A 144179-nucleotide genomic window follows, 5' to 3' on the forward strand; every position below is an offset into this window, starting at 1 on the left:
ACTACAACAATAAAACAACAAGGGCAACAAAAGGGAATAAATAAATAAATATTTATTTAAAATGTTATGGTCATAAAAATATTCAACAGTGTATGTCTGAGAGAGAACTCAATAGATGACGTAAGGCCTTGCATGCATAAGGCCTCAGATTCAACCCCAGCACTATATCAGAGCTGAGCAGTGTTCTGGTGTCTCTCTCTTTAAAATAATAATAAAAAAATAGAGATAGTTGGGAGTCGGGCTGTAGCGCAGCGGGTTAAGCGCAGGTGGCGCAAAGCACAAGGACTGGCATAAGGATCCCGGTTCGAACCCCGGCTCCCCACCTGCAGGGGAGTCGCTTCACAGGCGGTGAAGCAGGTCTGCAGGTGTCTATCTTTCTCTCCTCCTCTCTGTCTTCCCCTCCTCTCTCCATTTCTCTCTGTCCTAACCAACAACGACAACAACAATAATAACTACAACAATAAAACAACAAGGGCAACAAAAGGGAATAAATAAATTAAATAAATATTTTTTTTAAAAAATAGAGATAGTTGAAAACATTATTTAAGATTCATCCCTTTAACCAGTTCCTTGAGAAAAAAAAATAGATTGCCCTAACAGACACCCTCTGTAGATGAACTTTTTTTTTTCTTTATAACACCTAAAAACATTCCAAAAGCAAAAAGCAAACAAAATGGGAGGGAGGAAAGGTAACTCATAACTTGAAAATGAAACGTAATCATCCCTTTTTGCCCTCTCAGAGGTGTGATGAAAGATACCAGCAAAGGCAAAATGGACTTCATCTCCTACCTAGATGAACTGGCCACCTGCATTGGCTCAAAGCCCAATGTCCCATTCCTGTTCTTCACAGACTTCAGACTAGCTTGGGAGGTGTTCTTTGGACCGTGTACTCCTTACCAATACCGCCTGATGGGACCCGGAAAGTGGGCTGGAGCCAGAAATGCCATCCTGACCCAGTGGGACAGGACCCTGAAGCCTTTAAAAACTCGAACTGTTCCCAGTCCCTCCAAGCCTGCCTCTGTGTCTTGTTATTTAAAGGTTTGGGGGCCACCTGTCCTGCTTGCCTCTCTTCTGCTTCTTTGGAGAGCCTCACCTGTTTTAAAGTTCGTGCAAGATAAAGTTCAAGCTAGAATCCCCCCTAACCTAGTAAAAATTTGGTGAGGATGAATCTGATTGCTTGAGGTTGCACAAATCATGTCAGTCTTCAAATGCCTTCCATAACCCTCCTCTCCTGCCCACAATAACTGTCATCATCCAAAGCCAAGTTCAATCATATTGTATCAAAAACATCATACTATCTTCTTCTCTGGTGTCAGGATCTCCTTTTGTGGCTCCCTTTTCAACCCATATTCTACTCCGCTACCTAAGCACATATTCTAAAATAAATTATTGTCATTCTTTTTGTCAAGATACACTCAAACGAGCTATTTGTGGACATTTTAAATACAGCGATTGTGCCTAAAGATCTGGGTAAAGTGTAACGAAATAGCAGGATATCAATAAGGTACTAAAGCCTCCAAATATACACTTTGTTTTTTTTAATCTCCTCATTTTTTTTTTAATTAACAATAGCAAGCCCCTTTAGCCACACCTGAATTACATTAGTACAGTAACTTTTGACAACCCCTTCTTCTTCTAGCGTTTGCCCTTCTTCCGAAGTCAGTCAACAGGTCAGGTTGAAAGCTGTCAGGAGCTGCTCGTTGCTGGCTTTGAAAGTGACTGGGATCCATGTGGATTCAGTCGGCTAGGAAGGATCGTCAGTTTCCCCAATGAATGGGTACTCACGGGATGCACCACGAGAAGGTCGATCCAATGCATCCCAACCCCTTAAGGATGGGGACTGCTTGTCAGAGAAATTAACTGTGTTTAGAGGATTGAAAACTTGCAGCACCATACCACACATCCCAAGAGGAGAGAAGGACAAAAGATTGTATTAACTAGTAATAGTCAATGATCTACTCAATCATGCCTTTGTAGTGTACCTTAAAAGAAGTGAAGGGATGAGATTCAGGGAACTTCTAGAGCAGGGCACCCCAGAAAGGTTGTGAGAAGTCCACACTCATTTCCACATACTTGTCCTATGATGCTCATTCATCTGGCTCTCCTAAAGTTATATCCTTTTATAATTAATAGATGATTTAGCAACCAAAGTTTTCCTACATTCTATGAGCTAATCGAGAGAATTGATTGAGCCCAAAGAGCAAGCAATGGAAGCTCTGGTTTATACCCAGTCAGTCAGAGTACAAGTGAGGCCATGAATGTGAGCTTGACCTCTGAAGCTGGAGTGTGGGAGGAACCTTGTGTTCCAGAATTGTCTGGTGTGTGGAAAATGCACACCCCGTGTTCAGCAATGAAGTGGTGCACTTGTAAGGTTTAAGAGCAGAGAAGTGTAGTGTTTTCCCTTTGTGCTCACAAGTCACCTAAGAAAACAACCACACTCATAAGAAGTTGTTTTTTTTTTTTTTCAGTTTTAAGCAAAGTATGGCCTGTAGGCTGCCATCACTACCAACCTAAGTTTGCAACATAGTTTGGAATCTAATTCCAGGACTCCTCTAGTCCCAACAATAGAGAAATTGATATCTGCTTCAGGCAGCTCACTCAGCCCTGGTCGGACTTTTGCTCATCAAATATTTCTGAGGAGGAGTCACAGGTAGTGAAGGACCAGCCAGGTGCTTGCTATGCCATGTATGCAACTCACTGGCTAGGTCACTAGACAAACTTTCTCAGTGGTCATGGCTCAAGCTGATCTCTCTCTCTCTGTCTCTCTCTCTGTCTGTCTCTCTCTCTCTCCCTCTCTCTCTCCCTCTCTCCTTGCCCCTCCCACTCCCCACCCCCTTAAAAAAAACAAAACATCCTAGGCTGAGGGTATTGACACTGGCCAGCATCCTTGTCCAGCAGAAAAACAATTACAGAAACCAGAACCTCTTCCTTCTGCACCCCCAAAAGAACTTTTTTTCTTTTATTTGCCAAGGGGGTTATTGTTTCAGTTCAGTTTATTGTTGGCACTGCATATCCACCACTCCTGGTCACCATTTTTTCCTGATTTTTTTTTCTTTCTAATTTATTGGCTATGACAGAGAGAAATTGAGAGGGAAGAGGAAATAGAGAGGGAGAGAAAAGATAAACACCTTCAGACTTGCCTTACCACTTGTGAAGTGTCCCCTCTGCAGGTGGAGAGCAGGGGCTCAAGTCTGAGTCCTTGCTCTTGGTGATATGTGTACTTAACTAGTTGTTCCACCAACTGCCCTCCCCCCGCCCCCCAAAAGAATTTTGATCTATATTCCCAGAGGGGGAAATGTAAGAGGAAGATCACCAGAGGATTCTGAGCCCCAGTTCTACTGAGAACCAGAACACTTGTCACCAGGAATCTTTGTTTTATACTATCATTGAAACAGAAGAGAATCTGGAAGACACCTGAGGAAGTCAGGCATTGTTTCCTCTTATCTGAGAGGGAAGAGGAAAAAGGAAGAACACTCAGAAGTAGTAACAAGTGTAGGTGAGATTTAGGAAGTAAAGTCCGGGCTGTAGAAGTGAATAAAAATGTGCAAGGGGAGGAGGTGAATTGCATAATGGCTATGCAAACAGACTGTCATGCCTGAGGCTCTGAAGTCTCAGGCTCAATCCCCCACCAGCATAAACCCAGAGATGATCAGTGCTCTAGTTAAAAATAAATAAATAAATATTTTTAAAAAGTAAAGTGCAAAATAGATACATAGGTGGATAGTTTATTATTATTCTAGATCATCATCACCAACATTATTATTATTACTATTACCAAAACACTGCTCAGCTCTGGTTTATGGTTGTGTGGGGGGACTGAACCTGAGACTTTGGACCTTCAGGTATGAGAGTCTCTTTGCATAACCATTTTGCTATTTATACTGATACATAGATAGATAGATAGATAGACAGATAAAATAACTCAGGTGAGATAATTCAGCTGGTAAAGTACTCATTTTACACAAGGACACAAGTTCAAGCACTCCCATCACCACATAGGAGCATCATACCAAGGGAAAGCTTCACAATCAGTGGATCAGTTCCATAGTGTTTCCTCTCTCCCTCTCTCTAGCTTTTAAAAAAGAGATAAAAGAAGGAGGGAAAAAAAAAAGAGGAGAGGAGTCATGCAGGTACAGAAGCCTCAGTGAAAATTCTTGTGGCAAAATGAGAAAGTTGAAGATGATCATGATGCACCTCAAATATTGTGTTTTCTAGCTTAATAACAGTACGTAAAATAACTAAGAAGACAGAAGAAAGTTCAGTTGATCTTTGAACAGCATGGGGGTTAGAGATCCCCACTTCCTATAAAATTGAAAGTCCATGTATACCTAGCCCACAGTTGGCCTCCTTACAAGTAAATTCAGTGTTCACTGATTCAATCAACCTACATCTGCATTTGGTTGAATCTATAAGTACAGAGCCCATGTATGAAAGAAATCCCCATATAAGAGGGCCATCAGTGGTATGGGAGGTGGCACAGTGGATAAAGCATCGGACTCTCAAGCATGAGGTCCTGAGTTCAATCCCTAGCAGCACATGTACCAGAGTGATGTTTGCTTCTTTCTCTCTCTCCTCCTATCTATCTCATAAATAAATAAATTATATATATATGTATATATATATATATATATATATATATATATATATATATATATATGCCTTCAGACTTCATATCAGTGCTACTCATGTGTCAGGTGTGCTTTAACTGATAGAATGACATGGAATTTGAGCCCAGAAGAGGTTTGATCCCTGGACTTAGTTGAATAGCACTGGTGACCTGAGTGAGAAAGAGCTCACAGCTTTCTGACATATTAATTTTATTCAAAAATTAGAGTTGGAGTAAAGTGGAAGGGTAAAAGCTGCAGGATACTCTTGTACAGCAACAATTTTTTTATTATTTTTATTGGGGAATTAATGTTTTACATTCAACAGTAAATACAATAGTTTGTTCATGCATAACATTCCCCAGTTTCCCATTTAACAATACAACCCCCACTATGTCATTTATCATCCTTCATGGACCGGTATTCTCCCCACCCACCCACCCCAGAGTCTTTTACTTTGGTGTGATATGCCAATTACATTTCAGGTTCTACTTGTGTTTTCATTTCTGATCTTTGTTGTTGTGGTAGTCTGGTGTCGGGCTGCAACGCGGAGAAGAGAGCGGATGTCCAGAGCAAAGGGGTACACAAATCTTTATTATAGGATGGGGGGGTTTGGTTCAGACCATGTGGAGCCAGCCGGCAATGGCCGTCCCCACTACCTGACCACGGGGGGGGGGGGGGGGGGGGGGGGAGAGCAGGGAGCCAGACCTCAGAGAGGGAGAGCTGAGAGCCCAGGGGGAGGGGGGGTGAGGGGGATTTTTATAGGGTGACAACCAGGGGTGACGTGTAGGGCCAGGATTGGTTGAAGGGGGCACTGCTAGGATTTCGCGGGGCGTAGTAAAACCTGGGGGCGGAGACTGCATCACAATAACTCCTCAGCAACAGATCTTGTTTTTCAACTTCTTTTTTTTGTTTGTTTTTTGTTTTTCAACTTCTGCCTGAGAGTGAGATCATCCCATATTCATCCTTCTGTTTCTGACTTATTTCACATAACATGAATTTTTCAAGTTCCATCCAAGATCGGCTGAAAACGGTGAAGTCACCATTTTTTACAGCTGAGTAGTATTCCATTGTGTATATAGACCACAACTTGCTCAGCCACTCATCTGTTGTTGGACACCTGGGTTGCTTCCAGGTTTTGGCTATTACAAATTGTGCTGCCAAGAACATATGTGTACACAGATCTATTAGGATGGATGTGTTGGTTCCTTAGGATATATCCCCAGGAGAGGAATTGCAGAGTCATAGAGTAGGTCCATTTCTAGCCTTCTGAGAGTTCTCCAGACTGTTCTCCACAGAGGTTGGACCAATTGACATTCCCACCAGCAGTGCAGGAGGGTTCCTTTGACCCCACACCCTCTCCAGCATTTGCTGCTGTTACCTTTTCTGATGTATGACATTCTCACAGGAGTGAAGTGGTATCTTATTGTTGACTTTATTTGCATTTCTCTGACAATCAGAGACTTGGAGCATTTTTTCATGTGTTTCTCGGCCTTTTGGATCTCTTCTGTGGTGAATATTCTGTCCAAGTCCTCCCCCCATTTTTGGATGGAGTTATTTGTTGTCTTGTTGTTGAGTCTGGCAAACTCTTTATATATGTTCGTTATTAAACTCTTATCTGATGTATGACATGTAAAGATCTTCTCCCATTCTGTGAGGGGTCTCTTGGTTTGGGTAGTGGTTTCTTTTGCTGTGAAGAAGCTTTTTAATTTGATGTAGTCCCATAGGTTTATACTTGCCTTAGTCTTCTTTGTAATTGGATTCGTTTCATTGAAAATGTCTTTAAAATTTATGCAGATAAGAGTTCTGCCAATATTTTCCTCTAAGTATCTGATAGTTTGTGGTCTAACATCCAAGTCCTTGATCCACTTGGAATTTACTTTTGTATTTGGTGAAATACAGTGATTCAGTTTCATTCTTCTGCATGTTTCAACCCATTGTTTCCAACACCATTTGTTGAAGAGACTCTGCTTTCCCCATGTAATAGTCTGGGCCCCTTTGTCAAAGATTAGATGTCCATAGGTGTGGGGCCTCATTTCTGGGCTCTCAATTCTATTCCTCTGGTCAGTGTGTCTATTCATGTTCCAGTACCAAGCAGTTTTGATGACAATGGCCCTATAATACAGTTTGAAATCTGGGAGTGTGATGCCTCCGGTTCTGTTCTTTTTTCTTAAGATTGTTTTGGCAATTCTAGGTCTTTTCTGGTTCCAGATAAACATTTGTAGCATTTTTTCTATTCTCCTAAAAAATGTGCTTGGGATCTTGATGGGGATAGCATTAAATTTGTAGATGGCTCTGGGTAATATATTCATTTTGATGATGTTAATTCTTCCAACCCATGAACATGGAATATCTTTCCACTTCTTTGTGTCTTTTTCAATTTCTTTGAGTAGTGACTCATAATTTTCAGTATACAAGTCTTTCACTTCTTTGTTTAGGTTTACTCCTAGATATTTTATTGTTTTTGTTGCTATAGTAAAAGGTATTGCTTTCTGGATTTCAATTTCTTCTAGCTTAGTGTTTGCATAGAGGAATGCCACTGACTTTTGAATGTTAATTTTGTAACCTGACACCTTACTGTATTGCCTGATGATTTCCAAAAGCTTCTTGCTGGATTCTGCTTTCCCCATGGTTTTTCCATGTATAGGTTTTTCCATGTATACTATCATGTTTTTCCATGTATACTATCCATGTATACTATCATGTCATCTGCAAATAAGGAGAGTTTGGTTTTTCCATGTATACTATCATGTCATCTGCAAATAAGGAGAGTTTGACTTCTTCTCTTCCAATCGGTATCCCTTTAATTCCTTGCTCCTGCCTGATTGCTATGGCAAGAACTTCCAACACTATGTTGAATAGTAATGGTGATAGTGGGCAGCCCTGTCTAGTACCTGTTCTGAGTGGAAATGCTTCCAGTTTTTCATCATTGAGTATGATGTTGGCTGTAGGTTTGCTATATATAGACTCCACTATCTTCAGGAATTTTCCATCTATTCCCATTTTTTGTAGTGTTTTGATCATAAAGGGATGTTGTATTTTGTCAAAGGCTTTCTCTGCATCTATTGATATAACCATGTGGTTTTTGTTCTTGCTTTGGTTGATGTGGTGGATCACATTGATTGACTTACGTATATTAAACCAACCTTGCATGCCTGGGATAAACCCCACTTGGTCATGATGAACAATCTTTTTGATATACTGCTGTATCTGGTTGGCTAGAATTTTGTTTAATATTTTCGCATCTATGTTCATCAGAGATATTGGTCTGTAGTTTTCTTTTTTGGTTGTGTCCCTCTCTGCTTTTGGTATCAGGGTGATATTGGCTTCATAGAAGCTGGCAGGGAGTATTCCAGTGACTTCAATCTTCTGGAAGACTTTTAAAAGTAGAGGTATTAGTTCTTCTTTGAAGGTTTTTTAGAATTCATTTGTAAAACCATCTGGTCCAGGACTTTTATTTTTGGGGAGATTTTTGATAACTGTTTCAATTTCATTAGCTGTGATGGGCCTGTTCATGTTATCCACTTCCTCTTTACTTAGTTTTGGAAGTTGGTAGGTATCTAGGAAATCGTCCATTTCTTCCAGGTTCTCTAGCTTGGTGGCATATAGTTGTTCATAGAAGCCTCGCATGATATGTTGAATTTCTGCAGTGTCTGTTGTGATATCTCCTCTTTCATTTACTATCCGATTTATTTGGGTCTTCCCCCTTTTTTGTTTTGTGAGTCTGGCTAAAGGTTTGTCAATTTTGTTTACTCTTTCGAAGAACCAACATTTACTTTTATTGATCTTTTATATGGTTTTCCTATTCTCAATGTTATTTATTTCTGCCCTAACTTTAGTTAATTTCTATCCTTCTGGTTGCTTTAGGGTTCCTTTGTTGTTCTTCTTCTAGGTCTTTAAGATGTGCAATCAGGCTGTTTATTTGTGCTTTTTCTTGTTTCCTGATTTGTGCTTATATAGCTATGAACTTCCCTCTTAGGACTGCTTTAGCTGTGTCCCAAATATTTTGATAGCTTGTGTCTTCATTTTCATTGAACTCTCGAAACATTTTGATTTCTTCCTTGATTTCCTCTTTGACCCAGAAGTTGTTAAGAAGTGTACTGTTGAGCTTCCACATTTTGGGACTGTTACTAATCTTTTGTTGATTGTTAAGTGTTAGTTTAATTCCACTGTGGTCTGAGAAGATGCTTGGGATGATTTCAGTGCTCTTGAATTGGCTGATGCTGTCTTTGTGGCCTAATATATGATCTATCCTTGAGAATGACCCATGTAAAAATGTGTATTCCAGTTTCTTGGGATGAATGACTCTGAAAATGTCCAATAGTTCTAGTATATCTATCTCTTCATTTAGCTCCCTTATGTCTTTATTTTCTGCCTGGATGATCTGTCAAGTTGAGATAGTGGGGTGTTGAAGTCCCCTACTATGATTGTGTTACTGTTAATATATTGCTGTAGCTCTTTCAGTAGAAGTTTGATGTATTTAGATGGCTTCTTATTGATGTTAATAATTGTTAAGTCCTCTTGATTGACTGATCCTCTGAGCATTAAGTAGTATCCATTCCTATCTTTTTTAATCTTATCTATTTTAAAGTCTATCATGTCAGATATGAGAATAGCTGTTCTTGCCCTTTTTTGTGGGCCATTGGCTTGTATGATAGTTTTCCATCCTTTCACTTTAAGTCTGTGTTTGTCTTGTTGAGTTAGGTGGGTTTCCTCTAGACAGCATATTGTTGGGTTGTGTTTTCTGATCCATCTTCCTACTCTGTGTCTTTTCATAGGTGAATACAGGCCATTGACATTTATTGATATCAAAGATTGAAGATATTTTAACGCCATTCTTGTGGAGTTTTAGTGTGTTCTGATATATGTCCTATTTGTGGTGGTCTGGTTGTTTATAGGAGACCTTTCAGAAATTCTTTCAGGGCAGGCTTGGTGATGGTTGCTTCCTTCAACTTTTGCTTGTCTGAGAAGGTTTTGATGTCTCCATCTAGTCTGAATGACAGTCTAGCAGGATATAGTATTCTTGGCTGAAAGCCTTTCTCATTGAGCACTCGATAGATATCTTGCTATTCTCTTCTGGCCTGTAGTGTTTGTATGGAGAAGTCTGCTGCTAATCTTATGGGTTTTCCTTTGTAGGTGACTCTTTGTTTTTCTCTTGCAGCCTTGAGGATCCTTTCTTTATCCTTATTCCTTTCCATTCTAAGTATAATATGTCTTGCTGTCTTTAAGTTTGGGTTAATTCTGTTTGGGACCCTCTGGGCTTCTTGAATTTTTATGTCTTTGATGTTGTCTAGACTAGAGAAATTTTCAGCTACTATGGCCTGGAAAATGCTTTCTTCCTCTCCTTCTCTTTCTTCCTCTGGTATGCCAATAATGCATATATTGTTTCTTTTGAAGTCATCCCATAGGACTCTCTTGTTGTTTTCAGCATCTCTTAATCTCTTTTTGAGATCTCTTACTTCTTTTTTAGTTGTCTCTAATTCATCCTCAGTCTTGCTAATTCTGTCTTCAGCCTCATAGATTCTATTCTCTCTGCCCTCTACTTTTTTCTGGAGTTCATCAATTTTGTTTTCCTGTTTTGATACTGTTTTAGCTTGTTCAGCTAGTTGCATTCTTAGCTCAACGATTTCAGCTTTCAGCTCTCTAATAACCATGAGATTAGTATTTTCTTCCATATTCTCATTTGTTGTTCCTGCATTTCTGATTACAATTTTTTCAAATTCTTTACTCACTCCTGTTATTATTTCCTTAGCTAATGTTTGGATGTTGAACTTGTTATTTTGTGCTTCACCCACTGGAGGACTTTTAGCTGGACTCTTGTCCTGGTTCGATTCTCCAATATTTTTTCTTGTTGTTTTAACCATTTTATGAATTATGTTATGAGTTCCCTTTATCAGTACTTTTCAAATTATTAATCACTATTGCCTGGATTGACTTGTGTCTAAGTAAGTTAATTAAAGGGTTCACAGTGGTGGAAGTTAACAGTTATTTCAATCCCTGAGTTGGAGCTCAGTGGTTTAAAAGCCTCTTTTTTTTTTTTTCTTCTCTGTAGGCTATGGGAGCCTGAGGACTTTTAAACTATCAATAGGCTTCTTAGCTTAATCACTGACTCCTGACCAAGAGATAAAGCAGGGTGTGGCAGAGATAATCCAGTGGTTATGCAAAGAGACTTTCACAACCCCTCAGCTATGCCACCGAGGTATAGGTCTTCTGAGTTTCCTGGTTAGATCTCTGTCCCCTGGTGTCCCTTCCTGTCGCTGCTCCAGATTCTGAGGGTAGTAGCAATGGAGACTCAGAGTTGTACTTGGTGAGTCTCTGGGGAGTCCTCTCCTCCCTTAAGCTGTCCCCTTGTTGGTGGAGCAGACTGGAGGTGGTGTCTCAACTGATAAACTTCTGAACTGTTAGCAGTCACTTAATCTCTCCTTAGGCTCCTCTCTCATCTCTGTCACCAGCCACATGTGTTTATACTCACTGTGATTTACTGGGTTCCTGTGGTCATTCTAGTCCTGTCTTGTTTCGGTCCCGGGTGGTCTCCTTTGGTATTCCTGGTTGATCCGGGAGAGGAGAGGAGAGAAAGTGCAGTAATTTTCTTAAGTTGTTAATAGTTATTTAATAATGATTAACAAGGTTTTGTAAGATTACAGAGGTACAATTGCACACAGTTCTTACCAACAGAGTTCTCTGTCCCATATAGTTTTCCTATTCTTTTATTTTTTTAACATTTTTATTTATTTATAAAATGAAAATACTGACAAGAGCATAGGATAAGAGGGGTACATTTCCACACAATTCCCACCACCATAACTCCATATTCTGTCCCCTCCCTTGAAAGCTTTCCTATTTTTTATCCCTCTGGGAGTATGGACCCAGAATCATTATGGGGTGTAAATGTGGATGGCCTGGCTTCTGTAATTGCTTCCCTGCTAAACATGGCCATTAGCAAGTCGATCCATACTCCCAGCCTGTTTCTATCTTTCCCTAGTGGGGTATGGCTCTGGAGAAGTGAGACTTTAGCACACATTGGTGAGGTCATCTGCCCAAGGAAGTCCGGATGGCATCATGGTAGTGTCTGCAACTTGGTAGCTGAAAGGTGGTAAGATAAATAGCAGGACAAAATATTTGATAAACAGGAACCCAAAGATAGGTAGGATTAGAGCCAATGAAACCAGGGGTCTTCATGTGGAAAAAAGCTAGAAAGTCTATTTTAGGTATGTTCCAAGAGGCCCATGACTTCAGTAATTTTTGCCTTAGCCTGATAAGTAGCATGAAGGTGGACTAAAAATATTGTCTAGAAAGGTGGTGTCATAGTTGAGAATAGGGCTAGAAAGCTGAATTAGGGCACACAGTAGTTCCCAATCATGAGGGACGTATATAAATACCATTAATTATTTATCCCATCAATCTGACCTACAGCCCATATATATTCCTATTTGATGTTTAGTAATTTTAGTGACTTCTAATTGTTCTGGGTGTTTTTGTACATCAGAATGAATATTTTTTATCTAGTCAGATTTAACAACAATTTTGATCAAAATCTGTATAGTTCTACAATAATCAAATGACAATTCAGTCTCAGACAGAAAGACACACTCATAAGTCAATATTCAGTTGAATTATATAGTAGGTATGTTTCTCTCTTATTTGAGAATTATTTTAAATGAAAACTGTAACAGAGTCGGGCAGTAGCACTGGGGTTAGGACCAGTGTAAGGATTCGGGTTCGAGCCCTGGGCTCCCCACCTGCAGGGGAGTCACTTCACAGACAGTGAAGCAGGTCTGCAGGTGTTTATCTTTCTCTCCTCCTCTCTGTCTTCTCCTCCTCTCTCCATTTCTCTCTGTCCTATCCAACAACAACATCAATAATAACTACAACAATTAAACAACAAAGGCAAAAAAGGAAATAAATTTTTTTTTAATTTAGTCTTGAGGGCCAGGTGGTGGCGAACCCCATTATGCAAGCACACATAGTACAAAGTGCAAGGATCTGGGTTTGAGCTCCTGCTCCCCACCGTAGGAGGGTGAAAGTAAGGCAGGTATGCAGGTGTCTGTCTCTCTCCTTCTCTATCTCCCCCTCCACTCTCAGTTTCTCTCTATCCTATCCAATAAAATGGAAAAAATGGCCACCAGGAGCACTGAGTCTCAGTGATAATGCTGGAGGCAAAAGGAAAGGGCAGGAAGAAAGGAAGGAAGGAAGGAAGGAAGGAAGGAAGGAAGGAAGGAAGGAAGGAAGGAAGGGGGAGAGAGAGAGAGAGAGAAAGGGGAGGGGAGAAAAGGGAAAAGAAGGGAAGGAAAGAGAAGGGGGAGGGGAGGGGAGGGGAGGGAAGGGAAGGGAAGGGAAGGGAAGGGAAGAGAAGAGAAGAGAAGAGAAGAGAAGAGAAGAGAAGAGAAGAGAAGAGAAGAGAAGAGAAGAGAAGGGAAGGGAAGGGAAGAGAAGGGAAGAGAAGGGAAGAGAAGGGAAGAGAAGGGAAGAGAAGAGAAGGAAAATGTAGCCTAGTTTGGGAAATAGCTCAACTGATAGACCACAGGATTTGCATGCCTGAATTTTCCAGTTTGATCCCCAGTACTGTATATACCAAAGTGATTCTCTGGCTTTCAATCTCTCTCTTTCTTTTTCTTTTTCTGTATATATAATGTGGAATAAAGAAAAAACAATCTTTAAAAAAATAAATCAACATATGATAGGATAGATTATCGGGTTGTCATAAAATTCATGATAAATTGTTTTCAGAGAAAAATAATAGTATGACTTTTCCATCAATCCAATATTTTCCCCTAGTATGACTAGAAATAATTTAAGATTACAAGCTACACACATACAAAAAAATTAAACTTCAAATTTCCATATGAACATTATTCAAAGAGAAATTCAATTTGTATGTGTACAGGATCTTGAGAAAGAAACATTTATATATTTAGGAGGATGGGGGCACAGAACTATATATTTGGGTGCAGTGGGAACTATACCCTGGAATTTTATAATCTTATAAACCACTATTAATCACAAATTTAAAAATAGCTTAAACAGAGGAAGAAAAAGGAAGAGGAGTAGTTGATAATTGTGGCATCTTCTCTAAGTGAATGAATGCTTTTATTTCACCAAGTAAACCTTGATACTTGATACATGCTGCCTGGCTAGCATCACGGGCGGGAGAGATGGTTCCAGGAACCAAGTTCGTGGTGTTAGCAATACAAATCTTTATTCATGTGGGAGCCCCAGAGTTGGGCGTGAGTGCAGTGGGTTAAGCCATGTGGAGCCAGTACCACAATGGCCAGTGTCCAAGTCCCAGTCTACACGCCTTCTGTTGGGGCACAGAAGAGAGAGAAACCAGAAACAGAAGTGGCTTTTATAGGATAAAGCCAGAAGTGGAAAGTTGGAAACGGAAATGGCTAAGAAAGGGGGTGGAGAAAGGCAAAAGGTGTGCTGGGAAGGTGGAAGCTTCCTTAGCAACTGTTGTGATGGTTGTAGCTGGTGGGATTAATGTTACCCTGTAGGCACAGCGGGTCTCAAGGTAGAAGGAAGATAGATCAATGGGTGGGGATCTTTCAGGCAAAACAATGATTATGTAAATAGGCCATACTATCAGCAATGCAGAATGGAGCAGGGGGGCTGGCTTAATGCCTGACAACATGCCAATTTAATCTCTTCTCTTCCAACATTATAGACAGCATTGCTTTTTTCTGTGCATGAGCATTGTTTCAACTTAAAGATCTTGAGGAAAGTGTACCTTATTTGTACAGAACTTACCAAAGAAAGTGAAGCACAATCAAGTCCTAGCCTGTTCAAAATGAGTCAGAGGGATCAAGAACTCTCATAGAAGAGTCCTGAGATCATAATTGTTCACCAAATATCAATAGAATAATCAATCCCTCTAATATCCATGGATATTCATGCAACACCTTCCTGAAAAACAAAAATCCACCAGTTCCTTCCCAGTTAGACACAACAGATACCATCCTAACCATGACAGCATGCCATTTTTATATACAAGCAGCCCACAGGGAGCACATAATAGCATCATCTGCCTCCTTGCCTCCCACAACCTTCTGAGAGAAGAAACAACAAAGAAAGTGAACAAGTGGCTAAGCCAATTTAAGAAATTGTAGGTGGAGTTAGAATCCTGTTTAATATGAAAGCACTCCAAACTGTCAGACTCCAAGCCTGTACAAACCCTGACTCTCGTATCTGAAATGCCAGAGCACTCAGAATCTGCACTTAACCGTATTATTGACTGCTACTAATAGTGCTTTTCCCATGGAAATCTTCACATTTCCTCAATCTCTGAGCAGGAGGATAGTCTTACTTTGTGAAATGTAAATCTAGGGGAAGATTTGTTTATAAATCAGTAGTGAAATAAACCATTGTATTGGGGTATTGTGCAGATACCCTCAGGGCATAGCCCATTCCCATGAGAGCTGAAACCCAAGCTTCCCAAAGTGCCTTGTTCCCTCCTCCTCCTTCCCATTCCCACTAGAGCTGTAACCCTATCCCCAAGTGCCTTGTTTACTAGGCAATCCCATCCTGACTTGCCACTTCCTGCTTTTATCCTATAAATCCCAATGCTGTTCCAGGTTAGCTCTCTTTGCCCCCTTTTCACCTATGCGACCTGACGCAGAGAAGAGTTGATGCGCATAGCGGGAGGCGGCCATTTTGCTAGCTCCGCGAGGACGAACCATTGTACTCTCAACCAACTCTGAAGTGCCCGTGTGAATAAAGATTTGTGTTCAACCAGAAAAGACCTAGAATTGCCAAAACAATCTTGAGAAAAAAGAACAGAACCGGAGGCATCACACTGCCAGATCTCAAACTATATTATAGGGCCATTGTCATCAAAACTGCTTGGTACTGGAACATGAACAGACACACTGACCAGTGGAATAGAATTGAGAGCCCAGAAATGAGGCCCCACACCTATGGACATCTAATCTTTGACAAAGGGGCCCAGACTATTACATGGGGAAAGCAGAGTCTCTTCAACAAATGGTGTTGGAAACAATGGGTTGAAACATGTAGAAGAATGAAGCTGAATCACTGTATTTCACCAAATACAAAAGTAAATTCCAAGTGGATCAAGGACTTGGATGTTAGACCACAAACTATCAGATACTTAGAGGAAAATATTGGCAGAACTCTTATCTGCATAAATTTTAAAGACATTTTCAATGAAACGAATCCAATTACAAGGAAGACTAAGGCAAGTATAAACCTATGGGACTACATCAAATTAAAAAGCTTCTTCACAGCAAAAGAAACCACTACCCAAATCAAGAGACCCCTCACAGAATGGGAGAAGATCTTTACATGCCATACATCAGATAAGAGTTTAATAACCAACATATATAAAGAGCTTACCAGACTCAACAACAAGACAACAAATAACCCCATCCAAAAATGGGGGGAGGAATTGGACAGAATATTTACCACAGAAGAGATCCAAAAGGCCGAGAAACACATGAAAAAATGCTCCAAGTCTCTGATTGTCAGAGAAATGCAAATCAAGACAACAATGAGATATCACTTCACTCCTGTGAGAATGTCACACATCAGAAAAGGTAACAGCAGCAAATGCTGGAGAGGATGTGGGGTCAAAGGAACCCTCCTGCACTGCTGGTGGGAATGTCAATTGGTCCAACCTCTGTGGAGAAAAGTCTGGAGAACTCTCAGAAGGCTAGAAATGGATTTACCCTATGACCCTGCAGTTCCCCTCCTGGGGATATATCCTAAGGAACCCAACACATCCATCCAAAAAGATCTGTGTACACATATGTTCTTGGCAGCACAATTTGTAATAGCCAAAACCTGGAAGCAACCCAGGTGTCCAACAACAGATGAGTGGCTGAGCAAGTTGTGGTATATATACACAATGGAATACTACTCAGCTGTAAAAAATGGTGACTTCACCGTTTTCAGCCGATCTTGGATGGACCTTGAAAAAATCATGTTGAGTGAAATAAGTCAGAAACAGAAGGATGAATATGGGATGATCTCACTCTCAGGCCGAAGTTGAAAAACAAGATTAGAAAAGAAAACACAAGTCGAACCTGAAATGGAATTGGAGTATTACACCAAAGTAAAAGACTCTGGGGTGGGTGGGTGGGTGGGGAGAATACAGGTCCATGAAAAATGATGAATGAAATAGTGGGGGTTGTATTGCTAAATGGGAATCTGGGGAATGTTATGCATGTAAAAAAAAAAAAAGAAGTAGAAACGCAAAGCAGAAATTGACTGAGTTTGGAGTATGGCACCAAAGTAAGAAAGCAGAAGTATACTAGAGTTTGCAGTGAGTACCTCCCTAATACTTCCTCTCCACTTTTCCAAGCTTTGGGTCCATGATTGCTCAACAATTTGTTTGGCTTTGTATGTTAACTCTCTTTTCAGTCACCAGGTTCCAGGTGTCATCAGGATGCCGGCCAGACTTCCCTGGATTGAAGACACCACCAATGTGTCCTGGAGCTCAGCTTCCCCAGAGACCCATCCTACTAGGGAAAGAGAGAGGCAGACTGGGAGTATGGACCGACCAGTCAACGCCCATGTTCAGCGAGGAAGCAATTACAGAAGCCAGACCTTCTACCTTCTGCAACCCTCAATGACCCTGGGTCCATGCTCCCAGAGGGATAGAGAATGGGAAAGCTATCGGGGGAGGGGGTGGGATATGGAGATTGGGCGGTGGGAATTGTGTGGAGTTGTACCCCTCCTACCCTATGGTTTTGTTAATTAATCCTTTCTAATAAAAAATAAAATAAAATAAAAATAAAAAAATAAAACATAAAAAATAATCCTATTTCTAGAAAAAAAAAAAAAGATTTGTGTTCCCTCTTCACTCCACTCCGGTCTCTTCTCTCTCCCCCAAGACGCAGCCCAACACCATTGAACCCAATAAGCTAAAGGATTCTCATAATGTAATCAATCTCTTTAATTTGGTCTAATGTTTGCTTTATGCTCTGCCATATGAAAATATCTTTACTGTAGTCTGGGAGGTGGCACAGTGGTAAAGCTTTGGACTCTCAAGCATGAGGCCCCAAGTTTGATCCCTGGCAGCACATATGCCAAGAGTGATGTCTGGTTCTTTCTCTCTCCTCCTATCTTTCTCATAAATAAATAAAATCTTTTTTTAAAAAAAAGAAAATATCTTTACATTTGTCCAGCTTTTTACTATGATTCTTACAATTAAGTGAAAATTCAGTCAACTTTAGGGATTTTTTAAAAACCTTGTCCAAAATTTTTGTCCACTGCATCTAGAACATAATGGGAACTCAGAAGATGTAGCTGAATGAATAAAATAGGCCATCAACTGGCTAAATGCTTTTTTTTTTTTTTAACCAGCACATTGCTCAGCTCTTGTTTATGGTGATGCATAAACAAGAGACTTTGGAGACTCATATATGAGTCTCTTTTCATAACCATTATGTTATCTACCCCCAACCATATATTTTCCTACCCTACTTTCTTTAAATCCCTCCAGACTTTAAATCCCTCTAGAAAAATTACCTGAGTATCTCTATCAGTTATAAAATCCCAAACTGCTCTTGCCCCAGTTGCCATAGCATTGTTCTATGAGGTTGGGAGGCAGTTCACTACCAAATGGCCTGGAAAATATTTCCATGGCCACAGTTTGCATATGCTATCCAAACAATCCCTGGAGGTTTTCCCTTTATTCCCTTAAAGCAAACATAAAACCTGCACAAGTATCTCCACAAGCTTTTAAATCATTGTGTGCAAATCACAAACCAATAATTACTCTGACATAGATTGGGCTACCCCAATTCAAAATATGAGTATCAGCAAATGCTCAGGGAAAATGTTGATCTAGGCCTGACATTCTTGAATGCAACACCAAATAGGAATTTTCCATACAGCCAGTCAGTCTGGAAGTGGAATTAGGCAATGCTATCCTCTCCCTGTCCCCTTCTCTATCTGCTTAGAGATTCCTAGACACAGGAGCAGCTCCTGCAGAGGTGGTGGTTGTAACACTTGGTTCTTTTTAATCTGCTCTGAGCACTAATTCTCTCTTCTTTTATTCTCTTCCTGTCCCAATCTTCCCCAAATCCATAGATAGAACTCAGAGCCTGTGGTTCATGATCTTATGACTTGCTTTCACTCTGGAATGGTGGAAAAAGTGTTCTCCAAGATTGTCTAATGATGAGAATGCGCAAAATAAGAACAACTACAGAGTTTGCGAGGGTGAAGAGATAGAATGTATAGAAAGCACAGAATCTGGCAAAAGGGTTGAGTAAGCTAAGCATTCAATAATAACAAGTAGGTAATTACTTAAAGTGTGTGTTCAGGGAGTTGGGCGGTAGCACAGCAGGTTAAGCGCATGTGGCACGAAGTGCAAGGACTGGCATAAGGATCCCAGTTGGAGCCTCCAGCTCCCCACCTGCAGGGGGTTTGCTTCACAAGCGGTGAAACAGGTCTGCAGGTGTCTATCTTTCTCTCCCTTTCTGTCTTCCCCTCTTCTCTCCATTTCTCTCTGTTCTAACAACGACGACATCAATAACAACAATAATAACTACAACAATAATAAAAAACAAGGGCAACAAAAGGGAAAATAAATAAACATTAAAAAATTTAAATAGAATGTGCGTTCAAGAATTTGTAAAGGTGAGGACAAAAACAAAGAGAAAAGAATGCAGTGCATAGATAAAGAATGAGGCACTGAGGTAGCTGGGGTAGGGGTTCTATACCTCATTTAAAATGCAGTTCTGTCTGCCTATAAAGGAGAGAAGCTAGCCAGTGGGAACTAGAAGCTGGGGAGACTAGACTGAGCCTTCAGGGCAACATTTTCATCTTTAGTTAGAGGCAACTGAAGCAATTAGAGGAATTTAAGGTAAGAAACCACTGGGGATTCGAAGTGAAAGAATTTCTGTTTCTTTTTTCTATTATATACATATACATACATATGTGTATTTATACAGTAAGTCTGTAATTTAAAAAACCATAAACTCAGTGATATATATGTTTATCACCTTTATGTTATTATGGCTTCAGGCATATATATATGTCAACATTATCGACTTCCTCACTTTATTTTTTATTATGAAAATGCTCTTACCTGGGAGTCAGGCAGTAGCGCAGTGGGTTAAGCATAGGTGGCACAAAGCGCAAGGGCCGGCATAAGGATCCTAGTTTGAGTCCCCAGCTCCCCACCTGCAGGGGAGTCGCTTCACAAGGGGTGAAGCAGGTCTGCAGGTGTCTATCTTTCTCTCCCCCTCTCTGTCTTCCCCTCCTCTCTCCATTTCTCTCTGTCCTATCCAACAATGACAACAATAATAACTACAACAAGGGCAACAAAAGGGAATAAATAAATAAATAAATATTAAAAATAAATAAATAAAAAGAAAATGCTCTTACCAATGAAAGGGAGGAAGGGAAAGCAAACTGGAGCATTACTCTGGCACATGTGATGTTAGAGATTGAACTCAGGGCCTCATGCTTGAGAGCCCAAGGATTGTGCCCATGGCACTATCTCTCTGGTCCCTCAACTTGTTCATTTTAAATAAATACAGCCTACTGTATGTCAAATAGGTCTTCAATAAATCTATTAAACATAATAAACATTATTTAAATTGATCTCTTTGGGGCCAGGAGATAGCTCACTTGGTAAAACACATACCTAGTCATTTACAAGGCCCAGGTTCAAGCACTGGCATCACCATGGCACTAGGGAAAGCTCTAATGTGGCAGTGTATCTCCCTTTTTCTATCCATTTAAATTAAAAGAAAAAAAAAAAGAAGTCTACAAGAGAATAAGTATTGCCATTGATCCCCCCCTCCAAAAAAAAAAAAACTCTTTGATCAAGATAAAGGTAAAGACAGGAAGTCAGGTTAGCAGCTATAAAAGCAGTTGATTTAGATGACTCATAGGGAATAGACTATGACATTGGCAATTGGAAAAAGAGAAATAAGGACTTAGTGAAGCCTAGGGCTTCAAGAAGAAAGCAAGGAGATTCACATGGCAAAGCGACGGTGACTTAATTGTTGAAGACTAGGTGCTTTATATTTAAATGTTTGGAAAGCTGCAGGGTATAAGATGGCATAGCTTTGCTTGAAGGTGGACCTCTGTTCAACCACCTCTATGCCAATCAGCACTGTGAACTGGAAACAAGTTATTTTCTTTGAGGCTCAGTTTGGGAATCTCTGTTGTAACTTGCCATTTAAAATGAGGTGTGATCTGCTCTATCTCTTGCTCCCCTCAATTTCTCTCTGTCTCTATCCAATAATAAATTAACTAATTAATTAACTGAAAAAAAAGATTGTCCTATAAAGTTAACAATGGGGGGGGATAGATAGCACAATGATTATGTAAAGAGACTTTCATGCCTGAGGCTCCAGTGTCCCAAGTTCAATCCCTCACACCACCATAAGCCAGAGCTGAGTATTGCTCTGGTAAAAAAAGAAGAAGAAGAAGAAGAAGAAGAAGAAGAAGAAGGAGAAGGAGAAGGAGAAGGAGAAGGAGAAGGAGAAGGAGAAGGAGAAGGAGAAGGAGAAGGAGAAGGAGAAGGAGAAGGAGAAGAAGAGGAAGAGGAAGAGGAAGAAGGAAGAAGAAGAAGAAGAGGAAGAAGGTGATGGTGATGGTGATGATGAAGGAGAAGAAGGAGAAAGTTAACAATGGTCCAACCCCTGGAGTATTTTACTAATTCCCATTTGAAGCAATTATGTCACTCAGACTCTCAGCAACACAAGGAAAGATTTCTAGATTCAAAAAAAAAAAAGTCTAATTAATCCCAGCAAAAATAAGAATGGAGAACAAAATAAACAAAACCTGAAGTAACCCTGCCCCTAGAGGCATTACAGATGTGACTGCTGTGTCACATGTGTGTCATTAGGTGGCAGAGAGAAGAGAGGCTTGTCTACGTCCAGTGCTCTGACCTGTGAGCCACTGGGTGATTGATAGTCTGACACTCAACACAGCGCCCCCGCCCATTACTGCATGAGGATAATTTCTGGAACCATCCGTTCCACCCCGGTTCCATGGCTGCCAGTTCTTAGCAACATCGCCCTGCCAGATGATGCCAGATGCGGCATCATCTAAGTTCATTTCCCACGTCTACACTCGACCAGACCTGACAATATACGCGGATATCTTCGCCCACCCTGTCCAACGCTTGACATCTCGTCACCCAATCTGGTCCCCTACGCCTACACTGAACTTCTCTGTTCCAGACTCTTGGAAACAGAGTTGGCAGTCAGCTGAGGTAAAGAACAAACACCTCATCACAGACCCCTGCAAGCGTCAACCCGGCTTTGACCTAGCACGTTATGATCGGGCCCTCCTCAATCGCTATCGAACAGGCCATGGCCGGTGCGCCGCTATGTTCCATCGCTGGGGAGCCAGAGATGACCCGAACTGCCCCTGTGGCCACAGACAGACTATGACCCACATAGTCAACGACTGCCACCTCTCCAGATTCAAAGGAGGTCTCGAAACTTTACATCAGGCTCAACCTGACGCTGTTGACTGGCTACAGAAGAAGGGCAAACGCTAGAAGAAGACTGCATGTTTATTGGCAACCAGAATCCTGTCCTGTAAGAAAGCTCTTATTCTTCCTTAGTTCCTGCCTGCCCTCAAGTCTCGAGGCGACCCTATGACCTGAAGACTGGTGTTCATCCCTGTTGGATGAAGAGTGATGGCTCACATTCAAGGGGAAGGTGACTGTTAGCCTGTGACAATGACCTTATGGAATGTCTGACCTCTGTCCAAGCCCAGGTTAACAACCAGCCCAGTATCCAGAGGTGGCGTTAGATCATCTGAGAGATCTGATCACCAAATGATGCAGTGACCTTACCAGACAGAGCAGTACCCCATCCTCAACCTTGTAGCAGATGCCAAGAGACCAGAAAAAATGCTGGAATGGAAGGCTACTTTGCATCCTCCAGAGGCATTCACACAAATCATGGGGATCCACAGCTGATCAAGCTCGGGGCCTCACAGCACTGAGTACTCCTCCACTGCTCTCCTAGTTCATGAATTTGGGAGGGAGGGGGGTGTATTTGGTTCCCTAAAGTAAAATTAAAGGGACTTTGTGGAATTTGAAAATAAACTCTTGACTTGTAAAAAAAAAAAAAAACCTGAAGTAAAAATGGACTAACACATGGAATCCTCTCTTCCACTTAAAGCCTGAAATATATTCAAACTATCTAGTCCTAATGCTTACATAAGAAATATGCTTTCATCAAAAGATTTGAAACTCAGTGTCATTGACAATATTTTTTGCTATCAAAGTCACAAAGCTATTGTTGTTTATAAAGTAAAATTATATTTTCACACTATTTGGGAACACTAAGGGTATTATTACATTGGGCTTCTTAAGTTTAATGAAACTTTTTTTTTTAATGAAACATCTTTTGCTGGACTGGGTGAAAAAAAACTGTCACCTTCATAAAAACATTTAAGAAAAATTACTGCAGTAAAAAATAGGGGCCAGTGGTGGTGCACCTGGTTGAGCACACGTATTACAATGCTCAAGGAACCAGGTTCAAGCCCCCGGCCCCCATCTGCAGGGGGGGCAAAGCTTCACAAATGGTGAAGCAGGGCTGCATGTGTCTCTGTCTCATTCCCTCTGTCTATCCCCCTTCCTCTCAATTTCTGGCTGTGTCTATCCAATAAATAAATAAAGATAATTTTTTAAAAAGTGGGGGGTCGGGTGGTAGTGCAGCAGGTTAAGCACACATGGCACAAAGTGCAAGGACCTCGGTTGGAGCCCCTGGCTCCCCACCTGCAGATGAGTTGCTTCATAGGCAGTGAAGCAGGTCTGCAGGTGTCTATCTTTCTCTCCCCCTCTCTGTCTTCCCCTCCTCTCTCCATTTCTCTCTGTACTATCCAACAACGAACAGCATCAACAACAACAGTAATAACCACAACAAGGCTATAACAACAAGGGCAACAAAAGGGGGGGAGATGGCCTCCAGGAGCAGTGGATTCACGATGCAGGCACTGAGCCCCAGCAATAACCCTGGAGGCAAAAAAGAAAAAATGGACTCTTAGTCATGAAATTCCAAGTTAGATCTCTGGCATTGCATGTGCCAGAATTAGGTTCAGTTTCTCTCTTTCTCATATATAAAATTTTCCCCCACCTGGATTATTGCTGGATCTTAGTGCCTGAATGATGACTGTAACCACGTGAGGTTCTTAGGTCCCAGGTTCAATGTCTGGTACCACCATAAACCAGAACTGAACAGTGCTCTTGGGAGAATAAAAAAGAAAAAAGGGAAAGAAAGCAAGGAGGGAAGGAAAGAGAGAGCAAGAGAGATAAAGGTATTAAGTTTTTGCCAAGTGTGGTATTGAGTGGACAGGCCAAGAAAGGAAAGAATCAACTACCCACATTGTGCTGGAATTGGAAAGTTATTTAGAAATAAACCCTGAGTGAGATGAAGCAGAAGTTAAAGGGACCTTTTGAGTTAACAGAAAGATTAGAAGAATGGGAAGAAAATACTTTGTCTCCCATGTCTCCTTCCAAGGGAAGAATGGCAGTATTTCGCCAAACAAGTAATCGGAAAAGTCTTTTCCTATTTATTTATTTTAATGAGAGAGACCACCGAGAGATAGAGATAAAAGAAGAGAAGGAGGGAGAGAGGAAAGAAGGAAAGATGGATGAATAGATAGATGGGAACTTGACCCTAGGACATTAGAGCCATAGGAATTAAAGTCTTTTGGTTAACCATCATGCTGTTTACCAGCCCAGCCTTTTTCATTTCTTTTTAACATTCAATTTTACTACTCTACCAACTAATTTTTCCTTCCCTCCCCACCTTCATAAATGTAATTTCCACCCCCACTAACCCAGTTGTCCAAGCCATAAATTCATAAGCTTTGAGTCTACTCTTTTTTTTCCACAACTTTCCCCATTTACAAGTATATTCTAGCTTGTTATATATACCAGATCTACTCTTCACCATCTCTCTTGTGTCCATCCTAGCCTGACATCATTTTTTCACTATTGCGATGATTTCATTGCTCTCTAGGGGGCTCTTTGCTTGCATTCTTAGTTCATCCAATCCATGCCTTGCTTTCTTTATGCAACAAGATTTGAGTTCCTTGACATTTCAGAGTACATTTAGTCCCTTTTTTCACCCATAGCATGGCTCAATTTTGGTTTGTGGTGGCACTGAGGATGAAAGCTGTGACCTTTGATGGCTCAAGCATGGAAGTCTTTTTGCATAACCATTACACTATCTCCCCAATCTCATTCAGTCTGTTTTTCTATGAAAATGCATATGTCTGGGGGAAGATAGCATAAATGTTATGCAAAAAGACGCTCATGCCTGAGGCTCTAAAGTCCCAGGTTCAGTCCCCCACACCATCATAAGCCAGAGCTGAGCAGTGCTCTGGTAAAAAAAAAAAAGAGGAAAAGAAAATGCAGGTGTCTGTCTGGTTTTATAGTATAAATATGACACAAATATTCTCCTGGTCATTAGATATTATTTTGAATCTAATCACTCTAAAATATTCTGTAATAATGCACTTTCCTATACTTTTATCAATGAATGTTTGAGTATTATGAATATTGTGTATGTACATTCCTGGAAAAAAAATATCAAGTCAGCATCAAAATACCTAGGTTAAATATTATACAGATACCAAGAATGTTGCTCAGTAAGTAGAACACAGGATTGATATGCAGACTCTGGCAGACCAGGTTCGATTCCCGGTATTGCCCATTTCAGTGTTTATTAGTGTGAGGGTTAAAAATGGGTACGGGGGAGTAGGGCGGTAGAACAACTGGTTAATTGCAGGTGGCGCAAAGCGCTAGGACCAAGGTAGGGATCCTGGTTTGAGCCTTCAGCTCCCCACCTGTAGGGGAGTCACTTCACAGGCGGTGAAGCAGGTCTGAAGGTGTCTATCTTTCTCTCCCCCTCTCTGTCTTCCCCCCTCTTTCCATTTCTCTCTGTCCTATCTAACAACAATGACATCAATAACAACAACATTAATAAGTACAACAACATTAATAAGTACAACAACATTAATAAAACAAGAAGGGCAACAAAAGGGAATAAATAAATATAATTAAAAAATATTTATTTATTTATTCATGAGAAAGATAGGAGGAGAAAAAGAACCAGCCATCACTCTGGTACATGTGCTGCCGGGGATCGAACTCAGGACATCATGCTTGAGAGTCTATGCCTTAGCCATTGCACCACCTCCCGGACCACTTTTTTTTTTTTACCAGAGCACTGCTCAGCTCTGGCTTATGGTGGTGCAGGGGATTGAACCTGGGACTTTGGAGCCTCAGGCATGAGAGTCTCTGCATAACCATTATGCTATCTACCCCTGCCCTTATAAAAAATTTTTTTCATTTTTTTTGTTGTTCATTTGTTTTGCTGATAAAAATATTTTTTAAATGGGTATAGGTATAATCAAGGGGAAAATAAGTACAGGTATAATCAAGAAATTGTTAGCATAGTTCAGAGACCAACTTGGATGGTAGTCAGGCACCAGAACAATGGAACAATTAAAAATTTGCCAGACCTAGAGTAGGAATAATGCTAACTTTCCACTTCTGTAAACCTCACCACTTTCGGTCAGGCAGGACATTTGTTTCTGGGAAAACAAGATATTTTTGTACCAAGATATGGTGCAAGCCTAAAAGCCCCCAGTCATTAGATTTCAGGTAAACAAGCCAAGTCCAGGAACCTGTGCAAAATATTGTATGTAGCCAATGCTGGCATATGCTGCAAAAAGTATAAATGCTTTGACTGTACTTAGGTGTTCTGTCCTTGGGTAGCTCTTGCATGAGTCTTCTCTAGGCTAGACCCTCAAATGAGTAGGCTTAAATAAAATTCATACTCAACCACCTGATTTGGTGTGGAGTATTATGATTTCTGTGTGGAGAATTCTATCCCATTACATTTAGTACTACTCTGGTCTCTCAGAGTCCTGGGATTCCCACACAGATATGATGGACGTAGATCTCAGATAGATCCCTCTCAGGAGTTGGGTGGTAGCACAATGGGTTAAGCGCATGTGGCGCAAAGTGCAAGGACTGGTGTAAGGATCCCATTTCGAGCCCCCCCATCTCCCCACCTGCAGAGAAGTTGCTTCACAGGCAGTGAAGCAGGTCTGCAGGTGTCTTTCTCTCCCCCTCTCTGTCTTCCCCTTCTCTCCATTTCTTTCTGTCCTATCCAACAACAATGACATCAATAATAACTACAACAATAAAACAACAAGGGAAACAAAAGGGAATAAATACATATTAAAAAATAAAATAAAGTAGATTCCCTGTCTTCACTGTCATTGGTCATCTCCAACAGGAACAACATAATGGACCTTGCCCTCAATGTAGATCAACAGTGGTAGAGAATGTTCCATCTTCTGAAGGGAGGTTGGATAACATACTCTACCACATGAGGGAGATGGGTCCTGAAATGGGTGCAACTTGGAACGTTCCTATTCATGACCACAGGATAGGAGCTCAGACCTACAGGGATACAGAGGTCACATAGGCTCCTATGCTGAATATGGGCCCCAGATCAGATCAAATAGATGGGGATTACAGTCAATAATATTTATACAGTTTCCCCATATGTGGGAGCTATTCTCTTCCCTGACCCAGCTTTCTAGCCCTTTTTCCAGCCATGACATCATCTCCCCAGACAATAACTTGGGTCCACCTACATATCAGATGTCAGGCTGAGGCAAAATCTAGTAAAGTCACGGGCCCTTTGGAATACACCTAAAATAGACCTACTAGCTATTTCGGAAACGGAGACCCCAAATCTTCATCTGCAATATTCTTGCCTTTAGGCTCATGATTAGTCAACAATTTGTTCGGCTTTATATCTTTTTTTTTTTTCTACATGTGGAGGAAGTTAGAATATCATGTAATGGATTTATTTTCTCTACTAGTCTTTGGACTTAAAATATTTTCCAATTGGCATTTTCAGAGTAAAATTTTAACTTGACAAATAATATTATAATCTGGGTCCATGAGCATTTTTAGTTCCTGCACCAAATATTCTTATTGATTTTTATAAAAAAGCAGTTAGGAGACAGAGCAAAGGAAATGCAGAGGAAGAGAGAATGGAAAGTGAAGACAGTGTAATTGAAGGGCCCCTCGGCATCCACACTAACTATATTCACTTTCCTCCCACTTGGGCTGTGCTCAGGCCCTTGACTCGGCCCCTTTAATGCTGGTCTCTTCTGTCTTGGATGATTATCACCCAGCTGACTGCCAGCCTTTCTCTGAATCTATACAGGATGCTGCAGGCATCAGAGAGACCAGGCACTCGGCTTTATATCTTAACACTTTTTTCAGCCACCAGGTTCCAGATGACACCATGATGCCAACTAGACTTCCCTGGGCAGACGACCCCACCAATGTGTCCTGGAGCTCCGCTTCCCCAGAGCCCTACCCCACTAAGGAAAGAGAGGCAGGCTGGGAGTACAGATCGATCTGTCAAGGCCCATCTTCAGCAGAGAAGCAATTACAGAAGCCAGACCTTCCACCTTCTGCAACCCACAATGACCTTGTGTCCATACTCTCGGAGGGATAAAGAATAGGAAAGCTATCAGGGGAGGGGGTGGGATACGGAGTTCTGGTGGTGGGAATTGTACCCCTCTTATCCTATGATCTTATCAATGTTTCCATTTTATAAATAAATATTTTTTAAAAAGATTAAAAGTTACAGTCAATTTTGATGCATACTGTCAAAACACGGGTTGGATCTATTCGCACAACTACCCACTATCTAGAAATGGATTCACACCCACCCGCTAAGGTATAACCCTGGCGTTTCCTGAGTCTGAGGGGAAGAGCTCAAACTTCCGCCTCAAAGCAGCGGGAAATCTGACCGCCGGAACTACGGAGGCCCAGGCCTAGGCCCAGCAGAGGGCGCTAAGAACTGCTTGCAGGTTCCGGGACGCCACGGAGGCGTCACATGACCTGCGTCTAGGCGCCGGAGGGCGGAGCGGCGCCATTCTGCCGTGCGTCCGGCGCGGCGTGACGTACTACGTTGGGGCTGGCGGGCCGCCATCTTGCTTCTTGTTCTCCCTCGCTCTCGGCCTGTCTGCGGCCGCCTAGTGTTCTGGCCGTTCGTTCGTCCGTCTGTGCGCTCCTCTCGTCTCCGACCGGCAGGTCCTCACTCCATCGTTGCCGCGCCTCCCGTCCGGCTCCAGAGCCCGGCCCGCGGGGCTTTTAGAGGTGTGCACCCAGCTCGACGCTCGCCCTGGCGGGTAAGGAGAGCGAGGCCGGCGCTGCGGGCGAGGGGTGGCGGGCTGGGTTCCCCCCCTCCCGGCCAGCACGGCGCCCCCTGTTCCCCGGAAGAGCCTCGTCGAAGCTGGGGGAGCAGAGGGCCCTGCCAGGGGCGGAGGGTCGGAAAACGGGCTGCGACCGACCCCATGTGGTCGAGGTGCGGGGCGGTGACGGGCCGGGGGGCGCGCTGGCGCGGGCCATGCGGAAGGAGTTCTCCATCCTCCGGGCAGGGAGGCCGCGGGGTGTTTGCTAGGGAGGGAAATGACGGCGCCCTCCCCCGACAATTGATGACACTCGTGTTGTCTCCACACGGAGCGAGAGGAGGGGGAGAAGAGACTGGGTTAGGAACCCCCCGCCCCGGAGGGCAGCGGGGACCCCCCCTCGCTACCCCGGGGGGGCTTTGGAGCCCCCTCTCCTTTCACAGGTAGGGCCTGGAGCGAGGCGGGGGCAGAGAGGCCGTGTTGCGTAGTGCGTGGGCTCTGCTGATGCACTTTGGTAGAGACCCCTCCCCCGTCGCCCCCTAGACCGCTGGGGCTGGGGAACAAGAGGACCCGCGGGCCGTGCCGCCCCCGGCTTCCACGGAGGGTGCGGACCGGCCTTCAACTTGTCCACCCGCACCCCCAATCCCTGCACAGCGAATCCCACCCTGCTTCCCCTCCCCCATCCGCGAGGATCCTGTTTGATGACGACCATCCCCCCATTGGGAGAAAAGGGACTGGGGGCCGGGTGGGGGGCAAATGAGTGGATGGAGGGGGAGAGGGCACAGCAAGATGAACGCCGGTTCCCTTTGCCTGCCTGAGAGTATGTGTGTGTGTGTGTGTGCGCGCGCGCGCTTCCTTTAAAGGGGGACGGGGTCCGTAGCTTCTAATTTGGAGAGAGAGAGGTTTCCTACTTTCTGGAAGTGTTGACTTCCAGAGCTCCCCGGATTTCCGCATAGGCCTCGCTTGGGTCAGAGTCAAGAGATTCCTCCCTCGTGGGGCGCGGAGAATTGTACAGTAGGCAACTAGGCTGGAAGACTTTCTTTTGGAAAGCCCCGAGAAAGCAGCTTTGTTGTAAAGGAAATCCTTCCGTGCGTGCATCTGTGAATAAAAATGCTGGAGTGACCCGACCCCGCCTGACGCAAGCATTGGTTAAAAAGTAGATGCCACCTCTTCCTCCATTGGTGAAGATGCTGCTCTGACTGGAGCCATTTTTAGGTGTGTGTCACACCGAGCGCTGCAGCATCTGTTCTGGACCACACACACCCGTCCCCGATAGATCCATCACTTTAAAAAATAAGGACTAGATTCAATTGTTTTGTGTTTAGTTTAGGATCAAACAGTAAATTTCCCCCAGTACTGAGATGGAATTTTCAGAATATTGGCTTTTGGGCTGGGGAAGATAACTTACTGGTTATGTAAAGAGACTCTTGTGCCTGAGGTTCCAAAGTCCCAGGTTCAATCCCCCACGCACCACCACAAACCAGAGCTAAGTGGTGCTCTGATTTAAAAGGGAAAAAAAATCAGAATGTAAGCCTTCTGGTTTTTTTGTGTTGTTCTAGTAGGAAACTGTACTTCCCAGCTATTAGGATTTTTCTACTATGTGAAATGCACAGAAATGATCTCCTTTTACATACAGTTTATTAATCGCACAGTAAGTCTCTTACCGTGCTTTTAGACAAGTCAATCCCATAATACACACAAAAGGGAGTGAAATCTGAGAAAACAAAAGTAATATGGCCAAAGTAACCTAGCAGTTATTGGTGCTTAATAGGTTCAGAACCAAACTGACTAAACTTGAAGAAATGTTCAAAATCATAAAACCACCCATCTGTTCCTTGTAATTTTATGGACTATAGTAGCTAAACAATAGGCAGCATCATCTAGTTTTCCTTTCACTTGACTTTATTTAGTAACAGTGTTGCATGCCATGGTTAAAGTGTTACAAGGTGTCAACCATGAGTAATAGCTACTTTGGGAATGGTATGAAGGGTAGTTTTCTTAACGTTTTTCATTTAAAGACCAGTTGAGTAAAATCCTAACTCTAGTATCCAATATAATTGAGCATTTCTGATATCTGATCTGTATTATCAATTAAAAAAAACTATTCCCCATCTCTAAAATGGAGATAGTGTAAATATCAATATTAGTAACTACCCTAAAACTTGGTGTGGAGCAAAGAACTTTAGCTGTGTTCAGTACATAGCGTAAGCTTCAATAGTGGAGAGTGACAGGGTATTGGTAAGAAAAATATTCTATTCCAGAGGCCGGGTAATGAAGCTCCTGGTTGAGCACACACTTGCCAACCCGAGTTCAAATCCCTGGCCTCATCTGCAGAGGGGAAGTTTAGTGAGTGGTAAAGCAGGTGTCCCTCCCCACCCCCTCTCAATTTCTCTGCCCTATCAAATAAAGGGAAATAGTCTTTTCCGAGCACAGAGTGATCTTCATTATCAGAATAAGGTATATATTCTTTGAAAACATAAATACTTGCCTTTTTTTTACTTTATTTTTGGATAGAGACAAATTGAGAAGGGAGGGGATACCTGCAGTACTGTTTCACTTATTGTGAAACTTCCTTTCTGCAAAGGAGCTCAGTTCTTCTTCTTACTATTTTTAAATATTTATTTATTCCCTTTTGTTGCCCTTGTTTTATTGTTGTCGTTGTTGTTCTATAGGACAGAGAGAAATGGAAAGAGGAGGGGAAGACAGAGATGGAGAGAGACAGATAGACACCTGCAGACCTGCTTCACCCGCTTGTGGAGTGACTTCCTTGCAGGTGGGGAGCCAGGGCTCGAACCGGGATCCTTATGCTGGTCCTTGTGCTTTGCGCCACCTGCGTTTAACCTGCTGCACTACAGCCTGACTCCCCAGGGACTCAGTTAAGCACATAATAGTGCGTGCTTCTGTGTACACTACAAGGTATGCCACTGCCAGGCCACACAATATTTCTCTTTTGAAATTTTTATTCATTAATATCTTTAATTGCATTTTTGTAACTGTTGGTATGACTTAATATCCCTCTAGAAGGAGGGAAAGAACACATCCTCCTGTCAGTCCAGTTCCTCGCCCCATCAGGCTCCCCCTGGGTCATGTGCATAACAAAGCTAGAGTCTTCCTAGGTGAGCTTATGTAACTGGATGGATACATACAAATAATATATATATATATTACATATATATATATAAAACTTTGTTGAGTAAAGTCTAAGGGAAATGGAGAGGGGAAGAGGCAATAGAGACACCTGCAGCACTGCTTTACCACTCAAAGCTTTCCCCCTACAAGTGAGGACTAGGAGCTTGGGGCTTGAACCTGGGTCCTTTTACATGTGCCCTCAACAAGGTGTGCCACCACCTGACCTCCTTCATTGGCCTTTTAATTATATATTTTTTTGTTTTTAATATTTTGTTTATTTATTGAATTGAGACAGAAATAGAAGGGGGAGATGGAGAGAGAGAAAGCTGCAGCACTGCTTCACCACTTGTGAAGTTTACTCCATGAAGGGACTTGGACCTGGGTCTTTGTGCATGGGGGACGCTTGTGCTCAACCAGATGTGCCACTCACTGCCTGGACCCATTTGCATTTTTTTGTAATGCTCTGCAGTAGGACCTATAACCGTTATATTGTACATAACTGAAAGTAGCAGAAATTTTCCCTCATCTTAGCTTCAGTTTCCCACCCCTTCTCATTATCCTTTCTGCAAAATGCCTTTTATGACTATGTTAGGTCCTTCTCTCCCTCAGAGGATTTATCTTCTGTTCCTCAAACACTACTTCACTTTTATAAATCAGTTGAGTGATTTGTGTTGTGAACACTATATATGCCACATTCATGTAAGGTATGGAGTGCTCACAGATGGAATGTTAAACAGATTGGGACAGAGCCATCTTAGTAGGAAAGAGATACAAAAATTGTATCTGACTGATTTGTGACTAACTTGCAGGAAAATGAGACCTCTCACTCCATGAGTACAGTGAAAGTTTATCTGTTAACTGTTAAACAGAAGTCTTGCAAATTAATACATTTTCTAAATCATGATGTTTAAATTGCTCAGTAATACCATTGAGATATCACTCAGAATATATCTTCTGAGTAAGAGTGTTCTGCAGAGCAGTTTTTAACAGACTTTGTTATGTAACTTTCCCTCTCCAGAAAGGCTAAATATAAACTAACTTTTTTTTTTGTTTACCAGTTATATTTGTTCTTATTTTGCTTTAATATAAGTTATCAGAATGCCCATCATATTTTTGGTTCTGTGTGTGCACATACTTGCTAGCAGTTCAGGTCATTTATCTAAAATCTGAACACAAAGTAGCAATAAAATTTATTGCTGTTCTCATCCCTATGTGATGCTGTTAGGTCTGCTAAGTTAAAGAAAAGTGAGCTATTACTAGCATTTGTATAGCACTTATGTATAAACAGCCACTGTTGAGTATTTAAATAGAGTGCTATCTAGTAATTTTTATTTATCTTTGCCCCGATATTTGTTTTCTTTTTGCTGGACTTTCCATGTTCTCACTGCTTTATAGCTTGTTGGTCTATACCTGCAACTTACTGATATTAGGAAACGTGAAAGAATTGCCCCCACAACTGAGGTTCAACAAACTGATATCTTAGTGAAGTAGAACATTGCCATTTAACCTATTAATATAGTATCAGGACTGGAGGGATTACTCACTGGGTAGGATGTCCAGCTTGTAGGACATAGCTAAGGTGTAAGCCCTAGCACTATATGGAAGGTGCTGTGGTATTCCCCCACCCCCCCATCTGAATAAAAAACCATCAGGAGTGGTGAAGTTGAGCATGGGCCTGACTTTAGGAAATTTTATTTATTTTATCCTTACACTGCTCAGCTCTGGCTTATGGTGGTGCTGGGGGTTGAACCTGAGACCTCAGGGTCTTTTTGTATAATCACTGTGCTATCTCCCCTGTCCTAGAAAAATAATTTGTGTAATAGTCATTGTGAGCTTTGCATTAGGTTTTCCTTCCACATTAAAAAATGTTGGAATGCTGGCTAGGTGGCTCAGTGGTAGAACTGAGTATTGAGGCCCTGGGTTCAATCCCTGCATGCTCCTCCCACCCTTTTCAAAGAACATAGTAAATGGTGCTCAGGTCTGTCTGCTTAATGTATTTATTGGATAGAGACAGAAACTGAGAGGGGTTGGGGAGGCAGAAAGAGGATGATACCTGCAAGCCCACTTCACCAATCATGGAGCTTCCCTCTGCAGGTGGGAAGCAGGGGCTTGAACCTGAGTCCTGGCTACTGTCTTGTCTCTCTTAATTCCAAAATCAGGACTGGTAAAATAGTTCATCCTGAGACCTAGAGGCCACAGGTTCTATCACTGGCACCACCTTATGCTAGAGCTGAGTGATGCTCTAGTCCTAGACCTCGTTGTTATTTGTGCTCTCATAGTAAATAAATTTTTAAGATAATTTTTCAATTTTTTAAGTCCCTATGAATTAGAGGAATGTGACTTTCGATTCCCACTGCCAAGATCATCATAATCATAAGGGTCAGAATTAAAAGATGTCTTGTAATCTTTGTGTTCTGCCAAAAGATAATAGTAAAGGTGTGTAAGAAGGTAAAGGAAATTTATAAATGGAAAACTTTCTATAGTATCAAGTGCCCAGTTGACTGTAAGTGAAAGCATGATGATCAGAAGAGATTGAAGAATATTTTTTCTTTTCTTTTTTTTTATATTTTTATTTATTTATTTATTTATTAATGAGAGGCCGAGGAGGAGAGAGAAAGAACTAGACATCACTCTGGTACATGTGCTGCTGGGGACTGAACTCAAGACCCCATGCTCGAGAGTCCAACCCTTTATCCACTGCACCACTTCCCGGACCACGAATAATTTTAGTATTTATTAAGCAATATTATGGCAAGCACTGAGCTAATGACATGTCTTAGATTATTTCTTTCTGTCCAAGCTGCATGTGAGGGTGGCTTATTATTTTTTAATATTTTACTTATTTAGATGTAGAGAGAAGCAAACACCAGAGCACTGCTCAGCTCTGGTTTATGGTGGTGCAGGGGGTTGAACCTGGGACTTTGGAGCCTCAGGCATGAGAGTTGTTTGCATAACCATTATGCAATCTCCCTGCCTGGAGGATAGAGTATTTTATTCCTCCTTCATAGCTAACTTTCCATCTTGAGAAGTAGTTTAGTACAGGAATTTATGCCTGAGGCCTGAGGTTTACTCCATTCACTCTGAACTCTTCTGTCATATAAACACATCTTTTAAAGGAGTTAAGAAATGTGTTCAGTTAGTTATCTTTGACTCATTGACCTAGAGTCCAAGTGCATGGATTTCCCAGTAGCTGATAAGCCCCAAACTATCATTTATGGTTTTTATTTCATATTCAAACCATGTATTATCCTTTTAATTAAGTAACTCTACAAGAAAAATTTACATGTTTATTTATAAAATAGTATTTTACATATTTTTTTCTTTCCCCATGAAATATTCCTCAAGTAGGAGTTGGGTTTATGGAAGGCCAGAAGTTTGGAAAACCTCCAGTGGGATAACTTGATCAAATGGGAATTAGTACTGCTAGAAGGAAGGTATATAAGGTAGGAAATAATGACTGTCTAGAGAAGTTTATAACTGGTCTTCCATCCATTGTCTTTTTTTTTTTTTAATTGGGAGATTAATGGTTTGCAGTACAGTTGTTGGTGCATTGCTACACTTTCACCCTTCCTCTTTTAAAATGCGTGATCTAAAAGTGCAGGGCTATCATATATGGTTATGCAGTCTGCACTGCACAGAGATGCCAGGCTGAAAGAGAAAATAAAAAGTGAAATACCTCCTCTATAGAGTCTTCAGCCTCTCAAGGGGTATTGAGCCCCCACCTCTCCTCTCTTTCCCAAGTCATCAATACTGCACTAAATGTGTCTTCACAGAGACTCTGTGAAGGCCAGTGCTCTGAAAGTCTCCTTAGGAGACATGAGAAGCTACACTTAGAACAGTATCAAAAATAGTGGGGACACTAGGAAAGTGGTTTTTTTTTTTTTTTTTTTTTTTATTTAAGAAAGGATTAACTAACAAAACCATAGGGTAGGAGGGGTACAACTCCACACAATTCCCACCGCCCAATCTCCATATCCCACCCCCTCCCCCGATAGCTTTCCCATTCTCTATCCCTCTGGGAGCATGGACCCAGGGTCATTGAGGGTTGCAGAAGGTAGAAGGTCTGGCTTCTGTAATTGCTTCCTCGCTGAACATGGGCGTTGACTGGTCGGTCCATACTCCCAGTCTGCCTCTCTCTTTCCCTAGTAGGATGGGTCTCTGGGGAAGCTGAGCTCCAGGACACATTGGTGGTGTCTTCAATCCAGGGAAGTCTGACCGGCATCCTGATGACACCTGGAACCTGGTGACTGAAAAGAGAGTTAACATACAAAGCCAAACTGTTGAACAATCATGGACCCAAAGCTTGGAAAAGTGGAGAGGAAGTATTAGGGAGGTACTCACTGCAAACTCTAGTATACTTCTGCTTTCTTACTTTGGTGCCATACTCCAAACTCAGTCAATTTCTGCTTTGCGTTTCTACCTCTTTTTTTTTTTTTTTACATGCATAACATTCCCCAGATTCCCATTTGCAATACAACCCCCACTATTTCATTCATCATTTTTCATGGACCTGTATTCTCCCCACCCACCCACCCACCCCAGAGTCTTTTACTTTGGTGTAATACTCCAATTCCATTTCAGGTTCGACTTGTGTTTTCTTTTCTAATCTTGTTTTTCAACTTCGGCCTGAGAGTGAGATCATTCCATATTCATCCTTCTGTTTCTGACTTATTTCACTCAACATGATTTTTTCAAGGTCCATCCAAGATCGGCTGAAAACGGTGAAGTCACCATTTTTTACAGCTGAGTAGTATTCCATTGTGTATATATACCACAACTTGCTCAGCCACTCATCTGTTGTTGGACACCTGGATTGATTCCAGGTTTTGGCTATTACAAATTGTGCTGCCAAGAACATATGTGTACACAGATGTTTTTGGATGGATGTGTTGGGTTCCTTAGGATATATCCCCAGGAGGGGAATTGCAGGGTCATAGGGTAGGTCCATTTCTAGCCTTCTGAGAGTTCTCCAGACTGTTCTCCACAGAGGTTGGACCAATTGACATTCCCACCAGCAGTGCAGGAGGGTTCCTTTGACCCCACATCCTCTCCAGCATTTGCTGCTGTTACCTTTTCTGATGTGTGACATTCTCACAGGAGTGAAGTGATATCTCATTGTTGTCTTGATTTGCATTTCTCTGACAATCAGAGACTTGGAGCATTTTTTCATGTGTTTCTCAGCCTTTTGGATCTCTTCTGTGGTGAATATTCTGTCCAATTCCTCCCCCCATTTTTGGATGGGGTTATTTGTTGTCTTGTTGTTGAGTCTGGTAACCTCTTTATATATGTTGGTTATTAAACTCTTATCTGATGTATGGCATGTAAAGATCTTCTCCCATTCTGTGAGGGGTCTCTTGATTTGGGTAGTGGTTTCTTTTGCTGTGAAGAAGCTTTTTAATTTGATGTAGTCCCATAGGTTTATACTTGCCTTAGTCTTCCTTGTAATTGGATTCGTTTCATTGAAAATGTCTTTAAAATTTATGCAGATAAGAGTTCTTCCAATATTTTCCTCTAAGTATCTGATAGTTTCTGGTCTAACATCCAAGTCCTTGATCCACTTGGAATTTACTTTTGTATTTGGTGAAATACAGTGATTCAGTTTCATTCTTCTGCATGTTTCAACCCATTGTTTCCAACACCATTTGTTGAAGAGACTCTGCTTTCCCCATGTAATAGTCTGGGCCCCTTTGTCAAAGATTAGATGTCCATAGGTGTGGGGCCTCATTTCTGGGCTCTCAATTCTATTCCACTGGTCAGTGTGTCTGTTCATGTTCCAGTACCAAGCAGTTTTGATGACAATGGCCCTATAATATAGTTTGAGATCTGGCAGTGTGATGCCTCCGGTTCTGTTCTTTTTTCTCAAGATTGTTTTGGCAATTCTAGGTCTTTTCTGGTTCCAGATAAACATTTGTAGCATTTGTTCTATTCTCCTAAAAAATGTGCTAGGGATCTTGATGGGGATAGCATTAAATTTGTAGATGGCTCTGGGTAATATATTCATTTTGATGATGTTAATTCTTCCAACCCATGAGCATGGAATATCTTTCCACTTCTTTGTGTCTTTTTCAATTTCTTTGAGTAGTGACTCATAATTTTCAGTATACAAGTCTTTCACTTCTTTGGTTAGGTTTATTCCTAGATATTTTATTGTTTTTGTTGCTATAGAAAAAGGAACTGATTTCTGGATTTCAATTTCTTCTAACTTAGTGTTTGCATAGAGGAATGCCACTGACTTTTGAATGTTAATTTTATAGCCTGACACATTACTGTATTGCCTGATGATTTCCAAAAGCTTCTTGCTAGATTCCTTAGGTTTTTCCATGTATACTATCATGTCATCTGCAAATAAGGAGAGTTTGACTTCTTCTCTTCCAATCTGTATTCCTTTAATTCCTTGCTCCTGCCTGATTGCTATGGCAAGAACTTCCAACACTATGTTGAATAGTAATGGTGATAGTGGGCAGCCCTGTCTAGTACCTGATCTGAGGGGAAATGCTTCCAGTTTTTCACCATTGAGTATGATGTTGGCTGTAGGTTTGCTATATATAGACTCCACTATCTTCAGGAATTTTCCATCTATTCCTATTTTTTGTAGTGTTTTGATCATAAAGGGATGTTGTATTTTGTCAAAGGCTTTCTCTGCATCTATTGATATGACCATGTGGTTTTTGGTTTGCTTTTGTTGATGTGGTGGATCACATTGATTGATTTACGTATATTAAACCAACCTTGCATGCCTGGGATAAACCCCACTTGGTCATGATGAACAATCTTTTTGATATACTGCTGTATCCGGTTGGCTAGAATTTTGTTCAATATTTTCACATCTATGTTCATCAGAGATATTGGTCTGTAGTTTTCTTTTTTGGTTGTGTCCCTGTCTGCTTTTGGTATCAGGGTGATGTTGGCTTCATAGAAGCTGGCAGGGAGTATTCCAGTGTCTTCAATCTTCTGGAAGACTTTTAAAAGTAGAGGTATTAGTTCTTCTTTGAAAGTTTTGTAGAATTCATTTGTAAAACCATCTGGTCCAGGACTTTTATTTTTGGGGAGATTTTTGATAACTGTTTCAATTTCATTAGCTGTGATGGGCCTGTTCATATTATCCACTTCCTCTTTACTTAGTTTTGGAAGTTGGTAGGTATCTAGGAAATCATTCATTTCTTCCAGGTTCTCTAACTTGGTGGCATATAGTTGTTCATAGAAGCCTCGCATGATATGTTGAATTTCTGCAGTGTCTGTTGTGATATCTCCTCTTTCATTTACTATCCGATTTATTTGGGTCTTCTCCCTTATTTGTTTTGTGAGTCTGGCTAAAGGTTTGTCGATTTTGTTTACTCTTTCGAAGAACCAACATTTACTTTCATTGATCTTTTGTATGGTTTTCCTATTCTCAATGTTATTTATTTCTGCCCTAACTTTAGTAATTTCTGTCCTTCTGGTTGCTTTAGGGTTCCTTTGTTGTTCTTCTTCTAGGTCTTTAAGATGTGCAATCAGGCTGTTTGTTTGTGCCTTTTCTTGTTTCCTAATGTGTGCTTGTATAGCTATGAACTTCCCTCTTAGGACTGCTTTAGCTGTGTCCCAAATATTTTGATAGCTTGTGTCTTCATTTTCATTGAACTCTCAAAACATTTTGATTTCTTCTTTGATTTCCTCTTTGACCCAGAAGTTGTTAAGAAGTGTACGGTTGAGCTTCCACATTTTGGCACTGTTACTAATCTTTTGTTGATTGTTAAGTGTTAGTTTAATTCCACTGTGGTCTGAGAAGATGCTTGGGATGATTTCAGTGCTCTTGAATAGGCTGATGTTGTCTTTGTGGCCTAACATATGGTCTATCCTTGAGAATGATCCATGTGGATTTGAGTAAAATGTGTATTCCAGTTTCTTGGGATGAATGACTCTGAAAATGTCCAATAGTTCTAGTTTATCTCTTCATTTAGCTCCCTTATGTCTTTACTGATTTTCTTCCTGGATGATCTGTCAGGTTGAGATAGTGGGGTGTTGAAGTCCCCTACTATGATTGTGTTACTGTTAATATATTGCTGTAGCTCTTTCAGTAGAAGTTTGATGTATTTAGATGGCTTCTCATTGGGTGCATAGATATTAATAATTGTTAAGTCCTCTTGATTGACTGATCCTCTGAGCATTAAGTAGTGTCCATTCCTATCTTTTTTAATCTTATCTATTTTAAAGTCTATCATGTCAGATATGAGAATAGCTGTTCCTGCCCTTTTTTGTGGGCCATTGGCTTGAATGATAGTTTTCCATCCTTTCACTTTAAGTCTGTGTTTGTCTTGTTGCGTTAGGTGAGTTTCCTGTAGACAACATATTGTTGGGTTGTGTTTTCTGATCCATCTTCCTACTCTGTGTCTTTTAATAGGTGAATTCAGGCCATTCACATTTATTGATATCAAAGATTGAAGATATTTTAACGCCATTCTTGTAGAGTTTTAGAGTGTTTTGATATATGTTCTATTTGTGGTGGTCTGGTTGTTTATAGGAAACCTTTCAGAACTTCTTTCAAGGCAGACTTGGTGATGGTTGCTTCCTTCAATGTTGCTTGTCTGAGAAGGTTTTGATGCTTCCATCTAGTCTGAATGACAATCTAGCAGGATATAGTATTCTTGGCTGAAAGCCTTTCTCATTGAGCACTCGATAGATATCTTGCCATTCTCTTCTGGCCTGTAGTGTTTGTATGGAGAAGTCTGCTGCTAATCTTATGGGTTTTCCTTTGTAGGTGACTCTTTGTTTTTCTCTTGCAGCCTTGAGGATCCTTTCTTTATCCTTATTCCTTTCCAATCTAAGTATGACATGTCTTGGTGTCTTTAGGTCTGGGTTAATTGTTTGGGACCCTCTGGGCTTCTTGAATCTTTATGTCTTTGGTGTTGTCTAGACTAGAGAAATTTTCAGCTATTATGGCCTGGAGAACGCTTTCTTCCTCCCCTTCTCTTTCTTCCTCTGGTAAGCCAATAATGCGTATATTGTTTCTTTTGAAGTCATCCCATAGGACTCTCTTGTTGTTTTCAGCATCTATTAATCTCTTTTTGAGATCTCTTACTTCTTCTTTAGTTGTCTCTAATTCATCCTCAATCTTGCTAATTCTGTCTTCAGCCTCATTGATTCTATTCTCTCTGCCCTCTACTGCTTTCTGGAGTTCATCTATTTTGTTGCCCTGCTCTGATACTGTTTTAGTTTGTTCAGCTAGTTGCCTTCTTAGCTCAGCAATTTCAGCTTTCAGCTCTCTAATAACCATGAGATTATTAGAATTTTCTTCCGTATTCTCATTTGTTGTTCCTTCAGTTCTGATTACAATTTTTTCAAATTCTTTACTCACTCCTGTTATTATTTCCTTAGCTAATGTTTGGATGTTGAACTCGTTGTTTTGTGCTTCGCCCTCTGGAGGACTTTTAGCTGGACTCTTGTCCTGGTTCGAGTCTCCATTATTTTTTCTTGTTGTTTTAACCATTTTATATAAGTTAACAGTTTTTTCAATCCCTGAGTTGGAGTTCAGTGGTGTAAAAGCCTTTTTTTTTTTCCCCTGTAGGCTATGGTAGCCTGAGGGCTTTTAAACTATCAATAGGCTTCTTGGCTTAATCAATGACTCCTGACCAAGAGATAAAGCAGGGTGTGGCAGAGATAATCCAGTGGTTATGCAAAGAGACTTTCACAGCCCTTCAGCTATGCCACCGAGGTATAGGTCTTCTCCTGAGTTTCCCGGTTAGATCTCTGTGCCCTGGTGTCCCTCCCTGTCGCTGCTCCAGATTCTGAGGGTAGTAGCAATGGAGACTCAGAGTTGTACTTGGTGAGTCTCTGGGGAGTCCTTTCCTCCCTTCAGCTGTCCCCTTGTTGGTGGAGCAGACTGGAGGTGGTGTCTCCACTGACAAACTGTCGAACTGTTAGCAGTCACTTAATCTCTCCTTAGGCCCCTCTCTCCTCTCTATCACCAGCCACGCGTGTTTGTACTCACGGGTGATTTACTGGGTTCCTGTGGTCATTATAGTCCTGTCTTGTTTTCGGTCCGGGTGGTCTCCTTTGGTATTCCTAGTTGATCCGGGAGAGGAGAGGAGAGGAAAGTGGTTATTAAGAACAAAAAAAAAGTGGGTTTGTTTGTTTTGTTTTTAACTAGAGCACCATTGTTCAGCTCTGGTATATGGTGAGGCTGGGACCTTGGAGCCTCAGGCATGAGAGTCTATTTGCATAACCATTGTGCTATCTCTCTGGCCCCTAAAATTACAAGTTTTTACTAGAATGGACTAAGTGGTTGAACAGTATAGCATTCCAGTTTATTCATGTATTTTGAAGAGGGATGTTGTAGCTTAGATATTCACACTCAGAAATAATAAAGTATGGTGCATTATCATATTTTAGTTTTAAATTTTAGATTTACAATATAAGTGTAATTTGACCTTTTTTTCCAGATTTATTTATATATTATAAGCTGGCGTGGGGGGAGGGAACCAGAGCACTGCTTAGCACAGCTCTAGCATAAGGTGTCACCAGCAATTGAATCTGAGGCCTCGGGCATGCAGCTTGGAATTCTTTTTGTTTATTTATTTGTTCCCTTTTGTTGTCCTTATTGCGTTTTTGTTGTTGTTGTGATTATTATTGTTGTCATCATCACTGGATAGGACAGAGAGACATGGAGAGAGGAGGGAAAGACAGGAGGAGAGAAAGATAGACACCTGCAGACCTACTTTACCGCCTGTGAAGTGACTCCCCTACAGATGGGGAGCCGGGGCTTCGAACCCGGATCCTTCTGCCAGTCCTTGCGCTTTGTATCATGTGCACTTAAACGCAGCTTGGAATTCGAATAGGCTGAACCGTTGGCCTGTGTTTTAAATGATTTTTTTTATGTTAGGCTTTAATTTTCTTCTTAGTTGAAGAAGTACAGTATTAGAGATAGAGTATGTTAAAAGCAGGAAAAGAATTTCTTTTGAAACCAGGTGGATTATATCAATATATGAATTGTGAAACTTTAGATGAAGGAAAATGCATTTCTTTTAGTTCTGAGCTTTGCCAGATTCATGGAGCTTGTGCTACAGTAAAGATACACAAGTAGGTTTATCTCCCAACTGATAAACCAATCTCAATTGGATTTTGGAAGCTAAGATACTCTCCTGGTAAATTAACTATTGATAATAATTTTAAAGACAAGAATAGTTTATGACATGTGAGAAACATAGGTAGGTAGATTTGTCTATTAAAAATTATAAAATAGACCCACACCTATGGACATTAATCTCTGACTAAGGTGTCCAGACCATTAAATAGGGAAAGGAGTCTCTTCAACAAATGGTGTTGGAAAAATTGTGCTGAAACATGCAGAAGAATGAAACTGAACCACTATATTTGACCAGACACAAAAGTAAATTCCAGGTGGATCAAGGACTTAGATGTTAGACCAGAAGGTATCAAATACTTAAAGGAAAATATTGGGAGAACTTATCCCTCTAAATTTTATTTTATATTTACTTATTTATTTTCCCTTTGGTTGTCCTTGTTTTTTATTGTTGTAGTCGTTGTTGGATAGGACAGAGAGAAATGGAGAAAAGAGGGTCAGACAGAGGAGAGAAAGATAAACAACCTGCAGACCTGCTTCACTGCTCGTGAAGCAACTCCCCTGTAGGTGGGGAGCCGGGGGATCATTAGCGGGTTCTTGCCGCTTCGCCACGCACGTTTAAGCAGCTGCACTACTGCCCAACTCCCTCCCTCTAAATTTTAAAGGCATCTTCATTGATACAAATACAATTGCAAAGAAGACTAAATCAAAAATAAACCAATGAAACTACATCAACTTTCAAGGCTTCTGCACAGCAAAAGAAACCACCACCCAAACAAAGAGACCTCCTACAGAATAGAAGATCTTTACATGCCGTATATCAGACAATAGGCTATTAACTAAAACATATAAAGAGCTCAGCAACAAGAAAACAAATGACCCCATCCAAAAAAGGGGGAAAAGGGGAGAGGATATGAACAGAATATTCTGCATAGAAGAGATCCAAAAGGCCAACAAGCATATGAAAAAATGCCCCAAGTCATTGATGGTCAGAGAATTGCAAATAAAGACAACAATGAGATACCACTTCACTCCTTTGAGAATGTCATACACCAGTAAAGATAGTAGCAACAAATACTGGAGAGGTTGTGGGGACAAAGGAACCCTCCTGCACTGCTGGTGGGAATGTCAGTTGGTCCAACAGAAGGCTAGAAATGGACCTACCCTATGACCCTGCAAATCCTCTCCTGGGAATATAATATCTAAGGAACCAAACACCCATCCGAAAAAATTTCTCTATACCTATGTCCACAGCAGCACAATTTGTAATAGCCAAAACCTGGAAGCAACCCGGGTGTCCAGCAACAGATGAATGGCTCAGTAAGCTGTGATATATATATAATGGAATACTATTTTAAAAATGATGAATTCAGGGAGTTGGGCAGTAGTGTAGTGGGTTAAGCACAGGTGGCACAAGGACCAAGCATAAAGATCTCGGTTCGAGCCCCCAGTTCCCCACCTGCAGGGAAGTCAATTCACAGGCAGTGAAGCAGGTCTGCAGGTATCTATCTATCTCTCCCTCTCTCTATCTTCCCCTCCTCTATTTCTCTCTGTTCTATCCAACAACAACGACATCAATAACTACAACAGTAAAACAAAGGCCACAAGAAGGGAATGAATAAATAAGAACTTTAGAATGATGAATTCCCATTCTTCATCCCATCCTGGATGGAGCTTGAAGGAATCATGTGAGATAAGACAGAAAGAGAAGGATGAATATGGGATGATCTCACAGAAGTTGAAAAACAAGATCCGAAGGGGAAAAACTAGGGACTTGGGGATTCAGGTCCTGGATCATGATGGCAGAGGAGGACCTAGTGTGAGGTTGAATTGTTATGTAGAAAACTGGGAAATGTTATGCATGTACAAACCATTGTATTTTACTGTATACTGTAAACTCTCCCCCAATAAAGAGATTTAAAAAAATGGGCATATATATATATGGGGGGAGAGAGATAGTTATAAAAATAATCATCAACCCATCACTATGCTTTGGTTTATAGTATATAAATTTTGGAGCATTGTCATTTATTGTCAGACACCATTTTAAGAACTTTATGCACACTATTAATTAAATCTTCGAACAAACTAGAAGGTATTGTACAGACCACAGGTGAAATGACTAGGGAAATAACTTGTGTCATAAATGTTTTTTAAAAACACCTAGCTTCTGGTATTGGGAATAGGATATAAGCTGAATCAGTTTTAAGAGAAGTAATTGTGGAATGTGGAGTTTTAAAATACTGTAAAAAAAAACTTTTGCTAGATTTGATAACTACATTTCTGGTTGCTGAGGCTTTCTTCTGCTCTAGAAGCTTAATCACATGTTTCAGGTTCCAACAACAGATTTATTTATATTGCACTTTTTTTTTAATGACAATTTTCAGTGCTTTTGCGGAAGTGTTTTCTGTAGATGATAGTCAGCATATGGTAGTATTCTTAGTTTTACTATTAAAACAGTAAATGTAATCTTAAAAATATTTGGTGTTGGATTCAGAGGACCTAGTGGGGGTTGTATTGTTATATGGGAAACTGGGGAATGTTATGCATGTACAAACTATTGTACTTACTGTTGAATGTAAAACATTAATTCCCCAATAAAAATAAATAAATTAATTAATTAAAATAAAATAAATATAAAAAATTTTTGGTGTCATGGGCAGGGATAGATAGCATAATGGTTATGCAAACAGACTCTCATGCCTAAGGTTCAGGTTCCAGGTTCAGTCCCCCAACCACCATAAACTAGAGCTGAGCAGTGTTCTTGTAAATATATGTATACTTGGTGTCTCTAAGTTTAGAATTACTGATTTTAACATTTAGAGTTGGAAGTGACCAATCACCTCTTCCACAAATAGGAATATCTTTAGGGCTATAAAAAGGCTTTTGTGCCTGTGGCTCTGAGGTCCCAGTTCAATCCCCAGCACCAGAGCTGAACAGTGCTCTAGTGTGTGGTAAGGGGGTGAGGGAAGAGGGGCTTGTGCCTCTCTTTCCCTCTCCCTTTATCTCATTAAAATATATTTTTTAAAAGAATTATCTTTAAAACATTCTCACCAAGACTTAGCTTTTACTTTTGCTTGAATGCTGTGGTGACTTAGATTGTAGTCAGTCATCAACATTGATGAAACATTTATTTTAATATCATCCAACTATTTGAACACTTAGCACCTAGAGATCACATTTATTTCTTTGTTTTTACTAGAGCTGCTCAGTTCTGCTTTATGGTGGCAGGGATTGAGCCTCAGGTGTGAGTGGGGTTTTTTTTGTTTGTTTGTTTTGTTTTTTCCAGGTTTTTTTTTTTTTTTAATTTCTAAAAATGAAACACTGACAAAAACCACAGGATAAGAGGGGTACAACTCCACACAATTCCCACCACTAGAACTCTGTATCCCATCCTTTCCCCTGATAGCTTTCCTATTCTTTATCCCTCTGGAGTATGGACTCAGGGTCATTATGGGGTGCAGAAGGTGGAGGTCTAGTTTCTATAGTTGCTTTCCTGCTGAACATGGGCGTTGACAGGTAGATCCATACTCCCACCCTGTCTCTCTTTCCCTAGTGGGGCGGGGCTCTGGTGAATGGTGACACATTGGTGGGGTTGTCTGCCCAGGGAGGTCTGGTTGGTATTACAGCAGCATCTGGAACCTGGTGGCTGAAAGAAGAGTTAACATAAAGCCTAACAAATTGTTGACTAATCATGAACCTAAAGGCTAGAATATTGTAGATGAAGATTTGGAGGGTCTCTGTTTTGTAGATAGCTAGTAGGCCCCTTTTAGTTATATTCCGAAGGGCCCATGACTATGCTAGTGTGGGTGTTTGTTTATTTGTTTTCCTGAGCCTGACATCTGATATGCAGTTGGATCCAAGTTATTGTCTGGGGAGATGATTCCATGGCTGGAAAAAGGACCAGAAAGCTGGATCAGGGAAGAGAATAGCTCCCAGATATGGGGAAAGTGTATAAATATTGTTGACTGTAAACCTCATCGATTTGATCTGATCTGGGGCCCATATTCGGCTTAGGAGCCTCTGAATCCCTGTAGATCTGAGCTCGCATTCTGTGGTCATGAGTAGGAACATCCTAAGCTGTCTCAATATCAACCCATCTTCCTCAGGTGTAGCATAGAGTATGTTGTCCATCCTCCCTTCGGAGGATGGAACATTCCCTACCATTGTTGATCCATGTTGAGGGCAAGGTCCTATGGGGACCCACGAAGGGGTCTATTGTATTGTTCCTGATAGAGATGACCAGTAACAATGGAGAAAGGGATTTATTCTAGGTCTAGGTCAGTCATGTCTGTTTGGGAATCTCAGGACTTCCCGAATGCAGGGCCCCAGCTGATGGGGTGGCCTGATAGAAACTAAAGAGTTATCATTAAAGTATGCCAGTCTCTTGCCCTTACTCAACTTTTGTAGTCCTTACTTTGATAAGATTAGCTTTGGAGTGACTGAGGGAAGTATAATAGGAAGTAGGTGAGGAGGGAGGTGTGAGTGTGTTTACATAACCACTATGCTTTCTCACTGGCCCACATTTTCTCTTTACTTATGTCAACTGTATTTGAATTCAGCTTTGTTTTCAGAGCCCTTTTCACTCTTACAAAGAAACCATTCTCTCTTTAAAAAAAAATTTTTTTAAGGGTTCTGGGGATGTTACCACAGTGAAAGGCAAGGAGGGATGTCTGCTATTTCTTAGAAGCACCATCTTCGACATGCCTCAACCCCTTTTCTTCTTTTTTAAATTTTTTTAACTTATCTTTATTGGATAGAGATAGCCAAACGGAAGGGAATGATAAAAGAGAGACGCCTACAGCCCTGCTTCACCACTCATGAAGCTTTCCCCCTACAGGTGAGGATGGGGGGGGGGGGCTCAAACCCAGGTCCTTGTGCATTGTAATACATGTACTTAACCAGCTGCACCACCACCTGATCTCTCTCTCTTTTTTTTTTTTAAGGTGCTGTTTTTTATATAAGATAGCTTGTTTTTCCACCTATGGATAAACCGAACAGAGTTTTTTCTCTGTATCCAGTTTGGTTATTTTAATGTTTTTTTTTTTTTTTTTTTAGCATTTATTTATTCTCTTTTGTACCCTTGTTTAATTGTTGTGGTTATTATTGTTGTCGTCGTTGTTGAATAGGACAGAGCAGGGAGAGAAAGATAGACACCTGTAGACCTGCTTCACCTGATTCCCCTGCAGGTGGGGAGCCGGAGGCTTGAACCAGGATCCTTACACCGGTCCTTGCACTTTTCACCACCTGCACTTAACCCTTAATGTTTGTCTTTATGAAGCTCAAAATTGAGCACAGTAACCAAACCAAGTGCAATAAACGGAAAACTCTGTAGAACTATTATAGTCCCATTAGATTTATAAAGCAGTGCTGTCACTCATACCAGCAGGAACTGAACCTACGATCTTCTGCACCCGAGTTCAACCTCAAGTTACTGTGCCATGTACTGGGCCTTGTATTTTGAATGGTAACTGTTGCTGACAAAGACGGGGAAGACTAATTACATATATATAAATTTCAGAAAAAGCATTTTTATTATTCAAATTTTAACTGAAACTTCTAAGTAGAGCAAAGACATTCAGCACATTCCTGAATGACCATTCATTCACATGCATACCCCACTTTTATTGATTTTTTATTGCCACTAGGGCTCAGCACTGGCACTATGAATTCCCCACACCTACCACCCATTTTTCCTTTCTGCTTTTTCCTTGAGAGGACAGAAAGAAATTGAGAGGGAAGGTGAGACAGCCAGGGAGAGAGAAAGACCTGCATACCTGCTTCACTGTGTTCTCTCTGCAGATGGGAAGCAGGGCTCAAACCTGGATCCTTGAGAATGGTGACTGTGCACTTAACCAAGTGCTTCAACACCCATCTCCCCCAAACAAAAACTTCCTTAAAAGTTTATTTTTAGATTTAGCTTCTTGATTTGAAGCACATTAAATGTTCTAGTCCTTCCAATTCACTAGATAAAAGCAAGACAAATAAGAGTCCTAGAGTATTTTGGGTCAAAAAGCTGTATTTTAAAAATGTAATCAAGATTGATCAAGTAGCATAGGGTTGGGGCTGTAGCTCAGTGGTAGAGCACATGCTTCGCATGTATGAAGCCCCAGGTTCAATCCCCAGCATCTCCAGGTCTTTTCAAACATTGCATCTGCTATCGCATACAGCAGATTAATGCTCTAGTTCTCTTTCCTACCCTTCTCTCATGTACATCTTTGGAAAAGAAATACCAGGGCCAGGCAGTGGTACATCTGGTTAAATACATGTTACCATGTGCAAGAACCTCGGTGCTCCTGATCGCCACACCCTCAGGGGCAGAAACCTCACAAATAGTGCTGCAGTGCTGCAGTTGTCTCCCTTACATCTCAGTTTCTCTCTCACTCAAATTAAAAAGAGAGTAATACTGTAGATTGGGGTTACTTGGCATTGATGTTTATCTCTTCTGTGAACATTGTCTCATGTTCTGTAGAAGGGGATTTCTGACTCAAAATGCCTTTTTGTAGACTGACCCATAGCTCTTTAGATATCTAGGTACATCATTAAACGGGACACTAATATAAAAGTAGTCTTATAAATGTATAAATAACAGAAGCATTTAGATTTTTTTTTTAATGGCACAAGTAGAGGCTATTGTTCTTTTGGTCTGCTGTGACTTTTAATTCAGAAGTAGGCCAGTTGAGAATTCTGCTTCTCTTGAGCTTGCTCTTTCAAAGATTTTTGAATTACTAATTATATAGTTGAGGTGTAGGTCTGTTGAATACAGCCATGCAATTGAGGTTTTTTGATTTACTTTCCCGTCTAACAGCTCTTCCTGACCTTGGAGACATTACAGAATTCCATTGGGTTGTATGGTGGCAGTGGTGGCTTTGTTTGTTATTTAGTAACTTTACCTGTGCCTATACTTAGAAAACTTTAGAAAATTTTCAAAGATTACTATTGACAATTCAGGTTTAATTGTTCTTGCCTAGGACCTGGACATAGATTATCTTTAAAATATTTGTGATAGAACCAGAACAACTCCTATATTGGACACTAGAAGGGGGGAATAAGTGAAGAAGAAGAAGAGGAAGAAGAAAAAGAAAAAGACATACTGTCTCTGTGTAGAGATGACAGTTTGGTGTTATGTTCAGTTGATGTTATTTTGTAATGTGTTGGTAGTAAATTACTTTTTCTTGATTTTTTTTTTTTTTTTTTATGTATCACAAATTACTTGGTGGATAAGTCATGTTTTACTCATCGACTGTTTTTTCTTTGTTAACCTATAGTATATATTTTTTCCTTTAATGACATAATGGAGAGCTGACTTGGGGCCTTCTGTATACAGAGTATAGGTCAAAATATTTTACTCATAGTTTTCAGATGAGTCTGTGTGTGGGGGGGGTCAGGCTGTAGTGCAGCAGGTTAAGGGCACATGGCGTGAAGCACAGAGGCTGGCATAAGGATCCCAGTTGGAGCCTCCGGTCCCCACCTGCAGGGGGTCTGCTTCCCAGTGGTAAAGTAGGTCTGCAGGTGTTTTTTTCTCCCCATCTTTCCCTCTTCTCCATTTCTCTTTGTCCTGTCCAGCAATGACAACATCAATAACAACAATAATAATAACCACAACGACGATTTAAAAAGGGGGGGCAACAAAAAGAAAAATAGGTCTTTTAAAAGAGTCAGTTGGACGGGGGGGCAAGCTCATTTTTAAAATAGCTCTTAATTCACCTATCTTCCCTCATTTTGGTCTTATCCACATCAATAAAAAGATCTAGATTATCCTTGATTTCTCTCTTCTAACCTCATTTATCTACTCTCCACTAAAAAAGAAAAAATATATATTTTATCAGAGGGAGGGGGAGAAAGAGACCAGAACCCTTCTGTATATGCGGAGCTGGAGGTTGAAACTGAAATTCACACCTCCTGTGCTCTGCACACTGAGCTGCTTCCTTGCCTCTTGGTCGCCACAGCATCATCTGCTTAGGATGTTGTATTATAGCATTTCTTCCCTCCTACCCTTTGCCTCTTATAATTTTCTGCTATACTAAAAATGGTATTTTTTTTAACTCTCCTGCTCAGAATCTAATGGTTTCTCGTTTTTCCAAAGGTAAAATTTTAAATCCTGATAGGCCTACATCGTTTAATCTTTTCCTTTTAAAACTGCCCCTTTTTATTAGCTTCTCTGTATCACCAGGTTTTTTTAAAAAATATGATTAGCCTATCAGAACCTTAGGGTGTTTACACTTTACTCTCTTTTCAGCTTTGAAGTAACCCCTCCATTAGATTCAAAATAATTCCTCAGAGAAGCTTTTAGTGATTCCCTAATTTATACCCTTTCTTGGCATACTAACACACTAGAAAATAAGAACTGTGAAAGCAGACTCTTGTCTCTTGTATTTTCCAGTTCAATAAGTACATATCAAAATATGAGTCTCTTGATGTATATTTTAGCACATTATATAATTCTTAAAAGGTTTGTATTAATTACACTGTTTAATTTTATGTCATTCTTAGTTTATAGGCCATACAAAGTAGCTGTAGTCTGAATTTGACCAGTCAGCCTTGATTTGCCAAGCTCTATCTCTAGGACATTGTAAATGTTCTTGGGAATTAAATGACAGGCAGAATTCCCCTGTGAAACTGTCCCTTTTTTTTCAGAAAGGTGAACAACGTTTTTGTTTTTTCACTTGTTTTTGCTTTGGGCCCAAATTAATTTTGGGGGGTTTTTGCTTTAAAAAAATTACCCCTTAATTCATCTCCGTGTATATATATAGTTTTCCTGGCACTTTTTAAATATTTAGTTATTTATTTTTTAATTTATTTATTTTAAAAAGGAGACATTAACAGAACCGTAGGATAGGAGGGGTACAACTCCACACAATTCCCACCACCAGATCTCTATATCCCATCCCCTCCCCCTGATAGCTTTCCCATTCTTTATCCCTCTGGGAGCATGGACCCAAGGTCATTTTGGGTTGCTTAATATTTATTTATTCCCTTTTATTGTCCTTGTTAGGTACTTTTTAAAAATATATTTATTTGTGAGGATAGAGAGAAATTGAGAGCGGAGAGGGAGGAAGAGAGACCCAACAGCACTGCTTCACCACTTGTGCTGCAGGTTGGAACTCAGGTCTATCCTTGTGCATGGTAAAGTGTGCACTCAACCAGGTGCCCCGCTCTCTGGCCCCTGTTTTTCTCATTTTTAAATCATCAATTTCTGGTTTTCTTGACTCTTTGGATAAAATTTTTGAATTATCTTTTTTTTTTTTTTTTTGGCTAGAGACAGCTAGAAATCAAGTTGAGAAGGGGGTGATAGGGAGAGAAACAGACACCTGCAGCCCTGTTTCACTGCTTGTGAAACTTTCCCTCTGCAGGTGAGGGCCAGGGGCTTGAACCCGGGTCTTTGAGCACTGTATTGTATGCATTTAACCAGGTATGCCACTGCCTAGCCCCAGATACAATTTCTTACCTTGTAAATTACAATGGAAATACTTAAGCTAGAACATTCCTCTATTTAATGATTACTGCATGTTTTAGCGTGAGATATTGTTCATTTGACAGTTTTTACTTTGAGTTTTTTATCCAAGACAGTGTTTTTTCCTTTCCAGTTGATTTTCGTCTCTATTATCTAATGATTAGCTTTGTTGCCACAAGAACCTTAAACTGTCTTATCAACCCCAGAAACAAAAACTCAGTTGATGCTGTGCTTACTTTGTTCTGACATTATTAGCTGTATTATTACATTGTTCTTCACTACTATCAGTTGTTTCTTTTTTTAAATATCTTATTTTTCTTTTTTGTTGCCCTTGTTTTTATCATTGTTATGGTTATTATTATTGTTGTTATTAATGTTATTGCCAGATAGGACAGAGAGAAATGGAGAAAGGAGGGGAAGGCAGAGAGGAGGAGAGAAAGAGAGACACCTGCAGACCTGTTTCACTGTAAAGTGACCCCCCCCCTCCGCAGGTGGGGAGCTGGGGGCTCAAATCCTTATGCTAGTCCTTAAGTTTCACGCCATGTGCGCTTAATATGCTACGCTACAGCCTGACCCTGTTTATTTCTTACTATGCCGGCTATCCCTACATCTCTGTGTAAAGAAAAACATTTTCTTGGACTGGGTGGTGGTACTACAGTAGAGCACACATACTACTGTGCACAAGGATGAGGGTTCAAGCCTCCTGTGGAGGGGGGAGCTTCATGAGTGGTGGAACACTATTTCAGGTTACTTTCCCCTTCTCTCTCTCTCGCTCTTTCCTTCCAAATGTGTATTTTATTTTTAAGCAGTAGGTACACTAAGCCATAGTTTTCCCTTTTTATTTCACTTATATTGATTTCAGTGATGTTGTTATGGCATACAGTTTTTCCTGGTGCTGTAAAACATAAAAACAGGATTGACTTACACCTAAAAACATACCATTTTTAACCCTTTCAGAATACAAAAAAAAAATAGAATATCCTTTAAGTTTAAATTAATAGAACTTTGTTTTGATACACATTGATTGAAAATGTAAGCATGCTTAGGGAAATTCTGTCTTCTTGTCATGTATAAGCTGATGACTCTAGTCATCTGTTTAGTGATAAGTATTTATAAAATAGTAAAATGTTTACTATTTTAAAAACCATTTCTCAGTATGAATGAAAACTTTTTCTCTCTTATAGGCAATTGTTTACACCATGTGAGTAATAATGTGCACTCATAAATGCTGTCATGTTTCGTCATTGGAATTTAGCAGCTTTAAATCTGTGGAGTTAGTGTTGATAATTTAAGATTAACTTCATTTTCTATAATTTTATTGTACCTAATGTGAACAATGGAAATTAGTAAAAGATTTTAGTCAGTTAATGAGGTCCTAATTTTTCTCCTTGTCTTTTGTTCTTATGTGCATCTTCAAGACTACTGTTAAGGGGTGCGGCAGGTTTTGGACTCGATGAGTTTCCACCGAAATGTCGGAGAAGTCAGGTCAGAATACAAAAGCAAAGGATGGAAAAAAGTATGCAACACTCAGCTTATTTAATACTTACAAAGGAAAATCACTAGAAACTCAGAAGACCACAGGTGAGCGAAATCAAGTGACTTATATTTTTTATGGGTGTTTTTATTTGGTTTTGTTATTTGTAATAGTATGCTGAAGCTAATTACTATAAAAAACTAGAACAAAACTGTTAATTCTTGACCATGTTTACATTGAGCTCTTTTTTTAAATATTTTATTTATTTATTTCCCTTTTGTTGCCCTTGTTGTTTTATTGTTGTTGTCGTTGTTGGATAGGACAGAAATGGAGAGAGGAGGAGAGAAAGATAGACACTGCAGACCTGCTTCACCACTTGTGAAGCGACTCCCCTGCAGGTGGGGAGCCGGGGTTCAAACCGGGATCCATATGCTGGTCCTTGTGCTTTGCGCCACCTGCGCTTAACCCGCTGCGCTACAGCCCGACTCCCTACATTGAGCTTTTTATATTTACGTATTCTTAGGTACTATGACTTCCATGTTACAATTGAGATTATTTAAAAATGTGTTTTAGAATATATTTTCTTCTCATCAACAAAACTTAAGTATGGTTTGGAGGAAACCATGCTTACAGCTCTAATGCCATTGTTAGTTATGAGAGGCAAAGTCCTGTTCTATAGCTTTGTATTAAAATGGGCCATGTATGGTGTATTATTAGTAAATTCAGTGAATTCTCTAACATACTAGTTATTTTATCATAGCACTGCTCAGCTCTCACTTACGGTGCCAAGAATTGAACCAAGAATTGGAGCCTCCGGCATAAAAGCCTTGCATAACTGCTATGCTATTAACTTAGCTCCTAAAACCAGGGACCCAGGAAGTGGTACAATGGATACAATTTTGGACTATTAAACATGAGGTCCTGAGTTCAGTCCCCGACAGCTCATGTGCTACCAGAATGAGTTGTATTGCATGATATGCAGCAGTGTAAAATTTCATATCTTAAAACATTAGGAACTGATCATTTTAACTTCATTAATCCTATTTGTATTGTTTAAAGAGTAAAATTGGCAGTAAAATAGATGTTCTAAGAAAGTTGATGTTATTAATCTTTAGTTGCAGCTCGACATGGATTGCAGAGTCTTGGAAAAGTTGGTATATCGCGGCGTATGCCTCCACCTGCTAATCTCCCAAGTCTGAAAGCAGAAAATAAAGGCAATGATCCTAATGTAAACATTGTACCTAAAGATGGCACGGGGTGGGCATCAAAGCAAGAACAACATGAAGAAGAAAAGTGAGTCAGTCTTTTAAAGACCGGTCATACCCCCCCATCCCCCACCCCCAGTGGCATTACATTTGAGTTCCTTCTCTGTGCTAAGTCTCCTATAGTGTGTGTGCGCTATATCTCGTGTACTTTTTTAAAAAAATTAATATTATTTATTTTTTAATATTTATTTTCTTTTGTTGCCCTTGTTTTATTGTTGTAGTTATTGTTGTTATTGATGTCGTTATTGTTGGATAGGACAGAGAAATGGAGAGAAATGGGGAAGATAGAGAGGTGGAGAGAAAGCTAGACACCTGCAGACCTGCTTCACTGCCTGTGAAGGTTTATGCACTGTAACGTATGTGCTTGACCAGTTACACTACCACTCTACCTCGTGCACTTTTTGCATTCACTGTTTAGATAAGCAGGGGCTAGTGCATATGCAGTTTGACCACTCTAGGACTCTTCTATTGAGAGAGAGAAAGGCACATCATAGTGCCTGAGTTTCCTCCATTGCCATAGCACCTCCTACATGATGCCAAGGCGTAAATCTGGATTATATTCATGGCAGTGCAGTTCTCTGCCTAGTTAACTGTCTTGGTTTTTTTGTTTGTTTGTTTGTTCGTTTTGTTTTTTGTTTTTTTGCCTCCAGGGTTTTTGCTGGGGCTTGGTGTCTACACTATGAATCTACTGCTCCTGGAGGCTATTTTTTCCCCTTTTGTTGCCCTTGTTATCATTGTGGTGGTTATTATTATTGTTGTCGTTGTTGTTGGGTAGAACAGAGGGAAACCGAGAGGGGGGAGATAGACACCTGCAGACCTGCTTCACCACTTGTAAAGTGACCGCCCTACAGGTGGGGAGCTAGGGCCTCAAACTGGGATCTTTCTGCCAGTCCGGGCGCTTACGTACGCTAAACCCGCTGCACCACAACCCCCAACCCCAGTTAATTATTCAACCCTGGTTACTTTTCCATATCAATGAGTTTAGTTAGAATAGTTGGGCAGACATGATAATCATGACTTTTTCTCATATCATAAGTGATGTATGTCAAGCTCTCCAAATCAGGGATCGATTGATATCTCTCTCAGAGTTGATTCCCTTAAATATTTCCATGACCTTTTTTTTATTTATTTACTTTCCCTTGTTGTCTTTTTATTGTTGTAGTTGTTATTACTGTTGTTATTGATGTTGTCGTTAGATATGACAGAGAGAAATGGAGAGAGGAGGGGTAGAGGGGGAGAGAAGGATAGACACCTGCAGACCTGCCTTCACCGCCTGTTAAGTGACTCCCCTGCAGGTGGGGAGCCGGGGGCTCAAACCAGGATCCTTAGGCCGGTCCTTGTACTTTGCGCCACGTGCGCTTAACCTACTACGCACCACCCAACTCCCTTTTTCCATGATCTTAACAATTTCTTCTATCCTACCCAGTTTATTAAAGTTGTAAGTGTCTGCTCATTATAGTATTCCTTGACTGAATAAAGAATTAGCTGGCTGGCAGAGATAGGATAGTGGTTATACAAAAAGACTCTCATTTTGAGGCTCCAGAACCCCCGGTTTAATCCCTTGGCACTATCATAAGCCAAAACTGAGCAGTGGGCTAAGCTTGATAATGTCTCTTTGAATTATCATTCATTAAATATTTAGCTTTTTAAGGAATAAAATTTTCTACAGGACTTGGGTAAAACTAAGTACAGTAATTAAAAAGAAAAGCAGTTGGATACTCTAATAGTAATCAGTGATTACCATGGTAAACTAATAAAAATGGAGAACTTACTGTTTTTGTTTTTGTCTTTTAATTTTTTATTAGCTTTTATTTATTGGCTAGAGACATCCAGAAATCGAGAGGGAGAGAGAGACCTGCAGCTCAGCTTCACCACTTGCAAAGCTTTCCCCCTGCAGGTGGAGACTGGGGATTTGAACCCGGGTCCTTGTGCACCACCACCCGGCCCTGCTGAGAACTTGTTTATCCCAGCTTACTCTACCAGCCAGGCTGGCAGATTTTTAATAGTTAAGATCAGAGATGCTGTTTCTTTTTTGCTTTTAAAAATGAAAACCCAAGTAAAAACTGAGTTATTCAGACACAGAAATCAAAGGGGGTGACAATTAGGGAATGTTGCACAGGGAAAAACACGTCTCATAGTCAAAAATAATTTGTATTCAAATTTACCTTAAATATAGTTTTTGTTCTATTTAAACATAATGTCTGAAATAATTCTTTTTCTTTTTAAGAACACCTGAAGTTCCACCAGTACAGCCAAAACCTGGGGTTACAGCTCCCCCAGAAGTAGCACCTGCTCCTAAATCATGGGCCAATAACAAGCAAGGTGGGCAAGGAGATGGTAAGTGGACATTAGCTAAGGAAACTGTTTAAACTTGACAGTTAATGAACATCCATGGAGGAAATAAAGGGTGAATAGTGTTTTAGGCATGGGTACAGAACACCAACAAAGGATATACTTGTGTCTGAAAGGAAGATCTTTTAAAAATATCTTGGGCTAAGGCTCCAAAGTCCCAGGTTCAGTCCCCTGCACAACCATAAGCCAGAGCTGAGCAGTGCTCTCGTAAATATATATATACACACACACACCCTTGGGCTAGTTAGGTTTTAGTTGTCAAGGGCCTCATAATCTTTGAAAGGCCGTTTCCTTCTGTATACCCTACATGACCTTACAAAATCATGCCTTTAGCTATTTGCAACTTAGAAATGCCCTGACACCATGCAGATTGCTGAAACCATATTCATCTGTTTCTGTCTCCTCAGCTTGCCCCGTTTCAGACATGTTGCTCATAGTCCCTAGGGTGGGAATGTGTTAGAAATCAACATAAAATGTGGTTGTTACAGTAAGGTCCTACCCCCAAGGAATGATGAACTCCCCAGCAAAATTTAATTTTCTTACTTATATAACAGAAAACTCGTGGAAAGCATACTGTGGGGAAATATAGTCAGATCCTCAAGATAATGGAAACACCTCTTTCAATTTACAGAAGTATAATTTTCAGAAAATAAGTAGGGAGGCTAGCAGGTAGACAGATGGGTAAGTAGTGAGTGCAGGTCAGTTATCTCAGTAAATTAAACAAGTAAGTTAAAGTGACACATTTTAGTCTCCTTAATGCTAGTGATCATTTATAAATTTGGTATGTAAAATGGTTGGACTGCTGCTTAGAGTTATTAGCAAGGGCATTAGACTTGTATTGAAAATATATGGGTTTGTAATAAGAGAGAAGGGAAATTTCCCTTGGCTCATCCCCTGGAATATTTTATTAGATTTTTGTTACATCATGGATGTTCATTAACATTCCAAGATACTCATTTCTAATTAAATTAAAAAGTTTTACAGATCTGTGAAATGTGGAATAATTTTTTCGGAAGAATGTAGAAAGCTCTGTCCTGGTAGGGTTATTAGAATTATCTTTGGTATAGAAATTACACTTAAATTTATTTTTCTAATTCATAGGAATACAAGTGAATAGTCACTTTCAACAAGAATTTCCCAGCTTGCAGGCAGCTGGAGACCAGGAAAAAAAAGAAAAAGAAGGAAATGATGACAACTATGGACCTGGACCCAGTTTACGCCCCCCAAGTAAGAGGATACAGGTTACTGCCTGCTGTTGTTGCATGTGTGAACTATCTGCTTTGAAAAGACAGGCAGTGGCTTCGTTGCTTGCTACTCATATGCGGGGTTGACGTGAACAGCGTCATATAACTTGAGAACTTGTTAGAGTATACATCCTGGGCACCATATCCAGCATATTGAATCAGAAACTTGAAATTTAACAAGTTGCACGGGTGCCTTATTTCCAAATTAATATTTACTGTATTTAGTCATTTATATTTTTTTAGGTTTTTTTTTTTTTTTTTAATTAATGAAAGGAATAGGGGATGTATAAAGAGAACCAAAGCATCACTCTACATGCTATTGAGAACCCAAGACTTTATTCACTACACCACCTCCTGGACCACTACTCATTTCTACTAGAAGTAAAATGTTTTGAAATAAAACCTTGATTTACAGATATTTGTTTATAAATTTTATCCATTTACTTGTGTTTTTTTTTGTGTGTGTGTGATAAAATAATTAGCAAGACTGTGGGGTCAGAAGGGTATAATTCCATACAACTCAATACCCACCACCAGAGTTCCTTATCTCCCTGCCCCTCAGAAGTTTTCCTATTTTTTTAATGTTTATTTAGTCACTTTTGTTGCCCTTGTTGTTATTGATATCTTTGTTGTTGGATAGGACAGAGAAATGGAGAGAGGAGGGGGAGAGAAAGATAGACACCTGCAGACCTGCTTCACCGCCTGTGAAGCGACTCCCCTGCAGGTGGGGAGCCGGGGGCTTGAACCGGGATCCTTGAGCTTTGTGCCACCTGCGCTTAACCTGCTGCGCTACCGCCCGACTCCCCTAGAAGTTTTCCTATTCTTTATCCCTCTGGGAGCATGGACCAAAGATATTTATGGGGGAGAGGCGGGCAGAAAATATAAGTTCTGGCTTCTGTAATTGCTTCTCCGCTGAACATAGGTGTTGACAAGTTGATCCATACACCCAGCCTGTCTCTCTTTCCTTATTAGGACAGGGCTCTGGGGAGGTGAGTTTCCAGGACACATTGGTGAGGTCGTCTGCCTAGGGAATTCAGGTTGGCATCATGGTAGCATCTGCAACTTGGTGGCTAAAAGCATTAAGATATAAAGCAGAACAAATTGTTTAATAATCAGGAACCTAAAGGTAAGAGTATAACAGATGAAACTTTGGGTCTTCATGTTGGAAAAAGCTAGAAAGTCCATTATAGGTATATTCCAGGGGCACATGACTTTTCTAATTTTTGCCTGAGCCCAACAGCTAACATGTAGGTGGGCTAAAGGTATTATTTGGGGAGGTGGTATCAGAGTTAAGAATAGGACTAGAAAGCTGGTTCACAATATGGGAAAATCATATAAATACCGTTAACTGTAAACCCCTTCAATCTGACATAGATTACTGTTTGGGAAGAAGTTGTCAGTTGAAAGTAAGACTACAAATCTGGATCAGAGCAGAGTAGTTCCAAAATACGGAAAAGTTTGTGAATACCATTAACCCCATCAATCTGACCTAAGCCTCTTGTCTATTCATAATTTAGTACAGGAGCCTGTGTAACCTCTGCATCCCTGTTGGTCTGAGCACACATTCCCTGGTCACAGCTAGGAACATTCTAGGCTGCATTAATTTCAAGACCAGTCTTCCTCAAGTGGCAGAGTAGGATGACCCCACCTCCCTGCAGAGCATGGGGCAATTTCTACCATTGTTCTACATTAAGGGCAATGTCCTGTAAAGGCCCACAGGAGGGTTTATGATGTTGTTCCTAATGCAGATGATCACTGATGGTGGAGAGAGGGACCTGTTTTGTAGGAATCTCAGGATGATGAGGTGGCCTGGTAGTGACCAAAAGATTTTTTGTCTTTGTTTTGTTTGCTTGCTGGGGTTATTGCTGTGGCTCAGTGCCAGCACTATGAATCCACTGCTCCTGGCAGCCCTTTTTTTCTTTCTTCTATTTCTCTCCCCCCCCCCTTAATTATATTAGATAAGGTAGAGAGAGGGTGGGGAGATAGAGAAGAGAAAAATGGACACATGCAGACCTGCTTCACCATTCATGAAACATCCCCTGTAGGTGGGGAGCGAGGGCTCGAACCTGGGTCCTTATGCTTGGTATTATGTGCACTTAACCGGGTGTGTCACTGCTCCGGGTGTGTTGCTGTTCAGATTTCCCTTAGGAACACAATCAAAGGAACCACATCAGTGGGTATAGTAGGGGATGCTTGTATTATGTGTATTATGAAGTAGAAATTAAAACTAGAAATATAAAAGTGTTTAAATGCTGTTTGTTCACTCTGTATTGTCATTCCAAATATTCCAAAGGTCTTTGTGTTGGGGAGGTTCTTTTTAATAAACTTTTAAGCAAAACCACATTTCTTATAACTTAATACATTTCATATTTCTTTTGGCTCAGTTTAATCTTTATTGGCTATCTATGGCTGAATAGCAAATTTAGCAGCTTATGACAAGCTGAGCTATACTTGCCACACCCACCATTCTCTCCTGACTTTGCACCATCAGGCTTCCACTTACTCTGTTCTCTTCAAAACTGTGATACAGCACTTACTTCAGATGAGTCTGTAAATCAGCACTGTGTTCAGTTTTTTACCGATAAAGACAGGTCCATCTATGAATGAGGAGCTATAAAGCTCACTAAAAGGCGGCAAAACGTTATCGAACAAAACGGGCAGTATATCATTGATAGATCTTTTATTTATATAAATGACCTTTGAAAAAATATATATATATCATGACGTTTCTGACTCAGTATTGGTTGAGTATAGTTGAATTGGTAGACTAAATCTGCTCATTTAGACATTTAACTATTATAACAGTAAGCCAAAAAGAAAATGAAAGCATCACTGTCAACTCTTAAGGATTGTATATACCTTCCAACTTTCCAACTTAGAGATAATTGATTTTAATCTCTGTTTCAAATATCGGAAAACATTTTCTCTCTAACATTTTCTCCCCAAATACCAGTATATGTGTGGTGAGTATATGTGTGGTGTTACCCAGTCTTAACAGCCTCTTTGCTTTGCTTTGAAAGCCTCTGCTTTCAACTACCCAAATAACTTAAAAGTACTTGCATATCCTGAGTTAGACTTTAAATCCTCTGCCGTCATGTGCTTATTTCTTTAAATTTTCTAGAGATGTGTCTAGTTTGTTTTCATTCTGTTCCATTGTAATGTATTTTTTTCTTCTTTATCTATATCAGATGTTGCTTGTTGGAGAGATGGTGGTAAGTCTGCTAGCTCACCTTCCACTTCTGATCAGGATGAAAAGCTCCCCGGTCAGGATGAAAGCACAACTGGAAGCTCAGAACAAAATGATATCCTTAAAGTGGTGGAAAAGAGAATAGCCTGTGGTCCCCCCCAGGCTAAACTGAATGGACAACAGCCTTCCCTGGCTTCCCAATATAGAGCGATGATGCCTCCTTATGTGAGTATTGTTATTTCAGCAAATGGTTCATTAGGAGATTTTTGATGTAGGAGTCCAGCAATTTAAATCTTTATTCCTATTGACATCTAGCTAAAGATAGATGTTTTCTCTGGTTATGAATACGGGACACTAATTATAAGCATATCAACAGTACTTAATGTTTTTATTCTAGGCAGGTTATGGGTGTTTTCATATAATTTTACATTATTTATTATTGGGTAGAAGCAAGAGAAATTGAGAGGGGAAGGGAAGATAAAGAGGGAGAGAGACACCTGCTGCCCTGCTTCACCACTCCTAAAGCTTTCCCCCTGCAATGTGAACACTTAGCCAGGCGAAGTTTCTTATAATCTAGATTTTCTAGTTTTGTTCTACTTCTGAACCCTGTATTTCCAATAAAGTGGTAATTGTTTTACCACTCATTCATTTGCCCTTAACTTGATGTGAAATTACATGCAAATTAGCAGTATTTGTGTTCAAGTAAATAATTTTTCTTTTTTGCAGGAAAATTAGTGTTGTTATTATTAAGATAGGAGGAAAAGAACCAGACATCATGCTGGTACATGTGGTGCCGGGGATTGAACTCAGTACCTCATGCTTGAGAATCCAATGCATTATCCACTGCACCATCTTGTGGACCACAAAATACTCTTCCCCCCCCCCCCCTTTTTACCAAAGCACTGCAAAGTTCTGGGGATTAAACCTGGGACTTCAAAGCCTCGGGGATGCGAGTCTCTTTGCATAACCCTTACGCTATCTACCCTCTCAAAAATGATTTCTTAGAAAAGAATCTAGTTCTGTATTTTATTGTTATTTCATGCCTAAATATTCCAAGTGCAAATATATTGTATTCCTGGGTCAAAGGACCTCAATCATGCAGGTCAACACCTTTTTTATTTCTTTTCTCATCTTTTTTTTCCCCCCAGAGTCATCGCAAGACTTCAGTGTCTTGCCTACATGAGGAGTTGACCATTCCGGTGGTCACTCCTCTCCCCCCGCTTTTTTTTATTCCCTTTACTTTATTTTCTTTTTCATAAAAATTGGGAAGGAAGAGGGAGTTAGGGAGAGAGAAGAGAGAGACACCTGAAACACTGCTTCTCTACTTGGGAAGCTTCTTCCTGCAGGTGGGGAGAACTTAGGAGCAAGTATCTTTAGATTAGAGAAGGAAAAAATGATTACATACAGTTGCATATTGAATGTTTTCTGAAAAATGGGAGTATGATGAAAATCAATGATGTATTATTGAAAATTTACTTGTATCCAAATAGTAGCCTTGTAATAATTCCCTAACTGTACTTCCTTTTTAAATAATTTTCATTTACTATTTATTAGATAAGCGTCAGAGGGAAATCAAGGGGATGGGGTAGATAGAGAGGGAGAAAGACAGAGAATCCTGCAGCCCTACTTTACCACTCATGAAGCTTCCCCCCTGCAGGTGGGGACCAGAAGCTGAACCTAGTTCCTTGTGCACTATAATGTGAGCACTTAACCAGGTGCGCACCCCATGCCCCCATTGTACTGCCAAAGTGTAAAGTGGAATAGGACAGGGAAAGTTATGGGATGACTTGAAGTTGGTTTCATTGCTAGTTTAATGAGTGGTTTAATTTAAATAGTGTTCCACCAATTAATAAAAACAAGGATGTTTTGTGCGCTGCCCTGTAGCACACCCCTTAGAGTGTACACATCTCACCATGCACAAGGTCCTGGGTTCAGGCTATTGAGTCACCATCTGCAGATGGGAAAGCTTCACAAGTGGTGAAGCAGTACTGCAGGCATCTCTACCCTCCCTCCCCTCAAAATTTCTGTCTCTATTTTTTTATTTAAAAAAAAGTTTTTTTAAATCGGGGTGTATTCATCAAGTAGGAACCATGGTAACTGATATATTAAAAGTTTTTTTTTTGAAACTGTACATTGAGAATTTAAAGATTGTCTCTACAATTTTATAGCCAATTCCTAAACTTTTAATGTTTTACAACTGTACAAACTTACTCTCTGTGCCAGCAAGAACAATCTAAAAATTTAATTAGTTCCAAATGTACATTTGCTGATTTCTATTGGAGGGTGATGCAACAGAAAATTCTCAAGTATTCCAAACAGCTTTCTCCCTTTTGAATTTCCATTGCTAATTTGCTTAGCTTTAAACTTACTTAGATAAAAATTTCTTTTCAGGGCCAGATGTTGGCACATGTGGTTAGGTGCACATGGCATTGTTCTCCTTTTTTTTTCCCCCTTCTGTTGCCCCTGTTGTTTTTCATTGTTGTTGTAGTTATTATGTTATTGATTTTTGTCATTGTTGGATAGGACAGAGAAATGGAGGGAGGGAAAGATAGACTTCACCACTTGTGAAGCGACTCCCCTGCAGGTAGGGAGCCTGTGGCTCGAACTGGGATCCTTACTCGGGTCCTTGCGCTGCACGCCATGTGCGCTTAACCTGCTGCACAACCGCCTGACTCCCCACAGCATTGTTCTACTGTGCATGTTGCTTCCATGTGGTGCCAGGGACTTGAACTTGGTTCCTGGCAACTGACAAAGTATGTACTCTACTTGATGAGCTATCTCTTGACTCTGGAGCAGCGGAAGTTCTTTATATGCAGTCAAATGCTCTAAGCCCTGAGCTATGCCCCCAGAAGTTCTTCATAAAGGAACAGTCATCAATTGAGAGAGCAGGGCCCAAGCAGGAAGAGAGACAGAGAGACAGCTGCAGCTCTGGGAAAAAAAAAAAAAGAAGTTCTTCATAAGATGTATTTTTCAAGTAGCTTATTATTGAGTGTGAATGACAAATGTAATTATTCATATCTGTTTATTCTAATCATTTTATACAATATAATTTTAGGCTTTTTAGAGCTTTCAGACTTGTTTCTTATTTGAGGTACTAAATCTCTCAATTTTTTTGTTTCCTTCATTCAGATGTTTCAACAGTATCCAAGGATGGCGTACCCTCCTCTCCATGGCCCCATGAGGTTTCCACCTTCTTTATCTGAAACAAACAAGTAAGAAATTTGTTAGGCGTAGGATATGAACATTAAGATTTTCAAGAAGTTGAGTATATTGTGGTGACTAATTATTCTGTCATAGCACAGGTGTTATTATCAAGTAACTGGCTGACTATAAAAAAAATTCACTCACCTAAAGCTTTAATTAGTTGACATAAAACTAATGTCTATCTTTTCACTCTTGTTGTTTCTTTCTGTCTAAAACAAAGAGGAAATTGTGAGCAGTAGATCTGGGTGGGTTCAGACCCTCAATAGACAATGGGAAATTTTTATGGTGAGGGGCAAAGTAGTGGCACACCTGGTTGAGCGCACATGTTAAAATGTGCGAGGACCTAGGTTCGAGCCCCTGGTCCCCACCTGCAGAGGGAAAGCTACAGATGTCTTTCTGTCTGTCTCCCTCTTAATCTCATTCCTGAAAATTCCTGGCTTTCTCTATCCAATAAATAAGATTTAAAAAATTTTTAAAGAAACAAGTCTTTTAAAATCCATTGGTGAGGGGCCAGGTGATGATGCACCTGGTTGAGTGCATACCTTATAGTGCACAAGGACCCAAGTTCAAGCCCCTGTTCCTCGCCTGCAGGGGGAAAGTTTTGCAAGTGTTAAAACAGTGCTGGAGGTGTCTCTCTTGTCTCCCCCTCCCAATTTCTGGCTGTCTCTATCCAATAAGTAAATAAAGATGATAAAATATATATTTTTTAAATTGGTGATACTTCTGTGGTGTTAATGACCAAGTGACTTTGTTTCATGTAAGACCTTCTACAAAATGGTGACTTGAGTTTTATATTAGTAGAGCAAGTAAAGAATTAATGTGTTGCTCTAGGCAGGGGAGATAACATAATAGTTATGTGAAAAGACTGGTCTCCAAAGTTCAAGGTTTAGTTCCCTCCTCCATCATAGGCCAGAGCTGAGCAGTGTGCTGGTTAAAAAAAAAAAAAAGGAACACTGTGTGTGTGTGTGTGTGTGTGTGTGTGTGTGTGTGTGTGTGTGTGTGTGTGTGTGTGTGGCATTGTCCTGAATGTATAGACCATGATGGTTTTTTGTGACACATGTCAATTGCCAAATATTAAAACTTGGTCTAGAAAACACTAATATTGAATTCAAATAAACTAAATTCTTGTCTTTTAGTTAACACTACTTATAACCTTTCCTTCATTAGAGGTGTTAGAGGAAGAGGCCCTCCTCCTTCTTGGGCCACTGAGCCAGAGCGCCCCTCCATCCTTAGTGCATCCGAACTGAAGGAACTTGATAAATTTGATAACCTAGATGCTGAAGCTGATGAAGGTTGGGCAGGTAAGAGGCAAAAGTAATGAAGCGCTTTGAGTTTGAAGATTGTCTTATAATAGTTTATCTGAGATTTGCTTAATTTAATAGGTGCTCAGATGGAAGTAGATTATACAGAACAGCTGAATTTCAGCGATGATGATGAGCAAGGAAGTAGCAGTCCTAAAGAAAGTAGCAGGTAAGTTGTTATATCCTTTATATATAAGCACTTCAGTCTGTTGTTAAAACATTGCCCTTAATTTATTCACAGAAAATTTTTATTTACAGGTTTTCTTGCATTCTGCTCACATGAGTCTTGCTGTGTGGGATAATTAATGAACCAGAATTTAACAAGAAGTAAACTTGATGACTTATATATTTATAGGTAGAGAGATTAGGACACCACAACACTGAAGCTTCCTTCAGTGCTATGGGGGCTATGTTCAAGCCTGAGCCTCACTCATGACAAAGCAGTATACTCTACTTGTGACTATTTTGCCAGCCCTCGATATTATTTAAATGCATTTTTGCTTGTTTGCTCGGTTATTTCTGTGGCTTTGAACAGGCACTATGAAATCCACTATTCTCAGCAGCCATGTTTTCTTTTTTCTTCTCTCCCCCCCCCCCTTCTTGCTTTATTCGATAGAACCAGAGGGGAATTGAGAAGGAGGGAGGGGAAAGATACCTACAAATCTGCTTCAGCATTCATGAAGTATCACTCCTATGTTGGTGGGGAGCAGGAACTCAAACCTGGGTCCTTACATAAAGTAATGTGTGTATTCAGTCAGTTGTGCCACGACCCCACACCCTAAATGCGTTATTTTTTAAAAGAAGGTGTTTAGGTGTTTGGCTGTAGGTGTCAAGGACTTTATGTAAGAGATCAGAGCTCTGGGACACGGCCGTGTTGGGAATTAAGCCGTAGCCCAGTGCATCTGAACTAGGTATGCAAGTCCTTTGATGTGCTGGGCTAGGTTTCCAATACTTGGAGAGAATTTAAAATATACTTTTACTTCCTTGGCTTGATCCATATTTCCAAAATTGGAAACTAATTACTTGACTTAAAAGTCAGGAGTGGGAGTCAGGTGGTAGTGCATTGTGTTAAGTGCAGGTGTTGCAAAGCACAAGGACCGGCATAAGGATCCCGGTTCTTCGTGCTCCCAGCTCCCCACCTGCAGGGGAGTCATTTCACAAGCAGTGAAGAAGGTAAGTCAAGAGTATGTGGATTATATAGCTTCTAAAAAAATACTCCTCTATGGGAATCGGCGGTAGTGGGTTAAGCGCAGGTGGTGCAAAGCGCAAGGATCACTGTAAGGATCCCAGTTCGAGCCCCCAGCTCCCCACCTGCAGGGGGTTCACTTCACAGGCGGTGAAGCAGGTCTGCAGGTGTCTCTCTCTCCGCCTCTCTGTCTTCCCCTCCACTCTCCATTTCTCTCTGTCCTATACAACAATGACGACATCAATAACTACAACAACACTGAAAACAAGAACAACAAAAGGGAAAATAAAAACAAATATTTGAAAAAATACTACATGATCTCATGAGAGATTTTTGAGTAGTTAGATACTTGAGAGATCTTTGAGTAGATACCCGACCTTCTTTGAGTAGTCAGACACTGAATCAATCCTGATTAGTGATAGCAGATTTTGCAGTAGTAGCACATCAGACTTGCATATCTTATACTTCAGAGATTCCAGGTTCAATTTCCAGCACCACCATGTGCCAGGACAAAACACTGCTCTGGTCTATCCCTGTGTCTATGTTTCTCATATGGGAAAAAAAGCTATAATAATAAAAATAGCCTGGTGGTAGTTTCATCTTTTCCATTAATGTAGCTATATTCTCATTGTTGTTCAGTTACACTCTACTGAAACTTCTTGGGTGGGGATAATAGAAAATTGCTGGTTTGTGTATGTATCATTTGTTCATGTTAATACTTGACGGTTACCCTTTTGTACTTTATATGTGTGTTGGTAACCTGGAAAAGTTCAGTGCCCAACACAAGGATGTGCGTTTACTGAGTAAACAAAATAGCACTATTGGATCACAAGTCTTATCTCATTTCTGGATGCATTTGTTCTCATTGAAACTATAAGAATTTTTTTTTCTTTTGACATAGAGAAATTCTGTTTAATTATGGTAAAATCCACTCATTTTAACTTGTATTTCCCTTGGGTGCTTTAGTGAGGATCAAGTTTCAAAAGCCTCTGAAAACACTGAAAACCGAAAGGAGCCAGATGAGGCTTGCAACACTAAATCATCGCCTCCGGCACCTGCCCAGCCTTCAGTAGCAAAAGGTCCCTATGGGAAAGGATCTCCCTTTAATCAGGTTGGTTGGACTCAGATTATTGTCATTGCAAACACTATGAATGAGACAGTCTTAAAGAAATAGAAGATTCTGGCCAGATCACACAGACCTTCAGAGGTCACATTAGGCCATTTCTTTACATAAGTACAGACACTGCACATCCTTATGTTTAATGGAAAAACCACTGTGTAGGCAATTGAATGTGCTGATCATGGCTAACTGCTCAGCCTGAGCTCTGCACAACTGCCTGGGTCACTGTGGGCATGGTCTTTGGTTTGCCACATCATATTTTTGCAGGTGGTCCTCTCAAGTTTTAGCATTCATTAAAGGATCACTCACTTGGTAACTGGAGAACTAAAGGGCTAGAGGGGAGGCAGGGAGATCATTAAAAAAAAAAAAGAATTAGAAGAATCTTTAAAGGGGAACTATGTATCTCATTAGGTATATATTGAGACTTAACAGTGGTTAATATTACCAAATAGAAACTGAAAATTCAGTTTTTTTTTTTTTTTTTTTATATCATAGCTGTGTGGTGCTTGTAGCAAAGAATGAATTGTTTTACCAAACTAAAATTTCTCAAAATGTACTTGGTAGCACACCCAATTGAGCACACCCATTACTGATGGTGAAGCAAGTCTGCAGGTGTACTATCAAGTTAAATTTAAAAAAGGAAAAAACGGTTGTTTTGGAGTAGTAGGTTTTGTAGTGCCAGTACTAAGCCTCAGTAATAACTCTAGTGGCCAAAAAAAAGAAATTGCTGAGTAGATTAATCACACAAGGAAATAAAGAGAATCTAACAAGTCTGAGACACGTTGAAGAACATTGTTAATGAAGGTAAATATCTGATTAGCAGATACACTTATATTACTTAGAAATCATGGGATCATCATGGTTACGTTTGAGATTCTCAGCATATTACGGACTCAGCACTTATTCACTGAATTCATATAAAGCAGGTGGAATATCCTGGTCCCTTAAGAAGCTTAGAGGATAGTAACTATTAGCCTCTGACATGAGAGGGAACATCAAGTATCATCAAAGTACAATGTGAGGGCAATGGCGCATCTGGTAGAGTGCACCTGGTATCATCTCTAGGACTCAGGTTCAAACCTCAGCCTCCAATTGCAGGTGGGAGCTCTATGGTGGTAGACCAGGAATACAGGTGTTTTTCTCCCTGTGTCCCCCTTCCCTCTCAGTTTCTCTGTTTCTGTAGAAGGTTTAAAAAAAAAAAAATGAATTAAGCATTTAAATACACTTTGATTATATAATGGTTATGTGAAAAGACTTCCATGACTGAGACTGTTGCATCCAAGTTCTGTCCCCGCTATCACCATAAGTCACAGCTGGGTCTTGCTCTGGTTAAAATAAAATAATACAATGTGATAGGGATGTGGTGAGTCCTTAGAAAAGTGCATGGAAAAAGACTTGAAACTTAGCCAAGAGATAAAGTGAATAGAACAAGTCTACAACATGAAAACATCTTAAGACATTGGTATTACCATTAAAGAATAAATCTGTATATCTTGGAAAGAACTCACCAAATAATTTTTACTATTGTCAGGGAGATAATTCTTACTCATGAAACTGCAGAGTAATATTGTAAACCCTGACTTGATGGAGTGTTTGTATTATTTACCAACAAATGTTTTATGTAATATATCTAACACATGTATTTAGTGTTTTATTAGGTAGATTTCTTTCAGTTTGCCATTAAAAAAATACACAAAAACATAGGACTTGCATATGTAAAATACTACAAGTAAAAGTGTATTTTTACAATGTATCTACCTGGGCTGGAATGTCAGAATATGTGTATATGTAGAAAATTCTGTTTGAAAAGATTGTTTGAAACTCTGTAACAGCAGTGAAATGACAGAGATCTTACGGAATGCAATATCTGGCAATGACTAAGATAGCTCGCTTACTACAATTTTGTTTTTGCAAAATCTCATACATCCAGGAAAATCTGATTGTTTATCAATTTTTTAAATATCTATATATTTATATATAATAGGACCGTGGACCGGCTTCTCACCTACCACCACCTCCAAAATTACTTGCACAGCAGGTAAATCTTAACTAAAAAGCTATCCTTTGTTTTGTTTTTTAATCACACTACTGGACTAAAAATGATCTGTAAGACAATTGTCACATCAAAAGCTAACCCCTTGCTACAGTTTCCACCTTATTTCTCTGTTCTCCATTGTGGCAAATTGTGGGTTTTTCTGTTTGTTTGTTTTGGTGGGTATTTATTTATTTATTTATTTTGAATAGAGACCGAGAGAAATTGTGAGGGGAGGGGAAATGATGCAGGAGAGAGACACCTGCTGACCTGTTTCCCCATTCGTGAAGCTTTCCCTGCAGGTGGGGATCAGGGGCTTGAACTCAGATCCTTGCGCACTGTAGTATGTGTGCTTAACCAGGTGTGCCACTGCCTGGCCCCGGCAAATTGTTTTTGCGAACATTTATTATCTACATTTTCTCTCATTCTAGGAATTTTCCTTTTTTTAATATTTTTATTCATTTTTAGTAAGAGTGATAACATGTGGCACAAAGAATTAAAGCTTTGGTTTATGGTGGTGCTGGGATTGAACCTGGGGCATCAGAGCCTCAGGCATGAAAGCCCTTTGCAGAACCGCTGTGCTGTCTTCCCAGCCAGGAATTTTTCCTTTGTAATTGTCAAGAGTATTAATGTCTCCAGTTAATTTCCTTGCTTCCATTACTGTTTTCTTCCTGAAGTCGTACCTCAGTTTTCTCAGAGCTCATGTACAGATGTACAATCTTTGCTCTGACTCTAAATTTTGTTTCTAAATTTAGAGTTTGGAATCCATTTTACTCAACAAATACTAAATGAGCAACAGTGTCTGGTACTATAAATTGGTACGTGCTCAATACATATTATTTTTCTGGTTGTATTATGGAGAAATTACAAGGAGTAAATATTTCTTGCATATTCTCTTGCTTGCACTTGACACCTAAGTTTTATTGGGAAAATGTCCAGCACATGGGGAAGTTTGTCTTCTCTGTGTGTAAAAGATTCATGGTTGCTTCGAAAAAAGAATCATCTGATAATTGGTCTTAATGTTTCAGCATCCTCCTCCTCCTGATCGACAGGCAGTACCTGGGAGGTCAGGCCCTTTTCCCCCTAAGCAGCAAATACCTGATGAAGATGAAATCTGGAAACAAAGAAGGCGACAACAATCAGAGCTTTCTGCTGCAGTTGAACGTGCTCGGAAGCGCCGGGAAGAGGAAGAGCGAAGGATGGAAGAACAAAGGAAGGCAGCTTGTGCAGAGAAATTGAAAAAGCTGAATGAAAAACTTGGCATTGTGGACAAGCAACCAACTCCTGAAGAAATTAGAGAAAAAGAACGAGAAAAAGAACGAGAGCGTGAGAAAGAACTTGAAAAGGAACAAGAACGGGTAAGAGAAAAGGAGAGAGAAAAAGAAAGAGAAAGACAACAGGAAAAGGAGAAAGAATTGGAGAGGGAACAGGAAAAACAACGAGAATTGGAAAAGGAAAGAAAGCAAGAAAAAGAGAAAGAACTTGAACGGCAGCAGGAAAAGGAAAAAGAGCTCCTAAAGGTGAAAGAGCAGGAAAAGGAATGTGAATTAGAGGAAGAAACAGAGAGGGAGAAACTGGAGGACAAACTTGAACACAGAGAACCTAATTTAGAGCCTATGGCAGAAAAAAAAGAAAATGAAAACACCTGTAATAAAGGTATGATATCTTATTAAAAGGTTTTAGGTTCATTTTATTAACACAGGAAGGCCAGAATACCTCTTTTTTTTTTTTTAAGAGAAACTGATAAAGGAGAGACACTGATGCGTTGGTCCATCCTTACGAAACTTCTCCATTCAGGTGCTCTCTTGTGGTGACCAGGGTTTCAAAAATCCAGGTCCTTGCACGTGATAGAGTATACTCTACCAGGTGGACCATTTCCTGGCCCTTGTGTGCTTTTTATATATATAGTGCTATAAGTAAAAGTATCTCTGGTGTATTTATGTTCTTTTTTTTTTTTAAGATGTTAATTTATTTTTGTCTCCAGGCTTATTGCTGGGGCTCAGTGCCTGCACCACGAATCCTCTGCTCCTGGAGGCCATTTTTTCCCTTTTGTTGTCGTTGTTGGATAGGACAGAGAGAAAAGTTAAAATATTTTATATGTTTGAAAGGTAGCTTATGATCATTTATCAGACTTCGATTTGTTGGTTTTTTTTTTTTCTTTCATTTTTTTTTTAATATTCCCTTTTTGTTGCCCATGTTTTATTATTGTTGTTATTGATATCGTCGTTGTTGGCCAGGACAGAGAGAAATGGAGAGAGAAGGGGGAGAGAGATAAGACACCTGCAGACCTGCTTCACCGCCTGTGAAGCGACTCCCCTGCGGGTGGGGAGCCAGGGTCTCGAACCGGGATCCTTACGCCAGTCCTTGTGCTTTGTGCCACCTGCGCTTAACCCGCTGTGCTACCGCCCAACTCCCTGTTGGTTTTCTTTATAGATAATTCTTGATAAAATTAATCCAGCTTTTAGCTCATTTAAATTTTATAAGGATTTTGTGTTTTTATACTACCAGTGTATTACAGTAGTATTGATGGTATTAATAATATATTGAAGCAAATGGAAAAAGGCTACTATTTTAAATATGGCAATCTTCACTTTAGTACAAAACTTATCTTTAGATTGATGTCATGAATAAATATTATACTTTACTTTTTCCTTTGGACAGAAGATGACCTGATTTTTACTCGACAAGACAATGATTGCAGTGAAAAAGAGAGTACACAAGTGGTACATGAAACAGAAATAGAGTCAGGGTCTCAACCTCGACCTGCTGTGTTATCTGGTTATTTTAAACAATTTCAAAAATCTTTGCCACCACGATTCCAGCGGCAACAGGTAACAGTTTTGAAAAATAATGATTAAATCTAAATCCTGGAATACATTAAAAAAAAACACTTGAATTTTCCCTATAGTTTTTTTCATTTTAAATAAAATTTGTATTTTCTGCTTTACGATAAATGACAATATCTTTACCATTTTCTTCCTTCTCAGTCATTATTTCCTAAATAAATGTATTATTTATTTAAATCAGGTAAACTGCAACATGTCATAAGTTAAGCCATGTTCTTATGTTTCGTTGCCCTGCCTCTCACTGTTACATTATTTGAATTATTTTCCTTGGCAAGTTCAAAAAAAAAAACACCCATACTTTCTGATATGATTGGTTACATCAATTTCTTACATGGAACTCAGTCTTAAGCTCGTTATTCTGCATTTTCAGGAACAGATGAAACAGCAGCAGTGGCAGCAGCAGCAGCAGCAAGGTGTAATTCCACAGACTGTGTCTTCTCAACCCTCTAGTGGTGCTGTCCCTCCCCCACCACACAGACCTCTGTACCAACCCATGCAGCCTCACCCACAGCATCTGGCTTCTATGGGTTTTGATCCAAGGTGGCTTATGATGCAGTCATACATGGATCCTCGAATGATGTCCGGCAGGCCTGCTATGGATATTTCCCCCATTCATCCTGGTTAGTTGAACTTGACACTTCATTGCTCATAGTTATGCTGGATTACAATATTTTCTTTATTTCTTTGAAAGAATTACAATAAGGACTTAAACAGGAAAATTTATTTATAAAATTATATTTGCCTTTGTTGCAGTACAGAATGGTTAAATACCGTTTAATATGTGTTTATATGGGTAGTAGGAGAACTAGAGCATCACTCTGCCCCGCGTGATTGTAAGGATTAAACTCATGGACTCATGCCCAACACTTCCACCCAGGTTGCTTGTCTTGGCATTTGACTTTGGTCCTTTTATTATGTATTTCACCGTCTTAATTTTCCTTGTCCCTCATAGGTTTGCTAACACAAATAAATTCACAGTCCATAGAATCTGTCAAAATAAATGCAGATAACATAGTGCCAAAGTAGTACAGAGACAAACTTTGGGGGTGGTGAAAAATGTGTGATTCACACCTTGATCTTAAAAACTGTAATTTATAGCATAATTATCAGTTAAGCTGAATTAATGTACTTATCTTTAGGAAATGTTTTTTCTAAAAAATAAGTCATCATTGGTATAATTGTATTATCTGGTTTGTTTTTTAATGTATTTACTTATTGAATAGAGACAGAAATTGAGAGAGATGGGAAAGAAAAAGCTGGTAGCACTGCTTCACCACTTGTGAAACTTTCTCCCTGCGGGTGGGGAGTTGGGACTGAAACCTAGTTCCTTGCACACTGTAAGATGTGCGTTCTACCAGCTTTGCTACCACTTGGCCCCTGATTTATATTTTCTTTACATTAGACTGCCCATGTGTTTTTGCTTCATCAGTTCTTAAATATTTTTATAACAGTGGTTAAATTGTATTCACAAAAGAAAAAAATTAGTTTTCACCTGTTTATTGTTTAATCAGTTTTACTTGGCAAAAAGTATTTTTTTAGACTAAGTTTTAATTCCAGATTCTGCATTTATAATAATTGTGCTATCCTTTACTTTTATTTTCATGTTTCTAGGAATGATTCCTCCAAAACCGTTAATGAGAAGAGACCAGATGGAAGGGTCAGCAAATAGTTCTGAGTCCTTTGAGCATATAGCTCGGTCTACAAGAGAGCATACCATTTCTGTCTCTGAGCCACGTTTGATGTGGGGGTCAGACCCCTATCCTCATAATGAACCTCAGCAGGCCTCTACTCCAAAAGCAGCTGAAGAATCTGAGGATGTCAGGTAATTACTCGTAGGCTAACCAATTTTGGGGTATAAAAAGAACTATGTGGTGTTCCTAAAGATCATTCTGATTTAAGACTTAACCACAAATCTGATTTCCTCCAATTTATTATATTTTACTTTGGGCCCTATTTCCTTTCTAATGTTTTTGTATGGCATTAGGTATCCTAGTTCTGTATACTGAATTAAATGTAGTGTTAGATGATAAAGTTGATAAGTCTTTCCTGGCAGTCTAGCTAAAAGTATAGATGACAATTCTTGTACTTATGAGAAATAGTAGGCACTAAATTATCGATATATTTAGAAAATACTTAAGAAACAAAGAACCAACAAAGGCAGTTGGCTATAGCAAAGAATTACTGTAAAGTTAGGCTTCCTTTTTAAGGAGTATATTGTATGACATAATTTATTCCTGTTGTCACTGGCTTTACACCTCTAAGTTAATACTTGGGCAGGGAGGAGAAGAGTAAGAGTAGTTTGTCTCGATAGGGGAGACAGCACAACACTGAAGCTGCCTCCATTGCTGTGGAGCCAGGCTTAGACCTGAGTGGTAGACATGGCAAGCAGGCATAGATATATACATGAGCTGTTTATCAGCCCTGACTTAGAATTTTAATTCATACCAAAGGATTTGCTCTAGTGTATTCTCGTTATAAATGAAAATTGTTTGTCTTGATGAATTTAGAAAACAAAAATCACACCAGCATAGTAGAGACAGCGAAATTGAGAGCTGTAGGGATCGATAGGGGAAAAAAACAGACACTTGCAACTTTACTTCAATACTTGTGAGGCCTTCCTCTTGCAGGTAAGGTACTAGGACTTGAACTTGGGTCCTTGTGTGTTGTAAATTAACTTAAAATAGAGGTTTGGTGGTTGGGGCTGCTGCGGAGGTGCATAAAAGGATTCACAGCGGGGAGCTGGGTACTGGTTCAAATAGTACAGTTTATTAGGGTGAAACAGGTAAAAGGCAAAATAAGCACTTATCATCAAGAATTAAGAGTACGCTAGGTCCATAAAGTCTAAGCGTAGTTATCAAAATTTAGTCCCATAAGGTAAACAATTGATAAGCTCTAGTAAAGGTTGCTCGTGGCTGTAGAGGGGTCTAAAAATTTACCAGCTAGCAGAGCCACACATGTTCAGTTCCCAGGAGAAGTAGCCATGGCGCACCTGACCAGGAGAAGAAGCAGCAGCAGCCAAAGAAAGCTCACGTACTCAAAGTCCCTTGCTTTTATATATTCCCTTCTCTGAAGCACCTCCTTAGGGTGAGGTCACCTGTATGCTAATAGTCCCAGATTCCTGCTGGGGTCACCACACTTGTGCACTGTAGTATGTGCACTTAACCAGGTGCACCACCATCTGACACCATTATTTTTTAAATCTATATAGTACTATATTGTAAGTTATAAATACAGCATTTACATTAGAGCTCTACAACACTTTCAGCTTGCCTGAGTGTTTATTCCTCTTAAAATCAGTTAACCTATTTTAACCTCCACTCCCTAGCAAATAGCACTTTCTATTTCAGGAAATCGATGTATGTGTGCATCTTATTTAAAAGTCTGCTCTTTTTTAAAAATATTTATTCCCTTTTGTTGCCCTTGAAATTTTATTGTTGTTACTGATGTTGTCATTGTTGGATAGGACAGAGATAATAGAGAGGGGGGAGAAAAAGAGAGGCACCTGCAGACCTGTTTTCACCGCCTGTGAAGCCACTCCTGTATGTGGGGAGCCGGGGGCTTGACTTGGGATCCTTATGCCGGTCCTTTTGCTTTGCACCACATGCGCTTAACCCACTGTGCTACCACCCAACTCGCTAAAAGTCTGCACTTCTATATACATACATATAAATATTTCTTTATTGGGAGGATGTTTTACAGTCAACGGTAAAATACAATTCAACTCCCTCTAGGTCCTCTGCCATCATGTTCCAGGACCTGAACTCTCCCACCCACCCGAGAGTCTTCTCTGCTTTGGTGTAATACTCCAAACCCAGTCCAACTTCTGCTTTTTGTTTTCTTATTTTTCAACTTTTCATATTATCATTAGTGATTTAATAATGATCGACAAGATTGTGGGATAAGAGGGGTACCACTTATATACAATACCCACCACCAGAGTACCATATCTTATCCCCTTCATTGGCAAGTTTTCCTATTTTATCACTGGGAGCATGGACCAAAGTTCTCTATGGGGCACAGAAGGTCTGAGGTTGGGTTTCTGTAATTGCTTCTCAGCTAGACATACGTGTTGGCAGGTTGATCCATACTCCCAGCCTGTCTCTACCTTTCCCTAGTGGGGTGGGGCTCTGGGAAGCTGGGCTTCCAAGACACATTGGTGAGGTCTTCTGCCTAGGGAAGTTGCATAGCCTAGTATCATTCCTGTAGCATGTAACAGAATTATAATAGAATTATTGTTGTGTTAGTGTATTCCCTCATTTCTAACATTTCTGTTAGGCTATGCCATAAGGCTAGGTGTGTAGTAAGCTATCTTATCTAGGTTTATGTCATTATACTCTGACCTTTGCACAAACCCAAAATGTCCTAATGCATTTCCTAGAAAGAATCTTCATTGATAAGCAGTATGTGAGTACATGTCACATCTGTTTGCTTTTTCCCAGTTTTCTTACTTTCCTTTCACCCTTTCATGTGTTTGGCTACAGGGTAAATCCCCTCTCACTCTCTCTCTCCCCCACTTGTTTATAAAATTTACTCCTATAATAGCTAGGGCAACTAGTATCAAAAGCCACCTTTTTCTTATTCAATTTTATTGGTGAACATTTTAATCGTTTTCTTTCTCTTTGCTATTATGAATGTGTTGCACTCAAGTCTGTAAAGATGTTTATGATTTGGATTAGTTTTTATTTCATAATCAGAAATTATTTTGTTGTAAACTTACATGAGAATGATTTTGTCTTGGTGGTCATGCCTTCAAAATTGTATTTTCACAGGCCTGAAGCTGCACTGGGTCAGGAACAGATTACTGCTACTTACCCTATAGAACATGGGCAGACAGAGACTCATCCAAAAGCAGACTTTGTCAGAGAATCAAGTGAAACAGAAGTAAAATTTTTAAGCAGATCTGTAGAAGATGTTAGACCTCATCATAGTGATACAAATAGTCAGTCTACTTGTTTTAATATACCCGATCAAAAGGCTGTCTCTACTTCTCAAGAGGAGCGGCTTTCAGCTGGGGAAAGTCAACCTGCCCGGAAAAGAAGTGTTTCCCATGGATCTAGTCACACTCAAAAACCAGAGGAGCAAAGAAGTGAGCCATTAGCAAGCATTCCCAAAGTTACCAATAGATGCGCTGATTCAAAAGAACCAGTCGAAAGGCCAGAGGAAAAACCAAAAAAGGATAATTTTCTCCGCTCTTCTGAAGGACCAAAACCTGAAAAACTGTATAAATCTAAATCAGAAACTAGGTGGGGCCCAAGACCAGGCTCTAACCGAAGAGAAGAAGGTAGTGATAGGCCTGTGAGAAGATCTGGCCCCATTAAAAAACCTATACTACGAGATATGAAGGAGGAACGAGAGCAGAGGAAGGAGAAGGAAGGAGAAAAAATAGAAAAGACAACTGAAAAAGTGGTAAAGAATGAAAAGGCAGAAAAGAAAGAGCCTCTTCCTCCACCCCCACCACCCACAGCACTGGCTCAGTCACCGTCAGTTCCAACACCACCTCAAGAACTAGAGAAATTTCCTTCAACAGAAGCTGCATCATTGCCACAAAAGCCTCCTCAGGATACTGAGAAAGCTTTGGAACCTGTAAATACCGCTGAGGTAGAGGTTACAGCTAAAACTGTAAACCAGCAAACTGTTGTAGCAGCACCAGTAAAAGAAGAAAAACAACCTGAAAAGATTATCACCAAAGACCTTGTTACAGAGAAACCTCGGTCAGATTCAAGACCAACAGTTAAAAAGGAATCAACTTTACCTCCAAGGACCTATTGGAAAGAAGCTAGAGATAGGGATTGGTTTCCAGATCAAGGGTACAGAGGCCGAGGCCGAGGAGAATATTATTCAAGAGGTCGTAGCTATAGAGGCTCTTATGGAGGGCGTGGCCGTGGGGGTAGAGGACACACTCGAGATTACCCTCAGTATAGAGAAAATAAGCCCCGGACAGAGCATCTGCCCCCAGGACCACTCAGACAGCGAGAAGAAAGTGAAACACGAAGTGAGAGCTCTGATTTTGAAGTCGTTCCCAAAAGAAGGCGCCAGAGAGGCTCCGAGACTGACACAGACAGTGAAATTCATGAAAGTGCAAGTGACAAAGACAGTTTAAGCAAAGGTAAACTTCCCAAAAAGGAGGAGCGGACTGAAAACAAAAAACCTATGAACAAGCCTCAATATTCCTTCAAGCCTGATAATCATGTCCGAATTGATAATAGACCTCCAGAAAAAGCTTTTGCACGTGATGATGACAAATCAAAACCAGGGTTCCTTCCTAAAGGAGAGCCTACCAGGCGAGGCCGAGGAGGTACCTTCCGACGTGGTGGAAGGGATCCTGGGGGTCGCCCAACACGCCCTCCTACCCTACGAAGACCCCCCTATCGGGACAATCAGTGGAATCCAAGGCAGACAGAAGTTCCTAAGATGGATGATGGCGAGCCACCAAGAAGACATGAGCAGTTTATTCCTATACCAGCAGATAAACGAACTCCAAAATTTGAGCGAAAATTTGACCCAGCTAGAGAACGGCCCCGAAGACAACGTCCTACTCGACCACCAAGACAGGATAAACCTCCTAGATTTAGAAGGCTTAGAGAGAGGGAGGCTGCTTCAAAAACTGGTGAGGTAGCAGTGCCCACAAATGGCCCACTTAGCAGTATAGTTCCAGAACCAGTCAGTACTGCTGGGGACATTTCTGGGAACAAGACACCAGACTTATCTAATCAGAATTCTTCAGACCAGGCAAATGAAGAATGGGAAACTGCATCTGAAAGCAGTGATTTCAATGAGAGGCGAGAGAGAGATGAAAAAAAAAATGCAGACTTGAATGCTCAAGCTGTTGCAAAGACTGGAGAGAATGTTGTGACCACAAAGAGGGAAATAGCAAAGAGAAGCTTTTCTAGTCAAAGACCTGGTGTAGATCGGCAGAATCGCCGTGGCAACAATGGTCCACAGAAATCTGGGAGGAATTTCTCAGGCCCAAGGAATGAAAGGCGAAGTGGTCCACCGTCAAAGAGTGGGAAGAGAGGGTGAGTTCTTTGTTTTAGACATAGTACTTCAACACCTTAGCAAAAGTTGATGGTCTGGTCTGGGCATGAAAGCTCATGCACAGGTTTGGTCCCAAACACATTTTAGGGGGGGCAGGTGTTAAAGAAATGAAGAAGCAGAATAGATACTTGGTTACACTATCAGTACAGATAGGTAATTTATCCACCTGTCTTCAAATTGTAGAGAGTGCTTAAGGAAGAGAAGTTAATATGCCCTCATTAGTTTTTTTTCTCTCCAACAATGTTTACATTTTCCAGAAGAAATTTCCCTTTTTTGATGTTTATTTATTTATTAATAGGGTAGAGACAGAGAAATTGAGAAGGGGGGGGGAGAGAGACAGACACCCTGCTTCACCACTCATGAAGCTTTCCCCATGCAGGTGGGGATGTGGGGCTTGAACCTGGATCCTTGTGCACTGTAATGTGTGCCCTTAACCAGGTGCGCCACTGCCTGGCCCTCCAGAAGAAATTTTTTAGAATTTGTAGCTTTAAAATTAAAACTAGGGAAGGGTGTATGCAGTTTCTTAAATTAGCTAATTCATCTTATTTCTGATATGTGACTTTCTGTTCTTTCCTGCTTTAGCAAGAATTGGTGCTTTAGAAAAAGTTTAAACCTTTAAGAATACTTTTTAAAAGATTGCACTAAACGTGGTCTTTTCTTTTAGATATTATCTTTATTATATTTATAGGTATTATCTTTTCTCTATATTTATAGATATTATCTTTATTAGTAGGAATGATTATAAAGTAGCTATATGCATAGCTTTGAATCTAGGCTCTGGTACTTAACAATCATGCAGACTTTTTATCCTTAACCAGTAAAATGGGGACAACATTATGTTACTCAAAAAATGTTTGGAAAAGTTGGCATAATTGGAGAGCATTTAACACAAGTTAATATGCGATTATTATTTTATGTCCTTTTCCAGGTTTGCAGCCTGAGCTAATAAATTGATTCAGACAGTATCATATAAATTCTTCATTCAGTTCAGTACTACATCTTTAAGAAAAAGTAGTTTTGTCTTCTGGTTCTTTAGACAAAGTTCCAGGGATATGAATAACCAATTGTAACTTTATCTCTGTACCTGCTTAATACAGCATTTAGACCCCCTGCCCCTTAAAGGTCTCAGAGGGCCTGGTAGTGGCATAGCCAGTAAATCATGGAAGTCACCATATGTATAAAGACGGAGGTTCGGACCCCCCTACCCTCACCTACAGGGGAGAAGCGTTACTAGCAGTGAAGCAGACTGCAGGTGCCTCTTTTTCTCCTCCTCTTGTCCTATTTCTCAGTCTATCATTTATTTAAAGATTTATTAATGAGAAAGGAGAGAGAGAAGGAATCAAACATCGCTCTGGTACATGTGCTTCCACCAGGGATTGAACTTGGGACCTCGTGCTTGAGAGCCCAACTCCTTCCTTATACACTGCACCATCTCCCAAACTACTCTATCATTTTTTTAAGAAAAGAAAAGCAAAATGGGGTGTCGGGTTAAGCGCAGGTGGCACAAAATACAAGGACCAGTATAAGGATCCTGGTTCGAGCACCCAGCTCCCCACCTGCAGGGAAATCGCTTCACAAGCGGTGAAGCAGGTCTGCAGGTGTCTATCTTTCCCTCCCCCTCTCTGTCTCCTCCTCCTCTCCATTTTTCTCTGCCCTTAACCAACAACGACATCAATAGCTACAACAATAAAACAACAAGGGCAACAAAAGGGAATAAATAAAACTTAAATATTTAAAAAAGAAATGACCACTAGGTGCAGTGGATTTCTTATTCAAGCTCCAAGCCCCAGTAATTGCCCTGGAGTTACTCTCAGTGTTACATATTCTGTATGTTTTTGTTTTAATTAAAGATTCATTAACTTCATATAAAATAGTTTCAAATTGAGGGAGAAACTAGAGCAGGATTACAAGATACGGTTTGCCATGGATAGAAAACTCCCATTGAGAAGAGATGAATTTATTGTTCAGTAATTTGAAGTGAAGCTTTTCACCAAGCACTTGATATCTCTCCAGTGATAATGCTGGCATCAATGAATTAGTTAGACTCACCCCATCCACCAATCCCCATTTTTGCTTCTTTGGAAATAGAGAGGAAAGTGGGAAAAAGAAAAGTGAGTCAGGCAGCTACAGCTCAGCTTCACCACTTGTGAAGACACCCCAGCCCCTAAGTGAGGACAGAGGTCATGGTGCTATCTGTCGGTGCTATATAGGGTGTGAAACTGCCCGTGGGGGTGGGGGGAGGACAGTTCTCTATTGTTGGTTTTCACCAGGGAATTTTTTTATAAAAACAAACCCAAAAGTAGAATGGTCTGTTGGGAAATAAAAATAAAGAATATCTGACTTGTGAATTAATTGCTTCCATTTTGAAAAGTGGAAAATGTTTACATTAATGCCTAGACTGGCAGCCTATATGATGGTGCTGTGTAAACAGGCCACCAGGCTTGCAGGCATGGAGACCCTTGTTTGGTCCCTGGAATTATGTATGCCACTTCTCTCTTTTGCTAATAAGAACATAAATCTTGGGGGTGTGGCATTAAAGATTTGTTTGTTTATTATGAAAAAGAGGCAAAGGAAAGTGAGTGAAAGGACCAGAACACTGCTCATGTCCATATAGTGGTGCCAGGGATTGAGCCTGCAGCCTCTGAAGTTCTCAGACTTACAGGTTGGTGATCTAACACGCTGGGTTATCTATCATCCCAGTGCTGGCATAGATACTTAATTGACTTTTTTTTTTTTCCAGCATCTCATTTCCCCTATACTCAGCTTACTTGGCACGAGACAAGGATAAAGAGTTCTTTCAGTGATCCTATTAAAATGTGTGGTGTGTGCTGTATATAAAACAAAACATACAGTGTTTTTGACTCGTCAGTAAGACTTCTGGTCAACAGCAACCAGGTTTTGTGGGAATGAAACATGCAGTTATTTCTGTGTGTAGTAGTCAGTGCCTGTAGGTTCCAGTTGTTCAAGAGCCAGCTAATTTGGACTAGCTTGGATCACAGAAATTTTTTGTTAGTAACATATTGGCTTACAGACAGAGACACATGGAAAACATTTGCAGAAGAATTAGAATGTAATTGTTTTAAAGAACTTAGTGAGTTAGATTGTCTCCTTTATTGGGTGTTGTTTTAAGTTCAGGGCTCCAGCAGACCGGGCTAGCTTTGCGGCGGTAGACAGAGACGACCAGAGACACACGGCTGAGCTGAGAATGCAGTTTAATCTTTATTCACGAGCGGGCAAACATGTGCTCTCCTGTCTTTCTGCTCCGCTGCTTCGGCGGCAGAGAGGGACTTTCAAAACTAATCACCACACAGATCTGTCCTGCATCCTTCTCTTCAGGCGACTGCTGCCCGAACTCTCGAAATCTGTAGGGGTTCCCGGGGGCAGGGAGAAGAGGGCCCGTGAAACTAGCAGGGACCATACCACAATCTCCCAAAGGCGGGGGGATGGGGGGTGAGACCAAAACCAATGTGAAACATACGACAATTGGGGAGCTCAATTTAGGGAAGTTGTACTCATGAAAAAAACTTAACACCTATTAGAATTCAAGTTAGTATATTCTATCCTACTACTATTTCTTTTTACATTGAACATTAGAAAATTTTTGTAAGAACATTTTCAATTTATTTAAGCATGTGGGGCTACTGACACCAGTTATTTTATTTATTTAAAGACCATTTGATGACCAGTCTGTAAGCACAGCTGGTGTTGATCCTGTTGGTGGCAGCTCAGCACACCACCAGGAAGGAGCACCTAACAATACAGGACAAAAGAACTCCAAAGACTCTTCTGGAAAGAAAAGAGAAGACCCCAAACCAGGTCCTAAGAAGCCGAAAGAGAAAGTAGATGCTCTATCACAATTTGATCTCAACAATTACGCAAGTATGTCTTAGGTTTGATTTATTTGCATATTGTACTTTAGTAGATTATGTAAAGGAAATCATCACAAAATAAGAGTTGCACATGAATAAGTAGCTGATTGTGAAGTGACCAAGTAAGTTAATTTGAGATAAACACTAACTTTAGTATTGCCCTGAGTAGTTGCTAAAAGTTGTTTCTATGACTAGAATCATGTATGTACTATTTACACCCTTTCGGGCCATTTTTCCATTCAGTTAAGGGGAAAGCATCACAGCATTGAAGCTTCCCTTGTGATGTGGCACAAACAGGTGTAGCAAAGCACATAATACAATGTAAAGATGTGTGATTATATGTTTACTAGTGCTGTGTTTTAACAAAATAAATATTAAACTGAGTGAGTTAAAACCTTGATGAATATTACACCAAAGTAAAGGACTCTGGGAAGAGGGGCCTTTTAGGTCCTGATGTATGATGGTGAAGGAGGACCTAGGCTGGAAACGAGAGTATTTTGCTGAAAACAGAAATCTTACACATGTACCAACAACTGTATTTACTGTTTACTGTAAGTCATTAATCCTCCCCTCTCCCTCTCCACCCCCCCATTAAAACACACACACCTTGATGAAATTGCTGTTTAAGACATGGTAGAGAAGAAATAATTAGATAAGTAGCAGTGTTGTCATGATTAAATACTTTTGGGAAAGGCATGAAGCAGCAGAATAATAAATATTATGGTTGACAATTGCACTTTTTTAAATCTTATTTATTGTTAGAGATAAATTGAGAAGGGAGGAAGAGAGAGAGAGAGACCGAGACCTGCAGCCATGCTTTACCTGCAAGTGGGGACCAGGGCCTAAGAGTAATTAAAAGGGAAAAAAAAACAGCTAACTATAGTCATGTTTTACACCTCCAGCAAAAGAGCTTCTCAAAAAGAGGGAAAAAACAGCTACTCGAGGCTTATTTCAGTTATAGGGTAGGTGGACAAAGACAACAGTAGCACCCACCTCCTTGAAAAAAGTGAACCTTGAGGGGGAAGGTTTAGTGATTTGATTGAATAACATAATTTTGATAATTTCTAACCTATCAATTTGTGATTTTTAATCAGTATTGTGCCATTACTGATTTTTTTTCACACACTGAAAGGCATGTGTCATTCAAAATAGATGGGGTTTTGTTGTTTTGGTTTTTTTCCCTGAATTTTTTTTTTTCCAAATTTTATTTAGTGCCCATCTGATGGGGTGTAGAATAGGTTGTACTGTGAGCAAATCTTTGTTTTATCTCAATTTAAAAAAGAGAATGCACACCACTGGACTAAACACTTCTTTTCAAATTAAAAAAAAAACAAGTATAGGGAGATGGACGGTAGCACAGCAGGTTAAGTGCACGTGGCACAAAGTGCAAGGACCAGCCTAAGGATCCCGGTTCGAGCCCCTGGCTCCCCCCCTGCGGGGGAGTCGCTTCACAGGCGGTAAAGCAGGTCTGCAGGTGTCTTATCTTTCTCTCCCCAACTTCCCCTCCTCTCTCCATTTCTCTCTGTCCTATCTAACAGTGACAATATCTACAACAACACTGAAAAACAAGGACAACAAAAGAAAATAAATAAAATATTAAATTTTAAAAACTAGTATCATTTTAAGTCTTTTTTATAACCCATAGGTGTTGTTATCATTGATGACCATCCTGAAGTAACAGTGGTTGAAGATCCTCAGTCAAATTTGAACGATGATGGCTTTACTGAAGTGGTATCAAAAAAACAACAAAAACGATTACAGGATGAAGAACGTCGGAAAAAGGAAGAACAGATCATACAGGTGTAGTGTTTCCGCTTGTTGCCGAAAATGTTAGGAAATGATCATGGTTTCTACTTACCTATAAAGTCAAGGCTGTGTTTGTCATTCAAGTACTACAAATACCTTGGTTTGTACAACTTTCAATAGTTTTTAAGCAGAAGTAGGCTATATAAATACAGTTTTTTTCACATATAGATGTTTGCTTTTATTCAATTTCTTCAACAGATTTTTAGTACTGGTCGCTTTACTTGCCCAACCTACATGACAGAGTTAAAATATCTTAGAAATCTAGTAATCTAATATGTTAATCCAAATTATTTCATTTCCAAGCAAAATAGGGAAGGGCTAGGCGGTGGCACATCTGGTTAAGCACACATAATACTATGCACAAGGACTGAGGTTCAACCCTCCACTCCCCATCTGCAGCAGGGGCATTCACACAGTGAAGCAGGGCTGCAAGTATCCTTCTTTCTACCTCCCTCTTCCCTCTTAGTTTCTCTGTCCTATTGAATAAAATGGAAGGGGGGAGTAGATATAGAATGCTGTGGAAACCCAGCAGAAACAGTAATGATGAATTCAGTTGACAGTTGCATTGTGACTAGATATGTGCTTGGGATAACACCAGGTTTATCCCACGGGTCTGTGCCTACAAGACCCCACCTTATTTTTACACTTTGATAGAGACACAGGAGTGACTCCTGTAGCACCACTTCACTGTTTATGAAGCATTTCTTCTACAAGTGGGACTTAGGGCTTGACCCCAGGGGTTTGAATGCGGTAGTGTGTGCTTTGCTTTTTTTCTTCCTTCTTCCCCCTCTAGATTTTACCACCAAATCAAATAACTGCGTACTGTCTCTTTGTGAGTTTCAGAATAGAGGAAAGGAGATTATGGACATGTGTATAACATCAAGAATGTATAGAGTGGTCAGGGTGGTAGCTCATGCACTGTTGTACACACATTACCATATGCAAGGATCCAGGTTCAAGCTTTGTTGGGGTAAAGTGGGGTTCACAAACAGTTGAGCAATACTACAGATGTTTCTCCTATGTCTCTCTTCCTCCATCAGTAACAAGAAAAATGGCTGCCGAACCAGTGAAGTCATAACTAGCTCTGGGCCCCAGCAGTAACCACGGTGGTTTAATAATTAAGGGGGGGGGGGGCTGGGCGGGAGTAAGCACACATGGTGCAAAAAGGCAATGACCAGCACAAGGATCTGGGGTTCAAGCCCTTGACTCCCTGCCTGGGGGAGTCACTTCGCAAGCAGTGAAGCAGGTCTGCAGGTGTCTGTCTTTCTCCTCCGTCTTCCCCTCCTCTCTTGATTTCTTTCTGTCCTATCCAGCAGCAACAATTATGGGAAAAAGATGGCCTCCTGGAGCAATGGATTCATAGTGCAGGTACCGAGTCATAGCAGTAACCCTGGAAGCGAAAAAAACAAACAAAAAGGACTCAAAAGAGCTTGTATGGAAATGTTATACATGTGCAAACTATTGTATTTTACTGGTGACTGCTAATCCTCCAATAAAGAAATTTTTAAAAATTTGTGCAGAAAGGAAGCTTCATAAGCAGTGAAGCATGTTTTTGGGTGTCTCTTTATCTCCTATCTCCCCCCCCCCTTAGTTTATTCTCTGTCCTATCAAATAAAACGGAGGGGGTAGTAAGGGGGGAGCACTGGATTTCAAGTAGCGGCACAGCCCCAGCAATAAACCTGGTGGCAATTAAATAACAATAATACTGTACACATTTATCTTTTCCCTTCTCATAATTTAAAATATTTCACAGCCTTGGCATTTTTGTTGCACTAAGCACCTGTTTTGAAAAGCAAAGAAGCAAAAAATTAACAAATTTCTTACAAATTGTATTCCTGAACTGTTGCTATCAGCTGTTTTACTTACTATTTTTACTTTTACTTAAAGGTGTGGAACAAAAAGAATGCAAATGAAAAAGGAAGGAATCAAACTTCTAAACTTCCACCAAGATTTGCAAAAAAACAGGCTACAGGGAACCAGCAAGCTCAACCTCCAGCCTCTGCTCCAGTTCCAACTTCAACTGTCACTGCATCTTCAAGTTTAACTCTAGTCCCAGCGTCAACCTCGGCTCCAGTTCTGACAGTACCCTCAACTCCAGTGCCAACCTCAGCCACAGCACCTGTCATAACCTCTACATCTGTCCAAGTTCCAGCTTCCACCACAGCTCCAGCTCCCTCCTCCTCTTCAGTACCAGCTCCCACCCCTATCCTTGCTTCAGCTTCTTCACCAATCCCTGTTCCCATTCTGCCCTCAGCCTCAATTCCCATCCTTGCTTCAGCCCTTGCACCAGCTTCATCACCTACTCCACCTTCAACCACCTCTGCGCCAACTGTCTCAAATCCAGATACCCTCACCTCAACCCCCACAGCCCCCATCTCAGCCACTCCAGCTTCAGTCTCTGTCCCTGCTCCTGTCACTGCTCCGGCTCCCACTGCTCCAGCACAGACTCAAGGACAAACTCACAAACCAGTCCAGAATCCACTGCAAACCACAACACAGTCTTCAAAGCAACAGCCCCCACCTTCCATTAGACTACCGTCAGCTCAAACGTCTAATAGTACAGATTATGTAGGCGCAGGAAAACCCCTCCAGACCTCACAGTCACATGGCACCCTTACTGCTGAAATATGGGATAATAAGGTGCCCCCCCCAGCTGTACTGAATGACATCTCTAAGAAATGTAAGTGTTGCAGAAACAGTGTGTAGTAGTGGGAAATCTTGGGGTTTTGTTTTTTCTAGCCAACTGTTTCTTGGAAAATAGTGATAACACTTTTTTAAAACCCTTGATTCTAATGTGTCATTATTTTTTAGGTTACCTTTTTAAATTTTTTTATTATTTAATTTCCCTTTTGTTGCCCTTGTTTTTTATTGTTGTAGTAGTTATTATTGTTGCCATTGGATAGGACAGAAATAGAGAGGAGGAGAAGACAGAGAAAGGAAGAGAAAGACACCTGCAGACCTGCTTCACCACCTGTGAAGCGACTCCCCTGCAAGTGGGGAGCTGGGGGCTTGAACCAGGATCCTTATGCCCATCCTTGCACTTGCCATATGCATTTAGCCCTCTGAGCTACTCCCACTTCTTTTCTTTTTACTGTTTTATAGAAAAGTTTTCTATTGGTAAGATAATAATGGTGGTGTTAAAAGTTATGGTTTTGTTATCAGGTTACCATTAAGAAAAAGGGCTTAATGGATTAAGACATTTTAAAATTATCAAATTTCCTTTGGCTTCTTTTCAGTAGGTCCCATCAGTCCACCACAGCCACCCTCAGTTAGTGCCTGGAATAAGCCTCTAACATCGTTTGGATCATCTCCTACACCAGAGGTAGGAATAAACTTAATCCTGGTCTTCATAAGATTATTGTTAAGTTAGGCCTTGTTTAAGTAGATCACTGAAACTATGGCCCAGAATTTTTTTTTAAATAATGACTGACAAGATTATAGGATAAGAGGGATACAATTCCCACCACCAGAGTTCTGGATCCCATCCCCTCCATTGGAAGGTTCCCTATTCTTTTTCCTTTTGTGAGTATGGACCAAAGATCTTTATGGGATGTTGAAGTTGATAGTTCTGGCTTCTGTAATTGCTTCTCTGCTGAACATGGGCATTGTTGGCATATCAATCCATACCCCCAGCTTGTTTATATCTTCCCATGATGGGAGAGGGCTCTGGGGAAGTGAAGTTCCAAGACATACTGGTGAGGTCTTCTGCCCAAGGTCAAGATGGAGTTGTGGTAGCATCTGCACCTTGGTGGCTGAAAAACAGTAAGGTATAAAACAGGACAAATTGTTTAATAATCAAGAACCTAATGGTAAGAATAGAGTAGATGAAACTTAGGGTCTTCATGTGGGAAGAGACTAGGAAGTCAATTTTAGGTATGTATCATGGGGCCTGTGACTTTGCTGATTTTTGCCTGAGCCCAGTAGCCAACATGGAGGTGGGCTGAAAGTTGTCTGAAAGATGGTGTCAGAGTTGGGAATAGAACTGATGATTACTTAATAAGACCAAGGAAATTGTCTGATGATGGTGAACAATGGCTGTGCTATCTACCTGCCCCACTGATAAAACAGTGTGAGAGGAAATATGTTATGACCTGTTGAAATTAGAAGCTTCTTAATGGATCAGCACTGAGGGTGACAATAAGAAAAGAGAAGAAAATTTAAAAATTGAAGTTGTAGGGTTTTGCAACTTTATCTTCAAACTTGGGGAGATGAAGAAATTTAACTGATTCGGCAAATGTCCTTAGATCCAAGTGCATAGCTTTTGTTTTCTTTTTTTTTTTTTTTAATCTTTTTTTTTTATTTATTTATTTGTTTGTTTTCCCTTCGTTGCCCTTGTTGTTTAACATTGTTGTAGTTATTGATGTCGTTACTGTTGGATAGGACAGAGAAATGTAGAGAGGGGGGAAGACAGGGGGAGAGAAAGAGACACCTGCAGACCTGCTTCACCACTTGTGAAGTGACTCCCCTGCAGGTGGGGAGCTGGGAGCTCGAACCAGGATCCTTATGCCAGTCTTTGTGCTTTGCGCCACGTGTACTTAACCCGCTGCACCACCCAGCTTTTGTTTTCTAATACAAATTAATGATGGTTATGGGAAAGTTCTCCTAAAACACAGTTTACAACATGCATGCATTACATAAATGTGTACGGTGGTTTTTGTTTGTTTATTTATTTATTGGATAGAGACGGCCAGAAATCGAGAGGGAAAGGGAAAATAAGGTAGAGTGACTGCTTCACCACTTGCAAAGCTTTCCTTCTGCAGGTGGGAACCAGGGCCTCAAGCCTGGATCCTTGCACATTGTAACATGTGTTCAACCAGGTCCGCCACCACCTAGCTGCTTTACTGTTTAAATCATTCAGGCAGATTTGACCTGTACCTTGGTAACAACTGGTGTGTTTTCCTACCAGGGACCAAAGAATGGTCAAGAAAGTGGAGTTGAAATTGGAATTGATACAATTCAGTTTGGTGCTCCAGCTTCAAGTGGAAATGAAAATGAAATTGTTCCTTTGCTTTCGGAAAAAACTGACAAAATCCCTGAGCCCAAGGAACAAAGGCAAAAGCAACCACGGGCTGGCCCTATCAAAGCCCAGAAGGTAAATATCATTTATTTTCCAGATAAAGTCATTAATGCTTATGGAGAGAACTCGTAAGTTTTGAAAATGAGTTTAATTTCCACTGGATATCTTTAATTATAATGCATTCTTATCACAAACATTGAATTTAGCTTCCAGATTTAAGTCCAGTAGAAAACAAGGAACATAAACCCGGTCCTATTGGGAAAGAACGATCATTGAAAAATAGAAAAGTAAAGGATGCCCAACAGGCAGAACCAGAAGGACAAGAGAAACCAAACCCTGCTCCTGTCAGAAGTACAGATCCCGTGACAACAAAGGAAACCAAAGTAGTTCCAGAAATGTCCCCAGAAATAGGAACAATGATCTCAGTATCATCTTCTGAGTATGGCACTAATGCAAAGGTAGGCTGCATGCAGATTGTTTCAGAATAGTTGATGTAAACCATGTCTAAAATGAGTGGGGAAAACAATAGATATTTTAAGGCATCTAGTTTTATAGAATATATGGGTCATTTCTACAAAAAAATATTTATTGTATGGTATACATGTCATCTAAAGGAATTTCTTACAGTAGTTGATTTCTATGAAAGTTTAGTTCTTCATTCTGGACTATTTGGGTAGTAGCTTAAAGTGATAAATGGCTATACAAGTTTGGAATGCTTTCTATTGGTTTCTTGGTTTTGAAAAGAGTTCAGATCATTTTTCTTAATGAATTCACAGTGGTGTCTCACCCACTGATGAGATTCTGAGGTCAAAAAGCTAGGCTTGCTTTTTTTTTTTTTTTTTTAAGCTTCTTTATTGGGGAATTAATGTTTTACATTCAACAGTAAATGCAATAGTTTGTACATGCATAACATTCCCCAGTTTCCCATATAACAATACAACCCCCACCAGGTCCTCTGTCATCCTTCTTGGACCTGTATTCTCTCCACCCATCCACTTTGGTGCAATATGCCAATTCCAAAAAAAAAATTGACAAAAATTGATAGGGAGGGAGAGAGACACCTGCAACCCTGCTTCACCACTTGTGAAGCTTTTCCCCTTCGGGTGGGGACCCAGGGCTTGAACCTGGGTTGTTACTATTTTGTGAGTGCTTAAAACAGGTGTGCCACTGCCTGGCCCCACTAGGCAAAATTTTTAATAGCTGTAATAGAGTCAGTTTTCTTCCAGAGTAGTACAGATCAGCAGTTAACTGATTCTGCATCAGAGGATATAGGTGAGTCGTATTTAAAGGTCATATTGAATGGAAGATGTATGTCCATAAAATTATTCAGTAAGGCAAGATACTAACATTAAGCAGATATTACTTGTAGAAATGGTACATTTTTTATCTTTATGTTCACTGTGGGACATAGACATTTAGAAGAAGAAAGGTAGGTAGGATATTTCCTTATTAATTTTTCTTTAACATTCAACACAATAACATGTGATCACACATTTGATACATGTGTGATACAGGTCTACTATATTAGAAGAGATCCATTGGCTGATCAGATAGTACACCTTGATAGTCCACTTGTTTGGTATTTTGAGTTTGGTTGTTTTTAAATCAGACCACTGCTGGGGTTTGTTTGTTTTTAAGAGATTTTATTGATTTATTAATGAGAAAGATAGGAAGAACCAGCTATCACTCTGGTACATGTGCTATCAGGGATTGAACTCGGGACCTCATGGTTGTGAATCCAATGCTTTATCTATTGCGCCACCTCCCAGACTACACTGGTGAATTCTTTTTTTTTTTTTCTCTAAAATTTTTTTTATCATCTTTATTTATTTATTGGCTAGAGACAGCCAGAAATTGAAAGGAGTGAGGAAGAGAGACAGGAAGAGACACCTGCAGACCTGCTTCACTACTCACAAAGCTTTCCCCTTGCAGTTGGGGACCAGGGGCTTGAACCCGCATCCTTGTGCACTGTAATATGTGCACTCAACCAGGTGCGCCACCACCTGGCCCCACTGCTGAATTCTTAATGATGGTGCTAAAAAAGCTTCAAGCATGAAAGTCTTTCACATAACTATTAGTGTATCTGCCCAGCCCTTCCCTAACTTGCTTTGTCATATGTGCATTTTTGGTTCAAGCTCATCCCACTCCCCACTCAACCCAGCACTAGAGGAAGCTTTGGTGCTATCTTATCTTTCCCTCTATCTGAAAAAGTCAGTTTTCATGAGGCCCTGGCAAAAAAAATAAAGGGTAGATTCACAATATTAGAATTTACATTTTTTGTTTTGTTTTTGAAGAGTGGAAAATAGTTGAAAGCCTCAGGTTATTAATACTTGGAAGAGTTCTTTTATAATCCACAGAAACCACTAGTCCCACCCAACATATATATAGTCTTCTTGTATTATTCAGTGCAATTTTATATATATATAATATTAAAAAGGAAATAAATGTACAATATCGCAGCAATAGTTGGAATGGGTGAGTTCTATCCTACTACTAATTAGCCTTAGACCTGTTCTTTCCTACTTTCTTTCAACTTTAAAACTGTTAGGCTCTCATTAGAAAGTGACTGGTTGGGGCCCAGGCAGTGGTGCACCTGGTTAAGCGTACATACTGCACTGCACAAGGAACCAGGGCTGTAGGTGTCTTTCTGTGTCTCTTCCTCTATAACTCCCTCTCTCCTCTCAGTTTCTCTCTTATCTATTCAATAGTAAAAATTTAAAAAAAAAAAACAAAGTGACTGGTTAATTAAGTTTAAAATGTTTCTTCCCATTACTACTCTACAGGAGTCAGTAACAGACTATACTACACCTTCTTCTTCTCTGCCTAACACTGTGTCTACTAATAATGCAAAGATGGAAGATACTTTGGTTAATAATGTAAGTAATCAACCTAAGATGTGACATGTGTGGATCTGGGCTGTTTACATTGTTATCTAGTAAATACTATACCAGCAGTACTTAACTCAGGGAAGCTTGATAGTAATTGTATTTGGGTGCATTGTAATATAATTGGAGGGGAAAATGTTAAAAGCTGAGATTTAGGTTTGTTTTGAAAGTCATCAGTGTTTATTGAAGATCTTGACTTTAGTGCTTACAGTTTATTTCATAAGAACTAACATTAACATGGTTTGGTAAGAGTTTTTGTTCTTTGCTTTCACATTCTTAGAGTTAACATTTCTTTCAATTGGTGATTTTGTTATTAAATGAGATCCTTTTCTAGTGCAGTGAAAGCTCACTAAAAAAGAAAAGGTAGAATTACTCTTGAGATTTAGACTTATTTTAATTCAAAGAAAATTACTGGACCTCATGACATTTCAGTGTGATGATCCAGCTACTACATGTCTGTACTTTGAAACCTATATGCTTTTGTTAATGTCATAATGCAAAGATTATAGTGGAAGTTAGTGTAGGTCACCATTTTATATATATTTTCTTGATGGACAAAATAGCTCACTTGGAAATGTGCATCACCCAGGTTCTAGTCCAGCCTCCACTGCATCAAAGTGCTATGATACCCATCTCTCAAATATATATCTGTATCTATAAATCTGCTAAAATTAGGTAACCTGCTATGTTAAAAGACCATTTGAAAAATTACATCTATGCTCTTTGTGTTTTAGAGGGCAGGTAATATGAAAATAGGTCAACTGCTTTTTGTCTTTTTTTTTTTTTTTTTTAGTTTTTTTTTTTTTTTAATATTCCCTTTTGTTGCTCTTGTTGTTTTGTTGTTGTTGTTGGATAGGACAGAGAGAAATGGAGGGGGGGAGAAAGACAGACACCTGCAGACCTGCTTCACCGCTTGTGAAGTGACTCCCTGCAGGTAGGGAGGCGGGGGCTGGAACTGGGATCCTTACGCTGGTCCTTGCACTTTGCTCCACCTGTGCTTAACCAACTGTGCTACCACCTGACTCCCAATCAACTGCTTTCTAATGATTGACCTATGATAAAAAGCAGATCCTATCTGACTCAACTGTTGATCATTATTTAAAAGGAAAAAAAAGACAACTCTGGGGAAACAATCAGGAAAGGGGTCTTTGGGGGCTCTGGTGCATGATGAAGGGCACCTAACATGAGGTTGAGAGTGCTTTACAGACACCTGTCACAGTAAAGTGAAAGTTTTTAAATGTCAGCATCTGTACTGTAAACCATTAACCCTCCAATAAGATAAATACTTTTCCTATAGTATTTTGGAGAGGTGAGATGTATTTATATGCCATTTAAACTTAATTCTCCTTTCTTAACTTTAGAAAAGAATGAGAACCGAATGAATCAACTTTAGTCCTTAGTGATGGGAAAGTCATTAAGACTTGCTTAATGTTAATTGCTCCAACTCCTATTATATAAAACCTCATATATGTGAAGTTTTTTGACCTTTTTGGGAGAATAGATTAACTTCTGTGGGAAGTAATGGAATAGTTGTAAAGGAGAAGACAGTTGTGACTGAATCCTTTCAGATGGTGAATCAGTAATATCTCAATTGAATTTCATCATGTTATCAGAGTCTTCTCTTACTCTATAAAATAGGACTGCTGCAGGGCGAAGACCCGCCCTATATATAGAAGTCTGATTTTGTAGCAGAGTATGTTCAAGAACGGAAAATTCCAATTTTAAGTCATCAGTTAGTGACTTTGTCAGTAGTTTACTTGCACCATACATGGTAATGATTCCAGAACTGATGCATTGTTTAAAATAAAATGTCCTGCCTGAGAGAAAAAAATTAGTCTGATTTAAACATTGCATTTCACACATAGAACTTTTCTCTTTAAAAATTATGCTTTCAGGGGGCAGGTGGTGGTACACCTGGTTGAGCATGCATGTTCCAGTGCTCAGGGACCCAGGTTCAAGCCCCCTGCAAAGGGAAAGCTATTGCAAGTGGTGAAGCAGTGTTGTTTGCAGCTGTCTATCACCCTCTTCCCTCTCGATTTCTGCCTGTCTCATAAATAAATAAAGATAATAATAATTGTTTAACATTAAGAAAAAATAACTTTCAGAGCCACAGAGATAAGCACAGCCTGTAGTTCACAGAGCTAGTGTGAAAGAGGTCCCAGGTTGATGATGAGCATTACCAGTATCCAGAGATGAACAGTTCTTTAGGTAAAGAAAGCAACACACAATAGTTATTGCAGCTTAATAGACTTTAAAGATCATAGCTGAAATGCATTGGTTGGCATGACAATGTTGCAATTGTTTTGAATATTGGATGTGAAAAATTTGAATGCTCTGGTGGTTTTGATTATTATAGCACAGCTATTTTTATTATTATTTATTGCCACCAGGGTTGTCGCTGGGGCTTGTTGCCAGCACCACAAATGCACTGCCCCTGGTGACCATTTTTATCTTTTTTTTCCCCTTTTTGTTGCCCTTGTTGTTTTTCATTGTTGTTGTAGTTACTGTTGTTGTTGTTGTCGTTACATAGGACAGAGAGAAATGGAGGGGGGGGACGACAGACATGGAGAGAAAGAGAGATACCTGCAGACCTGCTTCACTGCCTGTGAATCAACTGCCTTACAGGTGGGGAGCCAGGGGCTCAAACCTGAATCCTTAAACCAGTCCTTGCGCTTTGCGCCATGTGCACTTAACCCACTGCGCTACCACCCGACTCCCCATTTTTTTATCTTTCTATTTTATTGATTAGTATAGATAAAAAATAATAGAGAGGGAGAGAGAGATCTGCAGGCCCTCTTCACTTGTGGAGCAACCCAGGGCCTTCCACAGCCATTTTAAAGATACATTAGGTAATCTCCATGAGTTAGCCTGTAGTATTACAAATCTCAGTGAGGTGGTCCTAGAGTATCACAAGATGGAAAGTCCCCACCCCAGTGTATCCTTCTCATTTTACCTAAACAGCTAAATGAACCATCAGAGTAGGTCATATTCTCTATAAAATGTCAGGTGATGAGTTTCTGTTATCTCTTTAAAAATTCTAAATATTTGTATAACCATGTTACTACCTCAGCAAAGTAATTGCTTAATGTAGCAAGATGGGGTGGTGACATAAACTTCTTCAAATAGCTTTTGTTGAATCTAGTTACAGCAAAGTAGAGTGTATTGCAGGTAAAAGATTAATTTCTTATACTTACATTATCCATCAACTGCATCTGATACAGCCTGTAGGTCCCCTGAATAGTAAAAATACTTGGAGTTTTGCTATACAGGAAGTAGTTCTGTATAACATTGGCAGCAACTGGGAGCTGGTTGGAAATGCACAATTTCAGACCTTACCTAGTGCCAACTGAATCAAAACCTAAATTGTAACAGATTCAACTCCAAATGTTTTGTATCCACATTGAAATGTGAGACACTATGCCTTCAACTATGTGCCTTATATTTGGGTCACACCACCAGTTTTTACATAAAAAGCAAATAGCATTTACATGTTTTATTGAAGTTGTTTAAGAGTATCTTACTGTAAATTCAAGTTACCTCTCAACAATTCAGCTCCTGTTGGCTCTGAAAAACGCCCTTACTGAAGTACATTAGCATCATGTACTTGAAGGAGCTTCTGTAGTAGACTTAGTTAGATTGTGATGTGTGTTGCCTGCCTTTTCAGGTGCCCCTGCCCAACACCCTTCCCCTCCCTAAGAGGGAGACTGTCCAACAGAGCTCCAGCCTCACTTCAGTTCCTCCCACTACTTTCAGCCTCACCTTCAAGGTATGTACATCCTTCTCTCAGGGTCCTTAAATGTTGCATGCAAGGAAACATTAACAATATTCATTTTGGTATTTTTACTAATTTTGTGTGGTAAGCAGCACAGTGCAAAGATAAGGATACATAGTATCTAACTATACCTTAAAGTAACAACTCACTTATTAGCTTCCTTATTTTCAAAGGGAGACCTACTGTATTCTATGTTTGTCCTTAGTACCTATTAAAGATATTGATAACATTGGGATCTGTTAGTTGTATCCAAAAATAACTATAGTTTGGTGTTGCATGTTTTCTAAAATACTGATAGTGTTAATGTTCCTCTTCCCTGTAAATTCTGTCTGAATTCAATGAATGCAGTATAGTAATTAGAATATTGGGGGGTATTTTTTCCTTCCAAATTTTTGCTCTTAAATTTTGATGGCAGCTACTGCAAAAATTTTGTTTCACTTATAATTAGATAAGTTTTGAATTAAGAGGAGAAGAGTTTTAGGTAACATCTGCTTTTTTTTAAATATTTATTTTATTTATTTATTCCCTTTTGTTGCCCTTGTTGAACATCTGCTTTTTGATGTCAATAAGTTAAGGTTTGTTTTTATCTGACTTATGTTTATAATTTTAACCTGTATTACAAGTACATATTTGCAATAAGTTATTTCAGTATTTTAAATCAAGTTGTTCATCTCAAGGTTAGTGATTTGTAAAGTAAAAATGTGGCATTGTGGCTTTATCTCATTGTTCAGCTTTGTATCTAGGCAAGTTCTTCAGTAATAGAAAGGTTTCTTAGTGTCAGTAGTGAATCTCTGAGAAGAGGGGTAAACTTAGTTGTTTTATGATGTAACCAAAGTTAATTTCTAAACAATTTCTGATTGACTCTTCAAATCCCTTTTTTCCTAACTGACTTGTATATAAGTATAGAAAAGTGCTCTTTTGCTTTTTGTATATTTGCCAAGAAAAAATGAATATAGTTGTTGGTTGTTGTTATGTTAAATTTTAAAGAAATAAATGGAAATGAGGAAACCAGGAGATGGTAAGGTGCTCACATGCTCAGTTCACCATATGCTAGGACCCATATTTGAGCTCTGGGCTACCACATGGGAGCTTTCCACAAAGGGGAAGTGCCATAAGCAACATAGTGGCGTCTTTCCTTTTGTCTCTCTTCCTCTTTGTTTCTCACTATCTGGAAAAAGTCTACTATGTACTATGGGTAGAATCATATAATCATGAAGCCAGTACACCAATGAAGCCTGGGGGAAATGGAAGGAAGGAAGGAGAGAGAAAAATGAAATCAAATGTATGTGACCTATACATTGTGCAGGCATAGCAATAGTTGTACTTTATGTATTCTCAACACAACAAAAATGGTGTAAAAGCCATTGTACTCTATGAATATGATATAAACCATAGTTCAGGTTGCATTGAGACTAATTAAAAGAATGAGTAGCCATAGGAAAACGAGGACCATTCAGGTGAACATCAGTGTGATGACATTAGTCAGTCTTTAAGAGAAAGATTAAATTAATGACCTGGGAGGTGTTGTAGAGAGAGCATAAGACAATGGACTCTTCAGATTCATCCCACCTGTCAGTGGTGTTCTGGTCCTCCCTCCTTTCTCATCAATCAATAAATTATTTAAACAAGTAAAATTATTTAGTAATTTAATGGGAGAAATACATTTTAATTGGTTCCTCAGCACACTGAAAAAAAAAGATTTTAAACAGAAACTTTAAGACCTGTCAACCTTATAATAATGTTACTAGAAAAAGTACTTTTAAACCTATACATCAGTGCAACTGAATTCCATTTGTTTTCTTGGGCCTTCATCTCAACCCATCTTTCCCTTTGCTATTAAAGTTAATTTTAGAATAATTGAGTACAATTGAGTTCTCCGGTTGTGTTTGGGAGTTCCTCTAGCCAAATCTAGTTTCTGAGCACTTGAGTGATAGTAGTACAAACTGTGGTGTATGCTGTATGTGCATAGTCATGTGTTGTAATAGATACTGTCTCTGAAATGCTAAAGACATTCCATATCTTCATTTTACATGTTTTGGTTGTAGTAGAGATGAACTGATTTAAATAAAATTTAAATGCTGCCAAATTTGACCGTACCACTTTATTTTTACTTTTTATATGACCAACATTTTTATGTCTACTGTGTAAACTGGGATAAGACATCTTAATGGCTGTTTAAGAAACTGGGAGGCTGCAGCTCCTATCAGTGGCCACAAATAAGAATGGTGTAGTTGGTACCTGGAATATATTTCTTCTGCACTCAAGACTAGAGCCTCTCTGATTACATTGCTTGCTGAGAGAGTGTGAGCGAGTATGAGCATGAAATAGCCAAACAGAAGATTCCTGTCACTTGTCATGAGCTTCAGAAAGATGATGTTGATGTCTTTCCCTCCTTGAGTTAGTGCCTTCAGTCAATATTTCCCTTTTTCTTATTTGCAGCTGGGTTGGGTAGAACCATGTGTTCAAATAATACAGAATCTATGGCTTTCTATTTCACTGACTTTTTGTCACCCTACTAAAGCACTCATCACTGAGCTCTGTTTTTTTTTTTATATTTATTTATTCTCTTTTGTTGTTATTGTTGTTGTTAGATAAGACAGAGAGAAATGGAGGGGGGGGAGAAAAGACAGACACCTGCAGACCTGCTTTACCGCCTGTGAAGTGACTCCCCTGCAGGAGGGAGCCGGGGGCTCAAACCAGGATCCATTTAACGCTACGTGCGCTTAACCCGCTGCACTACGCCCGACTCCCAAGCTCTAGTTTATATGGTGGTGCTAGGGATTGAATCTGGGGCCTTTGGTGCCTCGAACATGAAAGTCTTTTTGTATAACCATTATGCTTATGCTATCTCCCCAGCCCATTTGCTGTCATTTTTGCCAAAACTGTAATAGCTTTCAAGATATAAATATCTCAAACCTGTTGTCTCTCCCTTTGAGTAAAGGATAGAAGATAAAGAGGGAAATAAAAGGTTTGAAAACCCTAGGGTCTTTTGAGAGGTCATGTCTTGAATTTAAATGTAGAAAATGTGTATATGTGTATGTATATTTGTGTATGCATTTTTCTATGTTAACTTTGCACTTGTAGTTTTTTTGTTTTTCCTTTCTAAAACTGTTGGTTTTATTTCAGATGGAGTCAGCACGCAAGGCCTGGGAGAATTCTCCAAATGTCAGGGAAAAGGGATCCCCAGTCACTTCTACTGCACCTCCAATTGCCAGTGGAGTCAGCAGCAGTACCAGTGGACCAAGCACTGCAAGTTACAATTCCTTCTCAAGTGCTTCTATGCCTCCCATTCCTGTTGCTTCAGTCACTCCCACAACATCACTCTCAGGTAGAGCTTGTTATGCTTTTCTTTGAAATATTTTCACGGACAGGGTGGTGGTGATGGTATGAGTGAGGACACATATTACCAATGGTCTTGTTTGTTTATTTGTTTTTACCTATAATAACATGCATATGGGCTCCTAGCAATTTTTTTTTAAGATTTTATTATTTATGAGAAAGATAGGAAGGAGAGACAACCAGGTATCACTCTGGTACATGTGCTGCCGGGGATTGTTCTGAAGACCTCATGTTTGGGGATGCAATGCTTTATCCACTGGACTACCTCCCAGACCACTAGCATTTTTATTTTATGTACATTTCTCTAAATTTTAGAGTCTAGTTAATTTTAATTTTTTATTTTCCCTTTTGTTGCCCTTGGTTTTTATTGTTGGTTTTATTGATGTCGTTGTTGTTAGGTAGGACAGAGAGAAATGGAAAGAGGAGGGTGAGACAGATAGACACCTACAGATCTGCTTCACCGCATCTGAAGCGACTCTCCTGCAGATGGGGCGCCAGGGGCTCAAACCAGGATCCTTATGCCAGTCCTTGCACTTTGTGCCACGTGTGCTTAACCCGCTGTGCTATCACTCGACTCTCATAGATTTTAGAGTCTAGTTTACACTTAAGTTATAAGCGACCTAATTTCCACTGAGGCAAGTATATATGCTATGTGATAGGTATAAATGTTAAATGTCCATTTTTCTGGGTGGCACTCAATTTAACAGTGGTCTCTTTTAAATGTGCTATGTTTTTCTCTTGTTTTGCCCTTCTTCCAAATGTAGGAGCTGGTACATACACTACCTCTTCTTTGAGTACAAAATCTACAACCACATCAGACCCCCCTAACATTTGCAAAGTGAAACCCCAACAATTACAGACAAGCAGCCTGCCCTCTGCAAGTCACTTCTCACAATTAAGCTGTATGCCTTCCCTCATTGCTCAACAACAGCAGAGTCCTCAGGTCTATGTGTCTCAGTCCGCAGCAGGTAAGACTCTTAAAGGATTGAAAATAGGAGTTTATAAAAGGAAGGGGTTTTTTTGTGTTTGTTTCTCAGTTAACTCTTTCACATCTAAATAGCTTTGATCTGCCTTACACATTGTTTCCTCCTAGAGTTCAGTGTTGTTTCTTATCATGAAATTGTTGATAAACTTCATGGAGAACAGACCTTTGCAATTACCAGAGGGCTTTGTCCTAAATAAAATTGGAAGGCAGGGGTAAATAGCATAATGGTTATGCAAAAGAGACTCATGCCTGAGGCTCCAAAGTCCCAGGTTCAAGTCCCCCTGTACCACCATATGCCAGAGCTGAGCAGTGTTCTGGTGTTTCTCTCAGAAACAAAATAAATAAAATACTTTAAAAAATAAAATAGGGAAGGGGAGTCGGGCTGTAGTACAGCGGGCTAAGCGCAGGTGGCGCAAAGCACAAAGACCGGCATAAGGATCCCGGTTCGAGCCCCGGCTCCCCACCTGCAGGGGAGTCGCTTCACAGGCGGTGAAGCAGGTCTGCAGGTGTCTATCTTTCTCTCCTCCTCTCTGTCTTCCCCTCCTCTCTCCATTTCTCTCTGTCCTATCCAACAACAACAATAATAACTACAACAATAAAACAACAAGGGCAGCAAAAGGGAAAAAATAAATAAAATAAATATTAAAAAAAAAGTTAAAAAAAATCTTTAAAAAAAAAAAATAAAAAAAAAATAAAATAGGGAGTCGGCAATAGCACAGTGGGTTAAGCACATGTGGCACAAAGACCGGCATAAGGATCCCGGTTCGAGCCCCCCACTCCCCACCTGCAGGGGAGTCATTATTTCACAGGCGGTGAAGCAGGTCTGCAGGTGTCTTATCTTTCTCTCCCCCTCTCTGTCTTCCTCTCCTCTCTTCATTTCTCTCTGTCCTGTCTAACGACAGCATCAATAAAAACAACTACAACAACAATAAGAAAAACAATGGCAACAAAAGGGAAAATAAATAAATAATTTAAATAGGGGAGTCAGCAGTAGCACAGTGGGTTAAGCGCACGTGGCGCAAAGTGCAAGAACGTGCGTAAGGATCTGGGTTTGAGCCCCCGGCTCCCCACCTGCAGGAGAGTCGCTTCACAGGCATGAAGCAGATCAGCAGGTGTTTATCTTCCTCTCCCCCTCTGTCTTCCCCTCCTTTCTCCATTTCTCTCTCTGTCCTATCTAATGATGACGACATCAACAACAATAATAACTACAACAACAATAGAAAACAACAAGGGCAACAAAAAGGGAAAAATAAATTTAAAAAATAATAATTAGAATGGGATGGATTTGCTTCTGTAATATCTATTTTAATTTCAGTTTTAGTAAATTACATGAAATCTGATGAGTTTGCACTCCACTGACAAAAGTGGTTTTCCATACCCTCACAGGTATGGAGAATTGTTTTGACTTGCCTATACAGATTTCCCAGATGTTTTTGGTCTCTCTGCATTTTGTAGTTTTTCCATGATTGCATTGATTTTCAGAAGGCTCATTTACTTTGAAATCTGCTATAAAACTTGATTTCAAGCTCCTATCTGGAAAAGCCTGAAATTCAGACACTACTGCTTATCTTTTCCCCAACTGTTTGCAGCTCAAATCCCTGCTTTCTATATGGACACTAGTCATTTATTCAACACTCAACATGCACGGCTGGCTCCACCATCATTGGCTCAGCAACAAGGATTCCAGCCCGGTCTTTCTCAGGTAAATATTAAACTTTTTTCCCATTCTGTATTTGCTACTTGGCATTTTTAAGGTTAAGTAGTTATCTTGGGCTACATGATAGCCTCTCTGGAGCTGTAACATTCTGATAACATTGAACAGCCCATACCATTACCCTACTATAACATTGGCATAGATTTTTAGCTCCCCAATTTTGTCGAGATTTCATAGTTAACAGTATAAAGAAAGTTGAGATTGGGACTAGTGCAATGGTGTACCTAGTTGAGCACACACATGTTACAATACGCAAGGACCCAGGTTCAAGCTGCAGGTATCTCAATTTCTGCTATCTCTATCCAATAAATAAATAAAGATAATAAAGGAAAGGTTGAGTTCGAAGGGAAATTAATGTATAGCAGTTATGTCTCAGATTATTCCCCAAGTATTATATTTTGTATTGTATGTATGGTGTTCATGTGTTGTTTTTCATGACATTGCAGCCAACTTCAGTTCAGCAAATTCCAATACCTATTTATGCTCCACTGCAAGGACAACATCAAGCTCCACTGAGTTTAGGTGCAGGACCTGCTGTTTCGCAGGCTCAAGAGCTATTCAGTTCTTCACTTCAGCCATACAGGTAAAAAAAAAAGAAGAAGTGCTTTAGGATTGTTTGAAATGTGATTTCAAATGGCCTTCATTCCATATCCTTAATGCTCCTTCCTTGCCCAACTCCCCAGCTAGAATAAACCAAAATACAGCAGATAATTAACTATTTATTCATGGATGTCATAAAACCTCAACCTCTGGTAATTTCAGTCAGACTTTATGAAGCAAAATCAAGCCTCAAAGCTTCTTAAAGAAGCGGTTAACAGCAATCCCATAACATTTAGGAATCACAGAAAATAATTGCTGAAGAAGCTAAGTATTGAAATGCCACCTGATTGCCAATAACTATAAACCCAACCTGCTGCATGGCAGATATCAAGAGTGTGTAAGGGATAACAGACCAGGTGGGACATAATATAAAAACACAAGTATGAAAAAGGATAGAGATAGTGGTGGTCCTCCTGCCATCAGATTCCAGGACCTGAACCCTCTCCCCGACCCCAGAGTGTTTTACTTTCATGCAATACACCAAACCCAATACAAGTTCTGCTTTGTACTTTCTTATTTTTCAATTTTTTACAGGTGATTTAATAATGATTGACAAGATTGTGGGGTAAAAGGGTTATAATTCATACAGTTCCCACCACCGGAGTACCATATCCCATCCCTCCCATTGGAATGTTCCCTTTTTTTTTTTTTAATTATTATTATGATTGACAAAATTGTAGGATAAGAGGGGTACAATTCCCACCACCAGAGTTGCATATCCCACCCCTTCCATTGGAAAGTTCCCTGTTCTTTACCCACTGGGAAGTATGGACCAGAGATCTCTATGGGGTGCAGAAGATGGGAGTTCTGCAAGGCACTTTTTTTTTTTTCCCAAAAATTTACTCATGTTATCTTTAAAGCTAGAAAAGTAGAGAAACTTTATTGAACTATACTTATATATAATAATTATTTAGTTCCAAGCTTCCCCAGTGACTTAACATGGTCTGTACCATGACTTCTGGATTTCTGTGCTGATTTGAATACTTGAATATTTGAGGTACTTACCACTTTCATATAAAATTAACTCCTAAGTGAAACCTTTTTTTTCTTTCATACTTTCATAGATCTCAGCCAGCCTTTATGCAAAGCAGCCTATCCCAGCCATCTGTAGTCCTTTCTGGCACTGCCATCCATAACTTCCCAGCTGTCCAACACCAGGAACTTGCCAAGGCACAGTCAGGACTTGCCTTTCAGCAAACATCAAATACTCAACCTATACCTATATTGTATGAGCACCAGCTGGGTCAGGCATCAGGGCTAGGAGGTTCCCAACTGATTGACACACACCTACTCCAGGTAAGGCAGCTACTGGCTGGACTAACACTATCCTTGCATCCCTAAGTAGCTGATTATTTAAAGAAATTACTTTAAAGGAAAAATAATGTTGAAAGATAATACAGGGGCAAGGGCAGGGGTAGATACCATAATGGCTATGCAAACAGACTCTCATCCCTGAGGCTCCATCAAATACCAGGTTCAATCATCATAAGCCAGAGCAGAACAGTGCTCTGGTTAATAAATAATAATACAGCAAAAGCAAAGATCTAATTAAAACTAATATTTTCAGTCACTTGGAGATTGTTTCAATCTTACTGTTGTTTTCTTACACATTTTTTTTTCTAGGCTAGAGCAAATCTTACCCAGGCTTCTAATCTTTATTCTGGACAAGTGCAACAGCCTGGTCAAACAAATTTTTATAACCCTGCCCAGTCTCCGAGTGCTCTCCAGCAGGTAAACTATGGCATGGTAAATTTCCTCAATTTTCTTTATTATTACTATTATTACTAGTACTACTAACATTTAGAAATTTAAGTAGGATGAAAATGGGGCCTGGTGAAGTGATTTTCAAACTGTTCTCAGGAATCAGAACAAGGTGGCTCAGAGTAAAATAGACTTTATTCCACACCTCCCTTCTCCCAACCCCACTTTTTTTTTATAATTTTTGTTTATTCCCTTATGTTGCCCTTATTGTTTTATTGTTGTAATTATTATTGTTGTTGGATAGGACAGAGAGAAATGGAGAGAGGAGGCAAAGATAGAGGGGGCAATGAAAAATAGACACCTGCAGACCTGCTTCGCCACCTAAGCAACTCCCCTGCAGGTGGGGAGCTGGGGGCTCAAACCTGGATCCTTACTCCAGTCCTTGGGCTTTGCGCCACCTGTGCTTTACCCACTGCACTACCACCTGATTCCCCTCCCAACCCCACTTTAACCAATTCCATTAACATGGTTTTTTAAAGTAAGTTTTCATGTAATCTTACTTTTACAAAGTTTTCGATGAAAATGAAGTTTAAAAACCATTGTGCTTTACCCATTCAAACTAGAGGCAAATGAAATCAAAATAAACATTACCACTGTGGCAAAGTATGACACTGTAAATAATTTCTTTATTGGGAGATTAATGTTTACAGTAGACAGTAAATACAGTAGTTTGTACATGCATAATATTTCCCAGTTTTCCATATAGCAGTATAGCCCTCACTAGGTCCTCCTCTGCCATCATGTTCCAGGACCTGAATCCTTACCCCCAGCCCAGAATCTTTTACTTTGATGCAATACACCAACTCCAGCCCAAATTCTGCTTAGTGTTTCCTCTTCTGATCTTGTTTTTCAACTTCTGCCTATGAGTGAAATCATCCCATATTCATCCTTCTGTTTCTGACTTATCTCACTTAACATGATTCCTTCAAGCTCCATCCAAGATGGGCTGAAAGTGTGGCTTATCATGTGAATTGGTGAGTTCAGTCAAATAAATTGTCTTCCCCATTGTGGGAGGATCTCATCCAGTCCAGTAAAACTGTGACTGGAACAAAAGGTAGAGGAGTGGTTAATTCATTTTTAATAGCTGAGTAGTATTCCACTGAGTATGTATACTACAACTTGCTCAGCCTCTTATCTGTTGTTGGACACCTGGGTTGCTTCCAGGTTTTGGCTATTATAAATTATACTGCTATGAACATAGGTAATAAAAAAGTGTATTGTGCTATTGATATTGAATACTGCTTATGAAAACTAGAAGATCATTTTTCCTATAAAACCCTGTTTTGAGTAGACCTGAACTAGAAATTTGCATTTGCAAACTTTAACTACACTGTTAAATTGTAATCTTAATGCTTTGCTGTTTTTTGTTTTATGAATTAATTCAGATAGCTGTAAGTAAAACACCATGTGGATAGAGTTGTGTATCTATATGAAATAATCTCCCCATAAAAGTATTTGAAAAGTTGTGTGTACAGTTATAAGGATATATTTAGACACATACCAGCATAAGCAGATTGCTATTTTCTTTTCCTTTCTTCTAGGTTACAGTACCTTTGCCAGCATCTCAACTTTCTTTGCCTAATTTTGGATCCACGGGACAACCATTAATTGCATTGCCACAGACTCTCCAGCCCCCATTACAGCATACAACTCCCCAAGCACAGGCTCAAAGCCTTAGTCGTCCTGGACAAGTAAGCCAGCCCTTCAGAGGATTGATCCCTGCTGGAACACAGCACAGCATGATTGCAACCACAGGGAAAGTAAGTAGAGAGAACTTGTATTGCTGCTTTGAGAACTTAAGGCCACGTGTTTAAATATCTGTATAGCTGTGTAGGCTCTAAGAAAGCATTCATTTATTTGGGGGCTGGGCAGCAGCACTCATATTATGAAGCACAAAGACCTACATAAGAATCCTGTTTCAAGCCCTCAGTTCCCCACCTGCAGAGGGTTTGTCTCACCAAAGGTAAAGCAGGTCTGCTGCCGGTGGATGCCAAATGCCAGGCTAGCTTCATAGGTGGGAGACAAGACGACCAGGGACTCATGGCTGAGCTAGGAGTGCAGTTCAGTCTTTATTGATGAGCGGGAATGCAGAGCAGTCAACCTAATCTCTATTCATTAAAAAATCCTGTCCTTTATATATCCTGTCCTTTATATCTGCTGAGGTGGAAGTGTCAGGTTGGAAAGGAAATAGAAGGATAGGGGGTGGAGAAGGAAAAAGCACACTAAACGGTGGAAAACAGGATGTGACTAGGAGAGGGGGCGGAGTGGAAAAAGAGTTCAAACCAGTGGGGATTAAACCAATGTGGGTCTCAAACAAAACAATGATTATGTAAATAGATGACAGCATTAAGCAATGCAAGCAAGCCTAACCTAACTTGATGATCAAAACAGAAGGGGTATTAGAAGCAGACCAACAGTCTACAAGTCTCTTTCTCCCTTTCTACTTCCCCTCCCCCTCTCAATTTCTCTCTGTCCTATCCAATAAAAAATGGGGGAATTGGGAGGTAGTTTAAAATGCAAGGGGATTGCCTGGCATAAGGATCCCAGTTCAAGCGCCACCCCCACCTGCAGGGTCTGGAGGTGTCTTATCTTTCTCTCCCCCTCTCTGTCTTCCCCTCCTCTCTCCATTCCCTCTGTCCTATCCAACATCAGTAACAACAACAATAATACAACAAGGGCAACAAAAGGGAATAATTTTTTTTTTTTTTAATGGGGAAATTGGCCACTTGGAACAGTGGATTCATAGTGCAGGCACTGAGCCCCAGCAATAATCCTGGAAGCAAAAAAGAAAAAAAAAAACTGCATTCATTTTATCCTCTGGACAAAATCTCAGTTCCTGTTATTTTAAATCATCTCCTTTCATGCTTTGGCCCCTCCTGTTGTTTGCCTGTTAACAAAGAATTCACAATTACTGTGAAATAATTTAATTTACTTAGTTCCTTAGACTTCTTAGCCACAAATTTGGCCCTAATTACATGGTATTATAAATCTAGTGTGATTTGTATTCATATATAGGATATTCACCATAGCGTCTCACTTGTGGAACTGGAGGAATTTTACATTTATTTTATGTTTTCAGATGTCTGAAATGGAACTAAAAGCTTTTGGAAGTGGCATTGACATAAAACCAGGCACCCCTCCAATCAGTGGTAGAAGCAGCACATCAACATCTAGCCCCTTCCGGTAACTTGGGCATTTTACTTTACTTACAAACTTCCCAAATAAACGCCTACTTGCTAGATGCATCAAGTGTTACCAGTCCTATGTTAAACACAATGACACAGGTAGCTTTGTGTAAGATGTTAAGTTTTTATTATTATAATTGCATTTACTGTATTTTAGAAAATTGTTTTATGAAGACTAAGTCTAGCTAGTAGCCTTTTTTCACCTCTGCCCCTTCAGAGTCTCTCCTGCTGTAATGTTTGGTAAATTTCCATCAGTTACTAAATATGATGAATCTACTCAGAGCGATGTCTCTAAAAATCTAGTAGAGTTTCTGTGGCATTACCGTACTGACCAGTGATGGCTTCTCTCCAAGGGCTACTTCCACAAGTCCGAACAGCCAGTCCAGCAAAATGAACAGCATTGTCTATCAGAAGCAGTTCCAGTCAGCCCCTGCCACTGTGAGAATGACACAACCATTTCCTACACAGTTTGCACCCCAGGTGGGCAGATACAAGTGAGAAATGAGTATTATTTAACTGCAAACAATTGCTAATCTGGCTAATTCTCTGATTTTATAATCTTCCCATATGTTGATCAGTTCAAAAGCACAGTTTTTAATAAGAAACTACTCTTAACAGTGAAGTTGTATTCAAATATAGTCTCTGTACTTTTTAATTAGACATGGATAGTAACTGTGTAGTTCTGTAGCAGACAATAGAAATACTCAAAAGATTCCCCACACAGCTCTGAGTTTTTATTTCAGTCCCACTTCGTTTTATCTTTTTGAAGAAGTTGACTTTTCAGAGAAGGGTCCCAGTGCTTACAGTTTTCTGGATTAAAAATAAATAAAAGTTTAAGGACTATACTTGAGAAATAGTTTCCAAAAATGCTTAGTTTATATGTAAATGCTGGCTTCTCTTCCATTTGTTGATCATACTGAAATAATTGAAATTAATGAGAACTCTTATAAAACTAAAATTGCTTCCTGAGAAAACATTTTTTAAATTAGTATCTTTCTTAATTCAGAATATGTTTGATCGAGGTGTGTGCCTTTTCTGTGGTAATTTATTTTTAAAAAATATCCTGATTAATAGCCTTCCTGTTTCCCCTTCAGAAAATGTACCTCAAATTCTAGAATTAACCAAAGTGCCATCGCATGCTTTGTCTGGTTTTCTGTTAGTTCTCCAAGCATGGCCTCCTTTTCCTTGGTCCCCATAGTGAAATGGCACAAATCCACACACCATTCACTTGCAAAATGGGCACAGATGTTCTCTGGGATAAGCCAACCAGTTCTAGCTGCCAGGTTTTTTTTTTTTTTTTTTTTTTTTTTTTTTAACAGTTCGATGTTGTATGTTTTGTTTTTTTCACTCAGATTCTCTCTCAGCCTAACCTGGTCCCTCCATTGGTAAGAGCCCCACATACTAACACCTTCCCAGCGCCTGTTCAGAGGCCACCCATGGCATTGGCCAGTCAGATGCCTCCGCTGACCACAGGCCTCATGAGCCATGCTCGTTTGCCACATGTAGCCAGGGGTCCTTGTGGATCACTGTCTGGAGTCAGAGGTAATCAGGCCCAGGCTGCGTTGAAGGCTGAACAAGACATGAAGGTTAGTACAGTGTTCACAGCCAGCAGAGCACAGCTCTGTCTCTGAACCATGTCTGACAGTGCCTCTGGACTATAACTGAACATCCAGGCATTCATGTCTCCGCAGATACAACCAAACTGGTCGCTTGTATTTGTTCCTTTTTGTTTATTTTATTTTATTTTTTTCCCTTTCCTGCATCCTTTTTAGTATTATTATTATTATTTTAATTTTACAACTGTAGTGAGCACACAAATTTAACATTTTAAACTCTGGCCAAAGTAATTGCTTGCAAAATACTTGAGGGAATCTGAGTTTAGCTGCTGGCTTTTTTTTTTTTTAATGAAAGCAGAAAAGTAATATTACCTACTTATAGGCTTTCCCATTTTGTTTTGTTTTCCTTTGTTTTTCTACCCACCTCACCCCCATCTCTATCCCAAAATAGAAACCATGGTAATATCAAATCTCTGGGATGGGTATGGCATGTTACCTACCTTGATTTTTCTTCCCATTATCAGTCATCCAGGTAGTTTCTTGTTAAACTGTTAATCCTATCCATTTTTACCTGCCACTTAGTTCGGTACCTGTAGTGACTGTATTTCACAAAAGTGTGCAGGTAGATGAAACACTCAGAAAAGCACTTTGGGATCCTTCATGCTAAAAGGCACTGTTACATGTCAAGTTTGCTAACGCAGAAGAGTGCCTTTAAGAGTCTGTGTGGGGACAGTTTTTATAAACTGAAACAATTTACTTATTTTACTCAGAGTGTACTTTGAAGGTCATAATAATAATGCCCATCTGTTGATTGCATATTAGGTCAGGCTAGAATAAAAGAAAAGCTTGCTGCATTCAGATACTGCAGTGATGCTTTCCTTGCAATTAGAGATAGGTTTATAATGGTCCTGTTGGAGAATTGGTAGGACTAGCTAAAGTTTCTTTCTGGGCTATTCCTTGTTTCTGATCCCAAGTTTATCAAATTTACAGACTGCTCTGCAGTGGAACACTTATTTGAAATTACTACCTACTTTCAATAAAGCTATATGCCTAGAACTTCCTTTTTTTCATAACTGTTGAGAATTAGTAAATATGAAAGCACTTTGGATGCTATTTGGCCCTGGTTTCTACTTCTGGTTACTTTACACTTGATTTTCATATGTTCCCATGTTTGAAATGACATTAGGGCTTATTGATCATCGTGGGGTGGGGAGAATGCAGACCTTTTGAAGACCACTTCATATCTTTGGATAGTGTAGAACACGAAGGGCTTCCATTATGTGAGGAGATGTAGAAAGTTAGGTTTGTGTATGTTGTAGCTATATAATTTACAGATTGCCGTAAGTATATTCTTGGGGTCACATAATCAGTGAAACTAGAAAACTGTTTTTACCAGCTCAGGATGTGGTAGGAGCTATCAGAGCATAGTGATGGAGTGAAGTTGTAGTTACTAATTTCTGGTGCTCTTCCCCTGCAGAAGAGAGCTGTGGGAAGAGGATTCAGCCACAAGACCTTTGGTCCTAGGTGTTGGTAATGCCACAATATAAGTGCTTCCTTTTCATTTTATTATAGACCACATATTGATGACTAGAAGTTTTGTTACTTAAATGTCTTCCAATTTGCAAGCAGGTTCCCTAAGTACAACTTAATATTAATAAGCTTTGTCCAGAGAAGATATGAACTAGCAACAATTACTCTTATTATTTTTGAGGGCAAACTTTGAAAATGTGGTGGGAGGAGGTCTTATACTTTCAAATGTTTAAAAAAAATCAAGATTGAATATTTTCAAAGATAGGGGGGGGGGAAATCTGTCCATTAAAATCTGAGCAATCAACGAGGTATTTTGGTTTGGGCCAAGATGCAAGGAATACTCATTTGTGATTTGTAAAAGAATTTAAACTGGAATTGATTGACAGGCTGTGTCAGTACGTCAGCATTTTCAGTTATTGTTTCTCATTTTTTAAGGCAAAGCAAAGAGCAGAGGTTCTTCAGTCCACGCAACGGTTCTTCTCTGAACAACAACAGAGCAAACAGATAGGAGGCAAAGCCCAGAAAGTGGACAGTGATACAAGTAAACCTGAAACACTGACTGACCCTACAGGTGTGTGTCAGGAAAAAGTAGAAGAAAAGCCACCCCCTACACCCACCATAGCCACCAAGCCTGTTAGGACTGGACCAATCAAACCTCAGGCCATCAAAACCGAAGAAACAAAATCTTAAAGGCTGTGATCTCTTGCAGGGGGTGAGGGTAGGGCGAGGGGAAAGAGGGAGAATAATGTGATGTCAGATAATGCCAGTGGCCAAAGGGGTCAAATGGTCTGACATCCTAAGCAGAGCTTGGAGATTCACAAGGGACACTGACACACAGATGCTGCACCAAGGCAGTGAGGCTTTGCCCAGCTTCCACTACTTGATCACATACATTCTATGGATGGCAGTGTATCTTCAGATTTCACACAGTGTGTGCACGCCTTCTCTAAGTGCATATAGTCTGGAGCTTGTCTTGTGGCTAGCCGAAATAGAAATAAGAGCAAAATGACAGCACAGAGAAAGAAATAGCGCAGCCTGCACAGCGGGAGTCCCAGCTAGCCCATCAGATGTGATTTCTTGGCTCTCTTATGTTCTTTGGCTCCATAGCATTTGTAGGCATGGCGTGAAGAGCTGCAGATGGTGCTGGCTAGAAGAGCCTTACTTTTTATTATGGCAGCTTGATATTTTTGTAACATGGTGATTGAGTGGAACACAATCAAAGTATGGTGACTGATCTCCCCTCCTCCCTGGATGAGTGCTGCAGTGATGAATTCTCAGTGTTCAAGTCCTTGAACATAGCCACGTGGGCATGTGTGACTCCTGCTTCAGATTGAAAGAAGCTCTGTTTGGGTTGTGGCCCAGAGCTTTGAAGTGCTACTTGGTATCTCCTCCCTTCCATGGAGCTCTTACCATTCAGTTCACACAGGACAGATTGGGTGAAATGCTAGTTAAGTTGGGTCTTGCTTGCCTGCACTCACTCGGTCATCTTTGTATGAATCCAATGGTTGTTTTGTATGTGTGTGTGGTTTGTTTTTGTTTGTTTGTTTGTTTAATGGTTTTTAGTTATTGTCCATGAAAAACAGTGAGTACCTAGAGCCATGCCAATAATTAAAGGAAATCCTCTTCAGAGAAGGTGCATTTATTCAACAGAGTTGTGTCATGCCATCCTTTGGGCCCTCTGCTGGAAAAGTAGAATCAAGTCTCAAATAATGCCTTTTGAATTGTATCCTCTAGTATTATAGGTGTAGGACTGTACTGTATCATACCTCTGTGAATGTAAAATACCTTGTACCTGCTTTATTATACGTAGTGGTGACCGTGCTTTATCACAGCTGTTTTTAATGATGTTATTCTAGAATGTTTTTTTTCCAAATGATGACTGATTGAGAAGACTTTTTTTCTTTAATGGTGCCAGGTACCACAACAGTAACAGAACTTTGCTCTTTTCTGGGATCCCCCCCCCCCTCTTTCTCTCTCTCTCATTCTCTCTCACTCTCTCTTTAAATGGAGTGTGCTGGATGTCTAATTTTGTTCAGATGACTGCAGAACCTGGAAAAGCTGTTGGCTGCTATTGATGCATAACATACTGCTATTGGTCTTTTTATATAAATAAATATATACATATATATATAATTTGAATTTTTGAAAACTTCAGCTGTGCTGTAACTTTGGAAAAAGTCTCCCAGTTGCACCGTGTTGGGTTGGCACTGTACAAAGACTAACAGCCATGTTGGTCTAGAAACATTAAACAATTTTTTTCCATTTGTACAGGGGTAACACACTGTATTAAATATGTAAGGTCTTATCTACATGGGTTTGATTACAGAAAACTAATAAAGTATTCTCTAAATAATGTATCTTGTGCCCTCTGATCCATTCCTAAAATCTGAAGCCAGATCTTGTCACATACCAGCATGATCAAGGGCACAGTGTGTGCTACCAAATCACAGTCCGAAATTTGAAAGTCTTAAAAAGTACCATTTGTCCCAGATTCCACACTGAAGATGTTGCATTGAGAAAGAGACAGATTGGAGGTTAGTTTGGTGGCACGCCTGGCTAAGTGTTCACATTACAGCATGCAAGGACCCAGGTTCAAGCCCCTGGTCCCCACCTTCAGGGAAGATGTTTCACAAGTGGTGAAATAGGGCTGCAGGTGTCTGTCTCTCCCTCTCTATCACCCCTCCCTTCTCAATTTCTGTCTCTATCCAATAATAGTTAATTAAAAAATTACGGTGGTATAAAGCACTGAATAGGGGGTTGGGCGGTAGCGCAGCAGCGGGTTAAGTGCACGTGGCGCAAAGCGCAAGTACAGGTGGAAGGATCCCAGTTCAAGCCCCCAGCTCCACACCTGCAGGGGAGTGAGTCTTCACAAGTGGTGAAGCAGGTCTGCAGGTGTCTTATGTTTCTTTACCCCTGTTCTTTTTCCCCACCTCAATTTCTCCCTGTCCTATTCAAGAACAACGACAACAATAGTAACAACACCGATAAACAACCAAGGCAATAAAAAGGGGGAAAAATGGCCTCCAGGAGCAGTGGATTCATAGTGCGAGCACCGAGCCCCAGCAGTAACCCTGGAGGCAAACAAACAACATTGAATATAGAAATTGCTGTTTGGACAAAAAGTGAAGAACCCTGGGCAGATGTCAGTACTTAACACCTGTTTTTCCACACCATTCATAGGCATCAACTCTATAAGCAGGCAGGGGTCTTATTTCATTATCCATACAGCAAATTGCAGGCTGAAGAGGTCCTTGAAATTCCAGCACACCTTGCTTTCCCACTCAGCTTTAGTTATCAGTGATCTAGTCTAATGCTCTGTGTGCCTTTTACTGTTCATTCAGTTGTGGCTGTCGCTTCCCTCTTCCAGGAACTTTTTCAGAGTGGAAGACACAGCACTAAAGCTTCCTGCATATATACATAAACTTCCTGTAGGGGCTGGGGCTCAAACCTGGGTGATGACCATGGCAAAGCACACAGACCGCCCATACTTCAGCCCCTCTCTGTGCCAACATTACTCATCAACACTGAATCTACACACTTAGGAACTGAAGTACTGGTATGCAGGAAGCTTTGGTGCTGTGTCTTCCTAAACTTTTCTAAATACAATTTGATAAGACGGATGTAATTAGGAGTCAGTACAAACCTGTAGACAACATAAAGTCCTTGGTCCCTACCTGGAGAAGAAGCTTCAAGAGTAGTGAAGCAGTTTCTCTGTCTCTGCAGAAAACAAATTTTTAAAAACAATTATAGGGGATCGGGCAGTAGCACAACGGGTTAAGGCCACAAGGTGTGACGCACAAGGATCCCAGTTCAAGCCCCTGGTTCCCCGCCTGTAGGGGAGTTGCTTCGCAGGCGGTGAAGCAGGTCTGCAGGTGTCTTCCTCTTCCCCTCTGTCTTCCCCTCTCCATTTCTGTCCTATCCAGCAACGACATCAATAACAATAGTAACTACAAAAAAATAAAAATAAGGGCAACAAAAGAAAAACAATTACATACCTTAATGTTACTTCATTTTGCAAACCACCAGATATGTACAGGTCGGCAAGTTAATGTATTAACTTAGAATTGCACTAGGCAAACAAAGACAGCCCTAGTACTTGCTTGCATCAAAACTCCTTTCCACCAAGCCTTCCTCTTCTGGTGGCTGCCAGTGACCAGCATATAGAAAAGAGAAACCACTTGGGATTCCTTGTGAATCTCTAGGAATGATCATATAGACATGGAAGAAGGGAAATAGGACACCTACTTTCGAAAAGCGTAAGAATGGGCTTCTAGAGGGAGTCAGGCGGTAGCGCAGCGGGGTTAAGCGCACGTGGTGTAAAGCACAAGGACCAGCATAAGGATCCCGGTTCAAGCCCCGGCTCCCCACCTGCAGGGGAGTCGCTTCACAAGCGGTGAAGCAGGTCTGCAGGTGTCTTTCTCTCCCCCTCTGTCTTCCCCTCCTCTCTCCATTTCTCTCTGTCCTATCCAGCAACGACCATCAATAACAATAATAATAGTAACTACAACAACGATAAAAAATGGGCAGCAAAAGGGGAAAAATAAAATTTTTTTTAAAAGAATGGGCTATAGAGAAATGGGTTGCAAGCAGAGGTACAGTAGCATACTGGTTACATAAAGTGGCTAATCAGTCCTCTGGTAAATGAAAAAAAAAAAAAGGCTTACATTTTACTTATATGAAGGGAAGCATAGGTATGGACGGACACACATAGGTGTTCCTTTGCAGACTGAGAACTTTTTAATATTCCCTTTTGTTGGGAGTCAGGCAGTAGCATAGTTGGTTAAGCACAAGTGGCCTGTGTAAGGATCCGGGTTTGAGCCCCTGACTCCCCATCTGCAGGGGAGTCTCTTCACAGGTGGTGAAGCAGGTCCGAAGGTGTCTTATCTCTCACCCCCTCTGTCTTCCCCTCCTCTCTCCATTTCTCTATCCTATCCAACGACGACAACAATAACTACAACAATAAAACAAGGGCAACAAAAGGGAATAAATAAAAACATTCCCTTTTGTTGCCCTTGTTTTATTGTTGTAGTTATGATTGTTATTGATGTCGTTATTGGATAGGACAAAGAGGTGGAGAGAGGGGGAAGACGGGGAGAGAAAGATACCTGTAGACCTGCTTCACCACTTGTGAAGCGACTGTCCTACAAGTGGGAATCCAGGGGCTCTAACTGGGATCCTTACACCTGTCCTTGTGCTTTGTACCTGCACTTAACCTGCTGCACTATCGCCCGACTCCCAAGAACATTTCTCGGTATCAACAAGGCAAAAATGGAAGAGAGTGCAAATAATGTGCTCAGTCCTCACAAGTAAGGAATCAAGTTCAGAAGCTAAATCACCTACCCAAGATTACTCAGTTCTAAGAGGATAGTTGGGTGATAAATCACTTTAATTTCAAGGCAGAGCACCTGCCATCAGAAGTCTGCACTTCTGGGAAGGGCCAGGATCAGTGTTAGTGAGGACACTAGGGAAGGTAGATATAAATTTCACTTTTAGGGAGTCGGGAGGTAGTGCAGCAGGTTAAGTGCACGTGGCACAAAGCTCAAGGACCGGAGGAAGGATCCCAGTTTGAGCCCCCGGCTCCTCACCTGCAGGGGAGTCCCTTCACAGGTGGTGAAGCAGGTCTGGAGGTGTCTTATCTTTCCCTCTCTCTGTCTTCCCCTCTTCTCTCCACTTCTGTCCCATCTTACAATGACGACAACAGTAATAGCTACAACAATTTAAAAAAATAGGGGGCAACAAAAGGATAGATATTTAAAATAAAAATAAATTCACTTTTATACTGTCAGTAGCTATTAGGCCAGGCTGTGGTGTTTGTAGCATAAGAGGCATTCCTCGGGTACCTTGTCCACACTGCACACAAAGACTTTCCCTGCGACTTGGTTGGGGATTTCTCATCCATCTCACTTAAGGGAAAGGGGAAAGACAGCTGTTCCCTTGGAAGGGTGCAAATTCATCCCCTTATCTCACAGTCTGAGCAGAAGCTGAGGAAGACCAGAAGCTGAGGTGTGGAGAACAATAGGTAAGAACTGGAGTCAATAGGTAAGAACCAGCTTTTCCAGTCAATGGCAGGGAGGGATGGGAAGCTCAAACCTTTATAATCACTTAATGAAAAACCAGCCGTGTAACCTGAACAGAAAGGTGGTGTGGGGGCAGGTAAGTAGCTTGCTTGTATACAGTGTGCTGCTTTGCTGTATATAACTCGGGTTCAAGCCTGGCCCCCAGAGCATTGAAGGAAGTTTTGATGCAGTGGTCTCCAGTCTATCTAATAAAAAGTGAGGCAGCATAAGGAAGTAGTAGCACAGTGTGTGAGGACCTAGGTTCAAGTGTCTAGTCCCACCTGCAGTGGGAAAACTTCCCAAGTGATGGAGCAGTACTGCTGATATCTAGCCCTCCCCTCTCCTCCTACCCTTCTCATTTCTGTCGCTATAGAAAAGAAAAAAATGGTCATTGTTGGGTGGTGGAATTGCCATGGTAACAAAAAAAAGTTGTGTGAAGTTAACATGGAGTGAGTGTGTGTGTGTGTTTCTATTACCTCTGTTTAATATCATCCCTGCCTTATACCAGGAATCTGTCTTAAAGAGTGACATAGTGTCCAACCCAACTGTATCCCTGTCCCTTTCCTTAGGTGAGTGCCCAGGAAGAAAGCTCTATGTCTGATGCCAAACCGTCTTGCTGGGAATAGGCAGGAGGGAAACTGCCTGGGGTGGGGACCAGCTGTTCAACCACGGAAATATTCCCTTACCTCTCTAAGGCTTCTTTTGCTCAATTGTATTCTGTAGGTAACCAAGCTGCCTTTGCTTCCTCTGTCTGATCTACCAGGGAGAACCTAGTCCTTTTTCCAGGGCAGGGTATTGGAGGAAATTTCTGCTCAGTAAAGGGTTGGAGGAGCAAACAAAGCTCTCTGCAAATCCTTGCTGCTGGGCCACATGGAACATGCCCCACACCTGAGCACTCCGTTTCAGAATTGCAAGTGCAGTGAATCTACACCCCTGTGCTGGGAAATTGTGCAGACGCAGTAACATCTGCCATGTTATCCCCTCAGGCTGTTGCTAGTTCCCGCAAGAGTTGGGACATTCTCAGAGTGCCTGTTCCGCCATGTTGTGCCTTCAGGGCATTGTCTATTCCCAGCAATGGTTGTGGTGCTCTGGTTGCTCCTCCCCCTTCCCATTCTCACAGAGTTGTTATCCTACCCTGGAGTGCTGTGGTTACTCCTCCCCCTTCCCATAAAAACCCTTCTTCTTCCGCACCTCACTCTCTTGCCTGCTCTTCACTTCAGTGTTGAGATGCAGGAAAGTTTACTGCGTGAGGCGGCCATTTTTGCTACCTCCATGTGGCCCAACCTGTTTCTCTCTCACCCAACTCTGAGGTGCCAGCGCAAATAAAGATTTGTGTTCGCTCTTCGCTCCGGATCTCCTCTCTCTCTTCTCCGCGGCGCAGCCCGACACCCCTGCATCCTCTGAGTGCAAGGCCATAGCTCCCAAGGATTGGCAGGGGGTGGCTGGCCTCCAGGATGATGGCCAGGGCAGTTCCACTGACCGTGAATTCCTCTGGTTGGTTTGTGGGGCAGGAGGGGCGTGCAGGCGCTAAAAGCCCAGGAAGCACTGGTGTCTGTACAGGTTTCATCGTTACAGAAAAGCAGGTGTTGTTGATGAGAAGTCATTTTGTCAGTATAGTGGGAAGTGGTTCTTTCACACGTAGTCTTTTAAGAGACCATGCCTAATGTTAGGATGAATTTCCTATATCAGCAGCTCTAAAATGGAGTGAAGGTGAGGGGGGAAGCCACTTGGATCATCAAAATTGAGGTGGATCCTCCCAGTATAAAACCTTATGGCTTGCAGAGCTTGGGGATAGCATGGATTCCCCCAATGCTGTCCTCATCCCAGTCAGTCAGCAGACAGGGGCTGTATCCTTCACTCCTAGACCCTGGGGCCCATGCAGTGCTGCAGGCCTGAGCAGCTTGTCTGGGGAAGGTCAGGGCTTGCAGCCGTCAGGAGCAGTGACTACACTCCTGGATGTCTGCAAGCACAGCCTCCTATGATCTTAGCTGAGCCCGGGGATGGAAGTGGAGGCCCTTGTTAGAGCAGGGCTTAGCCCTGGGAGGGGAGGCACTGGGTTTGCCATCACCTGGCCTGGTTTTCCAGACACTGCTTCCTGTGCTAGCTTAGGTGGGAAATGAGGGTGGCCAATCTCTCCTTTTTTTTTTTAATTTGATAAGACAAATTAAGAGAGGAAGGGGAGAGGGAGATGTCTGAGGGGGAGAGAGATACCTGCAGAGATGCTTCACCAGCCTCTACCCCTACCTCTGTCCCCACCTCTACGCCCTCCCCTCCATCTCCCACCCCTTGCAGGTGGAGAGCAGGGTTCAAACTGGGTGTTTGCTCACCGTGGTGTGCTGCTCAGCCCGGTGCACCCACCCCCTACCCCCCCCCCCCCGCAAGATTTTAAGTGAGAGGAGCTCTGAAGTCAGGCGCGTAGGGCCTGGGATAGCAGGGCAACAGACGGCTGCCACCTGAATAGAGCTGGGAGGCAGGTGGGAACCATCAGCAAGGAGCGAGAGTCAGCTCAAGGAGAGGTGGAGACAGGCCTTTCAGAGTGCTTGGCCTCTAATGATCCCTTGCTAAGTAGTGATGTGGTAAGGCTGTTACTGGTATGGTTATTTATTATTATTATTATTATTATTTATTGGATAGACACAGCCAGAAATCGAGGGGGAAGGGGGAAATAGGGAAAGTAACAAAGAGACACCAACTGTTGCTGAGGAATTATTCTGAGGCAGTCTCCGCCCCAGGTTTTACCACGCTGCGAAGTCCTAGCAGTGCTCCCTTCAACCAATCCTGGCCCCACACGTCACCCCTGGTTGTCGCCCAATAAAAAGCCACCTCACCCCCCACCCCACCCCCCCGGCTCTCGGCTCCCCCTCTCGCAGATCTCTCTCCCTTCTCTCGCCCTGTGGTCAGGTAATGGGGACGGCCATTGTCGGCTGACTCCACGTGGCCTGAGCCACCCCCACCATCCTATAATAAAGATTTGTGTAACCCCTTGCTCCTGACTTCCCCTCTCTTCTCCGCGGTGCAGCCTGACACCGGACCACAACAACCTACAGCACCGCTTTGCCGCTTGCAAAGCTTTCCCCCTGCAGGTGGGGACTGAAGGCTTGAACCTGGGTCCTTGTGCATTGTAACATGTGCGCTCAACCAGGTGCGCCACCACCCGGCACCCGGCCCCTTGGTGGGTTTTTTTTTTTTTTTTTAATCTTGTAGATGCTGTTTATTTGTTTTATTGCCATCAGAATATCCCCTGGGACGTGAATTCACTACTTCTGGTGACCACAATTTTCTTTCTTTTTATTTGATAGGACAGAGAAGTTGAGGGGGAAAGGGATGATAGAGAAGGAAAAAGAAAGAGGCACCTACAGCAATGCTTCACCACTCATGAAGCTTCCTTCCCCCATGCAAGTGAGGAATGAGGGCCTTAAACCCAGGTCCTTGAACATGACAACAGGCATGCTGCCAGGGACACCACCACCCAGCCCCATGGGTCTTCTTCTTCTCCTTCTCCTTCTCCTCCTTCTCCTTCTCCTTCTTTGAATCCTGGGATTCCCACACAGACATGATAGGCCTAGATCTCTAACAGATCCCTCTCGCCACTGTCACTGGTCATCTCCATCAGGAACAACATAATGGACCCCTTTGCGGGCCCCTAAGGACCTTGCCCTCAATGTGGATCAACAGTGGTAGGGAATGTCCCATCCTCCAAAGGGAAGTTGGACTTTTTTTTTTTTTTTTTTAGTTTATTGAGAAACCAGAGTACAGCTCCCATCATATGTGGTACCAGGGACTGAACCCTGGCCCCATGCATGCAAGGCATATACTCTCACTGAGCCCCCTCTCCAGCCTCTGATGTGAATTTGAAATTGTTTCCCTGGTTGTCTGTCTTCCACCTGCGGGAAACATGTGAAATGAAGTCCAGAAAGTCCAAGGAGAAATTTTCGTGCATCTCCCAAACTCTACAATCACAGTCATAAGAAACCAAAGTGTGGCCCGGAGCAAAATGTAGTCCTTCTCCTCAGGAAACATGGGAGAGGGAATCCAGAAAGTCCCAGGAGAAATCTCCGTGCATTTTCCAAGCTCTACCATCACGGTCATAAGGAACCAAAGTTCCCTGTCAGGGAACCAAAGTGTGGCCCAGAGCAAAATGTTCCAGAGACAGAGAAACTGTCACATGATGAAACAGTAGAGGTTTTGGGAAACCTCTTCATAAGCAGAAAGGCAGGCCATGGCAGCTTTACTTATCTGGTCTTCTTTGGTCTGCTGCATGTGTGTGGATCCGAGATTCCTGTCCCTGTTTCAGGGCGCCATTATGCCGGGCTGGCTAGATTCACGGGCAGGAGACAGATGACCAGGGACTCATGGCTGAGCTGTACGCAGTATCTCTTTATTCATGTGGAACGCAGCACAATCTAAACTAAGCTAATCACAATCCTGTCCTTATATATACTCACCAAGTACGGTGGAAACAGGATGTGATGTAGAGAGGGTGGAGCAAAAAGAGATTGGTCAAAATCAGGGTGTGACAAGGGGGTGGAGCGGAACAAAAAGACATCATGAACCAGTGGGGATTAAACCAATGCCCTGCAGGTAGGGCGGTGCTTGGTTAAGAGTGGTTATGTAAATAGAATACAGTGTTAAGCGGGGGATCAAACCAATGAAACAGAAGGGGTTTTAGAAGCAGAATTAGAAGCATACCAACAGAGGCAACATAATACTGCACTACCTGCCTGAAAGCCTTCCTAAAAGGGACCACCCCTGTTCTCTCATACCTATATTGTCGAATCTTGCGCTATACAGGCTTCTCCTGTCACACTATTTCTCCTGTCACATTCTAGCTCTTGAAATGATGAAATCTTTTAAGAATGTTAACGTCAGCTCCATACTTCATAGATAAATGAACAAGTAAGCAAATAATGGCCGGTCCGTTTTAGCGAAGGCTCGCAAACAGCTTGATTTCCATGTTATGTCTCCCTCTTGTGGACATAGAGTAGAATACACCACAGGAGAATATTTCATAATCACCAAATATATTCATTATTAAAATATATATACTTGTCACTGGTAATTACTTATCATTGGTAATTCTCCCATGGTTCTTTATTTTTCCAGGGTGACAGCCATTTTTGTTCATCTCAAATAACCATTTATATGCATTTTCATTTTTTATCTTATTATTTAATTATAGCACATGTAGTAACCAGGGATTAAAAAAAAAAGAAGAAGAACGCTGAGCATGAAAATCCAGTGCTATACTAGCTGAGATTTTCCCCTGCCACTTAACTAGTTTCAGGGAGTTGGGCAGTAGCACAGTGGGTTAAGCGCACATGGTGCCAAGCACAAGGACCAGTGTAAGGATCCCTGTTAGAGGCACAAACCCCACCCCACCACCCCCAGCTCCCCACCTGCAGGGGAGTAGCTTCTCAGGCGGTGAAGCAGGTCTGCAGGTGTCTATCTTTCTCCCCCCCCTCTGTCTTCCCCTCCTCTCTCCATTTCTCTCTGTCCTATCTGACGACATCAATAACAACAATAAGAACTATAATAACAATTAAAAAACAAGGGCAGCAAAAGGGAATACATAAATAAATATAAAAAATAAAAAAGAACTAGCTTCAGCACTTTTTTAGATTATTAATTTGGTTTCTATTATTGTTTTACTCTCAGTACATGTTCATTTTGATTTGTCATTTTCTGATGTTTTGTTGTGTATAGTCAGGTGATTGATTTTAACCTTTCTTCTTTATATGTAAGTTATGTAGATATATAATGTATGAAAAAATATGACTGTGTTTCTTCCTCTGAACTATAGCTGTACCCTACAAATTATGTCACCTTCTAATATTATTCCGTTAAAATATTTCTTTCCTAGTATATATTCTGCTTTAGACTTGCTCCTTAGAGATATTCAAAAGTGAGCTGTTAATGATATCATTATAGGGAGTCAGCAGCGGTTTGAGTGCATATGGTGCACAGCTCAAGGATCAGTGTAAGGATCCCAGTTCCAGCCCCCCACTCCCCGCCTGCAGGAGGGTTGCTTCACAAGCGGTGAAACAGGTCTGCAGGTGTCTTTCTCTCCCTCTCTCTGTCTTCCCCTCCTCTTCCCATTTCTCTCTGTCCTATCCAACAACGAAAACAACAACAATAATAACTACAACAATAAAACAAGGGCAACAAAAGGGAATAAATAGATAAATATTTTAATAAAAAGAATATTCACAAAGGGGTGGCAGTAGATAGCATAATGGTTATGCAAAGAGACTCTCATGCACGAGGCTCCAAAGTCCCACATTCAGTCCTCACCCCACCATAAAGCAGAGTTGAGCAGTGCTCTGGTTATGATCCATACCCCCAGAGAGAAAGAATAAGAAAGCTTCCAATCGAGGGGATGGGATATGGAACTCTGGTGGTGGGAAATGTGTGGAATTATACCCCACTTATCCTATAATTTTGTCAATGTTTTCTATTTTTTATTTTATAAATAAATTTAATTAAAAAGATGTTTAAAAAGAATGAGTTGTGTCATTTTATTGGAAGACTCCAAGTTTCAAAAAACTATCATAAGAATATAATTGCTTTAATTAATCCTTTCTTTAATAAAAAAAAAAAGAATATAATTGCTTTAGAATACTCATTATAACTTTTAGTATACTTCCAATTCATAAATCATTCAATTAAATTTTTCTTTTTTTAAAGATGTTATTTATTTATTTATTCATGAAAAAGATAGGAGGAGAAAGAACTGGATATCACTCTGGTACATGTACTGCCAGGGATTGAACTCAAGACCTCATGCTTGAGAGTCCAATGTTTTATCCACTGTGCCAACTCCCAGACCACTCAATTAAATTTTTCTTCTTGACCACAGATAGTAATGGTTATGCAAAAAGTTTTCATGCCTAAGGCAAGATCCCATATTTAGTCCATACCACCACCGTCAGCCAGAACTGAGCAGTGCCTGGGAAAAAAAAAAAAAAAAAACTCTAAAAATCACTTAGAGCAAGAGACTAATTTATTTTGTATGTACACATTCATGAACAGAGCACAAGCTTTCCAGCAATTTTCTGTGGAAAGAAAAACCAATTTACCTGAACAGGTGTAGCAGAACATTTGTTTTCTGTTTTGGTTTCTGTCGTTGAAGGATCAGAGAAGATCTTTTGTTCTTTTTCCGCACAGTGCTATCAAAAGTCTTTTCTTCCTCTGAATTGTGATCTGCCTTCCAACTTGGATGTTTTGCATTTTCTTTTTTTTTTTTTTTTTCACCAGAGCACACCATGCCTCGGCCTCGCGTGAGCTTAATGTGCAGCTTGGCGATACGAGAGTCCGGCATGAAGCCCAGCCAGTCTATCTTGGCGTTACTCTCGATCGCACTCTGTCATTTCACGAACATCTCATAAAAACTGCAGCAAAGGTGGGCGCGAGGAATAACATCATTGCAAGACTGGCCAGCTCCTCATGGGGTGCGAGCGCTTCCACACTACGATCATCATCTCTGGCATTATGCTATTCCACTGCAGAATACTGTGCCCCAGTATGGTTCCGTAGCCCCCATGTCCACTTGGTCGATTCCAAATTATATTCCTCCATGAGGATAATTTCTGGAAACATCCGTTCCACCCCGGTCCCATGGCTGCCAGTTCTTAGCAACATCACCCCGCCAGATATTTGTCGGGGTGCGGCATCATCTAAGTTCATTTCCCACGTCTTCGCTCTACCGGACCTGCCAATATACGCGGATATCTTCACCCACCCTGTCCAACGCTTGACGTCTTGTCACCCAATCTGCTCCCCTACACCTACACTGAACTTCTCTGTTCCAGACTCTTGGAAACAGAGTTGGCAGTCAGCTGAGGTAAAGAACAAACACCTCATCACAGACCCCTGCAAGCGTCAACCCGGCTTTGACCTAGCACGTTATGATTGGGCCCTCCTCAATCGCTATCGAACAGGCCATGGCCGGTGCGCCGCTATGTTCCATCGCTGGGGAGCCAGAGACGACCCGAACTGCCCCTGCGGCTACAGACAGACTATGACCCACATAGTCAACGACTGCCACCTCTCCAGATTCAAAGGAGGTCTCGAAACTTTACATCAAGCTCAACCTGACGCTGTTGACTGGCTACGGAAGAAGGGCAAACGCTAGAAGAAGAGCACTACTCAGCTCTGGTTTATGGTGGTGCAGGGGATTAAACCTGGGACTTCGGAGCCTCAGGTACAAAAGTTACTTTGCAGAGCCATCATGCTATCTACTCCTGCCCTTATTTTTGTTCCTCAAAAATGAGTATTTCCCTGTAGTCCAGAGTCCTTTCCTTCAAACCATGCTGAGGGATTTCCTTCCCAGAGATGTTGGTCCTACAAAACAGAACTGTGTCATTTACCCCAAACCTGTGTGTTGCCCTCAGCCTTGCCCTCTTCAGAGATGAGCTGAGCCTCCCCTTACTTCCAAATTGTAGCTTTTGTCAGGAACATCCTCCTTGCAGCTGACTCGCAGAGCCTTTTAGAGTTTGTTTAGAAGTGAGTGGGAGAGAGGGCGTAATGGTTATGCAAAAAGACTTTTATACCTGAGGCTCCAAAGTCCCAGGTGCAGTCCCCTGCCAAAACTGAGTAGTGCTCTGGCTAAATAGTAAAAGAACTCGTTTAGAATTTTATGAATTGTATGAGCAGTCAGACTTCATTGTGATGATTGCTTCTTTACTGCCTCGCATCTGCACTCCCAAACACACACTAGATTTTTCACTTGGCTCCACATGTTGCTGAGGCCCCTTTGAGCAGTTCCTGTCCTTTCCTCTTCTCTCTGCACCCTTGTGGACTTTTCTACACTTCTTTTTTTTTTTAATTAAATTATTTTTCTCTTTCTTCTTTTTAAAATTTTAATTTTTTAAAGATTTTTTGTTTATTTATGAGAAAGATAGAAGGAGAGAGAAAGAACCAGACATCACTCTGGCACATGTGCTACCAGGGATCGAACTCAGGACCTCATGGTTGAGAGTCCAAAGCTTTATCACTGCGCCACCTCCCGGACCACTTAATTTTTCTTATTTTTTAAAGGTTTTTTTTTTATTATTATTATCTTTATTTTTTTTATTGGATAGAGACAGCCAGAAATCTAGAGGGAAGGGGGTGATAGAGAGAGGAGTCTCTCGCAACCCTGCTTCACCACTTGCAAAGCTTTGCCGCTGCAGGTGGGGACCAGGGGTTTGAACCCAGGTCCTTGCACATTGTAACATGCGCTAAACCTGGTGCATCAGGAGTCGGACAGTAGCGGAGCGCGTTAATAGAAGGTGGCGCGAAGTATAAGGACCGGCAATAAGAATCCTGGTTCGAGCCCCCGGCTCCCCACTTGTAGGGGAGTCACTTCACAGTCATTGAAGCAGGTCTGCAGGTGTCTATCTTTCTCTCTCCCTCTCTGTCTTCCCCTCCTCTCTCCATCAACAACAACAACAATAATAACTGCCCCAATTAAAAAGGGCAACAAAAGGGAAAATAAATAAATATATAAAAAAATTAAACTTGGTGAGCCACCACCCAGCCCCTTCTTTTTCTTTCTTTTTCTTTTTTCCTTTTTTCTTTCTTTCTTTCTTTCTTTCTTTCTTTCTTTCTTTCTTTCTTTCTTTTTTCTTTTTTTTGCTTATCAGAGCACTGCTCAGCTCTGACTAATGCTGGTAGTGGTGACTCAACCTAGGACTTTGGAGCCTCAGGCATGAGTCTCTCTCTCTCACTCTTTTTAATATTTATTTATTCCCTTTTTTGTTGCCCTTGTTCTGTTTTTTGTTTGTTTGTTTGTTTTGCCTCCAGGGTTACTGCTGGGGCTGGGTGCCTGCACTACAAATCCACTGCTTCTGGAGACCATTTTTTTACCTTTTGTTGCCCTTGTTGCTTTATCGTTGTTGTTGTTATTGATGTCGTTGTTGTTGGATAGGACAGAGAGAAATGGAGAGAGGAGGGGAAGACAGAGAGGGGGAGAGAAAGATAGACACCTGCAGACCTGCTTCACCGCCTGTGAGGTGAGTCCCCTACAGATAGGGAGCCGGAGGCTCAAAACCTGGTCCTTGCGCTTTTCGCCACATGCGATTAACTCGTTGCTCTACCGCCTGGTTCCCTGCCCTTGTCTTTTTTTTTTTTTTTTTTGTAATAGTTACTATTGTTGTCGTTGTTGTTGGATAGGAGGAGAGAAATGGAGAGAGGTAGAGGAGAAAGAGAGACACCTACAGGTTTGCTTCATCGCTTGTGAATCAATTCCCCAGCAGGTAGGGAGCTGGGGGCTGGAACATGAATCCTTACACCGGTCCTTGCACTTTGTGCCACATGTGCTTAATCCGCTGTGCTACCTCGGACTCCCTGGCATGAGAGTCTCTTTCCATAACCATTAACTACACTTCCCACTAATCTTTTTTTTTTTTTTTCCGATAGAACAGAGAGAAATTGAGAGGGGAGGGAAACACTGACACCTGTAGACCTACTTCATCGCTATAAAGCTTCCCCCCTGCAGGTGGGGATCCGGGGACTCCAACCAAGATCCTTGCACATGTCCTTGTGCTTTGTACTGTATGTCTGTAGCCGGGTGTGCTACTGTCCGGCCCCCACATCCCACTAATCTTCTCTCTTCCTGTGTCTGGTGTGATCCCATATACTTGCTGAATTGATCGCAATTGTTTACTTTCTGAATTGATTGCAATTGCTTTAATTTTCAGGATAATATTTTCACTTCTTTTGAAAAAAATTTTTTTCCCATAACTGGGGGAAAAAAATTCATCAGATAGAATGCGTGTGTGTGTGTGTGTGTGTGTGTTGCCCTCAGTTCAACCCTCAGCATCACACTATGATGAAATAAAAAATAATAAATATGAAAATAGATTTCAGTTCACTGGGAAAGTCTCCATCTTCTCAGGAATATTTTATAAATTGACTTATTAAAAGCTTTATGGATCTGGGATTCCTCACATGTGCTACTGCACTCCTCCTTGGCTGCTTTTTCTTATATGTTTTACTTATTTTTTATTTATTCATTTATTCCCATTACCCTTGTTGTTTTATTGTTGTAGTTATTATTGTTGTCGTCGTTGTTGAATAGGATGGAGAGAAATGGAGAGAGGAGGGGAAGACAGAGAGGGGGAGGGAAAGATAGACACCTGCAGACTTGCTTCACCGCCTGTGAGGCTACTCCCCTGCAGGTGGGGAGCCAGGGGCTCGAACCGGGATCCTTATTCCAGTCCTTGCGCTTTGCACCATGTGCGCTTAACCCGCTGCACTACCGCCCAACTCCCAGTTTACTTATTTTTAAATCTAATGTGATCCTATTAGTGAATTAATAATGTTGACAAGATACGAAGATTATAGGCATACAGTCCCACACCACCTCCACCACCAAGATTCTGCATTCCCTCCACCCACTCCCTACAGTAACCACCCTAGTTCTCACAAAATGTCACAAATCTTAGCTACTTCTTTCTTTGCTTATTTCTCCCTTCATTCATTCCCTAGCCCTATCAATTTCATGTTTCAACTCTATATTCCATATATGAATGAATACCATCTGGTCTTTTACTCACTTCATTAACCTCCAGTTTCAACCATGGGGTGAGCTGATGGATGTGAGACCCCTGGTCAGGCTGGGGCAGGGTGGCTGTTCGTTACTGATTTGTGCTTCCTGGCCCAGTCCAGCAGAGTCTCTACTGACTCTAGTGTCTGCCCTTTGTTGCCTCCTAATCTCCATCCCCCCCCCAAATCTTGATACTACCCAAATAATTGGCTACTTACTACTTTTATTTATTTTGTTTTTTAAAGATTTTATTTATTTATTAATGAGAAAGATAGGAAGAGAGAGAGAAAGAATCAGATGTCACTCTGGTACATGTGCTGCCGGGGATTGAACATAGGACCTCATACTTGAGAGTCTGATGCTTTATCCACTGAGCCACCTCCCGGACCACCTTTTTTTTTTTTTTATGATGAGCTTTTTAAAATTTTTATTTATAAAATGGAAATATTGACAAGACCATAGGATAAAAGGGGTACATTTCCCCATACAATTCCCACCACCAGAACTCCATATGCCATCCCCTCCCGATAGCTTTCCTATTCTTTATCCCTCTGGGAGTATGGACCCCGGGTCATTATGAGGTGCAGAAGGTGGAAGGTCTGGCTTCTATAGTTGCTTCCTGGCTGAACATGAGCGTTGACAGGTCGGTCCATACTCCCAGCCTGTGTCTCTCTTTCCCTAGTGGGGCAGGACTCTGGGGAGGCAGGGCTCCAGGACACTGGTGGGGTCCGTCTGCCCAGGGAAGTCAGGTTGGGGCATCATGGTAGCATCTGGAACCTGGTGGCTGAAAAAGAGTTAAGATATAAAGCAGAACAAATTGTTGATTAATCATGAACCTAAACAGAAGAATATTGCAAATGAAAATTTGGGGTCTCTGTTTTGGAAAAAGTTAGTAGATCTATTTTAGGTATATTCCAAGGGGCCCATGACTTAACTAGTTTTTGCCTGCGCCTGACAGCTAATGTGCAGATGGAACCAGGTTATTGTCTGGGGAGATGATGTCAGAGTTAGAAAAAGGATTAGAAGTTGGATCAAGGAAGAGAGTAGCTCCCAAATATGGGGAAAGTATATAAATATTGTTAACTGTAAACCCCATTTGTTTGATCTGGGGCCCATATTCAGCACAGGGGCCCATGTAACCTCTGCATCCCTGTAGGTCTGAGCTCGCATTCTGTGGTCACAGCTCCAAACATTCCAGGCTGCACTAATTTCAGGACCCATCTTCCTTGTGGTAGAGTATGTTGCCCACCCTCTCTTCAGAGAATGGAACAGTCCCTACCATTTTTGATCCACACTGAGGGCAAGGTCCTGTAGGGGCCCCAAAAGGGGTCCATTATGTTGTTCCTGATGGAGATGACCAGTGACAGTGGAGAGAGGGATATGTTATAGGTCTAGGCCCACCATGTCTGTGTGGGGATCCCAGGACTCCCTGACTAGAGCCCCAGGTAATGGGGTGGCCTGGTTTTACTTCTTTTTTTAAGGATATATTATTATTATTATTTTATTTGTATGCTAGGAGACCAAATCTCATTTATTTTATTTTATTTTTAATTTTTTTTTACCAGAGCACTGCTCAGCTCTGGCTTATGATGGTGCAGGGGATTGAACCTGGGACATCGGAGCCTCAGGCATGAGAGATTCTTTGCATAACTATTATGCTATCTACCCCTGCCCTTTTTTTTTTCATTTTGTTGTCTTTGTTTTATCATTGTTGTGGTTATTATTGTTGTTGTTATTGATGTCGTTGTTGTTGGATAGGACAGAGAGAAATGGAGAGAGGAGGGGAAAACAGAGAGGGGGAGAGAAATATAGATACCTGCAGACCTGCTTCACCGCCTGTGAGGTGACTCCCCTACAGGTGGGGAGTCAGGGGCCGGAACCGGGATCCTTACACGGGTCCTTGCGCTTCGTGCCATGTGCGCTTAACCCACGGCACTAGCACCTAGCCCCCACCCCTTCCCTTTTTAAGGCTATTTTATTTGAGAGAGAGAGAGCAAAGGTGCTCTGGCTTATGGTGATTCTGGGGATTGGACCTGGGAACTCAGAGCCTCAGATGTAAAACTCTTGCATAATCATTATGCTGTCTCCCCAGCCCTGGTTTACTTACTTCTTAGAAGCTGCTTTTTTGTTTTATTTTTGTGATGAAGCCTTTGTGTACAACCTCTGTGAAGTAGTTCCTCACTACCATTCCTTGTGTTGTGTTTTTATAGGAAATTCTCATATGCCCTCACCCAGTTCCCCTGTGCCAGCATCCTACACAGCTGGTGCATTTGTCAGAACTCTTGAATAGTGTTGGTACATGACTACTGCTATGTCAGTATTGTGTGTCTACTCCAGTCTCCACTGCCCAAGTTTTTCACTGTTCCTGGATGCAGCCCAGGTCACACCATCACACCTAGAATCTCTATCATTTTCTATCTTTCTATGGGAACTTAGAGGTTCTGAAGAGAGAGGCTGGGCATCGTGTAGCTAACCACTCTGTGCTTGGATGATTCTTTTCTGACCATTAGACTGAGGCTATGAATGTGGGAGGACATCACAGCAGTGAAGAGCCCTTCCTTTTTTAAAATTTTTATCTTTATTTATTATTATTGGGCAGAGGCAGAGAGAAATTGAGAGGGGGGAAGGGGAGAAATAGAAGGAAAGAGACAGAGAGACACCTACATCCCTGCTTTACTACTCATAAAGCTTTCCCGTGGTGGGGACTAGGGACTTGAACCAAGGTCCTTGCGCACTGCCATGTGTGCGCTTAGCCAGGTGTACCACTGAATGGCCCCTGAAGAGCCCTTCCTGTCACTGGGTGTTGTGGATCTGTGGTCTTCTACCCCAGGGGCAGAGAGTGTGTGGTGCTACAGGTTCCTGTCTCCCTCTCCCACCCTTTGTTCTCTGGAAGTTGAGACATGAGTCCAGCTCTCTAACTCAAGGAGGGGACAATCAGCCCCACTTCCTGGAGAAGTGCCCAGACACCTGCTGGCATCTTAGGCATCTAAGACCAATGCACAGCCTGCACATATGGGCTCATGTCTCTATGCCTCCTTTCCTCTGGATTATTAGACTCTCAATTCTGCCTCCTTGCAACTCATTTTATCATGCCCCTCCCCACTGAAACTGCTTAAGCTCAGGCTCTGAGGTCTGTTTGCAGTCAGAATCATTCCACATTCAGACTGAGAACCCATCTCTGTGAGTTTGTCTTGTCTGACCCTGTAACTCAAGTCCACTTTTACCACTTCTATTGCCTTCAAGCTCTTGGCTTATTACGTATTTTTTTTTTTTGAGTGGCATAAATTTTTTTTTTGCCTCTAGAGTTATGGCTGGGGCTTAGTGCCTGCTCCTGGAGGCCATTTTTCCCAGTTTGTTGCCTTTGTTGTTCATCATTGTTGTTGTTATTATTGATGTCATTTTTGTTGGGTAGGATAGAGAGAAATGGAGAGAGGAGGGGAAGACAGAGGGGGGGAGTGAAAGACACCTGCAGACCTGCTTCACTGCTTGTGAAGAGACCACTCCCTACAGGTGGGGAGCGGGGGGGCTCGAACTGGGATCCTTAAGCTGGTCCTTGCGCTTTGCGCCATGTGTGCTTAACCGGCTGCTCTACCACCACCACCCCCCAAACCCCGTGGCATAAACTTTTAATGTCTTGTGTATTTCAGAGATTTCAGTGCAAGGCACTGCCTGATTGTGCTTGCTGCAGGCTGAGCTGGTTTTGTCTCTCCTCTTAGCTGACAGAGCCCTGACTCAGAGACCCCGTCAGTGCCCCATGAGAGCTGATGGACTGTGGGGACAGGCACCCGGTCACCTGAGCTGGAGTGTGTGCACAGTGGGATTTCATCACAGGGGGTCTGCCTGCCCCCATACTGCCTCCCCTGCACACTGTTCTTCTCTCCTCCTGGCCTTGGCCCTGCTGGAGGGAGCGTGGTTGTCCTTCCTCAGGTGCTGGGAATAATGAGCTGAGGGCATGGCTGCCTTGCCAGGCTATCAATTGGCAGATTCTGAGCTTCAAGGAAAAACTCTCTGACTTGTCCTAGTATCTTAATCTCTCACTAGGGCTTCTCCTCTAGAGGCTCAGGTGGCTGACAATGTTCGAGCTGCTGATCCCTACTTTGATCATGCTTTACAGGATTACTCTGTAATGAGCTGGAGCTCAGGGACCCAAGCAGTTGTTGGTTGCCTTGGCTCACACTTCAGCTACATTGCTCTGACATTTGTCCCCCGACCACTGTACGTGCTGCAGTGGAAGCCCCTCCATGGACTTTCCCCCAAATACCTGTCCTCTTATCCTCCCTGGCTCTTTCCAAACTGGGAAGTGACAGAATGATCTCCAGAATGGATATCAGGGTTGAACAAGTCCCCCTCACTGTTGCGATTTTCCTCACCTCACCTTCTTATTTGAAATTCTTTGTACCTCATCTTCTTGCAGTCACTCAGGCAGAGTCCAGGAAGGTGTAGTTAGTACCAATTTGAGGGCAAGGGGAGAGAGAGGCAGCTATAAGTGCATCTTCACTGAGGGTCTATGGTTTCTGAGACTGGCTTGTTGCAGGGAACCAAAGTTCTTCGTTGTGCTTCAAAATCTATACCGTGGAACTTGTGGGGGGGAGAACTGGGTTTCAGAACAAGGCTTTGACCCTCGGAGTCTCTTCTCCTGGGAAAGGAATGGCCTGTCCCATGGACATTTGTCAGGTTTCTCAGGGGGAATGAGCCAGCCCGGCTCCCACTTCTCCATCTGGCCTGTTGGCCACCAGGAGACAGACGGAGAGCGGGGAATCTCAGTCCAGCAGCAGCAGGGGTGAGCTCGCTGAGGGGCCTCCCAGCGTACCGTGGTGGTAGACGGTATGACAAACCCCCTCAGGGTACCTCAGAATGTTTTATTGTCTCAGTTACAAGTTTATAAAGGGGTAGCTGTGCAGGGGAAGTGGCCAAGCTGGCCAATGAGACCAATATCTCCTTATAAGGGAAAAGAAAGCAAGGCAATGAGAAGGTATGGATGGTGATGCAGGAACAGGGAAGTAGAAATTTAAAGAAGGCGAAGCCCACCAGAGGGAGGAGGGGTGGAGTGATGTGGCGTGGCTAATAGGAAGGTTGGAATTCCCCCGCGTACTCTGTCCACATCTCGATCTCACTCCACTCCCCGCCAAGGGGAGTCTGATAGACGAGCTTCTGGGGGCGGTCAACCATCCATGCTCAGATATGCATCAGACCCACAGACACTACTTGAGAAGGTACAAGAGTTTCATTGCTGTGTCTGGAGAAAGTCTGGGAGAAGCAAGGAACTTCAGTGGCGGGCCAGAGGTGGGGTGGGTTCAGGTTCTGAAGACTTCCCAACAGGTCTTGGTGCGTATGAGGGTTTGGGGCATGTGAAAGCAGAGGTTTGTTTCTGGGTAAGGCTAGTATAGACGGCAAAGTTTATAAGGAGTGGCATCGCCCCAGCTCTCTGACACATGTAGGATAGAGGGCCCATGTGTCCTGGCTGTCCTCTGTTGTAGGCAAGATGCTCCAGAAGTGACACAGAACACGTTGAAACAGAGCCCACATGCTAGGCTGGTCATGGTGTGTGGGAGGGGCTGGGGGCACAACTGGGATATGGGCTGTCCCACCCTCCCTGATGTCAAGCACAGATACCACCTGGAGGGGGATGAGGAGAAACAAAACTGAATGAATGGGCTGGCAACACGCTAAGGTGGTAAAGTCCCAGCTGTGGGCCTTAGAGTGAAATACTGTATGTATGCACTGCTCACTGGAGGCTGTGGTTAAAAAAATAAATAATTAGTTACAAAGTGACATTCTGACACCTGCTATAGCATGGATGAACCCAGAGGACATTAAGTAGAATAAATTAAGTTTAAAAAATTACATACGGAAGTCGGGCTGTAGTGCAGCGGGATAAGCGCATGTAGTGCAAAGCGCAAGGACTGGCCTAAGGATCCTGGTTTGAGCCCCCCGGTTCCCCACCTGCAGGGGAGACACTTCACAGGTGGTGAAGCAGGTTGGTGTCTCTCTTTCTCTACTCCTCTCTGTCTTCCCTTCCTCTCTCCATTTCTATCTGTCCTATCTAACAATGACATCATCAACAACAACAATAAGAACTACAACAACAATAAAAAAATATAGGGGCAACAAAAAGGGAAAAATAAATATAAATAAATATTTTTAAAATTACATACAAGTGTTGGTGTGAAATGTGCTTCCACTATTTCTGCTACTGTCCTGGGCCATACCACCAAACCAGGTGCTATAAAACACACACACACACACACACACACACACCACACACACACACACACACACACACACACACACACACACACACACACACACACACCTCACCTTCATCATCCTTCAATCATAGCTCCCACCCTTATCTGAGATTGGGATCTGTGCTCCTCTCTACAATAGCTCACCACATCTAAGGGGGTGCTGTGTGGACTCACTTTTAAAATTTTTATTTATTTATTTTTTAATTTTTAAATGCTATTCATTTATTCCCTTTTGTTGCCCTTGTTTTATTGCTGTGGTTATTACTGCTGTTGTTGTTATTGATGTCGTTGTTGTTGGATAGGACAGAGAGAAATGGAGAGAGGAAGGGAAGACAGAGAGGGGGAAAGAAAGACAGACACCTGCAGACCTGCTTCAACACTTGTGAAGGGACTCCCCTGCAGATGGGGAGCCGGGGGGCTCGAACTGGGAGCCTTATGCTGGTCCTTGCATTTTGCACCACCTGTGCTTTACCTGCTGCGCTACCATGACTCTCTATTTTTTTTTAAATAGATTTTATTTATTCATGAGAAATGATAAGAGAGAGAGAGAGAGAAAGAATCAGACATCACTCTGGTACATGTGCTGCCGGGAATTAAACTTGGGACCTCATGCTTGAGATTCCAAAGCCTTATCCACTGCACCACCTCCTGGACCACTGGACTCACTTTATTCCACAGGACAAAGGCTATGTGAAATCCTGTGATGACCGGCAGCACCAAGCTCACACATGTTCAGTGCAGGCCAAGGGAGCTGCCTCTACCTTTAAAAACAGTGCTTTTCATTGTGAAGGCCAAGGTACATCCAGGACTCTTTACCAATCCAGTATCTTCCCAGACTCACTCCTCTGCAGCTACGGACGACTGATTATGCATAGCCTTGTCTCCTCATGAACGAACTCTAGAGACCATGCCAGCTTGTGCCGCTCCACTAACAGCACACTCACCCATGTGGGTCAAAGGTCCACTGCAAAGCAGACAGAAGCAAAGCACTATCTATCACAGCCAGATGTTGTCTCAACCTCCAGCTCAGACAGGGCCCAGAGGGGGTGAACGCATCCATAGGCTATGGAAGTCAGGGAACAGTTGCAGGGGTTTGGCCAGTCAGCATCCCTCTGTGGAGCCCAACACAACCCCTCCTGCCTGTCCCCACAGGTAGTGCTGGTTCGTCACACTGTGACCAGCTGTACATCGTAGGTGACCATGTGGAAGCTGTCCCAGGCAAAGAGCTTCTTCTCCAGAGGGTTGTAGTCCACCATGCTGGTGTACTGGTACCAGTTCTGGAAGGGCACGGCCAGGCGCCTACTGCTACCTGTGCTCGTGTCATAGGCGAAGTTGATGGTGGCATTGGTGGCCAAGTAGCTGCTGAGGATGTACACGGTGCCACAGATGAGGAAGGCTTTGGCCACCAAGGTTTTGCGGATGTTGGTCTGCCAGGTCTGCTCTAGCACCAGGTTCTCGGGGTTCAAAGTCTGGAGGAGAAGATCAGGGCACCTCTGGCCAGGGAGGTGTTGTAGATGACCCAGAGGCCCACTTCGTCCACCGCCAGGTCCATGTTGGTGTAGCCACCCCACGAATAGAGGAACTCGCCATGGAAGCCAGCCCCTGGGACATCCCTCTCTGCCTTCACTGACCCGCTGTCCAGCTGGTACTGGATCAGGGTTCGGGACCCGGCCCCCTGGAAGTACAGGCTCTCCCGGAACACCATGGTGTGTGCTCTCCAGTGGCCTGGGCAGCATGTGCACCCTGGAGAGCAAACCCTGCTCAAACTGGCGGCTGAGCTGGTACTCGAAGACCTGGTGGATGTCGGGCCCACTGTGTCTACCTGCCATGTAGTCTCCAGGGTGTAGGGGGCAGTGGGCTGGGGATCCCGCATCCATACCACGTACTTGCCCTGGATGGCCTCGGCGGTGCTCAGAATGAGAGGCTCTCCTGCCCAGACAAGCTCGCCACATCCTGGTGAAAGAAGCTGTGGGGGTGGGCGGTGGCACACTGGGTTAAGTGCATATAGTACAAAGATCAGGGATGCCAGTTCGAGCCCTGGCTCCCCAACTGCAGGGAAATCGCTTCACAAGCGGTGAAGCAGGTCTGTGGATGTTTCTCTTTCTCTCCCCTTCTCCATCTCCCCCTCCTCTCTCAATTTCTCTCTGTGCTATTGAATAAAATAGGAAAAAAATGGCCATAGGAGCTGTGGATTTGTAGTGAAGGCACTGAGCCCCAGCAATAGTCCTGGAGGCATCATCATCATCATAGTAATAATAATAGTAATAATAATGAAGAAGAGGAAGAGGAAGGGGAAGGGGATAGGGAAGGGGTTTCAGTTTTATGTTGGGGTTAGGGTCCCAGGGGAAGAGAGGAAACCACTCATCCAAGGAAATGCCCGAGTTGAACTAGAGTTTTCTTTTTTTTAATTTAATTTTTTTTAAATTTATTTCTTTATTGGGGAATTAATGTTTTACATTCAACAGTAAATACAATAGTTTGTACATGCATAACATTACCCAGATTCCCATTTAACAATACAACCCCCACTATGTCATTTATCATCCTTCATGGACCTGTATTCTCCCCACCCATCCATCCCAGAGTCTTTTACTTTGGTGTGATATGCCAATTACATTTCAGGTTCTACTTGTGTTTTCGTTTCTGATCTTGTTTTTCAACTTCTGCCTGAGAGTGAGATCATCCCATATTCATCCTTCTGTTTGACTTATTTCACTTAACATGAATTTTTCAAGGTCCATCCAAGATCGGCTGAAAACGGTGAAGTCACCATTTTTTACAGCTGAGTAGTATTCCATTGTGTATATATACCACAACTTGCTCAGCCACTCATCTGTTGTTGGACACCTGGGTTGCTTCCAGGTTTTGGCTATTACAAATCGTGCTGCCAAGAACATATGTGTACACAGATCTTTTTGGATGGGTGTGTTGGGTTCCTTAGGGTATATCCCCAGGAGGGGAATTGCAGGGTCATATGGTAGGTCCATTTCTAGCCTTCTGAGAGTTCTCCAGACTGTTCTCCACAGAGGATGGACCAATTGACATTCCCACCAGCAGTGCAGGAGGGTTCCTTTGACTCCACACCCTCTCCAGCATTTGCTGCTGTTACCTTTTCTGATGTATGACATTCTCACAGGAGTGAAGTGATATCTCATTGTTGTCTTGATTTGCATTTCTCTGACAATCAGAGACTTGGAGCATTTTTTCATGTGTTTCTCAAAACTAGAGTTTTCTAGCCTCATACCCATGCAGACCTCTTCTTTCATGTGGGAAGATCATATTATTCATCATTCTAGTTTGGAGATTTTTCAAGTGAAAAGTTGAAAGACAAATATAACCCCTGCCCACACATACCACTCACACAAAGTCATTAACTGTTTCTATTTTGACACATTTGATTGTTCTTTTTCTCTGAAAGCTCATCACAGACACGGATCGTCTCACCCCAGCCCGAGTGTGCACAGTCTCAAGAGTAATGACTTTCTTCACAGTCTTATGTGCCCTTCCCACCCCTCCACCTCCACCTCCAGCATCAGTCCAGAAACAGGACGAGACTGAGGTCTGTGCTCAACTTTCCTCCCAGTTCTGTGGCCGTGTACCCTGCTCATCGAAGCACTGGACCACTGTATCTTCTTTCATTTAGAACAAGCCTCCTTTTTCTGCATCCTGGAAGAGTCTAGGGAATACCTCACAGTCTCCTGGTTGGCTTAACCCTGTTTTTAAAACTTATTAAACATACTCTTTTGAAACATAAATTCTACAAAAACCTGACACCAGCACTGCCTTCCTTTTGGTGGGGTGAGTCCTGGATCCCCAGGGCTTGGAGACCAGCTTTCCATCTGGGACCAGATGGACCCTTCTCCAGGGTCACCTTTTGAATTGAGGCAGAGCTACTCAAATCCAACAGAATAGAAAACTGCTGAGGGGTTCAGCAAAAGACTGTTGCCTTTTCCATTTTCACCTAGAAAAGACATTAAAACTGCACATCTACTCCCTGTCCTCACTTTATTTAAAATTTTTTAAAAAAATTATCTTTATTTGTTGGGTAGAGACAGCTAGAAATTGAGAGGAAGGGGAAGATAGAGAGGGAGAGAGAGCACTGCTTCACCACTCACAAAGCTTTCCCCCTGCAATTGTGAACAGGGGGCTCAAACCTGGGTCTTTGTGCATTGTAACATGTGCGCTCAACCATGTTCACTACCGCCCACCCCCATACCCCCCCCATCCTTACTTTACAAGCCCATTGCTGTTTCACAAGCGGAGTTTTGTGCATCATGGTCTCTGAACCAAGTTTCAGAAGGACAGTTTTCTGCACAGGGCACCTGTCTGTGGCTCTTCCACCATGAAACCCCTGTTCCTGGAGCTTTCATGTCACCCAGACACCAGAACCTGGCACTGTTTACTTGGACAGAACTAATAGGAGTGGAATCACAGGTAAGACATGGCAGTGGCCTTGCCCTTCTTCTTCTAGCGTTTGCCCTTCTTCCGTAGCCAGTCAACAGCGTCAGGTTGAGCCTGATGTAAAGTTTCGAGACCTCCTTTGAATCTGGAGAGGTGGCAGTCGTTGACTATGTGGGTCATAGTCTGTCTGTAGCCGCAGGGGCAGTTCGGGTCGTCTCTGGCTCCCCAGTGATGGAACATAGCGGCGCACTGGCCATGGCCTGTTCAATAGCGATTGAGGAGGACCCAATCATAATGTGCTAGGTCAAAGCCGGGTTGACGCTTGCAGGGGTCTGTGATGAGGTGTTTGCCCTTATGCTAAACAAGGCCCTTGGAGGCTCCCTGTGAACATATCACCTTTGGATAGGGCTCCAGTCCCCCACCTCTTACCTTTCCTGGAGCCTGATGGTCCATCCTGAGAAGTGCTATTGGCCTGGGGACACAGGTCCCTCCTCAGCTCTGCCACCTTTAGGTGGCTGCCCTCCAGCCTCCTGGCCAGGCCCTAGTTCTCAGCCCCCAGCCACTGGGTCTCCTGTTCCAGGGTTGCCTTGTCCAGGATAGGCTGGTCAGAGACTTCCAGCTGCCTGGCTCTGGCTTCCAGGTGCTCCTGTTCATTCCTCAAGATCCCCTGTAGTCCCCCTGGGGTATCCCTGGGACCAGCCTCCTGGATCAAGGTCATTTGCTGCAGAAGGCTCTCCAGGGTGCTAAGCTGGGTCCTAGTGGCCTCCAAATCAACTCTCTGGGCCCTGATGACCCTCTGCAGCTTCTGTACAACTGCCAGAGTCTGGCCCTTCTCAGGGCAGCTGTCTTCATGGGGGGTGACCACAGTGAAGGTGTAGTGGCACTGGCCACCCAGGGTGTCCACCTTGTGCATCCAGACTGTCCTGGCACTTACAGCACCGACCAGGCACCCTGGCCTGCATGGCTGGCATGCTGGCCAGAGTCACCTCAGGATGTTCTCCCTTAGCCAGGGATCTGAACAGGTCTGGCTCACATCCTGCTGCACAGAGATTAATATGCTTCTGAGCCACTCGGCTGGAGGCTGAGGGACCAGGTGGGGCTGAGATCAGGGTATAGGTGACCCACCCTGCCATGCAGAGCCTCTGAAAATGACCTTTCAGCAATCTGGAATTTCTTTGAAAAGCAAGCATCCCATTCTACACTCCTCATGTCATCCTAATGGTCTCTCCCCTCCCTCATTTGAACACAAATGCACGTTAGTTTCAACTAGAATTCACTTCTAGCACATGTTCCCTTGTGCTCTGCACACTTGATTGAGAACCTGCTCTGTCCATGGGAGCCAGGGACACTGACCCGAATCTCTGTCTCTGTATTGGTGACAGAGACAGTGATGGTGAAGGCTCATGGCAGCTGCCACCAAGCTTCAGGGCACAGCAAACTCAGGAAGCAGCTAGAAATCAAATTCCTCCTGGCTCCTGACTTGAAGACAGTTTTGGGAGTCCTCGGTGGGAAAAATTTCTAGAGAACTTTGCAGTCACGTCTGTCAGGCACCACTGCCATCGTTACCCACGAGATCAGTTCTTACCGTGAGTGTGCATATGTGTGAGAGAGAGATAATGTGTGTATGTGAGTGTATGTGTCTGATGTGTGTACGCATGGCATGACCCTCATTGATGAAATGTGTGAAATTCTTCTCAAAAAGATGTTTTTATTTGTATTTTGGGTCCATCTTTAAAAAAAATTTTTTTATTATCTTTATTTATTGATTGGATAGAGATAGCCAGAAATCAAGAGGGAAGCGGGGGATAGAGAGGAAGACAAGAGAGACACCTGCAGCAGTGCTTAACCACTCGTGAAGCTTTCCCCCTGCAGGTGGGGACCGGGAACTCGAACCTGGGTCCTTGTGCATTGTAACATGTGCACTCAAAGAGGTGTGCCACTATCCGGCCCCCTATTTGGGTCCATCTTTTATCTTCTCTTGTTTAATTGAAATATATCAAGGGCTAGGATAAATGGCTGAGAACTAGTGTTTGAAAACTAGTGTTTTCATGCTCTTTGGATCTATGCTTAGTAGTGGTACTGCAGGATTATAAGCTCTTTTTCATTTCTCTTGGTTTAAGGGCTCTCCTTACCGTTTTTCATCAGAGCTCCATCAGTTTGCATACGCACTACCAGTGTAGCAGAGTTGCTTTCTCTCCCCATCCTTCACAACACTTGTCAATTCCTGTCTTGTTGATGTAGACTATTCTCATGAACCAGAGTCCAACACTTTATCTACTGCACCACCTCCTGGACCACAGGTATGAGGTGAAATCTCAATGTGCCAAAGTAACACACTAACCAGGTGAATCATTTCACCATCCCTCTTGTAATATTTCTATTATCAACACAACCTCTGTAGAAACTGTGCTACAGGGAGTCGGGCGGTAGCGCAGCTGGTTAAGTGCACGTGGCACAAAGTGCAAGGGCCAGCTTAAGGATCCTGGTTCGAGCCCTCGGCTCCCCACCTACAAGGGAGTCCCTTCACAGACGGTGAAGCAGGTCTGCAAGTGTCTGTCTTTCTCTCCCCCTCTGCCTTCCCCTCCTCTCTCCATTTCTCTCTGTCCTATCTAACAACGACGATTTCAATAACAACTACAACAACAATGAAAAAACCACAAGGGCAACAAAAGGGAAAATAAATAAATAAATATATTTTTAAAAAGAAACTGTGCTACAGGAACACATATCAGGAAGAAGACAGCTCTCAAAAATGGATATAGCAGTAGAGATGTATATTCTTTTTTTTTTTCCTTTTTTTTTTTTTTTTTTTTTTTACCAGAGCACTGCTCAGCTCTGGCTTATGGTAGTGTAGGGGATTGAACCTGGGACTTTAGAGCCTCAGGCATGAGAGTCTCTTTGCATAACCATTATGCTATCTACCCCTGCCCTTTTATTTCCATTTTTTTTTCTTGAGATGTACATTCTAAGGGGGTCACTGTGTAGACCAGCAGTTTCATAGCAATGTATCAGAGGATAGATAGATTTGTTAACAAAAATCATCATTCCATTTTTTAAAATTTATTTCATTTGGGGAGTAGGGTGGTAGCGTAGCAGGTAAAAGTGCAGGTGGTGCAAAGCACAAGGACCGGCGTAAGGATAGCAGTTTGAGCCCCCGGCTCCCCACCTGCAGGGGAGTCGCTTCACTGGCAGTGAAGCAGGTCTGCAGGTGTCTATCTTTCTCCCTTAGAATTTGAAGCAACAGGGAGTCAGGCGGTAGCACAGCGGGTTA

The 144179-nt window shown here is 41.4% G+C and overlaps 3 protein-coding genes and 1 non-coding gene across 13 annotated transcripts in view; 3 read left to right on the forward strand and 1 right to left on the reverse strand.

Moving 5' to 3' along the window:
- The window catches only part of LOC103115444 (flavin containing dimethylaniline monoxygenase 4), a 27251-nt gene extending 25851 nt beyond the window's left edge, over window positions 1–1400 (forward strand). Inside the window, exon 9 of the mRNA XM_007525199.3 lies at window positions 741–1400. Coding sequence (XP_007525261.1) covers window positions 741–1161 — 421 coding nt within the window. The 3' untranslated portion in view covers window positions 1162–1400. The remainder of the gene's footprint in view (window positions 1–740) is intronic.
- Window positions 1401–21372: 19972 nt separating this feature from the next.
- LOC132540643 (small nucleolar RNA SNORA17) lies at window positions 21373–21503 on the forward strand. Its single transcript, XR_009551833.1, has one exon. It is a non-coding gene; the product is annotated as a small nucleolar RNA SNORA17 (small nucleolar RNA).
- Window positions 21504–28552: 7049 nt separating this feature from the next.
- On the forward strand, window positions 28553–115029 carry PRRC2C (proline rich coiled-coil 2C). Of its 10 annotated transcripts, XM_016189155.2 has the most exons (36): window positions 28553–28772; window positions 53830–53992; window positions 55001–55178; window positions 57378–57487; window positions 58604–58729; window positions 61935–62158; window positions 65063–65145; window positions 66305–66438; window positions 66520–66607; window positions 68591–68735; window positions 70729–70782; window positions 71805–72432; window positions 73438–73607; window positions 73993–74242; window positions 75234–75444; window positions 78392–80638; window positions 84328–84536; window positions 86172–86326; window positions 88220–89012; window positions 89569–89654; window positions 91239–91424; window positions 91556–91807; window positions 94133–94225; window positions 97899–98000; window positions 101133–101334; window positions 102110–102313; window positions 103920–104032; window positions 104491–104627; window positions 105709–105940; window positions 106268–106390; window positions 107947–108165; window positions 109485–109588; window positions 109944–110070; window positions 110943–111176; window positions 112624–112676; window positions 113112–113360. In XM_016189155.2, the coding sequence occupies exons 2-36, from the start codon at window positions 53881–53883 to the stop codon at window positions 113182–113184; spliced, it is 8457 nt and encodes a 2818-aa protein (XP_016044641.2). In that variant the 5' UTR covers window positions 28553–28772; window positions 53830–53880; the 3' UTR covers window positions 113185–113360. The 10 variants fall into 10 exon arrangements, with proteins under 10 accessions (XP_016044641.2, XP_016044637.2, XP_016044639.2 ...); XM_016189151.2 differs by lacking the exon at window positions 112624–112676 and having other exon boundaries at window positions 113112–115029; XM_016189153.2 differs by lacking the exon at window positions 112624–112676 and having other exon boundaries at window positions 106268–106375; window positions 113112–115029.
- Window positions 115030–137002: 21973 nt separating this feature from the next.
- MYOC (myocilin) lies at window positions 137003–141892 on the reverse strand. The gene is given in 7 exon segments (XM_060197875.1): window positions 137003–137973; window positions 137976–138216; window positions 138218–138314; window positions 138317–138496; window positions 138561–138592; window positions 139970–139990; window positions 141298–141892. Coding segments are annotated over 7 exon segments (1395 nt in total). The 5' UTR covers window positions 141822–141892; the 3' UTR covers window positions 137003–137673.
- Window positions 141893–144179: the final 2287 nt, after the last annotated feature.

This window comes from Erinaceus europaeus, chromosome 9, assembly GCF_950295315.1.
Source record: "Erinaceus europaeus chromosome 9, mEriEur2.1, whole genome shotgun sequence".
In the NCBI taxonomy this organism is placed as follows: Eukaryota; Metazoa; Chordata; class Mammalia; order Eulipotyphla; family Erinaceidae; genus Erinaceus; species Erinaceus europaeus.

Coding starts and splice junctions, on each gene's coding strand:
- PRRC2C (XM_016189151.2), top strand. CDS start 53,881: ATGTCGGAGAAGTCAGGTCAGAATACAAAAGCAAAGGATGGAAAAAAG. Junction 62,159..65,062: donor GAGCGATGATGCCTCCTTAT/GTGAGTATTGTT, acceptor TCCTTCATTCAG/ATGTTTCAACAGTATCCAAG. Junction 72,433..73,437: donor TGAAAACACCTGTAATAAAG/GTATGATATCTT, acceptor TCCTTTGGACAG/AAGATGACCTGATTTTTACT.